Here is a 143,144-nt window from a genome sequence, read left to right on the forward strand (position 1 = left end):
TAAAATTCCTGCAGAAGATAAAAAAAAGAAGGGTGTGTGTTATTTTGGCAGCGCAGATGGTCAGGTGCAGAGGGGAGCTGCCTTGCACAAACACCTCTGCCCCATCAGGCAGCAACAAAACCTGCCAGCCTTGGTGTGGTGCAAAGGCAGGCAGCTTTCTGTGCCTGCCTTTGAGAGCAGCTCTACAAACCCTCTTCTCATGTAGCGAGGAGTCTCTGGCCCTCCTAAAGGAGTCATAAAATACAGCTTTATCCATCCCGCATGCAGTAATCAGACAGGCTTAAGAGCTTAAGCACTTACAGGGTAGCAATGTTTAAAAAGATTGCACCGGGCTGTTTGCCTACCTCGGTCCGCTTCTCTAATCAAACTGCTCCTCAGTATGGACTTGTAGGGGCACACTGTTAGTGAGGAGGCAGAAAACTGAACTTGCTAATAGAGAGGGAGTTGTTAAATGCGCATCCTTGCCAGGCCGTGCCCAGGGCGATTAGCAGCTTGCACAAAGAGCCTGGTGCGGCTCCCCTTGCTCCACTCACCAGCTGGCTGATGAGCCGTGGAGCATTGGGATCACGCACCAGGCGAAGGAGTTGGGGGCAAACAGATTTCATCCTTTTAAACTGCTTTATTAAACAAAGCCAAGCAAGACAAAACCAACCCCACCATCAATACACCAGTTCCTCATTTACACAAGACTCCTTTCCACAGCTCTGGGAGAACAAAAAGGCTGAAGTGTAAATGAGATCAGTGTTGGGAGCATTACGCACATGAATATTTATCAAGGAAGACCAGACGGGCCAATTTGCCACCCTCCTGCAGCAGTAGGAGCTCAGTCATCAACAAGTGGGAGGGAAAGGGGCTGGTCCATGCCTCTGCGTGGGCAGGGGCGTGCAGGATGCTGACGAAAGGCTGTGCTTGTGTGTGAGGATAACTGCAGGAACCATCAGTCAGGAACGACGCTGAGAGGCTCCTGGGTTTTGGGACAAGAGCTAAGTACAATGCAGTGATGAAGCAAGCATACAGTGTCCCTTCCAGTCACACAATCAGCTTGCAAGCGGCAGTTTAGGGAGAAAACTCTAAAGAATTAACTGGAAGTTGTTACCATTCCTTGGGTGTGCTGAGTGCTCACAATAAATCTTTTTCCTGAAGCAAAAAGCAACGTTAAATCAAACTGCAAAGCCCATCGAGCATGAGATTTACGGCATTCTAAAAGGGTTACGGGTTCATTTCTTAAACATTTGAATTATGGCTGCTTCTGAGTATCGATATATTAAGCATGCTGACCCCCGCAGCACTGCAGGGAGCTAGGGGATGAGCAGCAACGGAGAGATCATGCTGGTTATCGCTTTTATGTACATTTCAAAGTCACTTCCGAAAAAGAAGACGAGATAGTAGTTGAGTATTCCAGCCACGGACATGAGGAACAGGAACAAAATGATGCGCTTTCCAAACAAGTAACCGGGAGTGCTGAGGAGATAGAAAGGGGGGAAGCAATTTGTTAACGTGTATCACCTCACGTGAGAAGTCCTCAGACTTCTCACTCTGCCATTGGACCAGCTGAAAGACCTTGGGGACTGAGATGGAGGGGGCAAATTTCTGCTCTGTCTTGCATTGCAAGACAGCTGCGAGCTCTTAAATGCCTTTTTCAGGATCCATTTGGGTCTAGTTTTGGCCTTCTGTGCTCAGCGTAGGCTGCTACTTACAAAAGCAGCTATTCAGAGGGACTTGTATGTCTTCTCAGCCCATCACAGGCTGCAGGACAACCTCGTTCCACATGTGTGTAATGAGCTTTATTAATATAAAAGAATGATCTTGTGCAAATAGCGGCGCAAACACACGGGTTTGCAGAGGCTGCGAGCAGCAGCTGCTGAAGCAGCCGCTCCATTCCTGCAGCTCCCCTGACTCCAGTGCTGCTGTACCTCCCACATCTCCCCCAGCTCCTCCTGTGCTCCCAGAAGAGGGGGGTTTTCCTGCACTATCCTGTGCAAGCAGCCATCGCAGGCAGCACCATGAGCCAGCGGCTGTGCCTGTGGAAGTGGCAGCATCCAGCCAAGCTGCCGCCGCATCCCAGGTTTTGCAAAGAGGCTCTGCAAGTCCTTACCTCTGAGTCCTTTCCCCGAGGTAGCCCACAAAGTACTTCTGCCTAACAAACAAGTACATCAGGCCGGCAAAGGCAGCAGGAGCTGGATAAAACGTAAAACAAGGCATTAGGTCTCACTGTACATACTGTCCCCATCTGCTGCCTGGGTTGGACTGGGAAATGGGAACCTACAGCCTTGGGCTATGGGGTGAGCACAGGAAGCAGGACACAGACCTTTGTGTGGGAAAAAGAGCACTTGCCTTGCCCTCCCACCAGCTTTTCTGAACACTTTGTGGGTGTTATCCTGTCCGCAGCTGCACAAACCTGGTGTGGGTTATGCTGGGCTCAGGAAGGAGGGTGCCAGCTCAGACACTGTTTTCACCAGAAATGAAAGGCAGCCAGCAGACGCACTTCTCTAGGAGCAGGTGGAGGACTATACTATGGTCCAATACTCATTTCTGAGCACGTAAAAGGGGGCTTTTCCTCTTTTCTCCCTAATTCTAGCTTTCCCCACACCTGCAGGCAAAAACCCCTCTTCTGGTCAAGAAACTCCTCTTTTGCAGAAAGAATTGCCATGGACCCCAGGAAATTACTCAACTTTAGGACAACTCAAATTGCATTGAAGGGGATCATATTTAGAAATGCAGGTAAATACTCCTGGGCTGCCATCAGCACTGGGAAGGGCTGGCAGCTCTGGCAATTTAATCAAATGAACCCATTTCCAGTCCTGAGGGTGAATAATGTGGCATCCAGCATCCAAATACTAAACCCTCCACCCAAAACAGAGGGATCTCATCTGTAACACCTTTATGGGAAATGTCCCTGGCCTGGACTGTCCTGAGTGGTGTCTGGGAACACGTCTGTTGGCATAAACTGTGCCAGGGAGTGTGCTGCTAATTAAACAGCATGGGTAGCTGCAGGACAGCCAGGTGAGACTGGTCCCCATGCTGAGGGAGAATTTTGTCCCTGGAAGTGTAACCTCCAAAGCGCTCGCCATCCCTTGCTGAAAGTGGTGCAAGGTTGAAGAGGGAAAAAACCTGTGTGTTACTATGCTGGTTTTGGCTGGAGTAGAGTTGATTTTTCTTCATAGTAGCTGGTATGGGCTATGTTCTGGATTTGTGCTAAAAACAGTACTGATAACACAGGGATGTTTTTGTTATGGCTGAGCAGTGCTTACACAAGTCAAGGCCTTTGCTGCTTCTCACACCACCCCACCAGCGAGTGGGCTGGGGGTGCACAAGGAGCTGGGAGGGGACACAGCTGGGACAGCTGACCCCAACTGACCAAAGGGATATTCCACACCACATGATGTCACACTCAGCAATAAAACTAGAGGGAGGTTGGCAGGGGGCCGCTGCTCAGGGACTGGCTGGGCATCGGTCGGTTGGTGGTGAGCAACTGTTTTCGTTTGCATCACTTGTCTTTCTCGGGTTTTATTTCTCTCTGTTATTTTCCTTTTCATTACAATTTTTTACTATTATTATTATTACTATTATTATTATTACATTTTATTTCAATTATTAAACTGTTCTTATCTCAACCCATGAGTTTTCTTTTACCCTTCCAATTCTCTTCCCCCATCCCGCTGCGGGAGAGGGAGTGAGTGGCTGTGTGGTGCTTAGCTGATGGCTGGGGTTAAACCACAACAGTCCTTTTTGGTGCCCGAACAGAGACTCGAGGGGTTTGAGATAATAACAGATTGACCAAAGCGTAGTAGAAGGGATTTATATCTGTTAACAGTTGCGGGTCATGATATCGACTCATCTGTTCTTGGTATTAGCTTATCTGATCTGCACCATGCTCTTTTTTTTGCTGTATATGTTAAAGATTGGTGTCGGCGTTTGCAGTTTGCTGTGCGCTGTAGTGATTAGTGATGTTTTGCCTGGGAGGTTTTTTATTAAAACATTGACCTTGAGCTTAATCTGGTATTTGGGCTCTGTACTGAATCCATTACTGTACTTCGGGTACTTCGGGTACCATCTCATGGAGATAAATAACTTCTTCCTCTGAGAGGGTTTTTGGGGAGGACATACAGAACAGCACCTTTGCTACCTTCTTCTGTGATGTTTTCTCCCTCATCACAATAATTTCTCAGTATCTTGCACATCCTTGGGTAGTTAAAATACTTCTATTGGTATCTATTAGGAATATTGCTTCAGTTTTGTCTAAGGTTAACAAGCAATTTAGGAATATGATCCAGGCTCTGAGAAAGTATGGTCATGGGTGGCATGGCATGTGGGAGAATATGGGCAGGTATCTAGAGAACTTCCCCTAACTAGGAATGAGTGGCAAAAGCATTCTATTATGAATCGTCATATCCCAATGGATGTGATCAACAGAATAACAGGTATGTCTCCACCAACTAACAAAAAAGAAACACAAGCCTGGAGAGGCTCGAGGTCAACCCCTAGGGTTTTGGAGCCGGGGATACAGGAGATCTGAAGCCCATTACACTTCAACTGAAAAAGAGATATTAGCAGCACATGAAGGAATTTGAGCCACTTCAGAAGTAGTTGGTACTGAAGCACAGCTCCTTTTGGCACCTCAATTGCCTGTGCTCGGCTGGACGTTCAAAGGGAGGGGCCCCTCTACGCATCATGCAGCTGATGCTACATAGAGTAAGTAAGTGCGTCACGTTGATAGTGCAACAGGCTTAAATGGGAAACCCCGACACACTTTGAAGGGTCACCAGAGGAGGTGACTCGTGCCGAAAAGACCTCTCTGTATAATAAATTACCAGGAAAAGAAAAACAATATGCCCTGTTTACAGATGGATCCTGCTGTATTGTGGGAAAACATCGAAGGTGGAAAGCTGTTGTGTGGAGTCCTACACAACAAGTCACTGAAACTGCTGAAGAACAAGGTGAATCGAGTCAGTTTGTAAAGGTGAAAGCCATCCAGCTGGCTTTAGATATCGCTGAACAAGAAAAATGGCCAGTACTTTATACTGACTCATGAGTGGTGTCAAATGCTCTGTGGGGGTGGCTACAGCAATGGAAGCAGACCTACTGGTAGCGCAGAGGTAAACCCATTTGGGCTGCTGAATTATGGCAAGATATTGCTGCTCTGGTTGTAAAAGTATGTCACGTAGATGCACATACCCAAGAGTCCGTGCCACTGAAGAACATCGAAACAGAGAGCAGGTGGACCAGGCTGCTAGAATTGAAGTGGCTCAGGTGCATCAGGACTGGGAACATAAGGGCGAGCTATTTACAGCTCAATGGACCCATGACACATCAGGACATCTAGGAAGGGATGCAACATACAAATGCGCTCGTGATCAAGGGGTGAACTTGACTATTGATGCCATTGCACAGGTTATCCATGACTATTAAATGTGCACCATAATCAAACAAGCTAAGCAGCTAAAGCCTTTTTGGTATAGAGGATGGTGGCTGAAATACCAATATGGGGAAGTCTGGCAGATTGATTATATCACACTACCATGAACCCTCCATGTCAAGCACCATGTGCTTACAATGGTGGAAGTGACTACTGGATGGTTGGAAACATACCCTGTGACCCATGCTACTGACTGGAGCACTATCTTGGGCCTTGAAAAGCAAGTTTTATGGCAACACGGCACCCCTGAAAGAACTGAATCAGACAACAGGACTCATTTCCAAAACAACCTCATAAACACCTGGGCTAAGGAGCATGGCATTGATTGGGTGTATCACCACCCCTATCATGCACCAGCCTCTGGGAAAATTGAATGATACAATAGACTTAAAAACTACACAGAGAGCAATGGGTGCTGGGACATTCAAGCACTGGGATACACATTTAGCAGAAGCCACTTGGCTAGTTAACTCTAGAGGATCTGCCAGCCAACCTGGCCCTGCCCAATAAAAAACCCTGCACACTGTGGAAAGGAGATAAGATCCCCCTAGTACATATAAGGAACTTGTTGGGAAAAAGTCTGGGTTATTCCTTCCTCAGGAAAGGGTAAACCTATTCGTGGGATTGTTTTTGCTCAAGGACCTGGGTGCATGACAGTTACCTGGTCTGCAGAGAAGGCCAGCGCACCAAAGCACCGCCAGAAACGTAGGGTACGCGTGTCCGCAGTTCTGGCTAGAAAGGAATTTATCAGAGAGAAATCAGAACATGGGGAGATAGAAACAAAATCAACATGTTTCACCAGCAAAGGATAATTGGGTGTGAATTTGGGCTGTGCTAACTCTGCTGCAGGTGGGCTTTTACCCCAGAGCAGTGGGAGGCCCCCGACTTGCCTGTGGCAGGCAGCTGCCGGGGCTGGCTGGCGTGTCCATGCCCGAACACGGCAGCTGCCTCACCCACAGGTCTGTTTACCTGTTTCCTCACTCGGGTAATGGATGCCTTTGTCCCACCTGAGGAGGAAAACAAACCACCCCGTGAGCGTGCCTGGCACCTGTGAAAGCTTCTTTCCTCCTCTAACCTGTTTGATCATGGCACGTGTATAATAGATGCTGTGTGCTTTATTGGTTTGGAAAATCCTTGTAATTAGGTCATATTAATCAAGTTATAGGAATTGAAAGCTGCATGAAACCAACAAAAGGAGAATTGCACCACAAACAGGAGCATATCATGGAGCTAACATGTATCTTTGCAGGGGAACAGGAATGATTTCCAGCTGCCTCCTTTGGCCAGGAATGCTTTCCGAGGGGGAAGCACTCTGCCCGTGGCAGAGGTTGCACACGTGTGAAGGGCAGCACTTGGACGTCCCATCCAGTTTCAAGCACATCGTCAGTACTTCATGGGTAATAAAAAATATTTAATGTTCTTTTCTCTTCTGGCTTGGAACTGATTTTCCCCTCTGCTCTCTCTGAAGGGATGTCAAAGACAAGAGGTACGGATGTGGCTGAGAAGAGAGCCACGTGCCGAGGGAGCTGCCGGGGACCAAGGGGTTTGTACGAGCTCTGCCAGTGACCTGCAAGTCAGCGAGTCAGCATGTCTCTGCCAGCTCTTTCCTTTTGAGCCACAGGGCCCTTGGGACACTGACTGTGCTTCTATCGATCACTCTTACAGCATTAGCTACTGCTGGGTGAACTGGTTCCCAAATGAAGGGACATAGTACTCATAAGGGCTGCAAGTCCAATACAAATACAGCACACAGTGTCCAGAAGGGAGCTGGGTTCACCAGCAAACATACTGGAGAACCACAGGTCTGAACACTGCCACAATGCACACAGCCAGGGATTGCGGAAAAAGCCTTCATCCGAGGGCATCTGAGGCCCACCTCTGGATCCCAAAAGGGTTTGGATTAAACCCTAATGAAGAGAGAGACAAACCCACTCTGCCCCTACCAGCTCCTCAGGGCTTGCCTACTCACTTGGCAATGTAGACGCGGTCGAAGGCGGAGGATCCTGGCCGCTGGAACCCCTTGCCATTGCAGTGTCTGCTTTCATGCTCCACTTTGCTAGCAAAAAAAGCTGTTAAAAAACCACAAAGTATTCAATCTGAGATGTAATCTGGAGATACTGCAGAAGCTGGGCTTTGCGTCCTCAGCTCTGTTCTCATGAGCATCCAGGTTGGACAGCAGGAGAGGACGTGGGTGCATGGAGGTGCAGGATGTGGCCAGGGTGCTCACTCTGTCACCAAGGTATAACCAAACCCTCTGTGCAAGGGCACAGCGTGATGTGACCTCAGACATCCCCATGTGTTTGTACGTGACTGGAAGCAGGCTCCCACCTCTGAGCCCTGCTTCATCCCCGCACTGCACTTCTGGCAGCTTGCACCTCTGTCTGCTGCAGAAGTACAGCCCAGACTTGGTCCTTTGTGACCCCAGTGGGAAAAAAGCTTTCCAGTCAGATCTGCCAAACCCAATTTTCACTCTCTAATAGAGCAGGGAGACAAGGGAGTCTCTTCTCTTTTACTGATACCCATTTGACAAACCAGGGACATTCTGCAGGGCTGGTTCATTTTCCAGAAAGGCCCATTGAAAACCTGGTCCTGATGGCTGATCTCTGTGTGTCCATATTGTGTGTATCCTCCTTTTAACCAATGGTGTTGTGTCAAGGTGTTAGCTGCTGCAAAAATGCAGCACCTCAAGACAGTGTATCATGTGCTTGACAAACACCTTTTATCTGATGACACTAAACCAGAGACCATCAGTCATGTGTCTAAATACACCAGACAGAGCCCTGACAGGCCACAAGATGCAAGCTTTGTATTACCATGCGTCCCACCTCAGTGTACCCAAATCACTCTGTGGTTTAGAATATTAGCCAAAGATATATATATATAAAAGATAACCCATCAGGAAAGATATTACTGTAATAATAGATGTATAAGTTGATAAGCTGCAGGACTTCACCCCTGGAATCTGAAGAGTTACCTCTTTTTTCCCCTCACTGATGCTGTAAGTAGGTCTTTCGTACTTCCACTGCCTTCACTAAAAGCTACTGAGTTTTTTGCCTTCCAATGTCCAGTGATTCCCGGGGTACATACAGCCTTTCTCCAGAAAAAAAATGCAGTGCTTTAAGCCAGCATCCTCACTCAGAGCCAGGCTGCAGACCCTCCCACTGCCACCAGCGCAGTGCACTGGTGGCTCCTGGAGGACCTGGCCCTGAAGGAACCAGAGCAGGCACCGACCAGTGGCACAGACACCGAGGGCTCTCAGCACCTCCATCCACCCACCCACCACCCCAGCCCTTGGCATGCATTTATTAACCTGCCTACAGGGTCTAAGAAGACCTAGTTGAAGAGGACTAGGTTGAATGGCATTTCTTTATCCAGTGCAAAGCTGCAGTCATGGAAAAACACTTCCTGCAGGTCTGGGACTGCATGGGCTCACTGGGATATGTAGCATACCTTCTCCCTTCTTTTTAGCATGTATGTGAAATCACTAGAAGGTACCACAGCTTCAGAGAAAGCCAAGAGTAAGCTATATATATATCTCCCTCCCCACTGCCTCAGGTGCTGCCACTTCCCAAATGCCAGCATACCGCTGCAGAGAGGCTCTGCAATGCCAAGAGCCATCAGGCTGAACACAGACACGTCCAACATGACAGTGGTCACCAAGGACAAGAGCTTGGAAGTGCCAGCTGGTGCACAGCCTCTGGGATCAGGGCTGGGCAGGCCTGGGTGGGCTGGGTCTCCTGGCAAGGATCTGGCTGTGGAAATCCAGGCATCTGCCCTGGAAGCTCTTGCCATCTCTGACATTGCATATGGATCCTTGGTCAAAGGACTGGACACTAGGGCAAAGGACAGAGGTAGGGTTATTTTGTACACCTGCACCATTGATGAGGAGCAGGCTTTGTTTCACCTCACTTCAGAGATATTGAGGAGTGTTGGGAAGATGGATATTTTCCTTCTGTAAACAGTGGGTGACAGAGGGAAACAGAAGAAAGGCACCTCAAGTGGTCATTCCATCCCTCAGAGAGCTACCGGCGTGAGAGAAACCACCCCCCTGAATTGCTGATCCTTCTCCATTGACTCAAGAAACAGCTTAGACAACCACCTCACATGAGGTGTCTACCTCTTAGCTAGCAAAAATTCCTGGGTCGATTACCTCCAACGCACCACAGCGTCTGTATTTCCACAGGACCACGTGGACCCTGAAGGTGAAGGCAGTGAATCAGAGGGGAACCCAGTATCTCACTGTCATACAGAGAGGTAGAGACTCGTGCTTCAAGTGAGCTTTTCGCCCTGTAAGTGGCTCACCAGTTCTGTGGCTCCTTAGCCCTGTCAACTTCACGTGCCCTGCAGGCTCCCAAAATCTTCCCAGAAGGTAGCCCAAGAGGTGGGTCCTGGCTGCCTGAGGCTTAGCTGGGCTGAAGTTCTGCAAAGGACCAGAGCAGAGCTGACAAATCACATCCAGGGGTGGCCCTTGTTGCAGGTCTGCGCTCTCATCTCAGCAGCATTGGGCTCCTGTTAACCTGGCGTTGGGGGAAATGGGAGACTACAGTGTGAAGCAGCTTGCAACACCATGGTTATATTTCCTGCTCTTTACTTTGAGTTTCAAGGCAAGAGGGTGGTTTCACAAGCCAGCGTGAGATGAGTGAGCAGAGGAGAGCTGGAGCTGAGGGGTTTAATTCAGCCCAGCTGCACTAGGAGATGATGCCCTGAGGCTCCAGGGCTGTGTAGGCTGCCCTGAGCCCGAACCACTGCAGTCCCACTCCGGACAAGTTAATGTGCAAGAGTTCAGTCCAAGCCTGGTTGTTTCACAAGTTTGCGCCAACAGAAACAGCATGCTGATGCTCTAACCTAGCGAGTGCTGACACACGTGCAGGTTGCCCCTTCTTTCCGTTTACTTCACTTTGCTTCCTCCATCCCAATCTGCTCAGCAATGACCCTGATTTGTACTGAAAGATGCTGAATTGCAACATCTCTCTGATGCAAGAACAAAAGCTACATGTGTGACTCAGCAGCATCCGGCCACATTCTGTGGGATATGGAGATTCCCAACATGAACAAGGTGACAGTAACTGGATGTCAGACTGGGGCAGCACCACAGCCCACCTTCAGCTTCAGGAATAACAGCATTCACCTGAACTGTTTTCTAATTCTGCACCAGATGCAGAAAAGCTTATAAACCATTTACATGGTACCGACTTCATGTACCTAAAAGACAGTCAAGCAGATGCCCAAGTGCTTTGCTGAACCAGAGCCATAGCAAGAGTTCAGTACTACTAATATCCTTTGACAAGAATTTCTATTGCCTTAATTATTGCATTCATTGCAGGACTGCATATTAGTCTGGTCTTTCTAGACAGAAAGTCTGACAGGAGGAAATCGGATGATGCAAGGTCTGAAATCATGGGTTAGGGCTGTGTGCCACTAGTGCTTGGCACACTAAGTCCTCTGCCAAGTGTTGCGCTGCCCGTTTGCAGCAGTTGGGTCAATAATATCACAGACAGGTTTCCATGAGATGAAAACACGTGTCAGGCTGGAAGTTTCAGAGTGAGAGGAAAAAACCCTGTATATGAAGTCATTTAGTTAAACAGCAAGAAATGTATATTTGACACATTTTTTTAATGTGCTCTGATCTCAACGTGCCGTATTCTGGTGATGTCACACACTGCGTATTTACCAGAAAACAGCATTGGGTTAAACAATGTGGCATTTAGTTCCTATGTTGAAATCAAACCAGTTTGCATCTCTTTTTTTTTTTTTGTTCTCTGGCAGCCAGGCTTACACTGAGGTTCCCACCACTTCCCCTCTCTGCAGCAGCCCAAGAATAGCCCATTTCTTAGGACCGAACGTGGGGTTTGCACTTAGTTGGAATCTCCCATTCATACCAAGAAGCCTTCACAGGAGATTTCTAGCATTTGCATCAGCCCCCCATCCCACTGCTGACTCTTCTTGAACCTGGGCTGAGTGCAGCTGTGGCAAAACTCACTCTCTTCTCTGTATTCTGGGCAGAATTTCTTGCTAAAATGGTGAAGTATTTGTAAAAGACGATGATAAAGTTAATATCAGATTTGCACAAGACAGAAGATAGTTTTATTTTAAAAATCTTGAAGAATAATAGGGACTATAGAGGTCTGAATAAGAGCTAAAAAAGGAAACTCCTCCATTGCAGGAAATGCGCAGTGTCCTTGGGACCACAGTTAATTGAGATTAGTTGGACAGTAGGACCTGGAGATGCAGGAAAGCAGGAGAGCTGCCTGCCCACAAGTAACCCAAACAGAGTCCTCTGGTGAGTTGGTGCAGTTTTGCCCCCTTCACCCAGCTCCGTGCAAAGGTCTGACCCATCGCAGCCCCCCAGTGCCCTGACCCCTGCCCATGGCAGCAGGGCTCCAGCTGGAGAGCAGCCCTGGCTGCCCACATTAGGAACTTTAGCCAGGAAAGGAGGTCTCAGTCATCAAACTGAAATGCATGTTGTCACAGGGTAACCCAGCATATTAGTCCTTTCATTAGCTGACATATGTATGACAAACACACTCTAGAATATCGCAGAGTAGGACCATGCGACTGCCAAGATACTGCAACAATGGCATGCAAAATTATATGCTTAGAAGATAATTTCTAAAGCCAAAGTCAAGCACATACACACACTTATAACCAGAGATTATCTATCCAAAGATCAGATCAGCATACATCATCCCTAACTTTTCTCAGCTCCCTTTTAGCCCTTAGATAAATGCTTATTTTTGTCTTACCATTCTGGACAACACTTATCAAGGTGACGATGGCGAGCAGGACGACGCTTCCCAGGGTTTCCTGGTCCATTTTGCGAGCGGGCTGTCAGAGTGGACAGTACAGCCTCGGCAGCAGCTCAGCCCTGCAAGCACAGAAGGAGGAAGTGAAGGTCTTTCTTATCTTGAATCGTAAAACACTTCCTATGGCTTCACAGGAGAGTAGCAGCACCCTGCGCTCGGGTGCCTGACAGAGCCACACAGCCGCAAGCTCACTCACTCATCATATATAGATGAAGGCCAGAGAAACAAGACATTATATGTCTGTGATCTAAGAGGATATATAACGTGGAAGGAGATCTATTGCCTTTCCTGCACAGGAGCAAAATAGCAACCTTGATATCTAAAGTATGTCTGAGCACTTGGCTAGCTGTGTGGAACAGCAGAAAGGCTGGAAGAGACCAGCCAGGCTATCACGTCATTGTCTGCATGTGCCTGACCACCCCACAAGTAGCTGGGAGGAGAAATAATGTTGGTGAGTCTCATTAACACTGCTGCTCTCAGATGTGTGCCCTCCTTGGTCACATCTCCATTAGCCTCACCAGTGAGGAGACCCCCAGGTCTCCAGGTTGCAAGCAAAAGCTCCTGATCCATCTGGCGTATTTGAACGGGCAGTACACAAATGCTGTGAGCGTCACAGGTGGGCACAGAAATATATCTCTCATTACCAGGGATGGATCTTGCATCCTTCCCCCTACAAATAACTCCCTGGAAGACAGTGACAGCTGCCAGCATTCAGCATTTTACAGGCTCAGACTTCACAGTTGTACCCCAATTTTACTAGTCAAAGCCCAATATGGTTGAACATAATTGCTGCGCCATGTTCACACCTCGGCTTCAACCCCATGATGGAGATGGCACGGAAGCAAAGGCTGCGGTGTTGGATGGCTGCAGAAAGTCCCACAGCTTCTGTCAGATCACTGGAGAGCATCCTCATGCAAAGTGCACATCACTTGCTAACTGTAACTGCTCTGTTCCCTTTTGCCCATATTCTGATAGGGAAAAGCCTTATGAAAAATCTTTACCTTTAGCAGGGATTTAACGATAATAACATTTTCACTAGACTGAGCCATGAACAACTTTTGCCTCATCTGTCTGTCTCTCTGTCTGTACAGAAGATGCTATCCAGAAGGTCTGAGTGCCACCCAGCAGCCAAACCATGGCCGGATAACTGGTTACCTCTCTCTGGATAGGACACAGCCTGGTAGGACTTCCCAGCATGTGAAATCCATCTTGGTTAATGGGGACATATTTACCTACAATGGTGTTTTTATCCAGTCTCTCTATCATGCAAATTGTTGTCATCTGTACTATTAGATATGGAAAACTCTCAGGTACTTTGGGTACAAGCAAATATATAGAAACATGCTGGCTGAGAGGTAGGTGATTAACATTGTGAGTTGTGACCTTCTGTTAATGTAATAGAAGGCAGCTGTCTTTCCAGGATACTTTCCCTATAGTCCATGAAGACACAACCGTGTGAGCAGCAAGGCCATAAATAGTATCTAGGTTGAGCTTTTATTAGGACTGAAGTTCTCTTTTTCCCAACAAAATGGCCTCTTCTTACTTGAGCATCAAAGTTTATGTTTTGCGGTCTACTGAGCACAGGATCATAGCTGGTATTTAAGGATGGTATTTAATGCTAAGCTTCCACTAACCTCCTGAAAAGGAAAACCCATCACCTAAAAGTGGTTACAGAATTAAGTCAAAAGATGAATATTGTCCAAGCGGAGACCAGTGCCGTGACCATGAAGAAAGGGCCTGTGCATAGACACGGGCAGGCAGGGAGGAGCTGCTGATGGGAGAGGGCGAAGGAGACAGCACAGGTCCTCAGGGTATCCACAGCAGGATGACTCCCAGCCATCCTCCCACAGCAGGCACTGATCATTCACTTTCTTCTGCCTGTTTTACACAGGTGTAAACCTACCAGGCAGCTTGAGGCTTGCTTTTACAAGGGGCAGTAAAAGCAGATGAGCCTGCTCTGAGATCTCCTCCAATGTGCCATGAAAATGTACATGCTTCCCTGCTTTCAAAGACTTCCCAAAGGTGGCTTCAGTTTGGCAGGAGTCTCATATTAAAGGGGGTAGGAATCAGGTTGCTAAGGTCTGAAGTTGCCATAATGCCAAAAAAAATATATATATACCCCTATGTTGCAGGTCAGGTTGCGAGGGCTGTGCTGCCAATGCCTTCGCTTTCTCCTTGTCCCACTCTTTGTTTTCCACCCCTTTGCTTTCCTGATGCTCAGCATCTCTCACCGCACCCTCATCCCCACTTTGCTTTTCTGCTCTGTCCCTTCTGATTCCTGCCTGTCCCCTGGCACTGCTCAGCACCGCAGGACCTGCCGGCACCACCGGCACTTCACTGGAAACCCAGCCCATTATGAGGCTTGCTCCAGAGTCATCCCTCATATATGCGTGGAGGAAAACAGGGCTTCACTCTCCTCCCTGCAAAAAAAAAAACCACCATGAAATCAACTCCAGGGCTTGCAAAGCTGATTTCTGGTTGTGCAGGGAGAAGAAAGCTTTGCCAGCAAGAATCTGTTTGGTATGGCTGCCTTAAAATAAGAACTGCAGGGTTTTGGGGTTTTTTTTAAAGTGCAACAACACTCTGAGAGCTCTGCTTAAGGAAAAGCAGAGGAAATTAAGAGAGTATGAGAGACATGGAAGAAGAAGTCCCGTCTCTTTACTGCAGCAGAGCAACACTGTTGTAAATATAGTCGGACAGACCAGAAACCCCCTGCGGGGGAGAATATTATCTTTTTGATACCCTTGGCACTGGAATAGCTGCAGGGTGGAAGGAGACTTTGGCAATTTTTTTGCAATATGGAGAATTGCCTTGGCAAGGGAGGGCTGAGGTTGGGGTAAAATGACTCTGCAAACAGCTTCTGCCGTATCTACAGATTAAATTGTTCCCTTTCCCTGAGACCTAAACATCTGGTCAGTTCTTGCCTCCCCTTCTTTTGTGGGATACACACAGGTCAGGCAAAGTTGGCACCACCGGAAAACCCTGTCCACCTGGGGGAAAGATCGGTGCAAGACACCTCCATCATATCCCACTTGGCCACTTGAAATAGGGGATTTTCTCAAGTAGGCAAAAAAAATGTAGAGGGGAGGGATGGACAACTTGGGGAACGGTGCCTGCGTCCGCTGTAACCCCCAGTTGTGGTAGGTGTTCTCCAGGCACAGGTAATTCTACGCTTCAGCAGCTGCTGTCAGACCACAGCCCTTCCGCTTGCTGCATTGCTGTTTGACATCCACATCTTCCTGCCCGAGCAAGGTAACCTTGACACGGTGAGCCTTGAAGCTCATGAAAATGTGCAAAGCCAGCGAGCTTTTCCAGTTGTGCTGTGAGGCTTCCCACACATTAATCTCCTCCTCTGGAAATCTTGAACAGCCAGTCAAAATAATCCCTTCGTACAATTGCTTTCATATGGAAGAGGAAAGGACTGGGAACACAGATCTATAAATATCTTTTGGGATGTTCATCTCTCCTTTCTTCTCGTGCACTCTGCTCAGTGCTCAGCTGCACAGACTCCCATGAAAGCGTGTCTCCTAATAAAATAAAAGCTGCTTCTGTGAAGTTGCTATACATAAATGTAATAGCTGTCATGCTTTATCATGCTTTATCATAAATGCAACTGGACACAAGCCTCTTGGACTGTCTGGTTAATATCAGCACTGTGCTTTGCAAACTTAAAGTGCCACAGAACCACCAAATATATGGTACATACACATATGCGTGTGTGACCACCTGCTGTCACGTCAGTCTGCTTCAGCATCACGTCCTTTCTGAAGCCTGACAAAACCCCAAAGGAGAGCGTGAACAGAGCTGGAAATGTGAAGTACAACATGAAGAAAAGGGCAACGCTGCAGTTTTTTAAATGGTGCCTTCATTTTGCACAGCCAAGAGGATGACACCATGGGAGCAGGCAGAGCGCCGCCTTGAAAACCCCTCCTTTCCCACATTTCCCAGACTTCTTCCTTTTCATTGCTGCCTCCGTACTCCATTTGTCCGTATCCAGCTCAAAACACAGCACTTGAAGACAGAGCCCCTCTGGGCCTCTGGCGCAGCCCCCTCCTCACCCCCCGTGTCTCATCCACCGCTCTCCTGAATAACATTTGCTGTTTCGTACGAGCGCCATGTCGCTGACATCCCTGCGGCTCCGCTTCACCCTCGCGTCCACTTCTGCAGCGCTCCCGCCTCTCCGGCGAGCCCCATGTAACTGAGTTTGTGTGCTGGGGTTCGCCTTCCCCAGAGCAGTTGTTTGGGCTTATCTGTATTAAATTTCAGCTGTCTGAGCGTGGAGCGTTGCTGCAATGCAGCGAGACCAGTTTGAATCCGACTCCCTCCACTGGGATGCTGGAAACCCACCTCCAACCTGGGCACATTTGCAGAATTCATATTTTCCCCGCCATTGGGAGACCGGAGAATTGAGTGGGGCCCAGGACAGCACCTTCTGAGGCCTGTTGAGAAAAGCCCCCCTGATTTCCCAGGAAACTATTGATTAGTAGGGTTTGAGCAGTGCCCAATGAGAGGCAGAGGGGATTTCCTCTCTCTTCCCAAGAAGCAGCTTCTCAGCAGCCACTGTGATACCATGTGGTGTCACCGTGGTGACCTCCAGACAGCCTCGGCAATGAGCCACCCTGTCATAGGAGGAAATTCACAGAATCACAGAGGGGTTGAGGTTGAAAGGGACCTCTGGAGGTCATCTGGTCCAACCCCCCTGCTCAAGCAGGGTCCCCTAGAGCCGGTTGCTTAGGACCATGTCTAGATGGCTTTTGAACTTATCCAAGGATAGAGACTCCACAACTTCCCTGGGCAGCCTGTGCCAGTGCTCAGTCACCTTCCCAGTAAAAAAGTGTTTCCTGATGTTCACAGCAAACCTCCTGTGTTTCAGTTCGTGCCCATTGTCTCTGGTCCTGTCACTGGGCACCACTGAAGAGAACCTGGTTCCAACCTCTTCGCACTCTCCCTCCGGGTATTTATACACATTGATGAGATCCCCCCTGAGCCTTCTCTTCTCCAGGCCGAACAGTCCTATCTCTCTCAGCCTTTCCTCATAGAAGAGACGCTCCAGTCCCTTCATCATCTTTGTGGCCCTTCATTGGACTCTTTCTAGTATGTCCATGTCTCTCTTGTGCTGAGGACCCCAGAACTGGACCAGCACTCCAGGTGTGGCCCCACCAGTGCTGAGCAGAGGGGAATGATCACCTCCCTTAACCTGCTGGCAACACTTTTCTTAATGCAGCCCAGGATACCATTCGCTGCCTTTGCTGCAAGGGCACATTGCTGGCTCATGTTCAACGTGGTTTCCATCAGGACCCCCAGGTCCTTTTCAGCCAAGCTCTTTCCAGCTAGGTGGCTCCCAGCATATTGGTGCATGGGGCTGTTCCTCCCCAGGTGCAGGACTTTGCATTTCTCCTTGTTGAACTTTGTGAGGTTCCTGTCAGCCCATTTCTCCAGCCCATCAAGGTTCCTCTGGATGGCAGCACAACCCTCTGGCATATGAGCTACTCCTCTGAGTTCGGTGTTGTCTGCAAACTTGCTGAGGGTGCACTCTGCCTCATCATCCAGATCATTAATGAAGATGTTGAACAGGACTGGACCCAGTATTGATCCCTGGGCTAGACCACTAGTTACTAGCCTCAAACTAGACTTCATGCGACCGATCACCACCCTCTGGTCCTGGCCATTCAGCCAGTTTTCAATCCACCTGTCTGCTCATCCAGCCCACACATAAACAGCTTCTCTGTGAGGATCTTATGGGAGACAGTGTCAAAAGCTTCACTGAAGGCCAGGTATGTTGCCGCTTGTCTGCAGCAAGCTCCGTTCGGTTGCTGGCTGGCCTGAGGCTATCCGCACCCCAGGGCCATTGAGCACTGACACCAATGTGAGGATGCAACAAATGGCCCTGGGGTGCGGATAGCCTCAGGCCAGCCAGCAACCGAACGGAGCTTGCTGCAGACAAGCGGCAACACAGGTAGACAATATCTACTCCTCTCCCCTCATCTACCAGACCAATCACTTCATTATGGAAGTTTACTGAGTTGGTCAAGCATGACTTCCCCTTGGTGAAGCCATGTTGACTACTCCTGATGATTTCTTTGCCCTTGATGTGCCTGGAGAAGGGATTCCAGCATCAGCTGCTCCACCACCTTCCCAGGGATTGAGGTGAGGCTGACCAGCCTGTAATCCCTAGGTCTTCTTTCTTGCCCTTCTTGAAGGTGGGGGTGATGTGAGCTTTCCTCCAGTCCTTGGGCACTTCTTCCAGTTGCCATGATAAAAGACGATCGAGAGCGGTCTTGCAATGACATCTGCCAGCTCCCTCAGCACTTGTGGGTACATCCCATCAGGGCCCAAGGAGCTCCTGGGTTGTTGGGGTGCAGGTTGCTTAAGTATTCCCTGACCTGATCTTCACCCACCAAGGGTATGTCTTCCCTGCGCCAGCTTTTCCCCTCAGTCTCTGGAACGTGGGATTCCGGAAGGCAAATTACGCTCCTTTAGCACGGTTTGGTTTTCATGACTCACGTTATCTGTCATTATCACCTTATTACCTTTTAGGTGGCTGCAAATTGACTGTTTAATAATTCATTTTATAATTTTTTGAGAGCTGAAGCGCAGCTGCCGGGCCGCAGTTTCCCTTCCGCTCCCCTCTGAGATGTTTCTTTCGCCCTGACTCATTTCTGTCCGTGTTTCCACTTTCCATTAACTCTTGCGAATCATTACCACAGGTCTTTAAACGGTGTGGGATGAATTTTGCCTTCTGTTCCTCAAGTCTCTGGTCACAACTCGCCCTTTTAATATTGAAATTACAGGAAGAAAAGACGTTGGACGCTTTGGCCGTGTATTAAGTAAGAGGTAAGAGGCTGATGCTCATTGTCGTCTTCCTCGTCCGTGGCGCCAGGCTCCCACCCGCAGCCGTCCTGCCGATAGACATAACTTTAAACCCTATTTTTTTTTTTGTGCTTGTCTGCTGTTTCCCTCTCCCTGGCTCCTACGGGAAAGGCCACAGAAACAACGTGGGGGGGGAAAGGGAGGAATATTCTTCAGATTCAAAAAGCGAACGGGCACCAGAGCTGGTGATTAGAAAACCCAGCCCAGCACCGACCCAAAGCGCTGCTGGAGAAGCACAGGAAGACAAAGCCAAACCCTCCCCCGAGCGCAGCCGTCCGGCACCACGGGTGACAGCGGCAGCCCCGGGTGCGTGGGCCGCGCCGGGCCCGCCGCTCCCCGCGGGGACGCGCAGCCGCGGCCTTCCCGCCCGGGCCGCCCCCTCCCGCAGCGCGCATCAGCAGCGGCTCCGCAGGGTTGAGTTCCAGCGCGTCTCTGTGGCGCAATCGGTTAGCGCGTTCGGCTGTTAACCGAAAGGTTGGTGGTTCGAGCCCACCCAGGGACGTAAAGCGACATTTTGCGGCGCCAGGGTATTTTTTCTCCCCTCCGGGGCCGGTTTCGCGGCGGCTGGATCCGGTCCGCGCCGCCTTTTGGCCGGTGGGAGCTGCGCGACACCCGCTTGCAGCCCCAGGGCCTCGCCCTCCACCGAGCGGAGCTTCCCCCTAGCTGCCATCGGTCGCGGGGGTGCCATGCGGGTCCCCGCCGTCGTGCTCGCTGTGGCCGGCCCCAAGACGGACCGCAGAACAAATGCGTAGCGACAGGAGTTTCCGTAGTGTAGTGGTTATCACGTTCGCCTAACACGCGAAAGGTCCCCGGTTCGAAACCGGGCGGAAACAGCATGTCTTTTTCCCCTTCCCGTGTCACCCCGGACGTCAGTGTTTCCCTCTTCTTCCTTTAAAACCCGCCTGCGCTCGCGAGGCGGCACCGGGATGCGTGGGGGGGACATTGCCCCGGTGAGGCACCCCCGCGTCCCGGCTGGGCAGCGGGAGATGGCGACCTGCTTCCGGAGCGTGGGCTCTGCGCTCCGGCGCGGCGCAGGACTGGGTGTTCTGGGGCGAAGGGTCAGTGCGTTCCCCTGCACAAGCTTCTCCTTTGCAAACAGACTTTTGCCCTCATCTACTCGAAAGGATGCCCTAAAGGAGGAGAAATGAGTCCCAGCTGCAATGGCCTGAACGCCATCAGAAAACTTCGGACAAAAGCTTCAAAACCAGCACGATTCCACCACCAAATGACAGCGTTTCCACTGCTCACCCCTGGACGGCCGTAGTTGTAGGAGATGTTTGGTTTGTCAGCCCAAGAACCGCTGAAGTTTTGGCTGGATGTAATGCCAGTTAAAAGTAACATTTATGGTGCTGCGGCACAGAGCATTTAAAAATCTTATCATCTTCCCATGGCAAAGCAAGGCTTGAAGGTGGAGGGAAGGAAAAAAAGAGATGGATACTCACTGAAATAGTTTGAAATGCTATCTTAGAAAATTCAAATGCACAACTGCTTTATCACAGCTTTCCCTGTTACTCTTGCTCCGCTACACCAATAGGAAGAGCAAGCCAGCAAAAATACAGATACAGAAAAATAAAACAACCTACACAAAAGAGTAGAGTTACCATATGGAAGAACTGTAAAACACTGCTTAAAGGCTCAAATATGTATTTCATACATAAAAATTACAGGCCACCCTCTATCAAGTCAAAGAAGTTGAACACACAGTCCACTAACAGAGCTATATAAAATAATTTGGGGCTCTCCTACTCTTCAGCTCTCCAACTCTGGCATTTACATTAAAAGGTTCTGCAACAGGACCAGTCACCAGGACCAAAGTTCATTTTTCTAAAGAGGAAAGGGGAAACGCTTCCTCACCAGGTACTTCGGCGGCGGGTTGCCCTGCGCATTGCCAACCCTTACAGCTCGTGTTATTTTAACATGTTGCCTACTTGCCCTGTATCTAAATAGGACCGGATTACAGATAGCCCAAACCCTGTCTTGGGCATTGTAGAAGCCCCTTTAGGTAGTCATTGACATACATAAAAGAGTAATATAGACCCATGTCCAGAGCGAAACATCTTCTGAGGGTTTATTCAGCCTCTCTCCAGAAAACGTAAGCTGGAGGCACCTGGGACCTAACAGGTTACTCTTCCGGTCCCTACATTAAAAAAGGCCAGGCCTACTTGTTTACACTCCTTGCCCAGCATTTGCTCTCCTTCATGTGTCCCGTGGTTCCACCACGTTCTCCTGCGCTGTGCAGCTTCAGCCGCAGGGGCTCACATGGAGAACAGCAGCTGTTTAGCTTCGCAAAAGCAACACAGACAAGACACAATCGCTCTCATTGATACATTGTCAGGAAGGGAATAATTATTTAAAGCCAAAACCAATGCTGGAAGAAGAATAAATGGCACTAGCCAACCATCAAAAACATCAAGATCAAAATCAGCTTTGTCATCAGCAGCACAATGAATGTCTAGAACAGCGCTCTAGCAGGTATACAGCTAAAAATCCACCCAGGCAACTCCTTTGCAGATGGCCTGGTTTATCGTCAGCAGGATGAGAGAAGACAGCCCTTTCTTTTCAATAAAAAGAGTTTGAATATATCATGCAGTAGTAAGACCTGAATCACAGTGCTACTTCCACCACAGAGATGACTCTGAACTCCAAAGCTGCCAGTCTGTGAGTGCCACAACTGTGCCTTTCCCAAACCAGAAGACACAGGCTGACGAGATTATGTGATGCAAGAGGTGAAGAAATCTGTGAAAAGTAATCCCTTCAAAGCGCACAAAGCCACTAGACTTTTGGAAATTTATTCTATAACATTGATAAACCTCCAAAATACAGCGACTACCTTCAAGCTAATTGTATTTCCTATATGCCCACCTAGTGTATTTCTAAATGACAGAAAATTAATACTTTGTATTCTCTTCATGGCAAGTAAAAAGATGATCATCCAGCCTGCATTTTAAAACTAGTCTCCAAACAAAAAGTCCAGTAACCACCAAGTTCCAAACAGTTTCTTTGGTCATGGGGTTTTCACTCAATCATCTCAGCTGAATTCTCCCTTGCACAGGATCAGAGGCAGTAAAACATTCATGGAAACAGACAAATCTGCACAGCGGCATCTTTAGTTAACCATTTCAGAAAAAAGGCAGCAAAGAACTTGCAGCACTAACAGATTTAGTTTCATACCTACTTTAATCTCAAGTACTATTTATTTGCTCTTGGAGCTTCTATACATACGGGTACCCACACTGTATCCCACACAGCTGCAGATCGAGGAATCCTAACATCAGTTTGCAGAGGTGCTACCAGTGGTGACCAGAGATTGTTGCTTCTGTCTGGGCAAATACACACAGCAGATGTGCCCCCATACCCTTCTTTGCCATTAACCTTATTGTACTCCTTACCACCAGGCCTTTCTCATCTTCTAGCGGGGTCTCTTCCTTGTGTTGCCCTATGCATTCTGCATCACGCCAACCCCAGGCTTGCTGCTTCACTCACGCCTGGCTGTGTGTCACGTCCTGAGCCAGTGCTGAAGGAGTTCCCACTTCACAGCTGCAGGTAGCTGCAATCCAGTCAGTCACAGATGGTATCTACACTTGCAGGCAGCTCCCCACTGCTTGGGGAAACCCCTGCAACAAGCAGTCGGGGGTAGCGAGACACACCGCTTTTTAGTGGTTTGCATATATAGAAACAACTGGTTGGAAAACTCCGCAGGAAAATCCTATCACCCCCTCAAGTCTTGCTGAGGCAGCTGTTTTATTCACTGATCAAACTCTAATTCTGGTTAGCATTTTTTTTTTAATAAGGGAATTCACAAACAGGCAAACATTTCACGAGCAGTACACTGGCACTTTACATTCAGAATCCATTGATCTGTTTTCTATTCTAATGCTACCAATTACAACATTTAAAACAAAGAGTCAAAGCTCGTCGAAGTTCTTTACAAAGACTTGTATATCAAGAATGAAACCATTCATGATCTGAAGTGCCAGTTTGATAAACATGTACGTAATTGCAACAGAAATCGCTTGGGAAGGTGAGTTCAGTGCCACTGACAGTTTTTCAAACACTTTTTGAATCTGGTTCAAGCAATCCAAGACCATTTAAATCTGTAGCCATGGCACGTAATAACAATTATGTTCAACTGCACCTATTGGAAGAGTAAGACTTATGTTTTGAACTTGGGATAAAACAATAAAAAAATGCAGAATACCTCTAAAAATGGCTGAAACAAAGACTTGCTGATAAAATCCTTGTTATTTCTGAGTACAAGAAAAATATCCAGCTAATTTAGCATGTAATACCCTCAGCTCAGTGTCTATGAGTTTAAAAAAGACTCTCATCTAGCAAAATGAAAGCTATACAAATCCAGAAGCACCAAGATGCGAATCCCTCTGCTTACTCACTGCTGTCTCGCCACCTTTTCCATTACTTGCTTCCTACTGACCTTGCCTCTCCTTGGCACTCTCTCACACGGGCAGGGGCACACTGCTCTAGCCATGAAAAACTCCTAGTGACGACAGAAATGGGTGCTAACTGACAGTTAACTTTAATTCTTTTGTTAGTGAATTTGCAGCTATGAATAACTAAAAGTTACATCTGATAGTCTTAGTGCTGCAAGCTCTGGCCTAAATCTTTTAAATTTTACTTAAAAAATAACCTGGCTCAAAAGCATATTCTGCCAAATCATATTTTCAGCTGAGCTTGTTGAACAGTAATTCTGAAAAGAGTAGAGCTCCTAACACAATACCAGCCTTCAGTTTAGTGTTGCAAATGATCTTTGTATCAAAGGATGCAAACATCCCTGACTACAGAAGGTAAATGTCAGACAAAAAGACTTCAGTTGGGTGATCCTGTGAAATATATCACTACTACCTAAATAATATTTCTTACACCATTACATCATCAAGACTACTGAAGTTTATTATTTCTAAAACTCAGTAGAATATGGATAAGTTTTCCGTATTAAAAGCAGCAAAAGTTAAGACTCACGGGAGTTTTTAATTAAAAATTGTCATCGTATCTGACAGCTAAAATAACTGCTTCTCAGAAAAATAAAATGCATTGAAACCTTATTTGTCTGCTACAATAAAATCTTAAGAAAAAAATACCTCAAATGTAAATTGTTCAAGTACAGCCAGTGTGCAATTAAATTAGTTAGAAAACATAATTTAATAGTGCTTTGTTTCAAAATATACATAATATTGAAAAATACTTAAAACCAAGAAAACGAATATTTACCAAGTTTCAAACAGAGTTTCGTCAAAATGAGGTAAATCTATGTCACCTGCCACTGAGCTTGGTGCTGAAATGGAGAACAGGTCTTCAAGAATATCTTCCCGTGTAGGACTTTCAAAAGCAAGTTTCTTCACACTGGGTTTGCTTATTGTATGAAGTTCTGAATTACTGTCCTTTACAGGACTGTAATAATTGTGGTCCTTGCTTGTCATCACTGCATGTGGCACACTGGTCTTCTCATGAGACGCTGTAGTTGCAACACTGCTGTCCACCATTTCCATATACATACATTCTTCTTCACTTTTTGGAGCCTCTAAGGAAACAACAGTTGAAGTAGGGGACAGTAATTCTGCCAGTATTTCATCACTGTTACTACGGCTAGTGCACCCTGATACAGAGTTCGTATTAAATTCAGATTCATTATCTGCGACATCAATCTGATATTGCAGTTCCCTTAAAAAGCTCTGCAATAACTCACTGTCATTGTGAGATGCAATCTGTGATGGGGTGCTTACACCTCCACTCACAGGTTTTTCATGTTTCATCTGTTCCACTGCTAGCCTATCCAGTGAAGCCAACTTCTTCTTTTTAGCATTAAGTTTTTTTAACAGTTTTAGGCGAAGTTTTTTTGTTTTGTCACTATCTGACTCTTCTGCCTTCCCAGAGTTACAGCTAGATGAATGGAACTGAGTCACTTTACCTGAGGTACCCAACGTACTTCCTGACGTATTCCAAGTTGGACCTTCAATAGTGGTACGACTTGCTGTTGGAAGACAAGTGCTTTGAGAAAATCCTTTGAAATTTGATAAAGGACGACTATTATTACTCTGAGGAACCACTGACTTCAGGGTCTCAGTTGTTTTATTTGTAACTCTGCTTTGAAATCCACCAAAGTTACTTGCTCCCTTAACTGGCAACCGCACTTCACTTATTTTTTGCAGTGAGGGAGTTTTGCAACTTCTCTCATTCTTGAGAGCTGAGGCACTTGAAGGCATAAAAGAAGTATTCTTGCTTAATAATTTCTTTACCCAGCTTCCTACAAATCCTCTTTTTTGGTCTTTGTGTGAAGGCTGAAAGGAAATATTGGCAGCAGAAGAATTGGCAACCTGAGAATTAACTCCAATTTTGCTTGCATCTTTCAAGTCAGGTGATTTCTGCATAATGTTCTCTACTGGTGACAACTTGTTTAGGTGTAGTTCTGAATTTAATCCATGTTCTCTGTTAGGTAAATAAGTTCTGTCATCTGTTCTTTGAGCAAGCGATGAGTCAGATGGGTCAGGGTCGTGTTTTTTGGGGACAGGAGGAGTAATATTTACTGGGTTCAGCTCTTCTAGAGGCAAGCAAATGCTGGAATTTTCACATAACGTGCCTTTGTTGTTCATAGCTAGACTAGTTCCAGCAAACTCCCCTGTACATGGAGCATTAGGTGAAAAAGCTAATTCCCCCTGTTGCAGTGTGCCCTTTTCAACAGCAAGGTTATTTCCCACCATCTCTCCATTCGACAGCGATTTACCTTCCGAGTCCACTTGAATTTCTTCAAGCATCAGCGTTACAAGATCATCGTGTGTCAGATTTTCTAAACCATGATGAACACCACTTTCATCCTCAGCTACCCGCTGCTGCTCTTTCTTATCTGGAGTTCTCACAGCATCCTCTCTGTGATGTTCCGACGGTATTTTGTCTACAGTGTTATCAAAACCAGAATGCAACACTGTGGAATTTGACTGTACATTATTAAGAGGAAAATCTTCGATATGTTTACCCTGGAACTGTGAATTCAGTTCTTCTGGCACATGGGATGTTTTCCTCTCCCAGATAACAATATGAATCTCTGAAGGAGGAACTTCAAATCTTTTATGTCTCGTGCAATATGGCCCTTTTAAATCATCACATTCAAGCCAAGTTCCTGAAAAATAAATAGCAACCAGTGTAGAGACTCAGAGACTTTTAAAATGGAAATGACTATCCTCAGACACTTGTCAAATACTTTTATTAACCCATTCCCCTGACAAGCAGAAAATAAAGGGGTTTTTCTCCATTCTTTATAAAAACTGGGAGATTTCCACTGTAAAAAAGATCACACACAAGTAGAATTTGCAGCAATATTATTACAGGTCAGAGTAGGTCAACCAAAGAAACAAAGGTAAGGCTTTCTGTCTGAGCTAACAATGCTGACATCTTGTCTGAAAACACCCGCAGAGGTCTGAGGGAAGAACCACCTCTCAAATTAAGTTGCTCTGTAGACCTTTACATTGCTTGGGTGGGAGGCACGGGGGTTTAAGAGAAACTGCTCATTTTAATAATCTGCCTCATCATCTGCAAATTGTTCATAGATCATGAGCAAATATTTTACAGCTTGAAGAATTTAAAAATAGATGTATGATGTATAGGATGGTCCTAACTAGGCACTTCCCAGCTGCTTCCTCTTCCTATTTCTTCTTAAACTCTGGCAGGATGATTTAGAAAATTTTTATGTTGTCAGAACACTTAATAAGACTGCATTGCATTCTCTCTACAGAAGCATGAGAATCAAAATATCAACTTTTCACCTTCTCTGATTATGGAGTTCCCGCCAATGGTACAACCATCATACCATTAGTAAAGTTTCTAACATGGATTTGTGCCTCAGGTGCAATACATTTCAGAAATTTAAAGAAACTTCATTAATGCTGGTAGTTCCATAGGTTCCCTCGCTTCCAGCCACAAATGGATTAATAACTGCTTTCAAAATAATCAATATCATTTGTCCCACAGCCATGCTTAGACTGTATTTTTTAACTTTTACAAAGTTATGAAAGGAAACAACTCTACCCAAATAACTTTTGCCAGTGTCTACAATGTAGGACAGAACACTGCTGAACAAATCAGTTAAACCAAACTGAAACCTTCACCCTGACTAACCAAGTTCCCACAATTACTCACAAAATTTTAATATGAAGTTTAGAATACAGATAAAAGAAATCCTTGTTATTAGATATGGACTGTTGAGACTACTGCAGTAACCCATGAAACAGTATTTGATGTAGACTCATGAAATACTGTAATAGAATTTATGGTTCTTACCATCAGGATTCAAAGACCAGGTTATGAAGTGCTTCTTATCTGTTTGATACTGAACAATAGATATTATTTGGTAGGTATCTTCTTCAAACTGAAATGAATAGTTCTTCAGGTTGTTATGTGGCAAGCCTTCTACGAAATGTAACATTAATATTGAGGGTACTCTAATAAAGAAACAATAAAGAACCAGTTTATTACAACAAGCTAATGGCAAAAGTTCCTAATGAAAAAGTAAGGCATCTCAAAGAGTGTGTAGTCCTGCCCTTACTATTCTGCTTCCACACAGGACTCTTCAGGTTGCACAGTAGTCAAGGGATATGAATACCCCAACTGGATATTCCATTTATTATAGATTAGGGGAAAAAAACAAGACCACATAAGGGATTTTGGGAGTGGGCAAAAGGTGAAAAAAACAGGAAACAAGTGTGCCATAACCACAGTAGGAAAGGACACTGTCCCCAAATCAAACTAGTAAACAGGTGATCAGACAACAGTTTTATCCACCAGTGGCAGGGGTTGTGGAAAGGCTGACACTGGGTATCAGTTGTCTGTATTTACTACTTGGTAGTAAGTATTTACAGCCTGGCTCAAACAGATGTGCTGGTCAGCATGTTAAACACTGCTCTATGTTTAATACTTATTAAACACTATTTGCCATGTCAGCATTTAAGAATGATCTAAAATCTTTAAAAGTGAATATTTCTCAGAGTTTAAAGTTTAGAATCTCTGTAAACTCAAAATAAGAGTTTGGTTTTGAAAGTGATACGCTCAAGAAATGAAGTCTCAGAATTTTATGTATTTTATTTTCAAGTTCACATATTCAAACTTACTTTTCCAAAATCATCTGTCTTCTTTGAGATCTATCACTACAGTTATTACACGGTCCAACATGAATAGCATTAAGTGGATGCCAATCAGGGATTATATTCGTGAATGTTGTTAGTGTTTTCCTAAATCTGGATACACGCACACACAAAAAAAGAGTAAGTTGAGTTGCTGATCAGAAAACAATGAATATACACACTTTACTAGGAGAAAAAAGTTATAAAAATGTTAAGACAAAGACAAATTCTATTCATATTCATGCCATTTGTATGAATTCCCCTGTGACTGCACCACATCCAAGTCAGCACTGAATTCAGTTCTGCCAAACAGTATCATTTGTTCTCAGCAGCTCTGTGGCCTTCAGTTTCACATTCTTTGCTCTTTCTCCCTTACCATGCTAATCTCTCTTTCCTTTCCAACATGAAGACAGAGCTGGTACCAGGATCTGCTTAATTTACTAGCTAATACAGAATCTCAAGGAGAGAAGGAAGTGGTAAAAAAATTACCTCAGAATCCATGTTATATAAGGTCTTGTTTTCAAAAAACAGTACATTCAGAGCTGAGATTACACATACATTATATTGTATTAAAATACAATATACGGGGTATTAAAGTGAAATAATGTAGTTCGTTAGCCACAGAAGAGACTTCCTTTATATTCAACCTAACCTAGATTTTTCAGCTTTTAAAAAAAACACAGTATGTAACAAAGGCTCTTGAACACATCCTCTGTTAACCAGGTCTACACATTAGCTGGCAGTGTAACAGATAGCATTAATCTCATCTCACTTGCGGATCTAGAATTTTATTGTATAAACCTAAGACAGTGGAGAGAAACAGGTATTTTTCAAGTGAGCTGTCTTCTGAAGGTGTCTCTCTTTCTCTGCTGCCTCTAAAACGAGTCTAAATAACTACCTTGTACCTGCAGCTACACAGAATTAAATTAATTCTCAAGAAATTACTTCTTTGTAATACTATTTTAAAACAGATAAATTATGTGAGAGAATCTCTGGTTCTTTGTAATCAAATGAATATTACAGATATTCTTCAACAGCAAAAGTGTACTAGGCATATGTTCTTTAGAACCACAACAATTTGTGTAGTAGCAGCAAAATTAGAGTGAGCATGGCCAGGGACTCACAGAGTTACCTATTATTTCTTTCTTAATTAAGTAATAACATGGTTTCCTAAGACATGACATAGCAATAAACTATTTGCAAATGCTAGCCTGAAGAAGTGGATCATGTAAAACTTCACCAACACGCTTAAGCTGTACAAAACCTAGAGATCTGAAGAAAATCAACTATTATATGCAGATTTAAAAGGTAAGGTAGAAGAGTTATATAGAAGCTACTTAAATAAAAATCTCACCGGTTCTGGTATTTGTAGCCACAACATACACATTCAAACTTCCATGAAAATGAATGCAAGAATAGTTTCTCAGCTTGTTGATCCAGTTGTAAGAGTAGAGGGAGTGCAAACACTGGATTATCCTTCTTACCTTCAAAGATGGGGCAGAAAAAAGACACTGAATATTTGAAATCAGCTTTCAGTACTTCAAAAAGGAAGAAGATAAGCTTATTGTTATGATGTTAATTCTAGTTATCCCTTCAAGGATGTATTTCTAATCCTCACAGCAAAGGGATTGATCTATGTTATTAGGTTGTTACCAACAACAATTTCATGACCACAGCAGACTTACAAAGACAAGAATATGCTCTCTAAAAAGTCAAAAACAGTCAAGGCACAAAGCAGCTGATCACACTAAAGCATGTGCATGTCATCAATTACAAAAAAAAAGTATTTGCAAGCTGTCTTGGATGCATATGTACATACATATTTTTATGTACAGACATACAGTTTCCTGAAAGCAAATACTGAGACGCTGCACTACTTACTTACCCAATTCACACTTAAGTTGAGGCTGAAGCTCTGTAAAAATTCTGTTTCTGATTTCATTGAGATGCGATTCTGCTTTTGGAAGAACATCTAAACAAAAAAAATACATATGCTTTCATGTATGTATGTATGTGTAACACCCCCACTCTTTCACACACATATGTACCCCTAACATGCACTCATTGTCTGCAAACTGATGCCTTTCACATTGACCTATTTGCCTAAAACCATTGGTAAAATAGCCAATGCTTGGTGTTAATTGATTTGAAAATTAAGAGACTTTACAGAAGTTACACACATTTTACTGCAGTCTGCTAGCCAGAAATTATTCGACCTGACTTAAATTATGGCTAAGAGTCTATACCAATAGCTAGATAATAATGACACTTAATACTGTAACCTGACATTACAAACACCAGAGGTTCAGAGATTGAGTAATTTTAAAACCTAAACATTACGATAAAATGTACAAAAATTTGCTTACATGCTTTATAATGCTGTCATACAATTCGTAATAAAAAATTTAAATTTGTTCCAGATTAATTTCCTAAGTCAGCCTTTAAAATAGTAACAATTATTTTTTAAAGTAGTGTACATTATATATATTACTATGTATTTTAAATTTACAAGTTACATTGTTCATACACAAACACAGTCTTTAAGCACAAATAAGAACATAACTTCTACTACACAACCATGATCACAACCTGCAACAATTAAAGGAAGGATTTAAAATAGCTGTGGAAACTATTTCTTGCTTATAAAACCTATGTATATAAAAAAGGTGAAAAGAAGTTTCTTGCAGCTCTATTGCTTCAGTTGTTTTTAAAAACAACTGTATATAAAAGATACTGAAAAATTACACAGAAGGGCAGAATAAATACCACACCTATTCTCTACACCACCACTCTTCACCCAATCCCCTCTCCACTGTTGCCCAAATAAACTAATTTGTTTTGCAGCAATTCCTGGGAATGAAAAGGTTTAAGTTACCTCAAACAACACTATATTCCAACACCTAACATCCCCATTTAAGGGCTCTTGCACACCAGAGCTCCTTCACAACCACAGCACAACAGAGGGGAAAGAAAAACATCTTGGACAGGTTCTGTGATGGTAGATGGCTTCCAGGTAATAGCTGAAAACCCAAAATCAAGCACAGCCTGACTTTCTGGCAAGCAGAGTATATTAACTACTTCAGAATATTTTTGGATTTTTTTTTTCCTCTGTAAAATAGTATGTTTTCTCTGCCACAAGGTGGATTAAACCATTTTTGATATACCTATTATTTTTCCCAGGAAAGACATGATATTCTTCAAGTTATCTAATGCTTTCCGGGACTATAGTCTATATATTCAAACACACACTTTTCCTGGAATATCTATTGAAAAAAAAATCATGAAAGGTACTGGCTAACCAGAGATCCGTATTAATTCTCTAACAGATGATCTCTTAGAAGTTCAGACTTATGACACCAATGGATCAGTTTCAAGAAGACTAAGAAAAACAGATCTTTGTTTAAAAGTCTTAAACTGAATCCACAGTATAGAAAATGATCAAAGGCCATACTAGTAGATTACAGTGACACATCCTCCTCTGATTCCAGCTGTGCTGCCTGGAAGGTTGCCCCCAGCTGCCCATCACTGCCTCTGTGCTTGGAGGTTCGTTAAGCTGCACATGTGAGTACTCACTAACCCTTTCCAGACAATATAAACCAGGTCAACGTCTTTGACTAATTTTGACCAAAACAGGTTAGGAAGCACTATCATCCACAGCACAGCTTGCAGACCTCAGGGGAAGCATTCCTCCAATGAGTGCAGCTGGAGCCAGAAGAGAACATATGTTCCAAACTTTACTATTTGTGGTGTGACGAGGCAACTGCCGATTTATACAAGGATATAAACCACAACAGAAATTATTTTGAAGATTAAGATTAGAAGAGCATCCTAATATGTTAACCAACAGAGGGGAAGGAAACAAAGTAAGGCTCAATTACATGAACAATTCACGAATTCTCTATATGGGATATGACAGAAAAATTCAAGAGATGCTTAGTGTTTGATGCTTTCGAAGTCTGAAATAGGCATATTTAAATACACTGTACAAAATTCCACGTATTTGTAGCAGATCAGATTAGTCTGAATATGAAGAAACAGTAGCTAAATTTACTCACCTTTTACTTTACTCCTTTTACAGGTATTCAGAAGTGCAGTTGCTTGATTATATTTTGTTAAGAGTTTCTGGAGTAAACGTTTTCCATCATTATATTCTTCTGCCAGAGCAAATTTTAATGTTTCTAAGTTTACCAGTGCTGACAAAATACAATCTAACCAACAAAGATTATGCACGTTTCTCCACTGAAGACATAAATCTGTGTTATCAGAGGAACCTTTATCATCTTTGAGCAAAATTTCAGATGTTGTTGAGCAAAGATCAGAATTTGGCAAGAGTTGTGTTCGGGGACTAGAAGTCTTAGGACTTTCTTGACAGTTGTTGGTGCTGGTGGTTGTTTCAAAATCCACCTTCTGCACACAGGACTCCACATGGTTCCCAGGTTTTTGCTGGTCATTTTGTAACACATCATGTAGGCTTGACTTGGGAATACATAAGCTACTCTGATAGCATTTGACAACAGGGTCTGTATTAACAGTGTGCTCAACATTTACCACATTATTAGTTCTTGCTTTTTTTGTATGTGATTCAACAGGAGAGAAGTCACTGATATCACCCAATTTCCTTTTCTTATGAGTAGATGGAACTTGATGATTTTCTGAATCAGCAGAAGTAATTATGCTGTTTAATGGTTTATAACCAAGTGGGTAGATACACTAAAGGAAAGAAAGTAAGTTACAGTGAAATCTACAACGCAATTTCAGGTGAACAAGAGCTAAAAAAAGTACAAACCATACTCTTAAAAACAGAATGTAGAACTTCTGTAAAGTAATATTTTCATAGAATCAATACATAAATTCAACACAAGTATCACAGGAAGGGTGTTTTATCCAACCACTGTCTTACAAGCAATTGTGAAGTAAATGTACCAGTAGTGATAATGAACACTACTCTTCCAATAAATGCTTCCAACCCCTGAAAACAACCTGATTTTGCTAAGGAGAGTCCTCTTCTCTTATTCTGCTAAATCCATTCCTTTAGGATACAGGTTTGGCATTATCATCTCGTGCCTGAGAGACTACTAGTGCCAAAACTGTCAGGGCATCTGTCAGGCTAGCCCAATGCATTAGATCAGGTGTTGGCAGGGTCTTACATATATAGCTATTCTGCAACCAGAATATAATCAAATCTGCTATTACCAATCTCCGGAACAGTAACTACGATTACTTAAAAGCAAGGAGGGACGGGAAAAGCAACTCAGAGACCTGTATCTAGTCTAGTCTCTACCTACTAATTTAAGGGCACCAGTCCATATGGGATTGCTACACCCCTCCCATACAGAAATCCAGCTAAGGTTAAACTTAAAAGGCAAAAAAGAAAGAAAAACATTGTAATTATAATTACAAACCTATTTGTATTAACCAGATTTAAAGAAGGGAAAATGGGAGACTCAAATCTGGAAAAGTCGTGTATTAGTTACATGGATCATCAAATTTTCACCTTGTATTCCGATTCGTACAAAGATTTATTTAGTACCACTTGTGTTCCCCTGTTACGTAAGCAAAACTCTACTTTATTAATTTTAATTTACTCTTTTTAATTCTTTAGGGTAGCTAGCTATGCCTAAACACTGCATGTACATAGGTTAGTTATGTTCTTGTCTATATACAGGCAAAGATCATCCACTGTATGGACTCAAAGGGATCCTATTTCAACAGTCTGCTTACCACCCACAAAATCTTGAACCTAAAGAGGTGTAACTGCTGAATGCAAAGGCCTCTGCACAACCAAACAAAACTGTTAATTAGTGTAATACCTGAGGATTTTCACAAAGAAAAATGGACTCTTGAAAATTAATGCGGTAAGTCCGTAAAACTTGGATCTGGCCCTTCTCTTTGCAGACTGGACAATACTCACGTGCAGTTGTTTCTACAGGATTACAGTTCTAAAAAAAAAAAAAAAAAGAAAGAAAAAGCAGCATAAACTTACGTATTTCATACATTATCCTAAGGTAAGACATACATACATACCAAGACAGAAAACCAACGTGCAACTTCTAAATATAATACAATATAAATAAGTACACTAGATTTTTGGGGTTTTTTAACTATTTATAAGACATATATTTGTGTGGTAGAGTGTTCTAAATAAATTTATCTTTTGATTTAAATATTCAAATATTTAATAAGGTATCTTTAACAACACAATTATGCAACATTTCATTCTACATGAACTAAACCACAGGACACTTATTGCCAGGGAACACAAGCTCAGATCTTTAAAAGACAAATCAATTTTCATAGGAATGCAAACAGTTGTAATAATAGTGCCAGTAAAAAAATCCCAGGCACTGATTTACTTAGAATAATCTTTCGCCGTTGTTATAGATTTCCGTGGAAAATAATTTTGAACATTTTTTTTTGTAAAATTAAGACCAATTAAAAATCTCTCAAAACAGAGAAAAATATGAACTTTGCACACATGTAAAACAAGTTTCAACTGACTTTTCCCAAATACCCCACCATGTGGAGTGTCGATTTCCCTATACCAGTCCCTCCTCCAATCACTTGCAAACCATTTGTAGTCTTCTGGGTATCCACCATTCTGAGCCACTGGCTAATTTATGTCACTTGTAACAATGTCGTGACCACTAAGGATTTTTCAAAGACTCCTGAAAAATAAGAAGTGAATAAAACAATTAAAGAAAAATTAGATTAAATTTGGGAAAAAAAATTACCAACAATAATGCAGCCTGTATTTTCTGTGAGAATGAATTCAGAAGAGTATTTTCTTAACTGAAAATACTTATTTTCTAGTGCAGATTATGAACTCAAAACTTTAAATTAAAGACACATAATAGATTCCTCAGCTTTAGGCCCCGAATTTGCCAGCTTATCTATTCTTTGCACTCTACAAGGTCTCACATACTTTCCAAGTGCACTATACTTTGCAGAAATGTAGATGTCTTGCCTGGGCAGCTCAGCTTACTGCATCTAACCCTCAGAAAGAATGAACTGCTGTAAAAATAGCTACAGTAAGACCCATACAGTTATAGATGGCTGCTGAGGAACGTTAAAAAAGCAAGAAACCAAAAGAACCCCACTGTTGCATCTTTCAAAAGAGTGAATTTAGTGCATAATAAACTATTAAAAGTTTATCCTGCAAATGTAACAATTTTTAACTACAGAAGGACATCCTGCTGTTACTGCCACTTTTTGGAAATTTCTCCTAATGTTATTTTAAGTGTTATAGACTTCCTAGCAAACTAAAGCTCTTCCACAGTATCATTGCTATGTAACTCTATTGCATATTTTACAAGTGACATTGAATATTCTATTTCAAATGATTTCTCAAATTCAGGGCCACATTTTGCCTTTCTCACATATCACACATACACACGGACACGTTTGTGGAGGACAGCTTCAGATTGAACCAGGTACATATCAGAAGGCAGCTTGTTAAGTCTATTCCTTCACTGGCATTGAGGCTAACTACACCTTGAATCACAGAATCACACAGAATCACAGAATGTTAGGGATTGGAAGGGACCTCGAAAGATCATCTAGTCCAATCCCCCTGCCGGAGCAGGATTGCCTAGACCATATCACACAGGAACGCGTCCAGGCGGGTTTTGAATGTCTCCAGAGAAGGAGACTCCACAACCTCTCTGGGCAGCCTGTTCCAGTGTTCAGTTACCCTCACTGTAAAGAAGTTTTTCCTCATATTTATGTGGAACCTCCTGTGTTCCAGCTTGCACCCATAGCTTTCCCTTGCTTGCACCTTCCAAGCTTTCCCCACCACCACCTCCCCCATTCTGTGCTAGAGGAAAAACAAAATCACATTAAAGTCTTCTGTGTAAAATGGCAAGAGAGGGGGAAATCATCTGTCTTTAGAGGGAGAAGCATGTGGTCCTGGTATTCATTCAGGATGCTTTAGAGTGGAGACTGACTGTGCACTGGACAATCTGGGACCAGTAGTTCCTTCTCCACTTCCACTCTTTGAAAGGTCCGATGAGTGCTTAAAAACAAACAGACCAAAAACCAACCAAACAAAAACCCAACAGTTCTCCACACACACACCCAAATAAACCCCAAGTATCTGAACTTGGCTCTCCCACACTCCAAGCAAGCACCCCAATGCCCAATAGATGGTAGTTACACAGATGAAGTGGAGGAACCCTGAGAGGACCCAGAGATGTCTGGTTACAGCTTCTCCCTCGAGGCCAGGGAAATGCCTCCAGAAAAACACAAGAAGTTTAGAACTACAGGGACCCAATTCTCCTCCTGCTGACTTCAAAACTAACTAGAATAAATACATATCTTTTTAAGATGCAGGAAGAAGTTAAGGTAAGTTCAATTGCAAAGTCATCAATGTAATATCTTTCCTTCAGCCATGACTGTTCCCTTTTCATTACTGCCACTGAATAACATCCTCTCCCACACCACGATGTCCTGCCAACCCTTTCTTACACTACAGCACTAACTCAGATTATAGTTCCTTTCAAAAAAAGAAATTTCCCAAGGCATTCTTGGAGACCTGTAAATACCAGTTCAACACAAACCCATTTATAATACTGGGCAAGGAGAGACCCTACAGAACTGTACAGAATGCTAAAAACCAACTGAGGATGAATTTAAAAGGCACAGTAGGAAAACGTAACAACTCATTTCAAATCAGTCCCCAATGGCAACTTAAGAGAGGGTCAAAATGAGATGATGGTGTGTCCTGTTGACACGTCCAATGTGTTCAGCAGCACTTTTGAGAACTACTGGGCTGCAGCATGTAAAGACAGTATACCCTGACTTATAAAACTAATGGTTGTAATGGAAGGTAAGAACAAAAATATCAACCCACATGCCTTACTGTGCATGTTTAGTTTACAAAGTGGAGTTGGAAGGTGGACAAGAAAAAGCATGGTCCTGGGCTCACTCACGGTAAAAATTAATGAATTAGCACAAAGTATACAAGCTTGCTGGACTCTAAAGGAAAGGCAAGCTCTCCAATTTTTCACACAGTGGCAACAGCACTATCACACTGTGACTCAACTCTATTATCACATATTTAGTCTAGTCAGGAGCTTGATTTTTTTAATACAAGTGGTACAGATATCAACCACACTAAAACACATGGCAACTATATATAGCTAGTAAGAAAACGTCTCTAACTTGTTCAGGGCACTTCTAGTCAATTCCTTGGCCTGAAGCAGTCTCAGCTCTCCAGAGTAAATAAAATACACAGATCACATGACTGGAACTCTGGGCAATTTCTCACCACATAAATACAACACACCCTCAAAAAGGTTAGTAACACTAACAACCTGCACGTTATTCCTTTTTAAGCATGCCTTGGTTTTATAAAACATTTATTTCCTTGCAAGTCCCTGTTTTCCCTGTCATCCCTCTCAAAAGGAAAGCAGGTATTTTTTTCAGTTATATTCTCTGTTACTTCTGTTCTTTTTAAAGCTTAAATACTGTTCTGAGACGTACAATACCTCCCCCAACTATAATTACCCAGCAATAGTACTGGAGTCCCAGACTTCTATTGCACTTACGAATATAATAAACATCAAAAAATATTAATAAGTGTCCTTTTATTTCAAAGGCATAAACCCAAGAAGTAAATAAAACAGGTCTGCCAGTACTAGATACGCAGAGTGGTACCAAGTGGCCTGCCTGTATACCTCAGTACTTTTAACATTACAAGTTATTAGTGATCTTTGCACAATGTACAAAACTTGGGCATCAGATCAACAGCTGCCAAGAAAAACAGACAGTTAAAAGACTGCTGTATCAAGTATTGAACCAACCCATTGGAGCAATGTGTAATATCTGCATTACAGATAGGAAAGTACGGAGGAATGCACTTTCATAGAATCACAGAATCGTTTTGGCTGGAAGGGGCCTTTAAGATCATCAAGTCCAACCGTTAACCTGACACTGCCAAGTCCACCACTAAACCATGTCCCTAAGCACCACATCTACATGTCTTTTAAATACCTCCAGGGATGGTGACTCCACCACTTCCCTGGGCAGCCTGTTCCAAAGCTTGACAACCCTTTCAGTGAAGAAATTTTTCCTGATATCCAGTCTAAACCTCCCCTGGCACAACTTGAGGCCGTTTCCTCTCATCCTGTTACTTGTTACCTGGGAGAAGAGACCGACACCCACCTCGCTACAGCCTCCTTTCAGGTAGTTGTAGAGAGCGATAAGGTCTCCCCTGAGCCTCCTTTTCTCCAGATTAAACAACCCCAGTTCCCTCAGCTGCTCCTCATAAGACTTGTGCTCTAGACTCTTCACCAGCTTGATTGCCCTTTGGACTCACTCCAGCACCTCAATGTCTTTCTTGTGAGGGCACAAAACCGAACACAGTATTTGAGGTGAGGCCTCACCAGTGCTGAGTACAGGGGGACAATCACTTCCCTGTTCCTGCTGGCCACACTATTTCTGATACAAGCCAGGATGCTATTGGCCTTCTTGGCCACCTGGGCACACTGCTGGCTCATATTCAGCCAGCCATCGATCAACACCCCCAGGTCCTTTCCCACTAGGCAGCTTTCCAGCCACTCTTCCCCAAGCCTGTAGCGTTGCATGGGTTTGTTGTGACCCAAGTGCAGGACCTGACACTTGGCCTTGTTTCAAGCTTACTGGGTCATTTATGCTACTTTCCTTCTTTTATCCTGGATACTTGAAAAATGTAATGAAAAATATGCTATGGACCTGGTATCATTATTAAGGCTATCGTTACGATTCCTTGAGTAGATGAACCGATTTAATGGCTCACTGCTGTGGAATAGGGAGGTCTCACTTCTCTCTTCTCTTCTTTCTCTCCCCTCACCTCCCCTGACAGCTCGCATCCTCATCAGACTTTCCACAAGCTAACTGATCTCACAAAATGGCAGAAAACTCAGTAAAGCACGCATTTTTCTGTGATCTGACGAGCTACTGAGTTGACAGGGCAGAAGACAGAAAACAAGGAAAAGGTGAAGGATTGGAGAGATACGGGTTTGATGGGTGGACAGTTAGATGGCTAAGAAACTGGCTGGATGGCCGTATCCAAAGAGTTGCAGTCAACAGCTCAACATCCCAAGTAGACACCAGTAATGACTGTTGTCCCTCAGGGGTCTATATTGGGACCAGTACTGTTTAATATCTTTATTAATGACATAGGCAGTGGGACTGAGTGCACCCTCAGCGAGTTTGCAGATGACACCAAGCAGTGTGGTGCAGTTGATACTCTAGAAGGAAGGGATGCCATCCAGACGGACCTTGACAGGCCTGAGAGCTGGGCCTGTATGAACCACATGAAGTTCAACAAGGCCAAGTGCAAGGTCCTGCACCTGGGTTGGGGCCATCCCAAGCACAAATACAGGCTGGGCGGACAATGGTTTGAGAGCAGCCCTGAGGAGAAGGACTTGGGGGTGATGGTTGATGAGAAGCTCAACATGAGCCGGCAATGTGCGCTTGTGGCCCAGAAGGCCAACCGTATCCTGGGCTGCATCAAAAGCAGCGTGGCCAGCAGGTCAAAGGAGGTGATTCTGCCCCTCTACTCTGCTCTCGTGAGACCCCACCTGGAGTACTGTGTCCAGCTCTGGATGCCGCAACATAAGAAGGACATGGAGCTGTTGGAACGAGTCCAGAGGAGGGCCCCGAAGATGATCAGAGGGCTGGAGCACCTCTCATGTGAAGACAGGCTGAAAGAGTTGGGGTTGTTCAGCCTGGAGAAGAGAAGGTTCTGGGGAGACCTTATTGCAGCCTTTCAGTACATGAAGGGGGCTTAAAAGAAAGATGGGGACAAACTTTTTAGCAGGGCCTGCTGCAATAGGACAAGGTATGATAGTTCTAAATTTAAAGAGGACAGATTTGGATTGGACATAAGGAAGAAATTCTTTATGATGATGGTGGTGAGACAGTTGGACAGGTTGCTAAGAGAAGCTGTGGATGCCCCCTCCCTGGCACTCCTTCCATCCTCCATTGCTCCCTGGCAGTGCTCAAGGCCAGGTTAGATGGGGCTTTGAGCAACCTGGTCTAGTGGAAGATGTCCCTGCCCATGGCAGGGGGATTGGACTAGATGATCTTTAAAGGTCCCTTCACCCAAACTATTGCATGATTCCATGGTAAAAGGGATCTGGACCTTTTGATAATAGTGAGCTGTACCTTGTGAAACCGTACCTTATAAATAGAAATCAGTTACAAACTGCTGTAAGCAAGTGATAGAACACTGATTACACTACAGGGAAGAGAACATCTCTTTGTTTAAAAGCTAAAGGGACACTTAAAAATGACCTTCTTGTAAATCATCTTACAAGTCTCCTTTCCTTCATCAGGGGAATATTGAAAAAATGAAAAGAAACAAAGGTCTGAGAAAAAAAAGTCAGAAAAATTTCCATTGTGTTATTTTTTACTTATCCATTCTTTATATGAGAAGAAATCAGAGTATTAAGTTTTTTCTTTATCTGAGGTCATAACTATAAATATTCAAATCACAGCCCCCCCCCAAAAAATTACAATTTTGGCCACAGAATGTATGCCATTAAGTGCAATGGTAACAAGACATTGGTGCTGTCACAAAGTAACTCTATAGCAAAGCCTGTAAGTGCTGGGCAGAATTGCAAATCTCCTTTATGTGGAACCAAACACAAATTTCTTTCCTGCAAGAAGCCTAACACAGACTAAGGGAAATAAAGATAAAACTGATTAAGCTGCAAAATAAACCAGCGTGCAACATCATTACTCCACTGTTCTAAAAGTTTATTCTACAGTGAGACTTCTCTTAAACCTCCTCATATTAAACACTTTTACAGGTGTACGACGAGGGACAGGGACTACACGTTTTGATGACAAATTATTCAGTCCTTCTGAGAAAAAATGTGTGTGTGGGAAAAATATAGCCTAAACTAATGGTTTATTATAGCTGCAGCTAAAAGATGCAAGATTTCAGGAAGGGACTGGGCGTGGGCAGAGCCTCAGTCTCTGACCCCAGGCAGTGGGAACGAGGGGCACAGGGGTGGGATGCCAGCTAACCAGCTGCCAGGGCTGTGCTGGCCCAGTGTGCCGGTCGATGGCCTTCCTTCAACACCAAAAGGTGCTCAACTGTTTCAGATAAACCTATGCTTTTTAATCCACATCCAGAGTGATCCATATGCTATGGAAATACTGTAGAAGAAAAAAAAGTGTTTATATAATTGTTAGAACATAAGAAAACTGTGCAAGGGGAATATACGCATACACACACGTGCGCCAGTACCTCACCCAGCGCATCTTTTATTACGCGGTGCTCTCAGGCAGCGTGACCCGAGCACAGGGAGCGCACACCCGAACGCACAGCTACTGACATGAAATACTCAGTCGGCATTTAGAAACCCCTCAGACAACGGCTCCGCCACAGCCCAGGGCACAGGCCCCCCGCCGCCCCGCCAAGGGCTCGCCCTCGCCCGCAGAGCGCCGCGCACACCGGGACCGCCCCTCCCGCCGACAGCCGCCCGGGCCCCGCGGCGGACACAGGCGGCGCGGCCCGAGCCCCGCTCTCACCTGCCGGCTGCCGCCGTGCCTCGGCTCCCCGCGCCGCCGCTCCCGGCCCTCGCGTCAGCGCTTCCCCGGCGCCCTGCGGAGCACACGACGCAGCCCTAGAGCCGAGCCCGCCGCCGGCCGCCGCCCCTCAGCGGCCTGCCCCCGCCGCACGTGCGCTCGGCGGGCGCAGGCGCGGCCCCCGCCGCCGCGCGGCCGTTATTCACCAGCCGTTACCACATCAGGGTAGGGGATGGGAGGGGGCCAGCGGCCTCAAGCCTGGCCCACGCCGCCGCCCCGCCGGCCGCTGCGCAGCTTCCGGCGCGTCCCCGCCGCCATGCCAGCCCGCCCCGCTCCCGGCAGGCCGCGGAGGCGGAGCCGCCGCTGCGCAGCCCCGCTCCTGCCCCGCCCGGCGGTGGCGCGGGCAGCGCCTGAGGAGTATTCTCTCTCCCCGCTGCCCTTCCTCCTCGTTCCCTCAGGCGGAGCGGTGGGAGGGGATGGTCCCGGCCCGCCTGCCCCCGTGGGGGCCGGGTCTGCGAGGAGCGAGCGGCGCGCAGCTGCCCTCCGCAGCTTCTCCGGGCGCCCGAGCAAGGAGGGGGCCCGCACCTGCTGCCCCCGCCCGCCGGAGGGACAAAGCGCGGCAGCCGGGCCCGTTGCAGCTCAGTGACGGGAGGCGGCAGCCCTGAGGCCCCCGTGCCCCGCCGTGCCCGCCCCGGTAACGGGAGGGACCGCGCTGCTGCCTCACAGCCGCCTCGTAATGGCTCTGCGCGTTGCTCGGGGCAGGGAGTTGAGGATTAATCTGCGATTCATTGAGCACCTGCTTAAAATCACGCCCAGGGTGTGGTTTAACCTTGTCCGAGGTTCGGTACCTCGGGTCTTGCCTTTCTCTCCTAGCACCGAGACGCTGGTTCTGCCAGGTCCGCTTCTACCGAAGCGCTGCGGTGATGGGCAGGCTCCCTTGTGAAACACCTGTTCTCTGAAGCAGCCTAGAGTTTGCCTTGCAGTCGTTTTTGGAGGCTTCCCTCTCAAGAGGTTGAGGTGATGTGGGGCTCTCGGTCTCAGCGAGCGTTTCTGCACGAGCAGTCCTAGGCTGCGATAGCTCGAGTATTTGATGCTGGCTCTTGAATCCGTGTTGGCCCCTTTTCCTCGAGCGTGAGCTGCAAGGAGCTCAACAGCAACGGCATTTAGGTCAATGCTCTGCTTCAGTTACGTCAAGAAGGCTGTCAGCGTGGACCAAGCCAGCGTGGTCCCCGGGGCTGGAGGATGGAATGAGTCAGGAAATTGTTCTAGTGGTAGCACGAAAAATGCCTTCTGCCTGACTGCCTGCCGCTGCGTTGCTGATGCCGTGCTGTTGGTTGCATTTTTAAAAAGTGTTTAGCATTGTATGAGTCACGTCGTGAAATGATCTGTTAGTGTGATGGCTCCATTGTCACATCCATAATCTAGCTTTTTGCTGTGGTTATTCCTTTAATTTGTACATCAGTGTTTTGAAGCTTGAATTAATGTTTGAGGGTATTTTTCTCTATGGGTGCAAGTTGTTTGCTTGACTGGAGAAAGATTGTAATGAAACTTGATAATAATTTTGTGAGGAGTAGTTTTTTTTAGATTGATCTTGGATTTTGATTCATTAGTGCTTTCATTATGGAGAATGTATTTTTTCTTTGTACTTTCATCAGGAGTGTAAAGTGCTTTTGGGTATGTTGAGTACGAGAAGGAACTGACTGGCTCTACAGCCATTGAGGCTGGTGTTTCTACATAGACATCAAATGCAGTGTGTTTCATCTCTTTTTCAGTTGCTGTATTTGACTGTTAAAACTGGTTAAATAGTGCAATCCACTGAATAATGTTGTTAAGTAGTTTCATTAGGTAGTTGTATGTATGCGATGATTTTCCTCGTGACATTTTAAGACTCTCCAAATATTATGTTTTTAGCCCTACTAATACTTATTTATGGTTAAAATACAGCATTTGGGTGTATGAAAATTAATATATGCTCAGTTTATTATTTTCAATAATAAATTTTTAGCTTGTTTTCATTGTAGTTTTAAGTTTTTACATTCCCCAGGGGTGACTAGGGTCCATTGTTTTGTTCTGGGCTTCCACCAAGCATAAGCTTTTGTTTCAAGTGTATGCTGCCTAACAGATGATGTGGTAAAAGCTGTTTGCCTGTGTGTATGTGTTTGTGCTCCAGAATGATTAAGTAGATGTTTTTCCTGCTTGTTAGCATGGACTGACTTGGGAAAAGATCTGGTATAGATTCTAGTTCTCTGATCAGTTAGAATTCATGATGTGATGCTGTTAACATTTTTAAAGCTACCTAATGCCTCCATTTTCTGTTTTGTCTCCTCTCTTCCCTCCCCTCCCTTCCCCAGCTTTTTTGGTAAGTTAACTTCTATTTGGGGACAGACTTTTTAATAGGGCCTGCTGCAATAGGACAAGGGGTAATGGTTTTAAACTGAAGGAGGTTAGATTCAGACTAGATATAAGGAAGTAATTTTTTAGAATGAGGGTGGTGAAACACTGGAACAGGTTGCCTAGAGAGGTGGTAGATGCCCCATCCCTGGAAACATTCACAGACGGGTTGGACGGGGCTCTGAGCAACCTTATCTAGTTGAAGATGTCCCTGCTCGCTGCAGGGGGCATTGGACTTAGATGACCTTTAAAGGTCCCTTCCAACCCAACCCATTCTATGATTTCAGGTATTTTATATATACTGTTAAGTACCACGGTATAATTTACTGATATTCCTCTTTTTTCCTCCCTGACATTCAAGTTGAATAAAGGAAACCTTGGGCCAAAGAAAGAATCCAGACCTGAGTTTTTCCATGTGCTTGAGGAAGAGAGTTTGCATGTTGGTAAAGATAAAAAACTGAGTTTTTTAATCTCACAATACAATAGAACTTCATTTGGCCTGAACAAAACAGTCCTAAAGTAATAATTACTACATGATGCAAACTCCAGAGTCGCCAGGAATCTGTTTGGGTGTTGCAGATGGGGACTGGTAATGACTTTGGGATCTGGTTAGACTGCTCTTTGCTCAAATGTTATTTTCTCTGGCATGTTGCGTCAGTTTGACTGGATTTGGTTTAGATTTAACTAACAATGTGTGAGCACATGGCTTATTTCTGGTTTTATTGACTTCAGTCTTTACCTTTTTAAACTGTTCTCTTGTTAACATAGGAAGAGTAGAAGGGTTTTCTGATACAGTTTTTGAAGCTGCTTTGATTCAGGCAAGTGAACACGCATACTGATTTAACTTTCTGCATCAGGGTATCCTCTTGTTGCACTCTGTTTTCAAGCATAATTTGCCACCTTTGTGATTACATAGGCAGTAAAGACTTTAAAACAGTTTAAGTATTAATTCATTTTAATTTACTATAAAATTTCTAAAAGGCGTATTTGGAATGGGCACTTTCCATAACTGAAACCTCATGGGGTGTACATCGAGCATGTAGTGTAGCAAGAAAAAAACCCTCTTTTCTTTTTCTGTTAGTATGTTCAGTTATGGAGGAGAAAAATTAATCATATAGAGCAACCCCCCCACCCCCAAGTTGAACTCTAAAATGAGCGTTGTTTAAGGCTTGATATATATGTTGTTTTCAAAGAGTAACATGTCTGTACCAGGAATCGTTATCTGGAAAATAATTACGAATGTTGGGGAAATAATATTCAGGGCATCTATTTAGAAGATTGTACTCAGGCTGACAACATATGTTATTCATGTGTGTCTTCTAAAAATATTTTCACATGCAAATTACACAACTGTTGGCTGCTTACTTCTAACCAGATTGTCGCTGCGTGATGGTCCCTGAGAAACTGAGCAGGGAGTGGGAGGAACCAACTGAAAACTTTTGCTCTGAAGGTTTTGTTTCTCAGGTTTTATGTTTGCTTGGCTTTCCTTCTTCTTTTTCCAAAAACTAACAAAAGAACATTAAAATTTAAACTTGCAAAGTGCCATTTTGGAAATGTTAAGAATAATACAGAACTAAGTAATTATATGTATGCCTCTTTCTGTTTAATGCTTAAATATGTTATTAATGTTCTGTTGTTAAATATATACCACAAGAAAGCTTACAGTCACAATAATCTCAACTTTGATAATTTTTGTGTATATAAAGTCAGGATTACTGTGGTTGTAAACTTTCTTGCATTTCATAACTAATTTCAAGTCCACAAACTGCTAACTTTAATGATTTTAATGTGTACAAGTAGTAACCTTTGGCTATGGCATCGTAGTACATAAACCAGAGAGAGGGAGATCTTTTTTGAGACAGAGGTTATAAAATCAGTAGCTAAAACATGAGGCCAGTTTTGTTTTTTTTTTTTGTCAACCATTACCTGTTTAAATTCTTTTTTTTTCTGGAGTAAAAACCTGTTATGTTCTTATAACTTTTTTTTTCTTATAATTTTGAAAATAAATGCTACATTGTTTCCCTACTGTGGCGTCTGTAGCTGTGCCAAAGTAGGATACATTTATTGACTTCTCCAAGTTAAAGGTAGGCTTGTTTTTTTCTTGAGTCTTAAGAGTGGCTCTTATTTTGTCATCCTTAACAGGAGCATCATTTTTGCTCTGTAGCAAAAAGAGAAGTTGAACATTTAAGGCCTGATGCAGTGTTCTCAGAAATCATTGCAAAGATTTTCATATGGAAATTGCAGCTGGCCTTCAAAATACTTTTCTTAATTTTCATTCTATTCTTTGAGTTATTTTTACCTCCCTGTCCTACAGCCTGTAGGCTTCTGACTCCATTCCAGTAGGGAACAATAGCCAAAACTTAGAAGCATTTGGGTTTTCAGAAATTAATTATTTTCAGGAATATTTCTAGTGGGAAAGTATCAATGATGAAATGTACCTTCAGAAACCCATGTAAAGATGGGTGATATTTTGTATGATCATGGGTTGCTGTGCTGTGCACTTGTGTCCTTAGGATTCTTCCAGTAGTTAGGTTGCATTCCTGTAGCATCATGGTATTGCATTGCTACTCTTAGTGCAACTCGGTGTAGACAGAAAATACATTTTAATGTTGATGGAAGAAATTGAATTGGACCCAGCATGAGATAATATAACAAGAGTCAAACAAAATTCATGTTTCTCTAAGGGCAAAAATCTTGGCTAGCTTGATTCTGATAGTAAGGACTTTAAAAACCGATGTGGAAGTTTGGAGATGTATTTGTTAAATGGCATGCAAAATAAAAAAGGATTAGAGCAAGCAAAGTGTTTTTGAAATTAAGTGAACAAATGATGCCCAAATATGATATATTGGTTTCTGATCTCATACTGTTTTTTTTTTTATTTATGTTGCTCTTTAAAGTCAGGTTATATTTGACTTCCCTTTTTCTTTGCCTTTTATACTGACTTTCTGTTCTTCTGCATGGAAGTCTGAGATTTCTAAGGAGTTCTTTTTTTTTCTCAGTTGTGATTATAGTTTTAAGTGATTGACTTATGGTAGAATTCAAAGACATTTTATCGTAAGGTGATTCATTAGGTTTGATTTTCAGCAGTAGCAGCTGAAGGCAGCATTGTACAGTACTTAGGGAAATTGGGATGATGTAAAATGTGCTGTTTCTCTTTTGTGTGTATTTATAAAAGGGAAATCAACTTCAAATTATATCCATGCAAGGATACAATATTTGATGTAACATGACTCTCTAAAAAGAAGGATCTAATTGTTTCATTCTGTTTTCAAAGTAACTTTGAAGGCTGGCTATTTTGTTTTCTTGAAAATAAGCAGTAATCAAACATAGCAATTAAAGTAGAACCCTTGTGACTCTTGGAAACAGTTTCTAAATATCTTGCCTGCAGAACTTGGTTCAGATGTTAGCAGAACAAAGAATATTAAGTAACAGACTTGCCGTCCAACAAATTAACTAGTTCTTGTTACAGTCTATAACATGCCTCCATATTTTTCGTGTATTCCCGTTTCTGGTGCTTTCAAATGAAAGGAGTCTCTTCAAGTAAACTGATCCTGTGTTGGTAAGATGGCAGTCCATGCTGGGAAGCGATGGGGAGCAATGATATATATCCTGAAAAGTTTAAAAGTCACAGATTATCCATTCTTGCTTATCTATTTAATCTTATACTGACATATTGTTATCTATTCATTAGTTACTTTTTCCTCCAGTACTTATAGACACTTGAGCTAAATTTTACCACCATTATCTTGAGGTTCTTCTCTTCTTTAGTCTTGGATTTTTTTGTACTCTACAATCCCATTTCGAAAAACATCCTGTATAAGGATACTGGTACTGTTGTAGCCAGTGACACTATGCATGAGCAGAGGCTTCAGTTGCTGGCCTCTCTTTCTAACAAGTGCTGTATAAATGCAAAGAAAGACTAATGCTTATTATGAAGAGTTGAAAAATACCTGTCCTGTCTCATCTTTCTTGAATTGCCAACATATTGCATGCTTCCCTGATTTTTCATAGAATTGCATGAATGAGTCTAGGTAGTTTGTTAAACTTGGTGGGACTAATTATGTGTGAACTTAAAGCCTTTGCAAAATCTTTCCTGTTTTTGAATTCTGTCCTTTGGTAGTTTTTTTTAATGCCTGAAAACATAGCATCAGGTTTGGTGTTAATGTATATTTGTGAAACAGCTAGTAAATCTGATGGCATGAATTCGTTCCTTAGGTAGGGTTAATCAAAGAAAATAATTTATCTTTATGAAGTGTAGGACATAGATATTTTTATATGTCAGTTTTTATTTTGTGGTGATGCTGAAAGGCCACATCATGATTGAGTTTTGTTATATGCTGGTTACTTTAAGAACACACGTGGTTCTTCACCCTCAAAAAGCAAACATTTTGGGCCTGGGGACCATTATGCTTCTCTAAATAAATAAACGTTTAAAAAAAATCCGCAAACTGTTTGTAGAGCATTTCTCTGTAATTCTTAGGTCCTGTGTTGGTGAGGGATGTGGTGAGTGGACAAGGGTGGATGATAGTGGTGACAAAAAATCTATTACTTTTTTTTCCCTGGAGACTAAAATATCCATAGTTGAACTCCTGCCTGAAACCAAATATTGAAACCAAACATGAAGGTGGTACACCTTCATGTTTGCTGATGTAAATTCATCACCCCTATCATTCTCATGTGTTGCAACCTAGTGACCTGTTAAATGTATCTAATTGTATGTCCTCTTCCCTGTCAATCTCTAAACCTTTGTTTATACTTCAAAATTAGAGATAATGTTCCAAAGCTGTGATACTGTTCAGTAATGGTTCTACACAAAGCATAATTTCCACTTTTGCCTTTAGAACACAAGGGAATCGCTGTAATTGTCCTTTTCAGTCTGATAGTGCTTTTTCCTTATATCAGAAATATTATTAACTAGCCACACTGGTAATTTTCATATAAGCTGTGGTGTGTTAATGCAGAAGTTTTTGTGGTGTGCTGATTATTGTATCATCTGTACACCGCTGTCATTCTCTGTATACAATACAGTATAATTGACACTCACAACTCTATTTTTTTCTTCTTTTCTTTCTTTTGGGGGGGTTGTTTTCTAGTCAAAGTTGTCAGGAAATAGTTTTGCACCTTGGCCACAACTCAAAACCAACCATCTGCTTTTTATATGGCAGCAGAACGTAGCAAGGTTTGGGTGTATCTGTCTTTGTAAGACACCACGAGAGCATCTCCTTGCAATTTGTTCACTCTTCCCTCAGAGAGGTGCCAGGACAGTGACTTGTTACTTGGTAGTCAGGTATTGAGCTTCCTGTCTCAACAAGAATGCCAAATACTACACAAGGTTCCAGAAACACGGGAACGCAGTTAGTTTTGCTGCAAACAAGTGTTCTTTAGTAAAATTTTACTTTCTAAAACACAGAAGCAATATATTTTGTTATTAAAAGGGAACTTAAATATTTAGTAGAATCAATTATTCAGCTTCATTAATCAGAAAAATATTGAAGTTTCTTGAAAAAACTATGAAAATAAAGACCGAAGATGGAGATATTGCTGGTAAAGATATTCTTTCAGTTTTTTGATCCATCTGATCTTTCATTTTTGGCTTTAGAATTGCTTGCTTGATTCCTGTCTCTTTCTGCTTCCTACCTGCATCTTTCAACCACATCCCTTCCATGATCCTGTGCTTGATGAATGTGCACCATCATGCGACCTGACTTCTGCCACTTATACACTGATGAGAAAGTTTGTTGAGAGGTCTACATTTAACTCTTTTTGTGGATAATTAAGAGTAAAATTCTTGGAGCACCCTGTACTTCAAGAGCTAGTGTATCAGGTCAAATTAGGGACAGGCCCTCCATGCAACCTAGCATATGCCAGTGGCTATTAATGAATGCTTTGGGAAGGCTTGTAAATAATGGCTTGAACTGTAGAACTTAAAAGGTTTTCAGTGTATTTTTTAAAATACTGGTGTTTAAAATGCCTTTCAGGTGGGCCTAAGAGCAAGGTTATCAAAGCTGCTAAAGTCAATTTCTTTCTTTCTATATATCCTGCTACTGTTTATTTCTTGTTGCTGTTGTTACCACTTAAAGAGCATTTTTATGGTTTACAATAAAGTGTCCACAGTAAACAAAAATGACCATGAAATCGTAATAAATGAACAAAGTAAATCAAAATATTATGTTCTGTTTCAGTTGTATTAAATAAATCTCATTTTAATTAAGTTGTATTAATATCTGAAGTTATTTACAATAGCGGGAAATAAATGTTTAAATAAAATAATTATTTAGAAGATGAGTTTTTCTTTTCTCTTTAGTTAGTGTAGCAGAGTTCATGTATCGCAACATAGCATAGATAAACTGTTACTGTATTTCATGCTTCAGAGCAGAGGGATATTACTGAATTAATGTAAGGCAAATTCCTTTTGTAATTCAGCTTGTGTTGTTGGGTAATCAGGGTTTTATAAAACATTTCAACTTTTTTTTTTCTTTTTAAGTTTGGATTGTTTCAGTGATTTTTTTTTTTTTTTTATTAGCAATGCTGTACCATATTAAATCACTTCTTCATGCATGAAAGAAAAAGTGTAAACTTGAATACAAATCCAAAATGGAGATGCTTATCGGAGCAAAATTAGAGGAACAAAATAGAACTGCAGTACTAAAGCAGAGGTTCCCAAACTCACTCTGCTGAAGTTCGATCACTGGCATTGATGATTAAAAGACTGTTGGTGCCAATGGGTGTTACAGGAAAGTGTAACTCAATCAATTTTGGTGTGGCCCTACAAGCACTGATTTTTGGTGCAATTGTGGGGATGGTGAGCCGTGATGCAGAGATGGAAATGAAAGGTAAAGCAGTCCAAGAATACCCTGTACTGCTGTCAGTGGCAAAGCCGTGATCTACCTTGTAATTTACACTTAGGTGACAACATAGTTTCTGAAGGGCTGACATTTGTAGCTGCAATTAGCTACATGTTCTTGTTTCCTCATTTTCCCTCCTGTTGTATTAGCAGAGTCATTTGTGTCGTCATGCAGTGACTTGGATCAGAAAACTGATCCTGATTTCAAGAGGAGTCTATGATAAGCAGCAATTTTTAGCCCAGGCTAGTTCCTCAGTATGGTACAGCGAGTGGCTCCACCAGCAGATGCATCTGCACAAACAAGGTTGTGGCACAGGAGTGAGAATAAGCGGCAGGAGGGTCATCTCTGAATTGGCACTCTTACCAAAATACATGTTCATCAAATTATGCCTCTAGAATCTGTCTTAGAAGTGATTAATCTGGTCCTCAAATAAACATCCAAAGTAAAATACTATATACATTCTGTAAAATCAGAGAAAGTCGTGAGGAACTTGAGGGCAATCTTCTAAGGCATAACAACGGTAGATGTCATTTGGTATTTGCAGTTACAAAATAATTCATGGTGGAACGAATAACTTGAACTACTTGAAGGTAATTCTAAATTACAAGTAAATGTTCTGCAAAAATACATGTATCATTATAGATGCCCTGGTGAAAACTTCTTTGCAGTGTGCCTGCTGTAAAAGACACAGCCCAAAAATTTATTGAAATGATGCTCCACAGTAGCATTAAATGGAAGTTCTTTACCTGGGCATTTCTGCTCAAATGAACTGTCCCGTCTGGTTTAAGTCATTTATACTTACTTAATCAATCATTGCATATACCTATTGTCTGTGTGTTTTTAAATCCTATTGATAAATAACAAGTTCTTGAAAACTAAGTAAAGTCTTTTTAGTATGTTTACACAAAATAAAGCCTCTGTTTCTTGCTTTCAGTTCCATTTTTTTCAGATTATCTGTAAATTTTCAATAATGGCAATACATTCATTCTGCCATTTGGAGGAGCTTGTGCCACAGAATAATGATCTGAAGAAAGCTCACTTATTTGCAAGGAAGAGTCTTCATTTGGGAAATAGTACTGATGCAGCTCAGAGGGGCTTTGTCAAGTTCAGGTAACTGCTTTTTCTTTGGTTTTTTTTTTTGATTATACTTATTTGGTTTTTGGTAGGCTGGCATTTCGTTTAAATGGGCATACATGCAGTGTCATGTCAGAGCCTGTCAGCCTTTGTGTTGGTCATTTGACACGTAAAGTATCTTGAAATGAAAAGGCACACGCAGTAGCACGTGTACTTACGAGATGCGTGGAGGGAAATTGTTGTCTGGAAAATTATTTTAGCATAATTTGTTATCTCTTGAGGATGGAGATTATGATGATCATAATGACACAATTCCCTTTGCTATGAGTTCTTTTCAGAGTTTTCTTACGTGTTTCTTTGTTTTCTGAATTCAATATTTTGCTAAGTCAGAGTTGTTGTTTTGGATGTAAGTGTTAATAATAAAGTCTCAAATCATTCAGGGGAAATAAAAAGGAAGTCATGGTCAGATTTTCGCAACTTGGAATATCTTCAAATTTTCTATTGAAAAAAAGCACCTTTTGTATTTTCTGCCAGTCAGAATTTTTTTCTAAAATAGATCCTTAAATCCTGGCGTGGTAACACTGGATCAGGATTTAATTTTAGACGAATGGTTACTGTATGTTGTGTTTAGTTTTTTTAGACGTCCAATTATTTTTATAACATAATAATGACTTCACAGCAGAATTTGGTTTATAGTCATATTCTGCATGGGAACTGTATGCAGTGTACATTCAGTAAGAAGTTTTAGCAGTAGAATAATAAAACAATTATGAATATATAAACAGGTACTTGGAATTTCTTTTCCTGTGTTCTCATTGCAAACTGCAGGGGTTCTTTCACTGGCCATGGGTTTGGTGTTCCAATCAGCAGTCAAACAAGGGGCAATTTGGAAAAAAACCCAATCAAATTGCTTCTTACCAGAAAGGCAGAGTACAGTTCAGCAGCCTTTTCAGTGGTGCACACAAATCTAGAACCTTTTTATGATACCTGTCTGCTTTGTTGCTAAATTACTGGATCACTTACATATATAAAAATATATCTTTATAGATGCATATATGATCTGAGAAGCCTTAACAATACCATTTGTCTTGCTAAAAAATACTATAGAATTCAAAGTACTAGACTTTTAAAATTTAATACTATTGTATCTTTTGGGTCCAGAAACAGAGGCTCCCGTTCTGCATGTTTTTGTGCACATGCTTAACTTTGTATCAATATCATCCTGGTACAGTACTGATGCTTACAGACTTCAATGACGTAGAAAGAACAGTACTTTTTTTAGTGTAAGCCTTTATTTTAGTGTCCTTACACTTAGAGAAAATGTGAAGATAGTGTTTTAAATAAATGCTTTATAAAGTTAATGGATCATTAAAAATTATAAACTAGTTAAGAAAAGCTTTTAAACTGTTAGTAGGGTACTCCAAACAGCGACAGCACCAGTGAAAATGAGGCTCTTCCTTCAGTGAAGTTCTGAAAGTTGAAATGCATTTAAATGAAATAATCACAGAAGAGAATTAATTCTGGAGATACTACTTAATTTTTCTGGTTTTATTTTGCACTATGAATGCAATGAGTAGTGTCCACCAGACACCAATTCCAAAATGCTTTTTTTATAAATGCTACAGAATTATGAAAACCGAGGACTTGATGCATCTGACTTTATTTTTAATATATTTAAGGAACAATATTCTTAAGCTTAATAGGTTGTCCTGTTGGTGAGAATGGTTTCTGGCAGTACATGAAGTCAAACTGTTACTGAACATAGTTCCACAGAAGCCTAAGTGGAACAAGAGTAAAACATAAAGCAAGTTCAGTATTATTGAATAATAATGCTTATGATGTCTGTAATATGAATATTGAGAGCAGTGAGTGTATTTTTCTTCTGAATCTTTTCAGCGGAACTATTATTGTTCCTAGCACAACCTCCTTTACATGGACGAAATTGTGTTTTCCTCAAAGAATAGAGTCCGGTATTTGAAGAGTAAGAAGGTAAGGTAATTGAGATTATATTATTTCAGCGAGGAGTTAAAAGTAATTTCAATGACTTGTAATGCACACAAATATATAAAAATACTTGATTTATCATGCACCAGTAAGTCTCAAATGGTTTATATCTGTTTCTGTTAGTTGTTTTTCCTTTTTATCCCATGGGTGGAATTTCTGGACATATTCAGCTATGCTTTCTAAATGTGTTTTCCCTGAAATCAATGAGCTGACCTGAGTGGGAATAAAGGTTGGTTTATCTTTAGTGAGACAAAGTTAAGTCATCACTAAGTGATTTTGAAATCCCATCCTTGAAATACTATGTCTGTGACATTCAGTGGGATGAGAATCTCAGAACAGACTGACTACTGGGGACTCCCAAGCTACAGTTCAGGTAAATAACTTCTTTGGAGGAGGAACTTAAAGGTTTCTTCTTTTTTAAATTATGGTAATTAAGTAGCAAAGGGTGCAACTTAAACTATAAATATTTTCCACTTAACATTTGCATTTAAAACAGATATGCCTGTATCTGTGAGAGGATTTGTTAGTTACAGTTTGAGCATTATATAGTTATCTAACATTTCAGCAGTACTGTTTCTAAAGAGGACTTCTTCACCATCATAGAACATGAATGTCTAGTTCTATTCCCAGCCACATTTTTATCTTATTTTCCCACATGCAGCTATGAGTGTTTAGCTAGTTCAGCTACTGCAATTTCTATTTTGTAAAGACAGAGATGTCTTTTGGTAATGCATGCATAATTTAGAAGTAACAGCCTCTATATTGGAGTAAGTGTTAGGGGCTCTGTTCAGATCATGGGATTAACTTGGTTTGTTTCCTGTTCCAGCTGCAAGGGAAAGGGTAGCTCAGTAGTTTGTGTTGCAACAGCCTGATGCAGTTTGTAACCTAGAGCCTTAAAGTCACCCAGAACTGGTGCTGCTTTACTTTTATTTCTGCTCTTGGAAAGTATAGTGGTGCAGCAGGTACTGCTGCCTCAGTAGTGGAGGCAGCAAACTTGGAGAGGAACAGGGGACACAGTGGGAACAGGAACTGTTATGGCCATCTCCGGTAATCTGTCTTAGTCTTTCATTCAGGGTCTTCTTTCACTCTCTGTTTTGGGGAGGAAGGTGGAAAATAGTTCTGTAATTAGTAGAAAAAGAGCAAGAAAATTTCCTATTTAAAAAGCAAAAAGTTTTCCTTCTGCATGATAGTGTTTCAAAGAGAAAACATTAAAGCTTTGGGTTGGTTTTTTTTTTTGTAAGTTTTATACTATTTCAATTATAGACTTACTTCCTTTCCTTCTTCAAAAACAGAAACGTACTGTAAAAGATCAGTATTTTGAGATCAAGATCAAGAATAAAAATGGAGAATATTTTAAGAAAAAAGATTACAAGAAATCAAAGAAATAGATGTATTACCTTTTAAAAATATTTAACTTCAATGAACCATTAACATCTATGAGATATTTAGGGTTTTCTGTGTTCAGTTCCATAGGTAATATAGACTGTGAGAGAAACAGGTGCATCTGAAGTAGATGATCTGGTTTAAGAAAGTAAGCAACTATTCTTGCCAAGCAATTGGTTAAACAAAACTATTAAAATACAAGTGTTTTCATAGTAGCTCTTTAATTAATTTAAGTGGAAGAAATATCACGTGCTTGTAGTAAATTGCATGTTTCTTCAGGGGTGATGAAAAATACAGATGTGTTTTGCTCTAGACAATTCAGTAATCCCTATGATTCTTGTCACGGGTATAGTAAACAATTGGGGGCAGATCTCTGCAGCTCCTGAATTTGTGAAGTTATACAAAATCTGAGCAACAGTTACTAAGAGTTTTTGATAATTAAAAAAAAATCACGTAGCAGACAGAAGATTCATTCTTAGAGAAGTGACGTCTTTTAAGAGACAGTCCATATCACTGTAAGTATGTGCCATGAGCACTGAAAATTAGAAGCATGGTATCTGAGCAATGTATAGGCTGTGCACATACCTCTTTTTGTGCCTAGAACATTGGTGTATTAGTATTATGGAATATCTTTGTTCTGTTTCCTTTGGAACACAATTAGCTTCCTCTCCCCTGTCTGAGAGACATATCTTACCTTGTTCTTGGGGCTTGTGATCCAAGAATGTCTGAGAGGTCTCGTTGGCTTTGAGAGCTGATGTTAAGCCCTAAGGTAAGCTATACAACGATAGCAAGACTGCATACCATCTAACAAACTGTGCCAGATTTCATTCCCAGCATCATGATATTCTTCTTTTGAAAGCAGGCCCAGAAATTTATTGTCTTGATCATCAACATCCAGCTTAAATACTCTCCTCTTGGATCCCACCATTTTAATGTTGTCATATTGAGGTGGCTGGTTACATTTTTGAAGGAGGAGACTCTTCTGCCTTATCTGCAATCCAGCTAGGTGAGTTTCAGGGTTTACCAAGAGAGGGTATCTCATTCCTGACATGCTTGCCAAGAAGAGGTGATGAAGCCTGTGTAGTGCCTTGAAGATAACTTCATTATCCTACTGTGGAATGGGTAATTGTGTGTGTTAGGTAGTACAGCTTCCTGGTTGCTTGGTTTAACAATACCCAATGGCCAGAACAGTTAGTCTGAAGTACCACATCTGTTCCAAAGATAGTAGAGGCTGCAGCACAGCAGAAGGAAAGAACTACAGAGGAGTATTCCCTGGGTCAGGAAGAGGACACATTTTCTTGGATTACAGTCTAAGTTATGGAATTTCATCTTATGGAATACCAATACTGTACTTGGTATGAAATGAGGGCTCCACTCAGCACATCAGAGAGGGATAGTCAGTAACTTGAATTTCATTTTATGCAGCCCTGTGAATACCGCAGTCATTTAGAGACATGGCTTTGGGACTCCAGGTACTTCAAAAGGACAAGTGGTTCATTTGAAGACACTCTTAAATTAAGGGGCAAAATATTACACTTTGTAGATGGGTGACGTGCCCTCTGCTTTGGGTTTAGTTAAAGACCATGGTTGGAAACGTATCTTCTTGCTAAGGTCTACCAGTTGTTTTCACAACTGCTTCCCTAATTCATTTACCCTCTAGCTCATCGATGAGTATGATCATGATTCTTTAAGCAGCGTCTGTCTTGGCACAGCCTTCTGCTTCTAAACACCAGGTGATGAGGGTATTTACTGTAGAGTCTGATCTGTTTCTGCTGCTGCTTTTTCTCTCCTCCATTTTTAGAGACAGTGTCTTTCATTGCAACTTGCAATGGACTGACTTCCTACTGGACTGTTTAATCCTGGAGACATCAGTCGTATATGTTCCCACCTTCCAGCCTTGTTTATCCTTAAAATGCTCTGTTAACTGTTTCTAATGAGATAATATTTCTATATAGAGGTGTCATGTTTGTTTAACAAGATTTTCTGTATAAGTATGCCCTTCCCATTTATTTATGACAGGATGCTACGATTACAAAGACTGTATTGTTGATTTTTAGTTTCAATTTTTTTGTTTTTACTGAGGCTGACCAACTAGCAAACAAAAAGACCAACTTTTAAGTACCTCAGTTTGCAACACAAGTCCATTCCTAAGATTAGAACAAGTTTAAGTTATTAGGAATGAATATTTTACTTTTTTTTTTTTAATATAACGGATATGTCCTCTACACTTGCCTGAACAACTTTTTGCCTCAGTTTTCACTGGCAACCTCTCTTCCCACACCTCTTGAGTGGATGGACCGCAAGATGGGGACTGGGGGAGCAAAGTCCCTTCCACTGTAAGAGAAGATCAGGTTCATGACCACCTGAGGAACCTGAACATATGTAAGTCTATGGGACCTGATGAGATGCATCGCAGAGTCCTGAGGGAATTGGCTCATGTAGTTGCCAAGCCACTCTCCATGATACTTGAAAAGTCACGGCAGTCGAGTGAAGTCCCCAGTGACTGCAAAAAGGGAATCACAGAATCACAGAATGTTAGGGATTGGAAGTGACCTCGAAAGATCATCTAGTCCAATCCCCCTGCCGGAGCAGGATTGCCTAGATCGTATCACACAGTAACGTGTCCAGGCAGGTTTTGAATGTCTCCAGAGAAGGAGACTCCACAACCTCTCTGGGCAGCCTGTTCCAGTGTTCGGTTACCCTCACCGTAAAGAAGTTTTTCCTCATATTTATGTGGAACCTCCTGTGTTCCAGCTTGCACCTATTGCCCCTTGTCCTGTCAAGGGATGTCACTGAGAAGAGCCTGGCTCCATCCTCATGACGCTTGCCCTTTACATATTTATAAACATTAATGAGGTCATCCCTCAGTCTCCTCTTCTCCAAGCTAAAGAGACCCAGCTCCCTCAGCCTCTCCTCATAAGGGAGATGTTCCACTCCCTTAATCATCTTCGTGGCTCTGCGCTGGACTCTCTCTAGCAGTTCCCTGTCCTTCTTGAACTGAGGGGCCCAGAACTGGACACAATATTCCAGATGCGGCCTCACCAGGGCAGAGTAGAGGGGGAGGAGAACCTCTCTTGACCTGCTAACCACACCCCTTCTAATACACCCCAGGATGCCATTGGCCTTCTTGGCCACAAGGGCACATTGCTGGCTCATGGTCATCCTGCTGTCCACTAGGACCCGCAGGTCCCTTTCCCCTACGCTGCTCTCCAACAGGTCTGTCCCCAACTTGTACTGGTACATGGGGTTGTTCTTGCCCAGATGCAGGACTCTACACTTGCCCTTGTTATATTTCATTAAATTTCTCCCCGCCCAACTCTCCAGCCTGTCTAGGTCTCTCTGAATGGCTGCGCAGCCTTCCGTTGTGTCAGCCACTCCTCCCAGTTTGGTGTCATCAGCGAACTTGCTGACAGTGCACTCTATTCTCTCATCCAAGTCATTAATGAATATATTGAATAGTACTGGTCCCAGTACCGACCCTTGAGGGACTCTGCTAGACACAGGCCTCCAACTGGACTCTGTCCCATTGACCACCACTCTCTGGCTTCTTTCCTTCAGCCAGTTCACAATCCACCTCACTACCCGATCATCCAGACCACACTTCCTCAGTTTAGCTGCGAGGATGCTGTGGGAGACTGTGTCAAACGCTTTACTGAAATCGAGATAGACCACATCCACAGCTTTACCATGGAAACAATTTACCAATGGAAACATTGCACCTTTACCATTGCAGCTTTACCAATGGAAACATTGCACCATTTTTAAAAAGGGTAGAAAAGAGGACCCTGGGAACTACTGACCTGTCAGCCTCACCTCTGTGCCTGGGAAAATAATGGAACAGATCCTCCTAGAAGCTGTGCTAAGGCACATGGAGGACAGGGAGGTGATTCGAGACAGCCAGCATGGCTTCACCATGGGCAAGTATTGCCTGACCAACCTAGTGGCCTTCTGTGATGGAGTGACTACATCAGTGGACAAGGGAAGAGCTACGGATGTCATCTATCTGGACTTCTGTAAGGCCTTTGACACGGTCCACCACAACATCCTTCTCTCTAAATTGGAGAGATACGAATTTGATGGGTGGACTGGTTGGTGGATGAGGAATTGGTTGGATGGTGGCATCCAGGGGGGGTGGTGGTCAGCGGCTCAATGTCCAGATGGAGACTGGTGACAAGTGGTGTCCCTCAGGGGTCCGTATTGGGACCAGTACTGTTTTATGTCTTCATTGATGACACAGACAGTGAGATTCAGTGCACCCTCAGTGAGTTTGCAGATGACACCAAGCTGTCTGGTGCAGTTGATACTCTAGAAGGAAGGGATGCCATCCAGAGGGATCTTGACAGGCTTGAGGACTGGGCCCATGTGAACCTGCTGAGGTTCAACAAGGCCAAGTGCAAGGTCCTGCACCTGGGTTGGGGCAATCCCTGATATCAATACAGGCTGGGGATGAAGGAATTGAGAGCAGCCCTTCTGAGATGGACTCGAGGGTACTAGTGGATAAAAAGATGCCCAGGGAAGTGGTTGAGTCACCATCCCTGGAGGTATTTAAAAGACGTATAGATGTGGTGCTTAGGGACATGGTTTAGTGGTGAACTTGGCAGTGCTAGGTTAATGGCTGGACTTGATGACCTTAAAGGTCCTTTCCAACCCAGACAATTCTATGATTCTGTGAGATGGCAACGTGCACTCACAGCCCAGAAGGCCAACCGTATCCTGGGCTGCATCAAAAGCAGTATGGCCAGCAGGTCGAAGGAGGTGATTCTGCCCCTCGACTCTGCTCTCATGAGACCCCACCTGCAGTACTGCGTTCAGCTCTGGGGTTCTCAGCACAGGAAAGACATGGACCTGTTGAAGTAGGTCCAGAGGAGGGCCATAAACATGATCAGAGGGCTGGAGCACCTCTGCTATGAAGACAGGCTGAGAGAGCTGGGGTTGTTCAGCCCGGAGAAGAGAAGGCTCCGGGGCGACCTTATTGTGGCCTTTCAGTACTTAAAGGGGGCTTATAAGAAAGATGGGGACAAACTTTTTAGCAGGGCCTGTTGAGATAGGACAAGGGGTAATGGTTTTAAACTAAAACAGGGTAGATTTAGACTAGATAGAAGGAAGACATTTTTTACAATGAGGCTGGTGAAACACTGGAACAGGTTGCCCAGAGAGGTGGTAGATGTCCCATCCTTGGAAATATTTAAGCTCAGGCTGGACGGGGCTCTGAGCAACCTGATCTAGTAGAAGATGTCCCTGCTCATTGCATTGGGGGGTTGGACTTAGATGACCTTTAAAGGTCTCTTCCAACCCAAACTATTCTATGATTCTATGATATACCTATCAGTACTTTCTATGTGCCTAGGTTATGGTCGATACAGTTCTTATTCTTAATGAAGCACATAACAGTTTGATAGGTTTTGAAGAACATAACCTTCGATAAGCAAGTTACTAGTGTAGATATTTCACTTTATCCAAAGATTTCTGGGAGTAGGGGTCTTATTGTCAGGAGAAAAGGGGAATAGAGAGACAAAAGCATGCCTTCGTTCTTCATATAGTTTTCCTAGTCTACAGAAACATAATTGGTACATTTCCTAGGCTTGTACATTGTAACTCAAGCTTAAATGAATTACTGAACTGTCCTGCATATATGCGTTTATCTTGAGTCTGTTTTGGAAGCTATTGTAAAACAAGTCATAAGTAAGGAGGAAAATGCATTCTTGTTTTATCAGGTGATTCTGGTGTCTCAGCTCAGTTGTCTGCGAGATACCATTCATAGTGTCCTCAGGGGAACACACTGGTTAAAACTTTTTTTTTTTAAAAAGCTCTTTTCTCCTTCAAGGAATACTTGGGGAAGTACCTAAAGTTTGTTCCTTTAGAAGCAAAAAGGTGTTTTTTTTTTTTAACACTGTAGCCTGAATTTGCAGATGCTGTTTCAAACAACCAAATAAAGTATAGATAATGTTGGAAATACTGTTGTGCAGCTGAACTAAGGGGATTTTGTTGGATAACTACTTGCCTATTATTGTCATTGGCAAGTCAGAGATGATTTCCGAAGCTGTAGTCTGGCTGAGGAGGAGTAATTGCTTTTATGTGTATTTTTCAAGCCAAAACACACACTTTGTTTTTACCAGTGTTTTTACCGAGATTCAAATTATCACAGCATTGTTGCTGAAAAAAATTATTTTTAAAAGTATTATGAAAAGAATAGTGACACCTGAATGGCACGCAGAAAACTCTTGTCAGCTGAACTCCTAACAGAATCTGGCAGAAATTCAAAGTCTGGTTTGTCTCTAGTAATTCCATTAACATTTCAAAGGTTGACGATATTCTGGGAATTGCACAGGAGGGATTATTTTTTAAGTTAAGAATTAGTACTCCGAAGCCTTGCCTGCGCTAGGAACATTGCAGCTATCTTGCAATACGTAAATGGGCTGTATCTGAGACGCTTAGGTCTCTATCGGACATTTTGCTACTTCATCTGTACTGGTGTAATTAACGTAGCAGCCGTCTTTCCCCATAGTGCGAATAGAGCTGTATCAGTATAAAACTGTGTATATTGGTAGCTTATTTCTGCATAGAAGGAAACAGCCTTGGAGGGCTGGCCCAGTTCCAGAAATTGTTTTTAATTACATTGCAGTTGCTATGCCTGTATAAACTATTTGTGTTGGAGACCTTATACTAGAAGAAAGTGACTTCATTCTAGTTTATTTGCCCTTATCTGTAGAGCCCCATAAAAAGTTAGACCACTTCAGTTTCGTAGGTTTGATTTGCCTTTTTGGGCAAATTTGCCCTTTACACAGACTTACCTCCATTTATACTAGAGGATATAAACAATGAGTGTTTTGACAATAAAAATGCATCTTCCTCTCTGACATAAGGCTAATCTATTCAGTTAATACTAGAACAAGTACAGTTTACGGTGAATGGTTAGAGTATTTCCATCTGGCTGCATGCACCAGAGCCTGTAGAGCAGCTGCCCCCTCCTCAATCCTATCTTAACTGTTGTTCAGCATAGAACACAATGTTTAACGTACTCCGACCACGCTTTCAACTGCTGTTTTATAGGTCAGTGTCTTGCCTTGCTTTTCTGCTGTGTAAATCAGTCTTGTCCAGTATGAGTTACCTAAGAAAGAATTAAGAAAACTGAAGTCAGAATATCAGAACGTGAATCACTTGCAAATAAGGATGATCTGCATGCGCTCGTTCTAGAAAGATAATGTTGAGCAGATTCAGATGATTCCTGGTTTAAAGCTACAGGTGAGGGAGAGACCTTGATCCCATATTAAAAGGTGTGTGTGGGGGTCATGATGAGGAAAAGACTGAAAATCAGTATAGCCCTTCTGCTGTAAGCCTGGGAGCAGTAAAGAAAGGACCTAGTCAGAGAGTAACTAGCAGGAACAGAGAGAGCCAAAAGCCCAGGGACCTTTGACCATTCAGAGAACATTCACTGGCTTTAATTAGCTGTTCTCTGTCCTGTGCCCATTGACTGACTGTTCCACTCTCTTTCCTTCCATTCTACCTCTTTACTTCTGCTCAATCCTGCTTACTTCATATGCTTCCCCCACCCAATCTGCCCCCCTTACTCTGTATCTCCTTCCATTTTCTTCGCAAGCAAAAGCCACCCCCAAAATAGAACTGCTGTTACATTTACTACAGTCGTGCTGTTTGTGCTGTGTGTGAACTTTTCCCCCATGCTGTCTTATCTGTTTAGACTGTTGGTTTTTATATCATCAGGGACCTTTTACTGTTCTGTGTTTATGCACTGTCCAGAATAATGGAACTTCAATTTTCCTTAGTCCTTAGAAGTCCTTAAATATCATTAAGAATAATACTCCTTTATCTGCTTATTTATAAGAAATCACTTTTAGGCAAATGACTACCCCTAATGAGATGAGGTATATGAGATTTAATAGGATAAGAGGAACTTTGCTCTTGTAGTTTTTCTATAGGTGAACTAGTGATTTAAAAGTATAATGTAACTGTGGTTATATTACAGTCCAGCATAATATGATAAACATTGCAGAATTAGTTTTATATTGACTATGTTTGCATTGCACTTGCAGTGGTTTGCAAATTGTTGGTTTGTTTTCCATGTTTTACAGCTTTTAAATTTGCTTTCTAGAAACCATTTTGGTAGGTGCGGGTTGCTTGTCCGAAATCTGTTCCAAAGCTTGAGTGCAAAGCGAGCAGGGTACTAATGATGGATATGACTGGATATCTTAAGGATAACAATGGATATGGCATCTTCAAAAGCAGTGGCATTCTGGTAAGAATTTGCACGTAATTTATTAAACAGTACGTGATAGTTCTCAGTAAAATGTGTTGTATATCTTTCTGAGATTTGTCTGATTATTTAATGGAAATTTCTTCTAAAATGTGAAAAGTAGGAGGATTGCTCTATATCGTGCAGTATTTTAAATTCTGAAACAGTGCTCTTTAGTTTACAACTTTAGTTTACAACTTTACTTCTTGCATATAAAAACAGTTCAAGTATCTTTTTAGAAAAGTAAGCTATTTTAGAGTAGTTGTTAGTGGCCATTTATGTGAGACTGTTTCTCTGAATACTTAAAACTGAGTATTTTTGAACTGTCATTTAAAAAAGAGCTTTTTCGCACTCAGAGTATACTCAGAGAATGTTATGACTAACCTCTGGTGGCATATTTCACCACTACACATGTAACTGTTCTAACAGGCATTGCATCCAACTTTGCAGGAGATATGAAACACTTACGTAATTATTGACAAATTAATCGTAGCTGGAAACTTTTAATCCTTGGATGGATGAAAAAAAAAGAATAAGGGCAGTATGCTAAGTTATTGTACTGGTTCTACTTTGTTGGAAGTTTCACAGTATTTAAATAATGTACACAATTAGCAAATGCAAGTAGAAACACCAGTGGAAGTTTTACTGTAAGTACAGTATAGTAGAAGTGGTTCCTTTTAATTTAGCTTTTGAAATAGCTTAGGCCAAAAATTCCTTAAGCAAAAATTCTTGTTTTCACCAAAACCAATTATGCTCTTATCTATGTATATACTGATGTCTTGAAATTCACAAAGAATTTTTGCCTTTGGTTTTTCTTCCTACTCTTTGAATCCCACTGGTGTCTGATATTGCAGTGGAACTGTTCTGATAACAGCTGAAAGTTCTTAAAGCTGCTTCTTAAAGGTATTTTGGGGTCCTGGGTATGTATCCACTATGCAGTAAAGAGCAGCACAGAGACTGAGTGTTCTTCCGATGAACTAGTTTCATAGCTGAAGTAGCTGTTCCAGCAGCATCCTACTTCCAGTGAAATCAGGATTTTGACACACCTCAAGAACTCTTAGTTTTCTCATGCCATGCTAAAGCTGTGGTGGCTCAGGAGCTGATTCACAAGCAGATTAGGCATTAATTGGATAGACAATGTCTGTCAGAGGGGTGGTGGCTAATGTCTGAGCGTGGTAACAGCATTTGGTCCACTGTGTGCCTGTCAGAGCCCTTAACCCTGTTGAGAGGCAAGGATAAGGAGCTCAGATGCATTGTTGTGCTAACACAGATACCTCCTATGCGCACCTGATGAGAGCAGAAAAACTGTAGTGTGGCCGGGGAGGGGGGGGAGGAGTACCAGCCTGGATGACAGGATCCAGTTGCACTGTTCTCAGTTCCACAGTATAGACATGCACCATTACTTAACAGGTACCTAAGGCAGCATTAATTAAACCAGAGTATCCTCACTAAGATATTGGGAGAGGAAGTATGGAGCACTCCTGGTAGATGAATTCCTGAGAGGTCTGTGGCCAGACTCCAAAGACCTGATGTAAGCGCACAAGTTAGACCTGAAAAGATTAATGTAAGCAGTCTCCTCATTTCTAATTAGATTGGTATGGAAGTGACTAATAGTGACTTCTATTTAATATCCCTTTCTGCAACACTCAGCTTTTCATTTTTACTTTCTGGGTGGGTGGGAGATAAAATCTGGCCCTCAAAGTGCTGTGCATTCATTCCAGTGCCAAAATACAAAACACAAATCAGCAGCTGTAATGTAAGGGCATACTAGGTTCCTCTAGCTGCACTGCACAAGTATGCATGCTATAGATATATGAATATAAGCTTAGATATCTGCTTAGATATATTTATAAGTAGTTTTTTAAACTGCTATGATTCTGTAGGCTATCATAGTAACTTGGGATGAGGAAGTTAGGCTGCTCACAACTTTTTTTTGCCAGGTTAGCTAATCTTTCACTCTGGTTCACTGTATGGCAAGTGTTTGGTTATTTATATGATCTGTTTATATTCTAAATAAGCTGGGCGGGGGGGGGGGGGGGTGGGGAGGGAAGAGAGGTGAGCTCGTCATAGTTTTAAAACCCCTCAAATTCTGAAGGACGATATCAATCAAGAAAAACCTAGTTTGCAATTTCCATGTTGTAGAGGTACCTTATCTGTAGTTGCAAAAATCAAGGCTGGAGTGTCTTTTCCTGTTGATCTTTTCTAAGGTGACTCTACTGACTGGTGGTGTTTCAAATAAAAACACTTAAAACAAGTAATTGACTTGTAAAAGAGTTGACTGTCATTTAGTGTTTAATTCCTCTTTTGCTAAATAATTTTTTGTGATATTAGCTTTATTTGTGACACTTCAGTAGGTGGAAGCCTGAGGGGGAAAATGTTATAGTTCTTTCACAATTCATTAGTTTGTGGCTGTTTCTGTTATGTTGTTTCCAGTCTGAATGACTCATACCTTAAATGAACGTGCCAGCCTAAAGGCATGCCCTCAATGTTGCAGCCCACAGTGAAACTCGATGCCATTACATATGAAAATGTGGCAGATGCTCGTCATACCCATTTGAATCCTTGAGAAGTTTTGTGCACATTGGACTTGTGTGCTATCAATTACTTACTTAATCTACTCTCTTTTAAAAGGCTGTGCTTTACCATGTCTGATTGCTCTTTTTCACACCGTTGATTTGCTGAGTTTGTAGGCTACATCTGTCTTGTGAGCCTAAGTTGGAATGAGAAACAGTGATTTTTTTTTTTTTTATAAAGTGGCACAGTTTCAGTGTATTCGTTTCTGCACTATTTGATGAAAGACTATAGAAGTATCTACTTTGCATTGCCACCTGTGTATTTTTGTAATGATTTAGGCAGATTAAGAAATGCTTTTATTTGGGAAGTTGATAACAGATCTAATGGACTCCATATTGTGAGAACACTAATTAGAGTGAACCAGTTGGTCTCTGGTGATCTTAGCTCTCCTTGTATTGTGGCTTTCTTACCAATTTAATTTTTTCCTCATTTAACAAAAATGTCAGACAAAACAGATTTACCTGTTGACAACATGTCACACAAATTATCACGTATTACAGAAGCTTCATACTGGAATACTGCAAGAAGCAGGTCTAAAACTGGCCTGGGGTTCCAGTCCTACATTTCTTTAGTATCTGTAATGTGGCAACAGATGTGCGCTCGCAGCAGCAAGATGAGAGGAAAGGTTTTGAAAAAGAAGTAAATTTTTTCTGATATTGTTTTAGATCTTTAGGATTTTTTTTCCATGTGTTATATAGTAGTATTAACTATAATAGTGGGGGGAAAGTGTTTTAAGATTTGATTTTATTTCTCATTACCCTACTCTGATTTGATTGGCAATTAATTAAATGAATTTCCCCAAGTCGAGTCTGTTTAGCCCGTGACAGTAATTGCTGAGTGATCTCCCTGTCCTTACCTTGACCCATGAGCCTTTTGTCTTATTTTTCTCCCCCTGTATAGTTGAGGAGGGGGAATGACAGAGCAGCTTGGTGGGCACCTGGTGTCCAGCCAGGGTCAACCCACCATGGTCCCCATTGATTTGTATATTGAAAATACATACATAGCTCCAGAATTTTTGTTCTCTGGATGACAGCCCTGTGGTTTTGATAAGAAGAAGATAGATTGCTGTGATAGAATAGATACAATATCATGAGTCAGGTACTTTGGCTTTTAAATAACGGTCCTGTTCTACCATGCATAACATGTAGTGGAGGAGTTTATGCCAAAGTGAACAGATACATTCTTATTAGAGTGGTCTTCCCATAAATTTTTCACTTTACACTTCTCATGGTTGTACACTGGGTGTGAGTCTTTCTGTCTATGACCCTATTCCTTTTCAAGAGGAGGTTGTCGATGCTCACCTAACTCTGCTTCCACTGATGTGGAGCTGGTCTGCCCATCCCTTGTCTGGTTTGGGCTGCAAAGCTATAGACACATTAATGAAAACTACGTGTAACTATTAACAAAATTGATCGCAATTTCCATAGGCAACACTGGAAGGCAATAAAAGTAGCCATTTCAATCCTGTTTCTAATTCTACCACCCCAGACCAAGTCATCTCAGGTCACTTAAGGATGTCTCACTTAAAAGACTATAAAAGGTATAAAAATAGAGCACTACTGTTTCATCTTCAAGTGCTGTGAAGTATAGGCAAGGAGAGGAAGGAGGCAGCAAAGTGAAAACACATCAGAAAGCGCCACTCGGGCCAGGCCGAGGTGTTTGGTGGGGTGTAGATGCAGAGGGCCATTTCTCTGCCTTCCTGTAAGGCTGCGTTTGCTTTTAATACACCTACGTAGCAACAGCAAGCCAGAGGTGGGGCATGCGGGTATATTCCACATCTACAGGTGTAAAAGGTGCCTCACCCAGGCTGCTCTTCCTGCAGTTTTCTCTGTTTCAGAGTCTTTGGCTTGTCAAGATCCTTCCTTTGTTTGCCAGGAGAGATCCTGGAATCTTACTGGTGTACGCTACAGCAGGGACAGTTTTAGCCCTGCTCTCGCTTTCCCACCTGTTTCAGAGTGTTTTTCCCTTTCCTGTACTGCGTGACGAAGATGCGCAGCTCTGAGGTTAAGTTCGGGGCTGAGTTCTGAGGATCTAATCAGGGTTTCTCATAAGCATAGACAGGTTTGATGTCAGGTGCTGAAGGTACTGACCTTTTCCTGTTGAGTCCTTCCGCCCCTTTCTCCTGGGGCGGTGGTTTCGCCCGTGGCTGGGCACAGCTCTGCCAGCCGCCCGGCACACGGGGGTGTTGCACATGGGCACGTTCAAGCGGCCTTAGGTACTCGAGTACTGACTCGAGTCGAATGTTGCCTTGGGCCAGCCGGCAGCGCGATCGGAAAACTGTCTCCGTTCGGATGATCAGGGCATCGCCTCGGTGACTCCAGCCAGCGGCGGCAGCTGCAGCAGCGCTGGCCGGGACCGGCGGTGAGAGGCCCCTGGGCCGCCCGCGGGCTGGGCGGCACTATGACCCGGCGGCTCCTCCCCGCAGCCGTCGGCAGCCGGATGGGCCGCGCGGGCGGGGCGGGGGGCGCGGCGGCGCGCGGACCTTTGCCCGCCGCGCCAGCTGCTGCCTGCGGGGCGGACGGCGCGCTCGCTCCCCATTGGCTGCGGCCGCGCGCTGCCCGCGCATGGCGGCCGCCGCCCTGCTTCCCTCCCGCCCTGCGCGCCGGGCAGCGCCGCGGGCAGCGCGGCCTTTGTCCCCGGGATGAGCCCTCTGCTCCGCTGCCTCCTCTCGTCCGCTCCCGCGTCCCTCCCGTCCGCTCGGGCGGCGAGCTCGGCGGGGCGGCTGTGGCTTCCCGCGCTGCCTGGTACCGGTCTGGCCTTGCTCCTCGGTGCGGGCAGGGCCGGCTGTAAGCTGCTGGGACCTGGAGCTGGCTCTGGCTGCGGATTTGGACTGTGCTTTGCACAGATAGGCTGGTGTTTGGGATGCCCTTGTGGTACTGTAGTATTTCTACTAATACCATAGTTCAGTGGTACGTTTTTCTAAGGCAGAGGAGTGCGCTATGCGTTGTTTGGTGCTGGGAACGTGCCTTCATATGTAATTCTGGGCCATATACTAGAATGGAGACACAGTGCTGCCTAGACCTTTTGTGTACCTTGGAAAGGCACCTAAATAATTATGGATGAAAGCATTTAAAATAGGAAGAAATATTTTGTTAATTTCAGGAAAATAATTTGCACAACGTACAGACCAAACGATAAGTACTATCTGAAAGGTTACCGTGTGAGTTGAAGTAGTTTTACTGCTTTATGTCAAGTTTTCTTTTGTGTATATATAGCATAAACTTAGATCTTCCTTTATTGAATACACAGTGGATTGCGGCAAATGTTCATGTTCAAAAATATGCTTTGGCTAATATTAAAATTTCTTCCGCTTAATGCCTATGTGATATTCACGCTATAAGACAGGTGTTCTGCTCTTACAGCAACTGCTGTGTATCCTGCTGAACTCTGCAGTTTAATATTTAAAACAAGATGGTAGAAGAGTTCTGATGATTAAATAAGAATTAAAGTGGAGCAGAAGCTTATACATTATCTGACTCTTGGCTTCTATAGTGCCTGTCACAAAGTAACAGCTCTCTTAAACTGTACATTAATCATCAACAAGAAGTTCAGAAATGTCTGTTTCAGTCTAAAAACTTTTATTACCAAATAAATAGCTTTCATACTACTGGAATGAGCAAAGAAATGTCTTTAACAAGAAATTCCTTCACATCTAAATGAAGTTAGTTTACGCCTTCTCCCCCATGAGTTTAGTTTTGCAATTGCCCACCCTCTACTTAAAAGGAAAAAAGTGTGTGGGACAACTTTGCGGGTAAACATACAGTGAAGTATATTTCAAGTTATGCATATTCAGTACATATTTTCAAATATATAATAAAATAGCTTTAGAAAAGCAAAATGTCTCTAAAATCACTTTTATTTTAGAAAGTGATCAGTGTTTGTCATTGGGGTGTGCTATTAAAATCACAGGCAAAAGCTATACAACAAAAAGGTAAATCTAGCAAGCGACAATTCTTTTACTCACAAATTCACAGCCTGTGTCATCTGCAAAACAGACTAAGTTAAACAAGGGGAATAAATTTTATGTTCCAATTTCCTGGTGGTGAATGGTCTTCTGCTTTTGGAACACAGATGAAAGGTATGCTGCCTTTTGGGTTCAGAAATTCAGAAATACTGCCTTTCCGTAACCTGTTGGTTTGCTTTTATGCCAGACAGCTTTTCTGTCAGACTCACAGCTCTATGTGGACTGAAATTCCCTTCTCTAACAGAACCAGTACCCTTGCCTACATTCAAGTGTCACTGCACGAAGTATATGTAGCCATTTAAATTTCTCAGTTTCTCGTGTCCTGGTACCGGCTGCATTCTCCCTCTCCAAGAAAGAGTTCCCAGGCAATCTTTTTGGTTCTTTGTGCTGTCTGTACTATTGACCTTTTGAGTCTTCATTCGTACCCTCTATTGTACTGCATGTTGCCTCAGCCATTTATTTCTGCCCTGTTTACCTGACCCAGCCACTGGCTAAACCATGAAATCTTGTCCTTGCCGTTAGCAGTGCTGGCAGCCTCTCCTTCCTGTTCCCCCACTATCCCCCACCTTAAGACATTGTTATATTCTCTTTACCTTACCAGACAGTGGAAAAAAACTCAAACAAAAGATGTGAATCCCCATCCTTATGCTCTCTTTCATTTTTTTCCTTGCCTATCTTAATAAAATTAAGACTTTTTGCTCTTTGAGAAAGAATTATAATTTTCTATCAGTTGTTGTAATGACTAATACAATGGGGTAATGTGTTTTCTAGTATGTGCTGTGACAATACGCATTTCAAACTAAACCAGGGTGATCTAATAAAGATAACCAAGCAGTACAGTGGTGGCATACTAAGGAATTAGTACTTAAGCTGTTTCTAGCTCCCTTGTTTGTGGGTGGTCAGTAAGTCACTTTTTGGGTGCTTTTTAGAAAGGTCTGTGATGAGAATCCTTGTTAAAACAATATCTAAAAAAAAAAAAAATGGTAAGGGGAAAAATGTTCCATTTTGGGCCTTTGAAAAATTAACTTCTAATGTAATTGGAAATTGGCTGTGATTGAAAACCAGGAAAAATACATTTTAGGTAGAACCTGCAGTGATGGAGAAAATGAGTTTATAATCATGCTGATTTTCATTTTTCATGTATGTCCCTTTATTGCTTACATAAGAGCTTAAAGTGTCCAAACTTCAGTTGTTTCAGAATCTTCTATCACTATACTGTTGTTAATGAGATATTAATAGTAGTTAATGCAAACTGTAGCAAAAGTTAGTGTGACAGTGTGAATAAAAATTTAATAATGAAATCAGATTGCTATTCCTTTTTTTTAATTGATATTTTTACGTAGGAGTTATCACACTGGCTTAAACCATAATACAGTTTCCTGTTTCATTAGTAACTATATCCCGATGTTTCACTTGATGTTAACTCCAAATGAGTTTCTTCCTGATTTCTTGATGTAGTAACTGGTTTGTTCTATACTAGTGTTGATAGGGCATTCTATTTACATTAATAACTGAATTTCCTTGATAATCAATATGAATAAGTTACATATGACGTGAAAAACATTTCTCCTGATCAATTTTGAATTTTCCACACTTCAGATGTTTCTCAGTATTTTTTTCTTGCGTTATAACATAGCAAGCATAGAAATGTCTGATCAGACCACTCTTATTTTTTATGTCCACTCAGAACACTCTTGATTTTAAACTTGCCAATGTTTATCACTGTTCACATTTGAACTCTTTCCAGTTCTTTAGTATCCTTTCGGAGAAGGGGTGACCTGTACCTCGTGTTTTTTTTTCTGGTAAAGTCATAACATTGATTTTTATAAACCCATTAACACTGGCTTTCTTCTAATTATTTTCCACTGTTTAAGCAGCCTGTTTTGTTATTTTCGTTTTGAGTGTAGCAGCATATCGAGCAGAGATTTTCACTAAACTGCTGAAGTGGTGCCCTAGTTCCTTCCTGAGGCCAAGGCATCTGGTGTTCTTTCCCAGTATGGCATCACTGATCTAACGAACAACTTCCATTAAACAGAGGCAGTCCTGCCGCTTCCCTTGCACCTGACACTGGCATTCATCAGCCCCAGTGATCCAGTTCATGGAACTACTTCATTAAAAAAGCAATCCTAGTCTTACCAGTAAAGGGTTGTTTTTTCTCTTGGTTTGCCCCCTCCCTGAACAGGCTTACCAGTGATGGCTGCTGCTGTTGTTGCAAGGAAAATAGAGGAGCACATGGCAAAGGAAGGAGGAGGTAGAAGTATGGAACGTATTCTTTCTGCAGCTGTCTGCATCAGATTGGTTTAACTAACATAAAACTACGCAGAGAGTTGTAATAGAAATATTAAGATCGGTGTGAATGCAGAATGGATGGAAATGTGTGTGTAAGCGTAAGGAGAAAGAGTGAAACAAAGGGTTAAAGAAATGGCCTGTGCTGATAATGAAGGACACCATTCCCAGCAGGATCTGTGCCACAGCACGGATGACTTGCCAGCGGAAGACCTTGCATCCTAACAGCAGGAGGATGGCAACAAGGTTGTAGTATATCACATACGCTGTTCTTTTTCCTGTTAGCCAAACAGGAGAAGAGACTGCAGGCCTACAGGTCAGACCTATATTCCAAACATATTCTCTATTATCTACCGGCAGTCCTGGTTAACTGGAGAAGTTCCAGCGGACTGGAAATTAGCAAATGTAATGCCCATCTACAAGAAGGGTCGGAAGGACGATCCAGAGAACTACAGGCCTGTCAGCCTGACCTCGGTGCCAGGCAAGGTGATGGAACAGATCATCCTGAGTGCCATTACACGGCACATGCAGGACAATCAGGGCATCGGGGCCAGCCAACATGGATTCATGAAAGGCAGGTCCTGCTCGACCAACCTGGTCTCCTTCTATGACCAAGTGACCCGCTTAGTAGATGAGGGCAGGGCTGTGGATGTAGTCTATCTAGACTTCAGTAAGGCATTAGACACTGTCTCCCACAGCATCCTTCTGGACAAACTGGAACAGGCTGCCCAGAGAGGTTGTGGAGTCTCCTTCTCTGGAGACATTCAAAACCCACCTGGACGCGTTCCTGTGTGATATGGTCTAGGCAATCCTGCTTTGGCAGGGGGATTGGACTAGATGATCTTTCGAGGTCCCTTCCAATCCCTAACATTCTGTGATTCTGTGTGATTCTGTGATTCTGTGAAACTGGCTGCCTGGGGCTTGGATGGGTGGACTCTTAAATGGGTTAAAAACTGGCTGGATGGATGAGCCCAGAGAGTGGTGGTGAATGGGGCAAAGTCCAACTGGCGGCCGGTCACTAGCGGTGTTCCCCAGCGCTCAGTTCTGGGGCCGGTGCTGTTCAATATCTTTCTAGATGATCTAGACGTAGGGATTGAGTGCACCCTCAGCAAATTTGCAGATGACACCAAGCTGGGTGGGAGTGTCGATCTGCTGGAGGGTAGGAAGGCCCTACAGAGGGATTTGGACAGGTTAGATAGATGGGCCGAGACCAACGGCATGAGGTTCAACAAGAGCAAGTGCCGGGTCTTACACTTCGGCCACAACAACCCCATGCAGCGCTACAGGCTGGGGGAGGAGTGGTTAGAAAGCGGCCCGGTGGAAAGAGACCTGGGGGTGCTGATCGACAGCCGGCTAAACATGAGCCAGCAGTGTGTCCAGGTGGCCAAGAAGGCCAATGGCATCCTGGCCTCTATTAGGAATAGTGTAGCCAGCCAGTCTAGGGAAGTGATCGTCCCTCTCTACTTGGCACTGGTGAGGCCGCATCTTGAGTACTGTGTCCAGTTCTGGGCCCCGCACTTCAAGAAAGATGTTGAGGTGTTGGAGCGAGTCCAGAGGAGGGCAACCAAGCTGGTGAAGGGTCTGGAGGGTCTGACCTATGAGGAACGGCTGAGGGAGCTGGGGTTGTTTAGCCTGGAGAAGAGGAGGCTCCGAGGTGACCTTATTGCAGTCTACAACTACCTGAAGGGAGGTTGTAGTGAAGTGGGAGTTGGCCTCTTCTCCCGGGCAACAAGCGATAGGACAAGAGGACACTGCCTCAAACTTCGCCAGGGGAGGTTCAGGTTGGACATCAGGAAGAATTTCTTTTCAGAAAGGGTCATTAGACATTGGAATGGGCTGCCCAGGGAGGTGGTGAAGTCACCATCTCTGGATGTGTTTAAGAAAAGACTGGACATGGCACTTAGTGCCATGGTCTAGTTGACATGGTGGTGTCAGGGCAACGGTTGGACTCGATGATCCCAGAGGTCTCTTCCAACCTGGTTGATTCTGTGAACAAGGAAAAACAGACAACAGGCAGCAATATGGCCTAAGATTTATAGAAGGTGAGGTAAGCAAGATCCTGAGGCAAAGGACTGTCTTGTCACAGCTGATGGTTCCTGAAGGATATCCTAAAGGATCTGATCAAAAAAACATGTTTTTTTTATTGCTCTTTAAGAACATCTCCTGAAATGGGGTGAGGACTTAATAACTGACGGCCCTTATCCTCTGTTTTGCACATAAGTTATCCCGGTCAGACCATTTGGACAGGGAAGTCTCGCTGCTTGTGAGTAAGTGAGCGTAAGAGTGTGAGTGAATGAAATCTATGGGAGAATAAATGTTAGTGGGTATCATCAACTTACCTGGAGATTTTGTAGGTAACTGTTACCTTCCCCTGGCCTAACATACTGGGTTTTATTACACTAAGTTCCCTACAGTTGCACCTTTCATTTGAGATCTCATAAAACACTGACTGTTTTCTCTTGGGTTTATTTTAGTATGTATTTGTTATCTATCATCATTTAAACTTGATTTGGCATTTTTGGGGCCCACTGACTCATTTTTGTTAGATTAACGATTTTCCATGATTCCAAGTAACCTAAATAACTGCAGATTTTATGCCATGGTACTCACTCACCCCAGTTTCTGGATGATTAACAACTATACCATAACATAGGACCAAATACATTCCTTTGAGAAGCTTTGCAGTTAACTCTTTGCCATTAATGAAATTTACTATAATGAAATCCGTCATTTAGTGCAATATTTTTCTTTATTTAGTCTCATCAAGTTTTAATCAATGACTGTGTCGTAGGGTTTTTTTCTCGTCTTCAGACTTTGAAAGAACTTCTTTTCTGTTATCTGGATGAATAGATCCAGAGCAAGAATTAACTAGATCATCAGCAGTAGTAGTTGTTCTATTCTGTTTCTTTTGTACATGATGCCTGGTATGACTTTTGCTTATTGTTTGTACTAGGATTAGATTTCCAAATTTGTGTGAGACTCCTATTTGATTCAAATAACTTTGTGAAGTTCATTGTTTCTTCATAATGTTTTATTATCTTTTTCCCCAGCAATAAGCATGTTTCTGAAGACTCAGAGACTTTCTTAGCATGTAAGATATATCTAGGGGGTTTGCTTCCTTATTTTGGGCTTTAGGGACCTTCATGTTACTGACACCTCCTTTTTAATAGGGTATATTTAAAGTTCAGTAAGTTTAACAGGGAGAAGCATGCGTTGTTGGGCATGAACTCTTTGCGCACGTGAAGGGGCTCCTTATATTTCTTGCTTTTACCTTATCAGTCCTACATTTTACTGTTTTCACATCGATTGTTACAAAAAATAGCTTATGACATCTATCACACACACAAGTGTTTCCATGGTTTGTTTCCCCCACCCTGCTTCCTCTGCCAAAAATTCTGTATGCATCCTGGATCCACATATACGTTTCCATCACTCTTGTTCTCCCTTCTCTTTCACTGTGTTGAATTGTGTTGAGGATTTGCCCATCATTCAGACAGGGGAGAAAACCAGCTGGTGCCAACTGTGAACGAATTCCAGCTCTTTGTTATAGCATTAAGGAATTCAGAAAATAACAATGTTGATGAGTAGCTGTGTGTCTTCTGCCTGGCATGTGTGCATAATTCTATGATAATTACATGATCAGGTACTGTTTAATAAAATACTGTATAGCATTGTAAGACTGTTTTTTTGTATTATTGTAAAATAGTGTTATTTGGGCATTGAAGATCCTATGATTGTCAGTGCCACACAAACATGGGCTGAAAAGATTATCTGCAATCCGAAATGTTTGCAATGTAGATATAATACAGTTGAAAAGAGAAAATATACACAGATGAGAAGGGAAATACTACGAGTTCAGAGGGAACATTCATACTTTAGGCATCCAATTCATGTACCTAAATCAAAAGACTGATCTCCCTAGGCCATTTCCACACCTTATCCAGAGACTCCTTCAGAGGACAGTTTGGAATACTTGAGGAGTTCCTTTTTCCAAATCACTCTCAACAGGCGCCTCTCTCCATTTACTGTATAGGAGGATCTGTCCCCTACATTTTACATTTCAGATGCCTAAAATTAACTGGTGTGTATATACCTTTTTATCACACATCTTGCTCGTAGGGGCTGTAGGGGCACCTTAGTGGATCCTGCATGTGGGTCGGGGCAATTCCAAGCACAAATACAGGCTGGGAGGAGAATGAATTGAGAGCAGCCCTGAGGAGAAGGACTTGGGGGTGATGGTTGATGAGAAGCTCAACATGAGCCGGCAATGTGCGCTTACAGCCCAGGCCAACCGTATCCTGGGCTGCGTCAAAAGCAGCGGGGCCAGCAGGTCGAGGGAGGTGATTCTGCCCCTCTACTCCGCTCTGGTGAGACCCCACCTGGCGTACTGTGTCCAGCTCTGGGGCCCCCAACATAAGAACGACATGGAGCTGTTGGAGTGAGTCCGGAGGAGGGCCACGAAGATGATCAGAGGGCTGGAGCACCTCTCCTATGAAGACAAGCTGAGAGAGTTGGGGTTGTTCAGCCTGGAGATGAGAAGGCTCCAGGGAGACCTTCTAGCAGCCTTCCAGTACCTGAAGGGGGCCTACAGGAAAGCAGGAGAGGGACTTTTTAAAAGGGCGTGTAGTGATAGGACGAGGGGTAATGGTTTTAAACTGAAAGAGGGTAGATTTAGATGAGATATTAGGAAGAAATTCTTTACTATGAGGGTGTTGAGACACTGGCACAGGTTGTCCAGAGAAGCTGTGGATGCCCCCTCCCTGGCAGTGTTTAAGGCCAGGTTGGATGGGGCTTTGAGCAACCTGGTCTAGTGGAAGGTGTCCCCGTCTGTGGCGGGGGTGTTGAAACTAGATGATCTTTAAGGTCCCTTCCAACCCAAACCATTCTATGATTAGTAAGCTGAATTTCAGAGAAGGGTTTGAAGAAGAGCAATGATGTTATGTTTTCAAATATTTAAGGGACTTTCCCTAAAGTGTAAGGTGTAAAACAGGAAAAGGCATAAGAGGTTTGTTTGAAAATATCACACGTAGGTGAGAGAGGAGCTGGAAGCTGGACTCCTGGCACTCAATGACATGAAGGGAAGAGACAGAAGAAGCGTCTCCGAATTTATTTTTCAGTAAAAAGTGGGGGAGTTTGAAAGTGTTTTAGCCCAACACAAAATAATAAACAAATTGGACAGCATGACCTAACGGTCTCTTCAGCTTTATGTTTCATGAAAATTGGCCTAGCTTCAAATGCGAGCAAACCACAGCTGGCTTCCTGATGGTGATTAAGGAACAATAGGTGCGGTGGTGATAAGCGAGGAAGGGCCTTGAAAGTGAAGACAAGTAGCAGATATTACAGAAGTCAGGGACAACTGTGGAGACAGTGATGTGTTCTCCAAGGGATTGACTAGGGAAAGGGTCTTTGCAGCAGTTTTCTGAGTGAATGCGGGTGAGATTAGGCTGCGTTTCTCAGAAGCAGGGAGAAAAATGTTGCTGAATCAAAACGCGATGATGATGATGATAACCTGATTGAATGCTTCAATGATTGGAAGAATTAAGAAAAATACCATCTTGGAAACGTTGCACTGAAAGTATCTGCAAATTATGAATATGAATGTTAGGATTTAGAGTAAATTTGGGATCTAAGGTGATGCTAGAGTTATGTGTCTGAGCAACAGGCAGGATGATGGTGTAGCTGTGCAGCTTTGTGTGTGTCACCAGCAATTAAGGCATTCATATGAAAACCATAAAAATCTGTCCTCGAATCTAGTTGTATTGTTTATTATTTGGAGTTCTTCACTCCTACAATTGCTTCCCCCGTAATATTGCTTAGAGTATTTTCCCACCTGCCACCAAGGGCTGGACATTAATTGCTGAGTTTGATTTGTAATGTTGCAGTGGGGTGGCTAGCACGAAAAGGTGTGTTTGGCATTTTCTGGGAAGGCACTGATCTTTTTATTTGTTTTATAGTAATAATGAACACCGGGTACAGTAATTTCTTTACAATTAAATCATGAAGTCAAGTTTTCTACTAACTATACTCCATAGTACTTCAGCAATATAATTAATTGATTCAGTTCCTTATTCTGATCCTGCATGATGATGTAAGAATCTTCTGCAGGAGCAGAAAGCTTTCAGTTTGCTTGAGGCTTTTATAGCTGTGTCCCGTACCAGCTGCGGTCATCCTTTCCTTCCCCCTTCAGCATGTCCCAGAAGTCACAAGCTGAGAAGGGGGACTGGAGAAAGGGCAGAGGAAATAACATCTGCTTTTGGCTCATTTTCTGCTGGTGTATAGTCATGTGGGTATGGTAGCAAACAGGTGTGAATTAGAATTGTTTCTAGGCTTTTCTCACTTAAACCAGAGATGAGGCAGCTTTAGTATCAGGGAGGCATAACCCGAAGAAAAAAAAAAACAAACAGCTTTTTATTTTATTTCTTGTTGTTTTTACAACAGATACATTTCCACCAGGTGTGGAAATAAAAACTGTTGATGCATTTTTGCGAGAGCAAGAAGAAAGATTGTCTTGGGTGTCTAGTAGGTAGGTGTACAGATTAAAATATTAAAGTATGTGGTATGCTTGGGAAGGAGAAATTAAAAAATTGCCTTTCCTCAGAAATGTAACTCTTTGGAAAGGAATTTAATATTAATAGCCCTTCAACAGTTTCAGGTTATTCAGAGAAAGAGCCGTGATGGCCAGGTAAGGCAATAAATGACCTTCTGCTTGCTAAAAATTTGTGATTTCTTAAATTCGCCAGCAGACGCACTTCATGGTGTGCCAGACATCCACAGGCAAAAAGCGCAGTGTCCCTGTGGGATCCCCCCAGTGCTCACAGCCCGTGGGGAGAGATGAGGCGAGAGGTCGGGCGTCCCTCTGCTTCCCGTCGGCACGCTGGGCCCCGCGGCTGGGACCGCCGCCGGCACGCAGCGAGGCAGAGCCCCGGTGTGCTTACCGACCAGCAGCCAGGTTTTAGTCTGTGCCTCTCTTGAGATAAAGTAACCAAAATATGGCACTGTATTCTAAGTGTGATGTTACAGGTTCTTTATCATGTACCAGTTTCTGACATGTATGTGGTATACAAGCAGGAATTCAAAATTAAAATGGAAATAAAGATTTTTATATCTATCCTGAGCTAACACTAGGAAGACAAAACCATTACCTTCTCCTACAAATTTTGGAAATCATATCCGTCTTGCATATCCATGAGTTTCCTCATATATAAGTAGTCTAAGTAAAGTTAGTGTCACATCTTGGCAAAAAAGGGCATCTTAATGTCCATGTGCACAGTGAATAGAAAACTTTGTATATAGTATATTTTTTCCACCTAAAAATAATAACAATTTGAGTCCTTACCTCTCCATCAGCGCTATAGACAAATCAACATCTCTTTCAATGAATTTCAGATGTTCATGTCCTCACTTACCACAGAATCACAGAGTGGTTGGGGTTGGAAGGGACCTCTGGAGATCATCTAGTCCAACCCCCTGCCAAAGCAGGTTCTCCTAGAGCAGGTTGCACAGGGTTGTGTCCAGGCGGGTTTTGAATATCTCCAGAGAAGGAGACTCCACAACTTCCCTGGGCAGTCTGTTCCAGTGCTCTGTCACCATCAAAGTAAAGAAGTTTTTCCTCATATTGAGATGGAACTTCCCATGTTTCAGTTTGTGCCCATTGCCCCTAATTGTTAAACTTATTAACTTATTTCATATAAAGGATCTTGCTGTGTCTTAAGTCATCAAGTAGAAGAAGTAAAAGTAATCACAGATACTTGATTCTCCTGAACATTTGTTTTTTTTGGCATAAAGTGTGTTTATATTGATTTGTCTGGTTACATGCTGATCTCTGGTGAAGGGAAGGATGGTATCATACTCCTGGACAACCTCATATTGTCTTTGGTCTGGCTATCTCAAAGAGATAGTACTGGCGAAGGTGCAAGGTGCAGTGAGGGAAAAGGAAGGTGCAAGGTGCAGCAGAAGGCACGGACCCCTTCCTGGGGTGGATGATAAGTGCTGCTGCTGAAGTTCAGATGAGAGGATACTCCACGATGTAGCTCATGGCTCTGTGTGCTCATTCCGCCATAAACCTGTTATTCCTGTAGTGTCCTCACTGCTGTTGCACATTCCTATTGTATTAAAGTCTGTATTTCAGTAGGCAAACCTCTGTAAAAAGTAGACATTTTTTTGAGACAGTTCATTTTCTCATTGGCAATCGTGCATGGTACTAGGTGTATGCTACCGTAAGCTGTTATTAGGGAGAAACATCAGCATAAAAAGTTACTTCATCTAACACGCTGACAAGCTAGAACTTCTCACAACCTTCAGATAGGCATAACAGTGAATGTTTTTATAGAAATTATATTACTTTCTGTCAGTTTTACAGTGTTTTAAAATATAGTAAGATTATCTTATTTTAGTTTTTCCCACCATGTTACTAAGAGGCTAAAAATCTACATGTCTAGAAATGAAGAGTTCATGAAGATTAAAATATCACCTTTATTGATTTTAGACCACTCTCTTTTATTTAAAATAATAAAACAAATTATATATAAATATGAAAAAGCAGCAGCACACAGGAGGTGAGCAAACACACTGCAGGTACTCATGTTTGCCTGAAGGGGAATCTGCTGTGATCAATTAATGGTGTATAAACCTCTTGATGTAAGGTATCACTGTAGCCCTTCCTGTAGCTGCAGCATTCTGTGGTAAAAATGTAAATCTTGTAAAGGTCTAGACACTCAGCTTATTTTTCTAGGACTAGTTTGGTGTCTTTTTAATTAGAGCTGTGCGCTGTGTTACCCGATTTCATCCTTTTTTTGTTTACATATTTAGGCTCTAATCCTGCCACTGGATTTGTTCAAATGGACCTCGATAGCCGTGGGGCCTGACTGAGTTGATGGGACTCTGGATGACTGCAAGTTTCTACTTTGAAGATCTGATTCTAGGCCTGAACCTAAATTTCTGTTTTATTCCCCTATTTGCTTCTAATTCATGAAAATTATCCTACAAAACGGTATTCTCTTTGAGTCTCATGCACGTCTACTTTAGTAGCATTCAGACACCGCATGCTTGGGATGTTGTCAGACATCGTTAAAATATTTCTGTTGTGTCACATGCCAAAAACTCATGATTGCCGTGATTATTGTGTTGTATTTTTACATTCAATGGCTTCCTACCTAAAATGGAGGAGATAATCACTTGTGTTTTCAATCGTTGTGGTATTTCTCTTAACTCAGATTTTGAAGTCAGAGTAACTGTTGGAACTCTGTTCAGGTAATTTTTAAAGATGTTGGTAGATTTGTTTTTTATTTGTTGGACACAAAGTACATCTATTTTTTTTTTTTATTTTTCAATGTGCTATCTTCTTAGTATCCTACTAGTACTGAAATCTTTCAATATCATGATACACCGTGTTCTAGACCAACAAAATAAGCAGGAAAAGGCATTAACTTTTACTAGCTCTCCTGTTCCTTTTTTATTTCTGTGGCCGTGGTTACATGACATACTATACAGCTGAGACTGAGGATATTTTTATTTTTGTGAGCCAGAGAATATATTTTGTTTACACTGAGTGCTGTTCACTGTCCTATTCCATATGACTATGTTGCAGTTTCACTGAGTACTAAAGTTAAATAGCCCTGATAGAAGCTGGAGGACTTTGCAAAATCACATTAAAAATAGAGTTTGAGGAGAAAAATGGATATGCTCCATCTCTATGCATGTTAGTATTTATATTGTATAGACTTTTTAAAGAAGTATGTAGCAATGTAGGATAATTAACGGATGAAAAGATCCAAAACTTTCTCTGTATACAGAGAATCAGAAATACCTTCATTTTTTTCCTTTGTAGGCTTGTTACAAGGATATCTAAGAGCTTCACAGTATTTGATGAAGTTTTGTGTATTCCCAGAACAGCAGGAAAGCACCGTTGTCCTGTTTGACCAAGGAGAAAACTGAGCCACTCGTTCAGTCAGTAGTAAAGTCGATGTTATTAATTGGGTTCTCCTGCCTTTTAACCTTGTGCCTCCAGCTCCATTTCTCCCTCAAAAGCCAAAGCTTCCATTATAATCAGCTGCTTTGCATTTCTGCATAAAAGGCCCAAGGTGTTTCAGTTTGGACTCACAGAAAAAGAGGAAGACAAGGTTGGTGGCCACCTGCTAAGGTGCTTGGTCTGACTTGCTCCTCGTTCACAGAAGCCGATGGCAAAGGCAGAGGCAGAACTGAGCGTTCCTGTGTGGCGTTCAACTGCCTTAACCACATGCCCATTGCTCTCTTCCTGTAGTTGTCTGTCTTGTTCTCTGCACAACTTCTAGAGCAAACACATATACCAACCTATAAATAATCTAATTCGATACACAACCCTGATTCATTTCCTGAGCAGCGTGTGTCCTGCACACACAGGGCGGCTGTGGTCCTGTGGAAAAGTTTAGCACAGTGGATGAGGCCAAATATTAAGGCTATTAAGTACTTAAACTTTGCAATGAAACAACATTATTTTAATGTAGCTTATTATAGCTATAGCTTGAAGTATTTTTAACAAGGAACAAGAAAAAATGAATGCTTTTACATCTGGTTGTAACCGTTGTAACCTGTTAGCATCTGAATGTGAATACTGAGCTCAGTGAAATACTGCACATCAGCTGGTAGGAGGAGGCTGGCCACCTCTAGGGAGGAAGGGAAGGGTGAAGGATGAGTGGTAAACACCATCGGTATACACAGTTTGCCTTCAGTCTCAGGGACCATTTGTGGAGAGTTTACCCTAGCTTTTGTTTTTCCTTCAGCGTTCCTAGCCCAAGAAATGAGCTCCCCCAGAGTTTCTCAGTGCAATAGATGCTGTGGATGTGCGGTGTGTTGCTCTAGTCTCCTAATAGTGTAAATAAAGAAATGGAAATCAAAGGTGGGGTTTTCCCTATCCATGTTTTTCTGTTGGAAAATAAGAGGAGGCGCTCCTCAAGTCTCCCAGTTTTCTCCCAGATGAATTTCAGGGGCAATCCATATGATTCTTGATCTCAAAAATATGTAGCAAAAGCTTTTATAGTAGAAAAATATTGATCTCTGCTTCCCCCTTTAATCTTCTTCCCGATCAGACTGTAGTGGCCTGTTGTTTTTGTAAGCTGCCAAGGGTGGTGTGTAGACACCAGTGCCAGAGCAGTGTTGGGAATCACAAGCTCATCTCTTTCTCTTTTGTGTTGGACTTGATTAGGATGATAGGTGTTTTTCAGAGAAATCTTGCCACACCATGGGCTTGGTTTCAGTTTTTGTTGATGTTCTACATTATTCATGGATGACACTTGAGATTTGGTGAGCAGGCTAGTGATTTGCTATGAGGAAAACAAAGCAACCTCATGCCTTCTTTTGCATATTTTTCTCTGAGTTATGCAGTCTTTTCCAACAAGTAATGCAGCAAATTCAGTTGTCCTGTAAACAGCGCCGGAGGTGATACCGAGATATAGGGGTAGTGAGGAAAATTTTGGTCAAAGCTGTTCAATGAAATTCATAAAAATCAAAATGCTTGCAAAAGTACATCAGTTCCACTGGCATTTTATTGTAAAGAAAAATCGAAAACCCTGCTTTTGACACTTTTTTTTTTTTAATAAGGATCAGTTTTCAAAGTTTCATAGCTGTAGAGAAGTTGTGGGAGCAGGAAGAATCAGTCTTGATAAGGCAGAATCACCTTAAGCCAGTATCTCAACTCAACACTTTGTATTGTGAAACCATGGCCTGAAACTGCTTCCTGTCATATCAGATAATATTATTATTGATTTATTATGTTACTTCATCTTATGCATTGTTTGTGACTTTTTGGCAGGGATTGTTTATCTTTTGTGGGTTTGGTTTTGGTTTTTTTTTGGTTTTGGGTTTTTTTGGCGTTCGTTTGTTGGGGTTTTTTACTAGCACCTACTGTGAGGGAGCCCTGATCCATGGCTTGGCTTCCAGGTACTAGGATAATACAAGTAGTAATCATGCCTGCTGCTAAAAATTTTCTACCTTATTTCCATTTGCATTTGTTTGCCTTCAGCTTCCAGTCATTGATTCTTGTTATGCCTTTCTCTGATGGATTAAAGAGCTCTTTAGTACTCACTATTTTCTCCCCAGGAAGGTGCTTTTACCCTGTAATCAAGTTACTGCTCAATCTTTTTTTTTTTTTTAAAAAAAAGCTAAACAGATAGAGCTTTTTATGGTTCTCATTATTTTTTCACATTCTCAGGTGATTTTTGTGGCTCTTTTCTATTCCTTCTCTAATTTTTTTTATTAAAAAGACACACAAAACAGTATTTTACTAGTCACATACACAGAAGTAAAATTACTTCACTAGTTACCTGATGTTTTTGCAAGGTCAGATAATATAAACATCAATTTAATATGACTTCAACACATCTGAGTATGTTATTATTAGAGGACAGAAAAAGATAAATCATTTTAAAAACACTTAAATGCTTCATAAACTTCAAAAGGGCTATCAAATCAGCAAGAGTGGGTGTGCACGAGGGGTTGCAAAAGTATTTGTGTTTGTGTTGAGGTTTTTAAGGAGATAGAAATGAAATGAAAATAATAATCTTAATTGTAAAGCAACAATAATACATCAAAACCTTAAGTGCTATGGATAACGCAGCAATATGTACCTGCCAAAATTTTGTAGGATTGGATGCAAAACCTTTGTTAGTAACAGACTATCTGGGCCACTGAAAATAGAGACTGTGAATGGATGTGAATTTAAACCTGTAAGTAGCCACTTACTTACATTTGGAAACCCTAGAACAGTTATGTGATCTGTTATGCTGTAATAGAAGAAATAACATAGTATCAAGAATTTCTTTTGTTATAAAAGCTATCTCCATTAAGTCATATAAGTTCATATAAGATCCATATAAGTTCAAAAAATGAAAATCCACAGCTTCAAAGAGGCTCATGAAAATGTCACTGCTTCGGTTTTGATTTTTATCCATACTTTAGGAAAATGTTGAGTTAAATTTACCCTGAGGAGACTGATCAGTTCCCTGCCTGGACAAAGCATCTTGGCCTACCCAATGACTTTTATGCATATCAGCATCTGAATTGAATCCGCACTCCCAGATCCACACTTATCTCTCATGGAAACCATCAGATTTTCATTAAACTGAACCACAGACGGTTTAAACTCTCAGCACTACAGATCAATTTAATGCAAGTTCGTCTAACATTGTGTCTTACACAAATTTGAGGTCACCACGTTGACTGTCTGTCTGAACCGTCTTGCTTTTTGACTTCTAAAACAGGCCTTTCCTTTGTGGCAACACTCCTTCAGAGAAACTTGGGGCATGTTCAATAAGGGACTTAATTTGTTTCAACAAAATTAAAGTTCATGGAAACATGGTAAATATGGAATAAATGAGAATTAAAATAATGTAAAAGACTTAAAATCCTCTAAAACTCCTGAAAAAGGAGTAAAGGTGAATAAGGACAGAACAGAAAGCCAAATGGCTTCTAGTGAAGAAAGTACTAGGCTAAATAGATTTAGAGTACAAATTGTGTAAATGAAAAAGTTAATGCTAAGATTTTGGTAGCGCAGGGTGACTTGGGGTAGAAGTTGTCCCCCTGTGATTTGGAGCTCACAGAGCCCTTTCCAAACCAACTGTCGGTTGTTGGAAAGAGAAGTGGACAGTCACGTGAATGCCTTTTGGTATCACAGGCTTAGTCGATATAAAGTGTGTCATTTCTTACATCCTAGGTTACCTCAGTTTCTGCTCCTGAGTCTCCCAAGTCCTGGAATAGAACTCTTAAATAAAGGGAGATGATGGCTCTGTGAAAGAAGATGGTAGAAGAAACAGGACGATTATGATAGAAGCTGGAGACAGTCTCCGTAAGAATACTAGCAAGACTTCATTTCTTTGAATGACCGTGTAAGAGAAGATCCTTCTTCCTGAACCAGTAATAAATGGGGATGGCTGCATGTAATGGTAGGTGTTTGACCAATGCAGCACCCACTGGAGTATAATATATACTGGATAACCATTCTGGGGGTGGGGGGAAAGGGGTGGTGGCTAGAAAATTGCTTTCCCATTAAATAATGCTGCTGGTGAGTAGTTGGTGAGCAGGTACAGCTGCCACAGTGCATTTTCCAGCTTATCTTTGTACAGGAGTATGGGGAAAAGGAGAGAAAGGGAACAGAAAGGAGAGGGGTGGAGAAAGGATAACAGTTTTTTGAGGCTTCTTCTGCTCTTCCAGGATATGTTCTTTGCCCTTCTTAAGTGATTCACTCTGATAGCTTGTAGTACTTGTAATCTTCCTTGAGCACCACATCTCATTGGGAAGTTAGCAAGTTAATGAAGTTGCTGAAGATGTGGACAATTCCCTGAATGAATGAGAAACATTTGGTTATCTACCGTTGCGTTGTGAGGGATGAGACGGACGCTACTCAGTGACAACCATGTATACTAGGCTGTATTCAGTGAAAGGGCAAGGCTGTCCTGTCAAACTATGCAAATTTCTTTTTGAAGCTGTAAGCTAATTGTTATTTCCTCCAGCAGTTCCTGTAACTGCTTGTATGCAGTGTAGACACCACAGTAGATCCTTTGTAGTTACCAGAGTGATGTGTGCTGCATCCTCTGTTTCTTTGGATATCAGCATTCCATAAATTCGCATTATTTTCCTGTCTTGTGGAGATAATACTGTGCTAGGATTTCTAATATCAGGGACTGCGTTGGTGTTAAGGTATCTTTTACATATTCAGAAGCAGATGGTTTAGCCGGTGTTGCAGATATGGATAGAGTCCTGTATAAAGCATCAGAGTACAGGTCAGAGTGATGTTTGTATATTGGGTATTTTCAGAAAACAGATAGATAAAGAAATAGTAGCTCTGTCCCAGCACTATACCTGGCTCAAGGAATCTTTCCAATTTAACATGTAGCATTGAGTCCTGGGTGTGAGGGAGCATATCATGTTGAATCTTCTGGGCTGGATAAAATAGGAAGGAAGGGAATGCCACTTATTTTTCATCACCTTAGGCCTAGTTGGATTCTGCCTATTCAGGTGTAAAAGTCTAATAGCGGTGTCAGCATCAGAAGCTTACCTGCCTCTAGACTGGGGTGAGGTAGGCTGAGTACTAATACCTTTAGAGGAGAGTGTCTGTGAAGGTGGACAGCAGCATTTTGGGTTTATTAGAAGCAGCTGGTAACTCTTGTCTTGGTGGTGGACTTGAGTATACAATCACACAAATGGTCTGGAGATTTTGGAGAGGAATTGAATATTTGATGCAGTGTTTCCAGAAAGTTGAAGAGATGGTAAGTGGATGTTGCACTGCATGTTGTGCTCTCAGCAAAGCAAACATCTCAACAGGTCAGTGATTTCAGAAATAGTGCAGCTCTGGAAGAACATTTCTTGAACTCCTTTTTGCTGTTGAAGCTGAACACACTTCCCATCTGTCTGAAACTCTTCACTGAGAGGTCCACAGAGGCATTTAAAGAAGTTATGTACTTACACATAAGGAATAAGATGCTAAAGGAATCACATGTCATAATAGTAAGTAATTTCCATTACCATTACCATGAAATGGTTACTTTCTATACACATTTTCACTGTGAAAAAATGTTCATGGCACACTGATTATCAGAAGTCCATACTGATGTATCTTCATCACTTTTGCCCACTTTGTGAGCTGAACAGTGTGAGTATACACTTTTGCTATGGAAATGTGTTTTCTTGTATACTGTACTGTATATCTGTTAATTCCTCAAAAAGCATACAAATTTAAACGTTGTCCATTCTATGGATAAGAGCACTGTGTAAGTACTGACCCTGATTTAAGAACGTATCAGCGCTAGAAACGATGGAATTGTCTGCAGGGCTCACATGTCAACAAAAATTAACTGGTTCTCACATGAAGCCTGGTGAGGAAATTACTGCAGCAGCACCGGTGCCATCCCTGCTCCCTGCCTGCCTCTCCCAGACCACTTCCTTTAGTCAGCCAAGGGTACCATGTCCGGCTGCTGCTTCTCCTCGGTTATGACTTACTCGCATATCTAGAGTAGCCAGCCACTCATCCACGCTGAAAGGACAAATGGCCTTCTGAAACCCTGTTCTCTAGGTAATGCTCACAGAAGAGAGCCAGCAAGATATGCAGAATACTTGATGCAATCTGAGCAAATCCAGCCAGAAAGGTAAAGCAAAGCACATTCCGTGCATTGCTATTTGCAGCCATGCTAAGTCTCCTTTCTTTGAATGGAGTCTTTCTCTTCCAGAAATGATTTTAAGGAAATATTTGAACTATCTCCTGAAGATTCCAAATAAGATACCAGAGGAAAATATTGCTTATCAGTCTGCATCTAATAAGCAACTGAGAATTGTGTTCATCTGGGCTGCATACAGGCTGGCACTGCAGCCTCAGGAAAAGGGCAAATATGGCCAGTGCTTCTTCCAAATGCGCTGTGAACAGCCTACCCGCTGTGCGGCTGGAAGTGTTTGAAAGCAACAGTGACAATCTAAATCACCAGCAGCTCTATCATAAGTACGTGTGCCCAAGTGCCCTGTCTCTGCAGATGTTTTTCTCTTGTTTTGAGCTGAAAATGTAACATTTTTGTTAAGAAAGGCTTTCAGATCTTGTTAAAAATAGCCTAATAGTAGCTTTGGATTTGACTGACAAGCTAGTTTTTGATGTGCCATTTTCACGGTAATGTTATCTTAATTTTGACCCAAAGGAACAATGATCTTATTCCTTGGGAGGGAGGACAGAATGACAAAATCCGGAGGTCCAGTGACGACACTGAATCTCTTCATTGTCAAAGTAAGCTATGAAATCATCTGCCTTCCAGCCAAAACCACTGAGGAGTAAGCAGTGTCCTTCACAGAACACAAAATTTGCAAGAGAAGGTGGTGGCATGGAACAGCAACCTCCTTGCCCCAGGGGAGGTGTGCTGCCCCGCATCCCGTGTGTCCTGTGCCCCGTGTGCCATGTGTCCTGCGTCTCATGGAATTGGTGCAAGTTCCTTTTCTCACTTCTGTCAGCAACAACAGCGCTCAAGTGGGCAGAGACTTTCTAAGGTCTGGCTCTGTATATGCTGTGACTTCCTCGAAAATTCTGCTGGCGGAGTCTCACCAAGGTGTTTCACAAAGTTATTTTGGGAGCTGGGAAGACTGAGATCCCCACTCTGCATCTTTCTTGGTCAGGCTTCACTGCCAACCAAGTGGTCTGTACTTCTTGGGATTCTCCATCCTTGTTTGTCTTTGCTAGAAGTCTTTAGTTGTGAGCTACACGGGGGATGATCTGAAGTGAGAGGATAGTTTTAAATAAATAAAATAAAACTTTTCATCCTTCAGATGGAACTTTTCTGCTCCTACTTAGTAATACATTGTTTAGAAGAACAGTTCTGTCTTTGGAGAGGACTTTCTGTTATCTCTGAAGAAAATGGAAAACGAAAGAATGCTTTAAAAAAAGGTTAAGGATGTATATCTGATGTTTCCATCCAAGTTCAGCTTGCCTTGCATGGAAAAGACATTGAACCAAAAGGCTCCATACAAACATTTCTACTAGTTTTCAAGTAAGTAGCTACAAAGGATATTGTAAAAATTGAAGTATTTGAAAACACATATCTAATATTCTTACTCTTGCTTTGCAATGTGACATCCAATCTGTGTGACTTTTCCCAATGTATGCTCTTGTTTGCAAAACAGCAAAATTACTACATAGGGGTTTTGAAACTTCCTGTGCAGCTACATACTTTTTTTCCGGAGCAGTCTTATTGGGCTGTTATGACCCGAATATTCTGTGGACAAAGCCTTTGTGCGTGAAGTTGAAGGTGGCTTGTGTTATCCGAGTGATTTCAGTGACTACACCTGTCACATGGAGTGTAATTTAAAACAGATTTGGACTTCAGTAAGGTTTGCAGAAGGCATGTTTGTAAAGTATCAGAAGGGATGTGGCACAGTATGAACAAGAGATGAAACATACACAGTTTCTATAAAAAATGCAACTGATGAGTAAATTCATTTTATTTCTGTCATCAAGGGCTGCAGGAGAAACCCACTGGAATATGGAAACCTGTACAGGCCTTAGCATGTAAATAGCAGAGATGAAGGAAAACCTTTACAGGAATACTTCATGTAATCAGAACCTCCTCATGACTCGCCTTTTACTAAATGTCTTAGCTCTAGACAGCAGCTGGGAATAAATGCCTGCCTTTTCCTTCCTTTCAGGTCTGGTTTTCATGGAAGAAACTTTAAGAAGTTCAGTATGTGCAAAGCTATCAGCTCCTACACACTAGGCCACATAAGCACTTGTGCTTTTTACAGTTTTCCTCTGCTCCATATTCTGTGTAAAGGTTTAAACTTTAAGACACAAACCAGCCAAAAGAAAAGACTTTCCTTGAGACAGAAACGTTAGTGTTCCTTACTGTTTGTGTATTTTCACATGATTTCAGATAGCAGAACTGCTGTCTTCATGTGTCCATCAGCACTTCTTCACAAATGAGGCAGTTTTAGAATTAGGGTCATTACTTAGAAGGATCTTTGACTTCCATAAAGCACTCCCCTTTGCCAAACAATTGATAATTGCAATAGAATATTTGGAATTTGTTTGCCTTCTCACTGGCAATATCTTGAAAGAAGCACCAGCTCAAGGAGGAGAAATGTTAGGAGGCAACAGTCATAACCAAGCAGCAGCAACTGGCTTGGGCATTGGATCCCGAACAGAAATTACTGGACTGTTAATTGACTAAGGGGATCAGATGATGAATAATACAAAAATTCTGTCAGCAGATGTGTAAAAATGTGTATGATTTGCGGGGCCTGTTCCTCAACCATGAGGGGCCCCCTTAACTTAGGAAGACTTTGAGGAGAGATTGGTGTTTTCTTGGATGGGAGAATTGCCAGAGGACAAGGATAGAAAGTCTGAACAATGCTCAGAAGCAGTGCTGGTATAAACTTCTTGAATGACAAAGTTACCCTCCTGCATATTCAGATGCTTTCTGGGAGGTGGTTTACATCTTGTGAGGCTGAACACCTCTCAGCTTAATGGATCTTAACGTTTGTTGCCAGCTTGCTTAATGGGAACCTATTATAACCTATATAGAACCTATCTATTACTTCATGGTACTGTGCGCCAAAGCGTATTAAAAGAAGCCAGTGAGGAAAAAAATGCAATTTTTGTTTCACATCATCCAATATGACACAAATGTCAATGTGAGACTGAGACCAGTCATCAATGTGTAGCACTCCGGACCGAGTGTCGCTGCACTCCATCCACTACGATAACTCCTTCTAGCAGATCAGCACCCCTGGCCTCTGCTAGGGGATCTGCTCATTTGAGACTTACTTTGGTTGTAATAGTGTCTTACAAACATTTTGGAAATACCAACACACTTAAAGAAGGCAGAACGAGCACAAAGATTTGTCTGAGGATCATCGAACAGTAAGTCTGTGGCAAAGCCAACCTCTTGCAGCCTCTTCTGTGGCTTAATTCCTAGAGACGAGCTGTGCAAAGTGACCACGTGGGTGAAGCTTCACAGGAGTTTATCATCATGGTTCTTCTACTGATAAAATTAAAATGATTCAATCCACCTAACATGGACACAAGCAAGTAGAGAATTGAGCCATCCGAGCATGAAAGTGTCCGCAGTGAGCTAGTGCTATTAGTGCTAGTATAATTACATTGGTTTCTTTTTAATCACATTTGGATCTAAAGAAAGAGGAAGCTAGTTTACTGGATTTAGGCCTGGCAGCACTGTAAATTGGTAGAATTATGACTTTAAGATACGGGTTTGGGGCTTTTTTTAAATTCTTGGTATTTGTACAGCTTATCATTTTCATAGGCCTACAGTTAACAGACCAGTATTCTCTAAGTTTCTCTCTTACTAAGAACTAAGCAAGCAGTGTTGGGCTAAATGAAAAGGTACATGGTATTATTATTCTTGAATTTAGGGGCTGGTTTTGCTTGGGACCTTAAATGTGACTTCCTAGGATTCACTTTTCACTGTAGTTAATTCCTGCTAGTGAATGATATCAGCAAATAAAAGATAGAGACTTTATCAATTTGTTTATTTGGTCAGATTATAATACTTAAATTTTATTATCAGTCACAAAGTTCACGTGTAAATAGTTGATTTTGACAATCTACTCAGTTATCACATTCTCTTAAAATCTTCTCCTACCCATGAAGTTTTGGAAGGGTTTGTGGTCTGTCAGATGAGGATTTGTTCCATGTTCACGTTTAAGGTGGCCTACCAAACACTAAGGATCATACGGACCATCTCTTAACGTTACCTGCTACTCACATTGCCAGCGGTCACAACGGTGACGAGGTAAGAACAGTTTTTAAGATGTACGCCCGTATGTAGCTCTCTTCATTCAAGTTTCTGTCACTTCAGTAAGTGCACCGATAACGCCTTTCAGGGAAGGTGGGTGGTTTGGGGTTTATCACAACAGTGCTCCTCCCAGCATCGTTTGCACCGGTAAAGTAGATGTAAACAGGGAAGCAGGGGTATTCCTTCTGTTCGATAGTCCTCCAGAGGTGATTCGTACCGTGCAAGTGACTACAAAAAAGCAGGCAGAGGAGGGGCAACGAAGCGCGGTGAGACGTAGCCCAGATTGCCAGCTCTGTGCCGGCGCAGCCTGCCTCTGCGCGGGGGTGCCTGGACTGGTGCGTCCTTCCACAAGTGCTGACAACCACGGGAGGGCTGCCCGGCCCCCCTGGCCCGCTCCTTGCCGCCCGAGACCTTCCGATTCTTGTTCTTACAGATAATTTACCTATTTCTGAAAAAAAAACCAAAAAGCGCCCACCCCGAACTACCCCGTAGCGCAGTGCGTGCAGGCAGAACCGCGCACGCCGCCGCACCAGCGGACGACAGCGGCCGTCTGCCAGCCAGCCCCGTGCGACGGCTGGAGCCGCAAAACGCGGGCTCGCCCCTGTGAGCACCGCTGCGCCCCGCGCCTGTGAAACAGGGCGGCGCGGCGGCGGCGCTGCCGGGGCGGCGCGGGAGCGCCCGCGGCGCCGGCACCCTGTTCCCCCCCAGGGCGGCGGCGGGTGACCCTGGGGGCCGGGGGGCCGCGGCAGCGGCGGGCGGGGTGGCGGCGGCCCGCTGCTCCTCGCAGGCAGCGGCGCGGCGCCCGGCCGCCGCCTCAGAAGTCTGCCTCCCACCGCTGCCCAGCTCCCTCCACTCACTTTTATATTTGCGCGCCCTTTCAATCCTCAGTGACGTATCCCACGTCGCGCCCAATCGGCGAAGCTCTCTGGTCAGGACAATGGAAGGGCCTCGGCCAATCGGTGCGGCGGCTGGCTTGGCGGCAGCCAATGGGGACGGGGCTGTGTTGAGAGTAATGTTACCAGCGCTGAGAGTGTGAGGAGGCTGCGTATCGATCCCGCTCTCACAGCCATTGCGGTGCACAGGGCTACACAGGGACCCAGGCAGCGCTGGGGCCGGGCGGGCGGCCGGGGTAGTGTCTCTGGGGCTCGGGGACGAGCGAGGACAGTGTGCCGACTCTGACACGGGTGAGTACGCGCCGGGGGCCGCCGGGCCGGCCGGGCGCGCTCGCCCGCCTGCTCGCAACCGGGCGGCGAGCCGGCGTTGCCCGCCGTGTCGCCGCCGCTGCCTGCCCGCGGAGCAGTAGGGCAGCCCCGGCTCGGGCGCCGGCACACAAAGGCGATCCGGGTTGCGCCCGGGAGACCCTTCCCGGGCGGCGAGCCCCCCCCACGGCCGGGGCGGGGCGGGGGGCGCGGGCGGCGGGCGACTTCGGGAGCGGGGCGGCGGGAGGCAGGGAACGAGACGGGCGAAGGAAGCCGCCCGGGCGGGGGGACGGGGGCGAGCGGTCGGGGGTTGCCCGCCGCGGGGGGCGCGGGCCGCGCCGTGCCCCGCCGTAAGCCGCTTAGGGTTCCTCGCCGTAGCCATCGCTGCGGCCGTGGGGCAGCGGGCGGGCACAGGCGCGGTGAAGCGGCGGGGGCTTCGGACGGGCCGTACCGCGCTGCCGGCCACCGCCGGGGCCGCGAGGAGCGTGGGGGCAGAGGGGCGCGGGCCGGGGAGCCGCTGGCCCCGCGGCCGCCCGGCTGTAACATGGCTGACGGGAGCCGCGAGCGAGAAAACAAGGCGAGCGGCGGCGGAGCAGAGAGGCGCTCGGGCGGGCGGGGGCGCAGTTCGGGGGAACTTTTTTTTCCAGCTGCCGCCGCTCGCCCGGACGCGGGGCCCGCGGCCGAGGGGCTGTACATCTCGGCGGGGCGCGGGAGCGAGCGGGGGTCTCCGCCGGGGCTCTGCTCGCTCCGCCGGGGCTCGGGCAGGCGCTGGAAGCGCGCCGGCACCCCCCCCCCCGTTCCCTCCGCACCCAGCCACCCACCCACCCCCCCCCCGTCTGCCTCCCGCCCGCCCTCCCCCGGCTGCAATGGCTGAGCGTGTGCGCCAGGGTAGCGGGCGCGCTCACACAAAGGGAAGGGAGGAAGGAGCCATGTTCTCTGCGCGGCGGCGGGCGCGGGCGACGCCAGCAGCGGCCATTCCGCGCCGTCCCGCCGCTGCCGCCGCCGCCGCGCCCCCGCGGGCCGGGGGACGCCGCCCGGCCCTGCCGCGGCCCCTCGGCGGGGGTCCCGCGGCCTGGCCTGCCCGCCCCGCCCGCCGGGCCGCGGGGAGGTGTGGTGGCGTGCTGGGGGGGGGTGGTGGCTCGCTCTCCTCAGCGCACAAAATGGAAGGAGCCTCAGCGGCGGGTGACCTCCTCCGCCAGGAGCCTGCGCCATGGCGGCCGCTCCCGCCGCCACCGCCGCTGCGGCGGCGCAGGCCGCGCCTCACCGGCCAGGCCTCATGGCGGCGGGGCGCGGGGGAGGCCTGCGGACAGCGCGTCCCGCCGCGGGGGGACGGGGGCGGCGGCCGGGAGGTCGCTTTGTCCCGGGGCTGCGAGCGGCGGCCGGGACCGGGGGTCGCTGCCCGCGGGCAGCTGCTGCGGCCGGCTCCTGGGCATGTGCTTGCCGCCCGCTGGCTGCGAGCCCTCGCGTGAACACAAAATAAAACTTCCACGGCTTTTCCCTGCTAACGGGACTCTCTTATTTTTTTTTCCCTTCTCCCCCACCCATAGCAGGTCTCTTAGGGGACTTCGAAGTTTTCCTCTGCCCCCCTTGCAGGGGAAGCGTCCAAAATGGCGGGAAGGAGGCTTTTAAACGCCAGCTCATGGTCGCAGTGCCTAATCCTTCCCACAGCCACTCCACGCCTCTGAAACACCCCTGCCCCGTCCCCCCCGGCCCTCACCGCCTTCCCCCCGCAGCCAGTGGGAAGTGCCCCAGCCGCTAGCCGAGCCCCGGGTGCCGGCTGGCTCTGGAAGCGTCTCCATGGCAGGCAGGAGCGGCTCCTGGTTCTTCAGCCCTCTTGTTTACTTGATAGAAACTTCAAACCGGACGTGTTTAGTCACAGAGCAGAAATCTGTTTCTGTCTATCCGCCAAACCGATAGGAAATACTGCTGCTGTGGCAATACGGGCAGGCGGTGTGTGTGCTTTTTTTTTTTTTTAAATTATTTTTTTAATTCCTGCTGATGAAGAGCAGAGTTTGTCAGGGTGCAAGTGGCTTTTTCCAAGGAGCTATGAAGAAATACTCTGAATGTCTGACTTGGGTGTGAAAGTTCTAGGAAGGTATTTTTCATTCCCTCTTGGTCCCTGAAAGAGTCAAGATAGTCCTCGCACTAGTTACATACAACTCTGCTAATTGTATGTAAATGTCATACTTCTAGCGTCCCTGGCTTGGTTATAACATGTTGGACCGAGTGCGGTGTTTCATTCCTGTATTTCTAGGTATATGTACGAAGAGAGAGTAGGTTTTTGCAGTACACTTAAAGGAGACCGATAATATATGGTGTACAAAAATAATTAAAAAAATATATTTTGCAAATGAGTACCCAAGGCCTATGGGGGAGGGGGATAGAAATACAAGCTTTAGGAAGAAAAAAAATCGTAACCCATAAAGCCAGCTGAGACAGGATACTCAGGTACCCCCTTTTTCTGTCAATATAATTTACTCTTTCCAAGCGTAGGATTGATACACTAGCAGTAATCGAGGAGTGCAGTCTCCACTGCACTGATGCTAGTACTTGCTTTCAGATTGCTTGGAAGGGACATTTGTGTTTGTAGGAGACCAGAACTGCATGTTTTGAAGGCCCTTTGAGATTTCAGGTTGCTTGCATCCAGGCCACCTCAGACAGCAATGGCAGAAATCTTTAGTACATTTGCCAGAAGACAAACTTTTCCTGTTGTACCGTTTTGGAATACTGCTACAATGGGTCATGTTTGGCATGATCATTCATCATGGCTTACTTCCCGCATTGGTTTGTAAAAAGTAGAAGCTTTAAAGGTGTCTTTTTTGCTTTGTTACAGAAAATCATCCAAAATGGGCAAAGGCGATCCTAAGAAGCCGAGAGGTAAAATGTCTTCATACGCCTTCTTTGTGCAAACCTGCAGGGAGGAGCACAAGAAGAAACATCCAGATGCTTCAGTGAACTTTTCAGAGTTCTCAAAAAAATGCTCAGAACGATGGAAGGTAGGAATAGCTGCTTAAAAAAAAACCCCAAAACCTTGAGTAATTGCTTTGTGTGAAGTACTACTCGAGACTGTGAATTACTTCCTTAAAAGTTTAGGTTTTAGATAAGTATAAAGTATAGTTGTAGGATTAGTGGTAACTATCCGTTGTTCTTGCCTTACCTTTAGCTCCCCCAACTGAAATTTTGGAATGGACTTGGATATGCTTTTGAATCTTAAAATACCGTTTTGATCCTTACGGGTCCCTTCCAACTTGAGATATTCTGTGATTCTATGATTCTAATTGCCTTCCAGACTATGTCCTCTAAGGAGAAAGGGAAGTTTGAAGATATGGCAAAGGCTGACAAGCTTCGTTATGAAAAAGAAATGAAAAACTACGTCCCACCTAAGGGGGAAACAAAAAAGAAGTTCAAGGATCCAAATGCACCGAAGAGGCCTCCGTAAGTTGATTCCTAGTTAGTTAATCTTGTTCGGGACCATCACGCTGGAGTGCATCTATAAAATGATCATTTTATCCAGGTTTAGGAGCTTCAGAAATACAAGACTACGTTATTTTCCTGACCAGTGGCGTAAAGATAGGTTGAAATTTTAGTTCCGAATTACAGGTTTGTGGTTTCAGGTTGACCCTCTCTTCTATCTAAGTCGGAATAACGTCGGCCTTTAAAAGCGGATGCAAAAATCAGTGATGTGCCGTTCTGACTGATTTTTCCGATTTCGGTTAAGACGGTAATTCTAGCGTAAAATGGCAGTAAAATATTTCAGGCCCTGCTCTCCCCACCTGTTGTATTGAGCAGAATTTTTGATTGGCAGTCCATTTAAAATAGAGGCTTTTGCCCAGAACAGCTTAGAGGGATGATCTTGCACAGAAAACAGCTTGGAGAATTAAAACTTCAGCCACTACATAAATTCTGCTGACTTCGAGTTCACCTGGTACTAGACACTAGTACTTTGTAGCAATACATTTTTGTGTGTGTTTTAAATGGAGCTAATGCTGAAAGGAACAGGGAAGGTCCTATACAAGTGAATTGTCTTTTTTGGGCTGATGCTGTCGTCTGGAAATCCTAATTTTCGTAACAAATATCGCAGCTTCTCTGCATTTAACAGTTCTGACATAACATTTGCTCCCCGGTATCATTCACTCATTCTCTTTTTAAAGATTTTTCTCTGCATATGGTATATGAAATTGGCCCTTCTGGGGGTCCTGCCAAAAATGGGACCACATGTGAAGCATTGCTTAAGAGACAAGGATGTGTTAAGTTTTCAAACTAGTTTATTAAGTTCTAATATCTTCCTTTGTAATTAACATTTGTCTTACTTTTAGGTGCTTTTCCAAAATGCTCTTGAGAAACAGTAACAAAGGTCACAAAACTTTCTGTTATAGTAAAGTCTAAAATTAAAATAATCTCTCTTTTTTTCCTTTAGTTCGGCTTTTTTCTTATTTTGCTCTGAGTTTCGTCCAAAAATCAAAGGAGAACATCCTGGTCTGTCCATTGGAGATGTCGCAAAGAAACTGGGAGAGATGTGGAACAACACCGCTGCAGATGATAAACAGCCTTATGAAAAAAAGGCTGCTAAACTGAAGGAGAAGTATGAAAAGGTAACGTTGATGTTTACAGAGATGGTTTGGGGAGGTCAAGCCTCAATTTATGTGTTTTTTCTCTTCTCGCGTATTCTGATATCTGATGTTTCAAATTATAATGTGCTAATGACAAATTTCATTATATTTGTTGGAAAATATCACATAAGGGGGCATACGGTTTACTACCATAACATTAAATTGCACTCCTTTCTGTTCAGCTATTGCATTTGTCTGTAATTCAGGACCGCCAGTGATGGTTTAGTAGATATCATGGTGTCTGTATGGTTATTAAAACAATAGGTCACAGCAGTATTTGAGTTAAGTTGGTAGTATTAAGTAATGCCAGTAAAGAATAAAATGGTTCTCCCTGGTTTTGGAGGTGTTCAGTATTGATGAACATCCCTGAATGTGAGGATAATTGATACACATAGATGCTATTTGTAGCTTATTCTTGGGATAATGTTAGAACAGTAACGAGATGCTAGTTTTAGACCTGTGTGTACCTCGTTTGTGTCTGTCTCCTTTCTGGTAATTAACGTAGTTAATAATACATATGAAGCAGTATGTCATACAATTTCTTGAATTATTAAAGCTAAATCCTGTCATTGGAGCTGTAGAGAAGTGTAGCACTACCCTGCATGCGCAACATGTGTGTCTATTTCCAGAGGCAGATTCCCATTCCAATAGGAGGAAACCAAGGGAGGAGGGGATGCATGTTAGCCTCCCCTGATGATGTTTTACGATGGGTCAGTGACCGCCTATAGCTAATGTATGCCACATATATCCATTTGTGTGCCGTGACCTTCCTCTGGGTATTTCTTCTGCTGGCAAACAAAACCACTTTAAAATTGTAGCGTTGTAGGGAGCAAGGTGGCCTCTTGGAGTCCTAATTATGTGCTGGAGAGGAACTGCAGGTCTAGAAGCTTTCCCATATTGTCCTTCCTGTGCGACTTAAACTCTTCAGCATGGCAATTGTTTGTACGTACAGCCAAGGCAACTCGTAAGAGACTTCTTAAATGGTAGAATTATTAATCTTTATTTCCAGATATTAATCTTCACTAGTATTGTCTTTATTTCTTAAGCTTACGAATGGGGTTTTAAGGTGCAGTAACCTCAGTATTTCACTGCTTGGCCTTTGGCTCCGTGGATATCATGTCTTCTGAAAATTTCATGCTAAGCTTTAAGGGAGTCTGAGGGAACTGTAAGATTAGTGGTGTCATGTTTACTGGGTGGGGAATATTGGAAAATTTGCCCCATCTGTGTAAAGGTGTTGACGTTTCTCTGTAGCTGGTATGTTTAACCCTGTAGATCAGTTCTGTTACGTAGTTGTTTTTATTATTTTGGCACAAAGTCGGGAAGTCGAACAGTTTTTCTGGCTTGGTCTTCCAGGTACAGTTTTGACTTCCCTATAACAGGAACTGAATTTTGTGCGTTATAAACCACTAGAATAAATTTATTGCATGCAGAAGGTGGCACTGTCTACCCTTTAATCAAGTGCTTGTACCTTTTATTTTGTAAACTTCAGTGAGTCAGAATTCTGTGTAATTGCTCTTCGCTGAGGCATAACATTGCAAATATTAGGCCATGTCATTCTAATGTGTTTCGGATGGCTAATGACGATTTTGTGCCTCAAACAAGGCTTTTCCTGTGCATTTCTTTAGGCATCGTAGAAGGTAGGGCTAGAAAGGGACCTTAAGAGGTCTCCCTACTTCATGTCCTTATGGGATAGTGGGCTCAACTGTGCCTTTAGCATCCGAGGCAGCAGCTTTTCCAACCTTTTCCCAGAAGCCTAACAGCAGAGATTCCTCAGCAGCCGTAAGCAGCGTGTTCCAGCGCGCCAGTATAATTTCTGTGTTAGAGGGTTCCCCTTCCTTTGCCATTGGCCCTCAGTTCACCTTGTAACTGAAGCTACAGCTCCCGGTCCGACCCCAGAGGGTGTGGAGAAGGGGCAGATACCTGGGTTGCTCTGGTTTCACAAGTACCGTTTCGAAGTTGCTTAGAGCTCTTAGCTGGTTAAATCTTTGAGAGATTCTTCCTGCTTTTCTCCTCCAAGGATATTGCTGCGTACCGGGCCAAAGGGAAGGTTGATGCAGGCAAAAAAGTAGTTGCCAAGGCTGAGAAGAGCAAGAAGAAGAAGGAGGAGGAGGAAGATGAGGATGAAGATGAAGAGGATGAAGATGATGAAGAGGAGGAAGAGGAGGAGGAGGAAGATGATGATGATGATGAATAAGTCTCTTTTAGAGCAATTTCTTTCTTGTCTATAAAGCATTTAACCCCCCTGTACACAACTCACTCCTTTTAAAGAAAAAAAAATTGAAATGTAAGGCTGTGTAAGATTTGTTTTTAAACTGTACAGTGTCTCTTTTTTTGTATAGTTAACACACTACCGAATGTGTCTTTAGATAGCCCTGTCCTTAGTGGTATTTCAATGGCCACTAACCTTGCCTGGTACAGTGTGGGGGTTGTAAATTGGCATGGGAGTTTTAAAGCAGGTTCTTATTGGTGCACAGCACAAATTAGTTATATACGGGGATGTAGTTCATTTTTTTCATCTTCAGTTGTCTCTGATGCATCATAAAAATAATTGTTGTTCTGTTAACTGAATACCACTCTGTAATTGCAAAAAGGAAAAAAAAAAGTTGCAGCTGTTTTGTTGACATTCTGAATGCTTCTAAGTAAATACAATTTTTTTATTAGTATTGTTGTCCTTTTAATAGGTGCCCTTGAAAAATCATACTTTTTCTTTTCTTTTTTTTTTCTTTTTTTGAGGGGAACTCATCTTTTGCTTTATTGAATGCCCGTTTGGGATCACGGGAATATTACAGTTTTCATCTTTCATATAACCAGCTGATAAACAAAGCTTTGATCTGCATACCCTGCATAGTCATGATAGGGTAAGAAAAGAAATATATAGGCATATGATGAAAGAATATTCTTCCGTAACTGGAAACAAAACAAAAAATTCAATCTCAACAAACTGATACTTGTTCAGATTTTTGTGAAATGTAATATTCTATTGAGTTGCATGAGTTTACCAGTCTTGGAGAGTTGAGAAGTATAGAGTTCAATTTTACAGAAATTAAATACTTGGGGGTGGGGTGGAGGGGTGGGGGTGGGTGGGCAGGGAGGGAATGTTAAATTTTGTCCTAGAAGGACCCATAGGAAGAGTGTATGTCCATCTGGTGTGGAGACATTTACACGTGTGACTCCGTTACCATGTAATGGAAGTTGTATTTGTAAATCTCTGAACACCTGCGAGCGATGAGCGTACCTAAAATGTGTAAAGTTAAAAGCATGAAATTACCATATTATTTTTTGGTGACAGGTCTGGTGATGGCCACGGGCTTTATACCATGAAACTCTCCTGGTAGCAAATGGCCCACGAGAAATGATTTTTCTTTCTAAGATTTCTATAAATGGTACCATTATTATTTGTTAAATCTATGTAAATTCATATTTGTATTCTTGAAATTCTAGTTTTAGCCCTTTAAACAAAGTTGTATATTGTCTCAAATTGAAAATGAGATAAGATGTATTTTTCCTGTTAGGTTTTATACCGCACTCTTGATGTTTGCCCATTTTTAAGTTAAATATAGCTGTATGGAAAAGTACATTTTATTAAATTTTGCATTAAAAAGTGAAATGTTTATGGTATACCAACAATGTCTAATTTGGTCAAATACAGTTCTCTTCCAAAACCAAAGCTAAGGGTTTTTTTGCATATTTAGTAAAACTTCAAGTGCTGGCAACTGTAACTATTTTCACATATACCTGCTTACCAGTTTGGGGGACAATTTGGCAATTTTGTGGTTACAAAATTATGGTTCTTTTAAGTGCCAGTGTTCAAAAAAACAAAAAAAATAGCATTCTTGTAATTTTACACGCTTTTGTGATGGAGTATTGTTTTGTTATACAATTTTGACTTTCAGATTCTTATTTCAATTTGCATTTATGTATAACTTCAGGAGAAATATTGAACATCTGAATCCTGGATGATACTAATAAACTAATAATTGCAGAGGTTTTAAATACTTAGTTAAATGGCTCACTTAATATTCTAAGGGGTTTTTTTGGTGTCTGTTGGCGTTTTCAAATACGTACATCCCTGCTTTCTGTTTCACACAGAAGAATGATGCTGTTCACAAGGTCTCAATATAGAAAGCTTGGGACATCAGATTTTTTTTCTTCTTCTTAAACTGGCTGTTACCCATTCAAACGCTCGTAACTGATTACAAATAAATTTTCTGTGCTGAAGGGCTTTTTTGTTTCCCCAGGTCATCAGAGGAAAGTAGACACATTTCTTGTTCTTGGAACAAATAATGAGATCCCTGTAATCTTGTGACTTTGTTCTTGGTGCTTGATGTTGACAGAAGTAACCCAGAGGATTCAGCTGATCTTAAAAGATGAAGTAGCAAGTGCTTCCCCAGCAGCCAGGCCTGGTGTTTGCCTTTATCTTTGGGGTCAGCGCGTTGATAACAAACAGAGCATGTTCAAGGCTGAAGAGGGTAGGTAATATAATAATTATAAATGCTCCTTTCTGAGAAAAAGAACCCACAGTACTACTCTGCAGAGGCTGATGAGAGTTGGGAGGTGTACCAAAGCCTCCAGAGCTCTCCAGGATGGCCATGGTTTTCTCATGAGCAGTTGGTATGTGCCTGTAAATCAACTGAGACTGAAGTCTTCACTCCTGTCTTCTAGGAAACTTGTGAAAACAATGAAACCATTATTTCTGGAGGGGAATACCTTAGGTAGATTAATTCTCCTTTTCTTTTCTGAGAGGGGGGCCCGTGTGAACTGCATGAAGTTCAACAAGGCCAAGTGCAAGGTCCTGCACTAGGTTGGGGCAATCCCAAGCACAAATACAGGCTGGGAGGAGAATGGATTGAGAGCAGCCCTGAGGGAGAAGGACTTGGGGGTGATGGTTGAGGAGAAGCTCAACATGAGCCGGCAATGTGCACTTGCAGCCCAGAAGGCCAACTGTATCCTGGGCTGCATCAGAAACAGCGTGGCCAGCAGGTCAAGGGAGGTGATTCTGCGCCTCTGCTCTCGTGAGACCCCACCTGGAGTACTGCGTTCAGCTCTGGGGCCCCCAACATAAGAAGGACATGGAGCTGTTGGAGTGAGTCCAGAGGAGGGCCACGAAGATGATCAGAGGGCTGGAGCACCTCTCCTATGAAGACAGGCTGAGAGAGTTGGGGCTGTTCAGCCTGGAGAACAGAAGGCTCTGGGGACACCTTCCAGCAGCCTTCCAGTACCTGAAGGGGGCCTACAGGAAAGCTGGAGAGGGACTTTCTACAAGGGCATGTAGTGACAGGATGAGGGGGAATGGTTTTAAACTGAAAGAGGGTAGATTTAGATTAGATAATTAGGAAGAAATTCTTTACTGTGAGGGTGGTGAGCTACTGGAACAGGTTGCCCAGAGAAGCTGTGGATGCCCCCTCTCAGGCAGTGTTCAAGGCCAGGTTGGATGGGGCTTTGAGCAACCTGGTCTAGTGGAAGGTATCCCTGCCTGTGGCAGGGGGTTAAAACTAGATGATCTTTAAGGTCCCTTCCAACCCAAACCATTCTATAATTCTATGATTTTAAAATAAAATAAGAGCTTCTGAGAGTTGTTGCTGGAAAGGACCTCCCCATTCCCTGGCTGTGGTCCCCTGTGAGCTCCAGCAGTTAAATAACCCTCTTGGTCAAAACTGCCTGATTCTCAGCACCGTTAGGTTGGACTTGACTACTACAAGATTTCTTGATCTGAGGTCAGTTATTGCTGACACTTTTGTTTGAATCTGCCTCCCCGTGATCTTTGCAAGTCAGTGCTTGCTGAGGGATAAGGAGAGGTGAAATTGCAGCCACTTAGGCAGCGGTTCCCTACAAGGGAACTGTGAGGCACTGGCATCGCTGTCAAAACGAAAAGCATTTCCTAAGGGCTTTAACCTTCAAATAAATACTTTGTGTAGAGGAAAAAAGGGCTTTTCCTGTTCTAAACAAAAAAATGGGGAGCTGCTTTGGAGAGAACTTCAATATTAATAAGCAGTAGTTATGGTATCCTGAATGCTAACTGAAGCCATATCAATTTTATGGTGGCATATCTCCGTTGGTCCTGAAAGGGGCTGCATTGTGGCCACCTGCTTTCTCAGTTTGCTCTGTAATTTTAAACTGGTTTAACTAAGTGCACAGACAGCGCTCATCCCTTCTGCCACACTTTCAATGATCACACCAGCTCTAGCAAAAAGTTGAGCTTATTTGACAAAATGTTTCTGTCCGGGCAGATGGGACCCTAGAAACCTGATATAACAGGTATCAAGTGGCTGAAAAGATTTTTGCAGCTTAATTAGGGTGATGCTGGCACTGCTGACACCGAGCCCCTTTACAGCGCCTTTTATTTATGTGACAAGCCCAGTATGAAGGGGGAAAGGATGAGTAGTAGCTGGGTTTAGGCTTGCTAGAAAGCGGAAAGATGTGTTTGAGTAACTCCACCAGAAGAGGAGCCGAGTGGACTGCAGCAGCAGCGTCAGGTTCTCTGGGTGGGTGACAAGCCGAGCTTGGAAAAAACCTTTCCTAATTCTTGCTAGCCTAAGGATTATACCTGCTAGTTAGAATAAACATTCCCGTTCTGCCTTCCCAGCTATGCCTGACAGAAGATTAAAGGATGAAAGCTGATGTACAGCGTTGGGTTGTAATACGTTATTCAATACCGAGGCTGTAACAGAGACATGGCAAAACTCAAATATAGTATTTAATAGAAGAGGTGAATAATTTTCAACACTTCCAGGCTCCGCCAGTAGTAGCTGACCAGCTAACAGGCTTTTAGGACACAAATGTACTGATTGTTTTATTAACAACAGTAAAACGCCGAGTATTTTCAAACAACGTTCCCTCGTTATATTCTTTAGCTTATCATCACGCTCTACTTGACTACAGACCCCCTCTTTTTGGGGCTGCTTTAGAAGAAAATAACTGCGGGTGACATTTTACTTTGGCAGGCTGCGATACACATTATTTTAGCCCCTGAAATACATTAAGGGATGTTTTACAAGTGAGCTAGTCCTACGCAGTGCCTAAATGTGGATGTTGATCAATAAACTCTTCCCCAGACTTTGCTACTGGGTTGCACCCTACCTCTGAAAAATACTCTGAGATGGTATTAATTCAGTCTAGAATAGGTTCACTTTAAATTAACACCACCCTTTATTCCAAAATAACGTAGACAAGCTCTCAGTTTTTCTTCCAATGTTTGAGTAATAAAATAAGAAAAGTAAATCTCTGAGAGTTCTGTATCGTTTCGCAGAAGTTGTCCTGTATTTTTATTTTGTATATGTTGTGCCCCGGCTTTTCTTTTGACAGTACTTCAAGCAGAAAAAACAAAGATGGATTTTTTTCTCCCCAATGAATTTATTACTAAGAATGAAGGTCAGATTGCTCTTACAGCTGCTTTGCGCTGTTGAAAAATACTGCGTGGCTTCTGCTTCGAGAGCACCTAATGTTGAAATCCATCTTGCTGAAGTGATTGCTATTAGAGGTGACCCGCAAGACAGACAAGCCTTCCCTTTTGCTACTTTATGATGGATTAAAAGACTTAAGCTATAAATTAGCTTAGTCCACCTGTTTGCTGCATCAGAAGCTCAAGCCTTCCCTGCAGCAGGAGTGCTCGAGATCAGCCTAAGCCATTGGACAGTGGAGCAGCGAGGAGCGAGAAGACGGGCAAGTGTGGGTTTTTTTAGCTACACCTTTTAAAATCTTGCTTATATTGTTAAAAAGTGTTTGACTTAAATGATGGGCATTTGGCACCAAGGGAGTTCATCCTAACGCTGCCAGCAGCTTTTCATCTATTAAGGCGGCAAAAGCTCAAACCACACATTTCTGACCTCCCGAAAGCTCTTCAATAAAAACAGGAAAGACCAAACGCTGCAGCCTGAATGCCTGGAAAGGACCCAGCTCCCCGCACACCTCACAGCAGCAAGAGGTCACCATTTAAATGCTCTTTGCAAGACGCCGTTCAAAAAATTACGCTTATTGAGGGGCAACCAAGGACGTGTGCTGTGATGTTTGACAAGCACATTTGTTACTGAGATTAAAACCAACGTTTTCGAAGAAATATCTGGGAAGAAATTGCAGCCGAGGTGCGACATCCCTGACACCTCCCTGCTCCTTCACAAACGGAACCGCAAGAAAGCAACGCGAATAATGCCCTTCTGGGAATAAAGTCTCCCTCGCCGAAGTGCTGGGGTTCACCACGCTCTTCCTCAGCCTGCCCACAGGGCAAATGCCAGTCCCCAAACTGACGCCAGCCAGCGGCACTACAGAGGATGCAGGCTTGCAGCAGTGCGGGGGTACCGATGGCAGCCGGGGGGGTCCCGGCAGCCCCCTCCTTGCTGCCAGCTCTCTCCTGGTGCTGGGGAGACATTGGGCATGAAAACTGCCAGGACGAAGGATGGCATTGAACGGCTGGCAGGCTCCTGCCCACGGCCGCCTGATGCAGAGCGTAAGTGGTGGGTCACTCTGGGGTGAGGGGCTCGTGCCTGGATTTGAAATGGAGATGCAGAGGGAGTGGGGGGGTGGGCTGCAGATAGGGATCACAGGCACCAGCCCTGTGAAGACTCAGCTACGCAGTAAAAAACAAAATCACAGAGCTCTCTTTATTAAAAAAACCTCTCAAATTTGTGTGGTGATGATTCCTAGAAGAGAGGAGTTCCTTGCAAAACGTGCATTAGTAAATGACTGTATAACAGTGACTCATATTTTATTATCAGACTTGACTGTAGCGGCACTTACGCTCCTTTTAGTTCTGTTGACACACGTTTCTACTGACACCTTCCAGTAAGGAAGATGCCACAAACAAGCACTATGTTGTAAAACCCAAACTGGAAAATGCAGGTGAGGATTGTTCACAGCCTGATCCCCTCGGCACGGGAGCCGCTTTAACAGGCAGGTTTTGGGGACAGGAGGTGTCGGTTTTGCTATACCAGCCACTGATGGCAAAGTGCTGGTGGGTTTCTGCTCATGGAGGCCGATGGGCACAGCACCTGCCTGGGTGTTTGGGCATTTCGCAGGACTGACCCCTTGGGTCGTGCCTGGCACTGATGGCTTGTCCCAGCCTCATGCTCTGGGATGTGTAACTGGCTCCCAGCGGGAGGCTGCCAGTGAACCTGCCCGTGATAGGGACCCCTCCTTGCACCGGCCCGGGCCGGCTGTGACTGAGCCTCCTCCCAACACCGTTTCCTTTGAGGTGGAAGAAGGAAATAATCTATATTTTGAGAGCATTTGTACCAGATGTTCATCAATGGCAACACCATCTCGAGTGCTGCAAGCTCTGCCTCTGTGCAGGGCACAGAATCACAGAGTGGCTGGGGTTGGAAGGGACCTCTGGAGATCATCTAGTCCAACCCCCTGCCAAAGCAGGTTCTCCTAGAGCAGGTTGCACAGGGTTGTGTCCAGGCGGGTTTTGAATATCTCCAGAGAAGGAGACTCCACAACCTCCCTGGGCAGCCTGTTCCAGTGCTCTGTCACCCTCAAAGTAAAGAAGTTTTTTCTCATATTGAGATGGAACTTCCCATATTTCAGTTTGTGCCGATTGCCCCCTGTCCTGTCACTGGGCACCACTGAGAAGAGTCTGTCCCCATCCTCTTGACACCTGCCCCTAAGGTATTTGTAAGCATTGATAAGATCCCCCCTCAGTCTTCTCTTCTCCAGGCTAAACAGACCCAGCTCCCTCAGCCTCTCCTCATAAGGGAGATGCTCCAGTCCTCTGATCATCTCTGTAGCCCTCTGCTGGACTCTCTCCAGTAGTTCCTTGTCTTTCTTGAACTGGGGGGCCCAGAACTGGACACAGTACTCCAGATGTGGCCTCTCTAGGGTAGTGTAGAGAGGGAGGATAAATTCCCTCGACCTGCTGGCCACCCTCTTCCTAATGCACCCCAGGACACCATTTGCCTTCTTGGCCACAAGGGCACATTGTTGGCTTATGGTGAACTTCTTGTCCGCCAGAACCCCCAGGTCCTTCTCCACAGAGCTGCTTTCCACCTGGGCTCTGCCCCCCTGCCTCTGCCTGTGGAGGGGGCCAAAACAGGGCAGGTGCCCCTTGCCCCTTCCTCCTGCCCTGCCCAGCAGCCACCGCTGCTAGCCCAGCTCCAGGGGGCCAGGAGCGAGTCCTCCTCCCCCTGCCCCGTGGCTGGCCAGGGCTGGATCCATGCTCCCCAGGTTTCACAGGAGGGTTTTCCTAACACCTTGCCACCCCCAGGCAATCCATGTCATTCCCATGGTGCCAGGGAGGCTGAGGGCAGCAGGGTGCTTGGGGACACCCACCAAAGCACCCCTAACACCACGAGCATGTCCTGCCTTCCACGCACCCACAAAATGGGGGGAAAACCCTAACGCCAGTGCTGCAATGGGGTGCAGCATCCCCAGGATGTGCTACTACCTGGGATCGGTGTCCCTGGTCTGCTGGCCTCGACGCTCCTCTTTGAGTCCCCTGTTCCTACTGACGTGGGTTTTTCTTTCCATCTGAATCATTTAACATGACTTCGGAGCACAATGGAGCTGTGATTTTTTTCAAAGCCGCCAGCCTGCAGGAAACAGAAGGTCTCTGAATAAAAGGGAGGCTCTTGTTACAACTTCCCTCTTATTTACTGTTCCCAGTAGCAGAGAAGTAAAAAGACAATGAATGAAATGGAGGATTAATCACGCGTAGCGCTGAAATAGAAACATGGACACTGCAAGTCCCAGAGCACTGCTCCGGGCGATGGCTCGTACCCATGGCGTACAGAAACCTTGCGGCACCAAGACGTCGTGGGTTTAATGAGAATGGGCAAAAGGCAGAGGGGACTTGACAGGCTTTTTTTCAAAGGCAAACATTCAAAATGTGAATTTTACGTGGACTTTTCTCTGTTCAGCGCTCTCAAAAATTGAGTGAAAGTTGACAACCCCAGTGCTTAATCATCAGCCCGCGACTTCTGCAGAGGGAACTCCCTTTTTTCCCTTTTTACTGCATTAATTTTAAAACAATAAAAGTTCAAGGCAACTCCACCGTCCCACGGAACACTTTGAAAATGCTTCAGAGAGAAACTACTGCGCTGCTCGGTGTGTAGCTTTGCTCCTAAAAGGGACTGCGGGCACGAGGCTCGTGCCCTTTTTATGTTGTTTTTAGGTTTGATATCCAAGCATCGATAGATTACTAATCATGATCTTTATTTATTTTTACTTTTTAATTAGATGTCTACTCATATTTGATTTCCAGCTGTATATGTATTCACAGCAGCCTTTGCAAAGGTGTTGATCTCCTCAAATTACTTGGTAATTAATCAACCTTGGGAGAAGCCGCGGCCGAGCCATGGCTTCAAGCAGGCTGTTCGTTTGAGGCAGATGATGTGCATGCAGCTTCGTGAAGGTCTTTAGTGAAGCAAAATGTAGGAAAGACATGCGAAAACAGGGATGTGTAACACAATTCTCATGGCCTGAAATGTCTTTAATGAAAGTTGGTTTGTGTATCTGAATATGTGCGCCTGCCATGTAAGTTTGAATGATTTTTCTGGCCTTCAGATGCTGCATTGAATGTGAGGATTGAGGCAAAATGGAGAACATCATTGTAAAACTGACAGGGAAGTTGCTCCTGATCTTCAGTCAAAAACTCAAATAAAACTCTCGACTGTTCCTTTACAGTTCTCTTTAGGAAACATACATGAAAAAGTTAATGAAAATTTATTTGGGCCACATGCAATAATAAAATTGAAATGACCTAAGTCTGAAAATACCATGATACACCTGTAAGTGAATATTAAAAGCTGGAGCATGTGATATAATTAAGGTAAAAACCAAACCCAAATGATCTGTGATAATACAAGACTTGGAGAATTGTATGAATAAAAGTCTAGATAGCCAAAGCTGCAGTGCTGCTTAACGAATCCCTGCTAGAACCCCATCATGGAGCCTTTTTCCGGGCCTGGGACCCCGGAGCAGCCATGCCTGGGGGGGCAGCAGCCCTGCTTAAGGCTCCTCCTGGCCTGGCCTTCTCCCTGCCCGGCCCGGGGGTTTTTATAGCTTGCACGGCTGGATTTGTTTCACTTTCTGCTGTGCAGGATGGAGTTGTGGCTACCTCCGTTGATTATTTGCACTGTTTGCACGGAAATCATTAAAAAAAAAAAGTATTCTTTTTAGTATTAGAAGATTTTTTTGAATGCTACTTCCAAAGCCATGCTGGTGCTGCATTAAATTACTTGATGATATCCTTTTAAATGCCCTTTTTAAATACTTTTTAAGAGGGGGAAGAGGCTCATGCAGTAACCTCTCAGCTGCAGCTCCCATGTTTAAACATGGCAAAGGCAACGCCAGCCCGAGCCAGCCGGGTGCCCTCTGGCTGGTGACCCCCATGGGTCCCACCACCCCGAGCCCCCAGCGCTCACAGCCTCCAGGTGCCTCATCTCCAGAGGTCAATTTACTGGCAATTCCCTGGTGAGGAAGAAGAGGTGGGGAAGAGCTACCTGGGGTCTCTGGTCATGGTACAAGTGCTTCCCAGATGGGGCCTTCATTGCTTGCCTTTGATTTTATTTATTTTAGGGTAATTAGTAATACAGAGCTCCTGAGCAACTCAAATTTGGACAGTCTTTGGAGATCCAGGTAACAAAATTTGGGAAGAGTCTGGTTTTCTGTCTCCTTCCACCCACTACAGCAGACGTTGGAGGATCTCAGGTCAGAATGGGGGTTTGCCACCGTGCCCTGCTGGGTCCCCTCTCCGGCCATGCTGCTGTGGCATCTCCTGAGCTGGGGACACAGGTCCTGTCCCAGCATTATCCCAGGAGGATGAACATGCCGACAGCCCTGGGAGGTCAGGGGAGCTGTGCGGCATGGGCCAGCTGGCCAAGCCAGGCACTGCCAACGCGGTGCTGTTAAAAGGATGTTCTTCCCGAAAGCTGCAGTTCATCAAGGCGGTGCAATACTTCGGTTGACTGAATAGTTAATCTCTATAAGAATCAAAAGCCTCCGCTCCTTCAAGAAGACTTACAGCCCAGAAAAATTATTTTCATCACATGCCGGTGAATTGCTGCGTTTGGGAGGAGCCGTGATTGCGATGGAGCCGACTCGAAGTGGGCGCTCTGGGACCAGGAGCTGCCAAACGTTACCTAAACCAGCAGCACTGCTGAGGCCGGGGGTTGGAGTGGGGCATAAGTACGACTGCCTGGAGTTTTTGCACTAAAAGCGTGATGAAAGTCCCTCGGTTTCATATTTTGTTGCTGTAACTGAGCTGCCAGATTTAACATATTCCTTCTCCAGGGGTTGATGGAAACTGCAGGGATGTTCGTGGTGCTGGATACCAAGGGAACTGCAAAGTGACAACCATGTGAGACGACCCGGCCCCAGGGCCTTGGCCCCCTGCATCCCTGCCGTCCTCACAGCCCCATTGTCCCCATGTCCCATGGGTGCAGGTGGGGACGGGGGCTCTTGGCATCCATGGGACTCCTTTTGGAAACCCACCTCCTGCCCGCCCGCTGCTCATCTCAGCGTTACGATTTCATGGCAGACTTGTCGCGTCCCGCTGCTGGGAAATGCTGCTGGGTGCCGTGGTTTTGGGCCTCCTGGACAGACACCCCAGTGCTCTTATAGGCATTTTCCTGTAGCCGCTTGAATTCACGAGAATCAGGAGATGTTAAATGAGCTCTGAATGTGAACTGAAATACTTCCGTAAAATCCTAATAAATAAAGTGTGCTGGGTTTTTTTTTTCCCCTTCCCCTCCAACTTTCTAGTTTCAGCACATTGCTAGCAGAATCTCAATGAAGCTTCATGATAAGAAGATTCCCAAACTCTATAGGGCTTTGCCTGCTTTCGGACTCAGTCGTGACCGCTCCAGCAAGTCACCTGGAAGTTCATGTAATTGCCATAATACAATAGATTTTAAAAAATAGATTATATCTTGTTATAAAGTCTGAGGGCCTGTCTCCGGCCGAGGCTGGTGGCACACAGGATCCCCAGCCAGGAGCCTTAAACCTCACTGCCCAGAATGAAGCAGCCTTTCTAGGAGAGAAGGTGTGTGCTCCCTGCCTCCCCCAGCCCGGCCGAGGAGGAGCATGGGGAGAGGGGCGCAGGTCGCTGCCCCCCGTCCCAGCCGCCTGGCACCCCGCACCCGGCCCGATGGGATGCCATGGGTCACACGAGCTGCGTGCGGTGACGACTCCTCGGCATTCCGGGTGTTTGATCCGAGGAAATAGCCAGTGAGCCAGGAAATGTCAAGATTACATCACGGGCAGAATTTTTTTAAAGCCCTGAAAATGAGCTTATTAAAAGCCCGTTTCTCTGCAGTGTGATCCCAGCTGCTTTCGTTTCTGCTTCACATTTCAACTTTACGGGAACAGGCAGGCAAATCCTCCCCCTGAATATCGCTGTGCTTTTCTCTCCCTTTGATTTGCAGCCCTTTTGCTCGCCACGGCCTCGGCACTCGTGGGGCTGGAGGAGTCAGTCCCCGCTTTGCTAGGCCCCTCCTGATGGGACGATGTGTGGGATGCCCGTGGGGCGCATCCTGCGGCTGGTGCATCCCGTCACCCCAGCACCCCAAGCCCCCGGCTGAGTGCAGGCGTTGGGCCCATGGGGATGCTGGCTGGAGCCCGGCTGTGTCCGCACCGGGAAAGGATGGAGGGCACGTGGGAGCGGAGCTGCCAGCCCCTTCCCTGTGGGTTTGCTCATGTTCTGGGTGGGCGCCCAGGCAGCTACAAAAAGGTACCAAAACTTCATAGCAAAACTGCACCTCGTTGTTCCACTCATTTCACAATATCCTTAAGGAGCATCCAGCAGAGTATGTGACCCACATATGTTTAATTTCTTTTATGGTCTCTGTTTTGATATATGCTGGATTTGTTTTTATAAAACGAAGATTTATTAGAACCTGGAATTTTATGGCTTTAAGGTTCAATTGAGTCCAGATTGCGAGTTTTTCCTTTTGGAAGAGGAGGAGGAGGTTTAAAAGAGTCCGAAAAAGCGTGTTCCGCCTGTGGCACTCGTGAAACTCTAGGCCAAGGCTGACACCTTTTCGCTTCACTTCTGCTATAATGTCAAAGCAAAAATTTACCATCAAATATTATGTCTTCCATATGCAATGCCCTGCTGTAGATACATCTCACAGCAATTGTGTGGGGCTTCTTTCTTTTAAGTTATTACCTGTGCCATAAGAAAGGCAGGACTCAGTGCAGGATCCAAGGAAGAACGGCAAGTCAGCACAGACCCAAGCCATGTATAAGTAATGATAATGTGTCTTCACTTACAAACGTGCACTTGCACTCTCGATTTTTCTTGTAAAAGCACAGTGATGCCTTTGCTGCCTACAACGCTCAGGAAAGCAGTGCATTTTAAAAACACATTTAGAGCTGCAGGAGTGTCTATTAAACACATTCCATGCATTTATATAACATTGAGCACAAACTGAAGTATTTTCTTGGATGTTAAACGTAGCTCAGTGAATAATAACATCGGTTCAGAAGAAAACTCAGCTACCGTTCCATACCAGAATCTGGGGAACCTGCCCAGAGAGGTGGTAGATGCCCCATGCCTGGAAATATTCAAGGTCAGGTTGGACGGGGCTCTGAGCAACCTGATCTAGCTGAAGATGTCCCTGCTCACTGCAGGGGGTTGGAGTAGATGACTAAAGGTCTCTTCCAACCCAAACCCTTCCGTAGTTCTATGAAGTAACTCCATCGCCTCCCGCAAAGTTATCTTGCCTTTGCATCAGGCCAAGGGAGAGCAGGGCTGGGGATCCTTGTGCTGCAGGGTTTGAGTAAGAGAAGGTCTTACGGGCACTTGCTCAGTGGCCTGCAGAAGCCGAAGCATTCATCATCCACAAGCAACATGGAAAGAAAATAATGAAATGCTCTTCTTCTGCTTTGCTACCTGTGTCAAAGGGCTCCAAGTGCTCTGGTAGGAAACGACCAGCGTCCGAGGGAGCAGAGCCTGAGTCCAGCTCTCCGGTTACCACGACATAAGTAAACAAACAAGTTTATCACGAGCAATGAGGGCATTGTGCCAGTTTCAGTTAAAATAATAAAATGAAAAAAAAACAACCCCAAACTAACAAATTATTACAGTACGAGGAATCCTGAATGAAAATGATTGTTCATGCGAACACCAGAAATATATCCTGTCATAAACTCAGGCCTCCACATCTGCTTCACCACCAGAGGATTCTTTATAAACAGCCTCTTTAATTTTATCTAACAGCCTGTTTGCAGACATGCAGTCCAAAAATACATCTCCTTTTCCTCCTTGCACTATCCGGAGCTTGGCAGGGCACCAAACATGAGGTTCAGCTCCTAGTTCAAAAAAGCCCTTCTTTAAGTGTTGACTCTGAGCTTGATTTAATAAAAACTCTGTCCGCCTTCCTCCAGGGAGCCCTAATGGGATGCAGAGCCCTGCACCTCTCGGGGGCTGCTCCAGACCTGCTCCGCATCGGGCAGAAAGATTGTTTTATGGTGAAACGCAATTACTGCACAATGGATTTGGGGAACAGGCTGGTGTTTTCCAGAGTGTCTTCTCCGAGGGCTACAGAGCTTTGCTTTCAGCCGTGCCATCCTCTGAGAATGGGAGTGAAGTGGGCAGCACGGGAAAAGCAGAGCAGAAGCTGCAGCGAGGGATGTGCTGGTGCCTCCCGTACCCCGAGGGATGCCCCGGTGCTGCCGGTACCCAAAAACCCCTCCCACCAGCCCTGCCTTCCCCAGGAGAATGAGAAAAGCATCAAAGCCCCTAAAATGGCTTCCAACCCCCGAGTGCCCAGGGGGGAAGGTGCACCCATCATGTCCCCAGTGTGGCACCGCGCTGCCGGGCGCTTGGAGGTGCTCCTGAAGGAAAGACCGGGCATTTCCCGAAACAGAGGAGTGTTCCAGTGGGGCTTCTTTCCTAATGGCCTCCCCAACACCAGCAGCTGAACAACCACCTTCACACCTCCTGACACTTATGTTCCCAAGCACAACACTGATTTTCTGGCTGCTGGTTGCCCGGGAAAGCTGGAAGGGGTATTGGCTGCCTTTTAAAGCCAGGGCAAAAAAGGGTGATGTCACCCTAGAAGATGAAATACCTCCCTGCTGCAACGGCTGAGCCAAATCATGGGCCCAAACTTCTGAAAAAATTAGTGTGAGAAACACCACGTAACGTAGCATTCACCGCAATGCAGAATTTAGTACTAATTACCTTGATAACTGAAAGCATTTAAGAATTATCCCATTTGACAAACTGAGGAATGAATATTAAGCATCGAAATTTGCAGTGATAAAGAAATATTAATGGCCTGGTGCATCTTGATGTCCAGTGGAAGAGGATAGTTTAATAGTTTCTCCTTATGGTTCAGTTGTTTACTTAAATTACTTGGAAGCAGCAAACATAACCAGTACTGTTGGAGGGGTGGGTTAATAATAAGCAGATTTTATTTAGCATTGCAGCAAAGGATTAAATGGAGTAAAATAAAAGAGGGGGGAGTTTCCCGAGTGTTCAGCAAGGCAGATCACATTGCCAGGACGCGGAGGAGAATCAGCTGAAATCCCCTGGAGCCCGTCCAGTCACTCGGTTGCCCTAACAGAGGCAAATTAGCAGTGCAGGTGCGAACGAAAGGGAACCCCTGCTTCTGGCAAAGGGTGCTGCAGGGCTGTAGTGATGGAGGGACACTCACGGCTGTTGCGGAGGATGCTGGTGGCACCCTGGGGTTTGCCATCACCTCTGGAGGGGTTTTCCAACTTGTCTGTGCGGCTGTGCCAGGGCAGCTTGAGAGCCTCGTGCTGCTCGGCCGTCAGTCCCCAGCAGTGCTTGTCTGCTGTGATAGGGAGGGAACCGGGGTTTGCGGGGGGGGACCCTTGCCACCTTGTGCAGCAGCAGCCCCTGGGCACCCCCCTTCCAGTCGGGTACCGCATTTCAGTGTACAAGGAGCGCCAGCGTTCATCTGATGACGCCTCGCTGCTCTGAACTTGGCTGATGCCTTTCAGCTGAATATTTAGGAGAAACAAATGGAAGACGGTTAATTGAAAGGGAGAAGCGGGTTTAGCTGACATGCTGCCCAGCTGTGAGCCACAGTACACTGATCCTTCCTTCAACGTACTACAACAGGAATGTAGTTCAGTTTTAAATTAGACATATTATGTTGGAAATCTTGCCATTTTGTAAATCACATTTCAGGAGGTATTTTATTTATACAAGCATCCATTCATTAGCTGTATCAAAATGCTACTGGCACCTGTGCACACTCTGCAGGAGTTCCTGACCCAATGACATTTGAAAGGGTTGTCAAGCATTGGAACAGGCTGCCCAGGGAAGTGGTCAAGTCACCATCCCTGGAGGTATTTAAAAGATGTGTAGATGTCATGCTTAGGGATATGGTTTAGTGGTGGACTTGGCAGTGCTAGGTTAACGGTTGGACTCGATGATGTTAAAGGTCCTTTCCAACCAAATGATTCTGTGATTCTATGACATTTCCTATCTCCCAAGCACGAGTTCAGATAACCCCACCTGGGGGGTACACATGTATCTTCCTGGCTTCTCTTTTTTTGGCCAGTCCCATGGCCGGTGGGGTCAAACGGAAAAGCCACTTTCGAGTGAAGAGGCCCAGAGAGATGAGGTGGGCAGGGGAGCAGGATGCGGGCAAGCACAGGCACTGCTGCCCAGGTGGGCTGTGGATCTGCTGTCTTTGGAGAGTTCCCAAAGTTGGCTGGATGAGGCCCTGGAAAATCCCATCCCTCTCCAAAGCCCTTTCAGCCTGGGTTGCTCCACCTGGAGCTTGCACGCAGTGACAATCTGGCCCCGAGCATCCCAGTACTCCACGTATGGGATGCCCCTCGGAACCCCCTCGGGCAAAGATGCTAAAAGCCTTCTTCCAGCAAAGCCCAGAGGAGCCAGCTCACCCCGGCTTAGCTGACGCTGCGGTAGGAAGGAGGCTTGGAAAGGTCACGCCGAGGCTATGATTTCCAAACCAGCGTGAAGGAACTGGATGCTGTAACGCCCTCCAGCTTAAACACTCGCTGTTGGCTGTTAACAGAGTATGCCATAAATTTAGCATTTTCTTTACCTAATCAAAGAGAATTAGAGGGAGGGATCTGTTAATACCTGGGAAATACTTTTTGTCTGCAGTGGCCATTCTTCCCCATGGGTTGCTGGTGGAAAATGGCAGCTTGTGGGCATCCTAAGGAAATGTGGCTGTAACAGCAGCAAAAGCGGAGGAAGGGAGACAGACCCTCAGACAAAGCTGAGACAGTAAACAGAGAAATAACAGTCCTGAAACATCCGTAGGTTTCCTGAATTCATTTTCCTCCTTTCCCAGCATTTTGCTGAGCACTACAGGATTCAAGCCATTATTATTTTAAGAAGTTTTTTTTTGCTTTTCTGCCTGCAAAAATAGTCATCACTTGTAAATTGGAGGCATTGCTGTCTTATCTGGTCTGCAGCCAGAGGGGCTGGAAGCAATAGAAGAAGTGTGAACTTTCTCCTTCATCTCAGAGAACATTAACTTCAAAGCCCAGCCATAAACTTTCAGATGTAATGACTATTTGTCCAAAGGAGAAACACATCAGCTTGATCAGTGACCGAAAGGTATAAAACACAGAGGTTACATTTGCTAAACACTTGTGAAAAATACGTGGTTATAGTCGGGTGTGTGGAGGGGGTAAGTTATTACTGAATTATTGGGGCAGGGAGGCCCTAGAGGCAGAGTCAAAGTCGTCGTGGGTTGTTTTAGGTCCAGCATCAAGTGGTTTCTGTCCCCGAGGATACTGGGCTGCCGTGTCAGAGCATGCCCCAGTGTGCCTTCGGGTGCAGACCTTCATCACCAAGCAGGGACCATGCGGCTGTGTTGGCAGCAGCACCGCTGAGACGCTTTTCCTGATAAACTGTGGGAGAAAACATCTCTCCTTTCAGCTGTTCAAAGCGTTTAGGACCACCAGCATGTTCTCTTGTGTCCTTGCTCAAGCTGTGTGAGCACTGAGCAGAGGAAAACCCCCCTGGGCGTAGCCACCTTGTCCCCTGAGCATTGGTGATCTCCAGGGCACGAGGTCCCCAGACAGCCCAGCAGTGCTAGCACAGCCAGGCAGGCATGCTCAGGGATTTCAGACAGCTTCAGTAAGGTTCCCCACATCCTTCCTTTTTTTATTTTTTTTTTTTTTTTTTAACATGCTTTCCATTTTTCTGTTGAAAATTCCCCAGAAAAAGAGAGTAAGGACATCTTTTTTTTCTGTGGCTTGCATATGAGGAATCTGGAGGGAAGAAAATTTATATTATATGACTTCTTTCCCCAGGGTAACCATTGCACGTGCCCTTCCTGAGAACATCCCTTCTCCCCTCAGCCATCAGGGGTTGTGTGAGGAGCCCAGCCCCTGTCCCCTTCCTGGGCGGTGGGTGCATGGCCCTTGTGCACGGCCCACAGCGCTTGGGGAGAGCACTTTGTAGGAATAATCAACTATTTGGTGAAAGTGTTTTTAAAAGAAGTAATTGGGAGGACTTGCTGCTAGACACTGGCTCCTGCTTGCTGGGGCTCTGGGGCCGGGGAATGCGGTCCAGACCTGTGCGATTCCTGCCCGAGGATGGAGAGAGGGAAGTGCTGGAATATGAAGAGAGATTTTGAAAGGTTTGTAACATCTTCTGCCAACATCTTTTTTGAATCAGCCCTGCGTGAACGAGTGAGAGCCTGGGAGAGCCGTGTTGTCCTTGCAGGAGATCTGGGCTCGCTGGGAGGCAGTTCTGTGTGGGACGGGGGATGGAGGGCTGCCACTGCCGGGGGAGCGGGACGTTGGCAATGGGGCTGCCAGCTGGTCCATGGGCTTTGCTGCCACCTCGCTTTCCATCTGCCCTGCGTTGGCCTCTATAGGGAACCAAGGAGCAAAACTGAGCCCTCCTTGCTCACCATATATGCTTAGGTCCCCAAATCCCTTTTGGTCCCCAAATCCCTTTTGCACCACTCTTCTTAGTGGTGCCCAGTGACAGGACAAGGGGCAATGGGCACAAGCTGAAACATGGGAAGTTCCATCTGAATATGAGGAGGAACTTCTTTACTTTGAGGGTGACAGAGCACTGGAACAGCCTGCCCAGGGGGGTTGTGGAGTCTCCTTCTCTGGAGATATTCAAAACCTGCCTGGACGCAACCCTGTGCAACCTGCTCTAGGGGAACTTGCTTTGGCAGGGGGTTGGACTAGATGATCTCCAGAGGTCCCTTCCAACCCTTGACCATTCTGTGATTCTGTGATTCTGTGATTCTGTGGAGTGGATGGAGCTGGTGGGGTGCACCCAGGTCCCTCACCACATAGGTGGTTTTGGGAGGAGATGGCAGCTCAGCTGTTGAAGACTCTACCTGCCCCTGGATGGGCTCTGGCCTCCAGAAGATAAGTTACCAGGTGACCTTCTCCAGGCTGTCCCCCTCTCCTCCTTTGATGTCCCAAACTGAGCTCTTCTCAGCACCCCGGGGAACAAGCCACGGGGACAGCCAAGAAGGGCTGGAGCTGGGGGTGGCAGTGGGGTTGAGATGACATTCTGGAAAAGTAAAGCACGACCACGTGCTGAATCCATCTGGTAACCTTCCTCCTCATGGCACATTACCCTCTGCCTCCTCGGTCCCAGTGGAGACCCCAGGGACAAGGACTAATGGGGGTAGTGGTGGGGCAAGAGGGGTAACAGGGGGGAAGATAAGTAATTCCTTTTAAGGGGCAGCTGCCTTTACCCAGGTAAAACCAGTTCAATGCCAGCAGGACCCACATTCAGAAGATCCCCAAGGGTGTTACTGGAGCACAGTGCTCAGCTTCCCCTGTAATGCCACTGTTCGAGGGAGGGCAGGCAGCTGCTTGGCTCCTTTCCTCCCTATAAAGCCGTACCCGCGTTCTTTGTAGGTGTGTTGTGTATTTAAGTCAGGTCTTTGCAAAGGGATCCACTACAGCAATCCCCTTCCTGTGCCTGGAGTCCTATTTTCTACTACCACTGGATCAGGTCCTGGACTTCAAAGCACACGGGGAGCAGTGACCCGTTTTAATACGCAGTCATAAAGCAATGGCCCTTCTCTGGTTCTGTATAAATAATAAATAGTAGTTATATTTGTAAATGGAGGCCTGCCAGAGACTTTTGAGTATGAGATGTGAGATTTACTATGAAAAAGGAAGAAGAAAACAAGAATCCCGACACTTTCTACCTGGCTGTGCAGCTGCACTGAAAAAGGTGCCCTGCAGATCAAAGGGAACCCGCTCGTGTTCTCCCCAGGTGCCGCGACACTTCGCCTGTTAGACCAGATATTAGTTATAAGGCAGCAACGCTATGAACGGCACAAATATGCACTTTGCTCTTCAGATGCTGTGAAAGCCAGAAGGATGCCAGATTAGATTTAGGAAAGCACATACGGATGCGTTGCCGTCTCTGGCCTTGCACTGTTCCTTAAAATCCTCTGTTGCTCTGGATGAAGATAGAAAGCATGGCTGTGGACAATCACAGCTGTAGAAGCATAATTGCAATTGCTGTCTGAGAGCTGCTTAGTGCTTCTGATAATCCTTGAGACCTGCAGCGAGTGGCTGCAGTACAAACGGAGAGTATTTTGGGGTAGCGATAGAGTATATGAACAACTCTGCAGAAGGATTGAAAAAACCCACCTCTAACCTTTCGGTGGTTACATTTCACTGAAGGAAAAACAGAACAGAATCATAGAATTGTTTTGGTTGGAAGGGACCTTTAAGATCAAGTCCAACCATTAACCTAACACTGCCAAGTCCACCACTAAACCATGGCCCTAAGCACCACATCTACACATCTTTTAAATACCTCCAGGGATGGTGACTCAACCACTTCCCTGGGCAGCCTGTTCCAATGTTTGACAACCTTTTCGGTGAAGAAATTTTTCCTAATATCCAATCTAAACCTAAATCTAAAGCCTGAGGCACAGGCACAAGTTCAGATCAAAGCCCAGATTTCCCCACTCTGGGATTTCGGGTACTTGGAAGGCATCTCTGAGGCAAAGTCCTATACCATGGCTTACCCTAAAGGCTGAGATGCCCCCATAGCTCAGCTCTCAACCTAGTCACTGGCCAGAATTACACCACCAGTCCACTGACAGCAAACCCCAGCAGTTCACTTCATATGTTCAAAGGGGTGTTCAGCTTCTGGGGAGGTAACGAGAAGGTGACAGCAGTGAAGTCTCATGTCAGCGTTGGGAACAACTGTGTTTCAGCAAAACCTCCCTCTAAACCCCATACACTGCATAACAGATGGTACATCTGTTTCTATTTCCAGTATGTTCTCACTAATCACTTTTTAAGAATCCAGCATTCAGGGTTAATCAACATGAGCTGAATTACAATAAAGGTTCCTACAGTAACAGAAAAATCCCGTGCAACTCCCTTTCCCCAAGTTATCCCCTTGGATAGCAGGGTTTATCCCCTGCCTGAATTCTGCCCAAAGCCCCATGATCCCTGAAAAGCCAGGGCCTCTCTCCAAAGACCTTCTGCCTCTTCTGGGTCCTTGTCTATTTGACAAGGCAGATCTGCCAAAAGTTAATTTTTCTGTTCAGTAGTCAAACCAAAAGCTAAACATATGTTATAGGTCAACCCCAAAACCCTCACAGGAATGGAAGGGTGGATTCCCAAGGAGACCTTGCCTTCAGCCACAAGGGTTGTGAAGAAAAGCTATCATCCACTATACTCCACTGCCTACGACATAAGCTCAAAGCACATAAGATGCAAGTTCAAAAATCCTTCTGTTTCTCATACAGAAAAAAGGTTAAAAAAAAGGTTTTCTAGAAGCAGTATCACACCCAGTCTGCTGGGCAGCCCTGGAGGCATGTTGGGGCTGGAGCACAGCAAGGCAGGAGACTGGCTTAGCCTGGCCATGCCTACACTGCTCAATAAAAGCAGGCCAGGGCAGAGTGGCACTGCTGGGCTTACAGGCACCACACCTAGAGCTTTCTCCCTGAGGAGAAAATTTGTCTTGGAAACAGCTACTTGGAGTGATCCAAACCTGAACCTCAGAGTCATCAGAGTCCAGCAGAGAATGAGCAGAAGTCCAGGGCTGGAGTCCATCCCTTCTTAGCTAGTGACGTAGACATGCCTGTCAGATGTGCCTGTGCCATCAGAAACAAGCCCCCAGCTGACTTGTGGGTCCTCATCCTTGATTGTCCCCATCATGTTGGTTAGCACATGCCTATGCTCTCCTCGGGCGCTGGACAAGCAGCTCCATTCAGCTGCCAAGCAGCACTGCTCTGGGCATAGCTACTCCTGGGACAGCTTTCAAGCTCTGTCTCCCTTTCCTCATGATGCTCCTTCAGCATGGTCCCACCAGCCTTTCCATCCTCTAGCTCTCCTGAACGCTCTCATGCCTCAGCCCAGGGCATGCAACACACCCTGACTGTTTTACACTATGGAAACCCAACACTGGTGAACTACAGCATCGTCTTCCTTATTCCAGGCATTTTTGAGCTTGCATTAAAAAACCACAACCCTACAAAAATACTAGTTCTCTCTTAGGTCCATAAGCACAACACACAGGGCCAAGCTGACCTGGAGTCAAGTGCCATGTCATGCAGACAAGGCCAACCTACTTTACATGGGCTGGCCCTGAGCAGCATGGACATAACCACTCCCAACCACTATCTCCTGGTTCCCAGGCCAGCTCTCCAGAGCAGGCAATTTAGCAGTGTAGATATTCCTGCTCTATCTGGTCCAATAAACAGTGTAAATAATTTATACAACATTATATCCTGAGCAGGAGGAATAGGAGAGCCCTGTTGCAGGCTGTCCCACAGCCTGTGGTTTGGCCAGTCTTAAGACATAGCACATGTCAGTTAAATCCTCGCTCTGGTTGAGGCAGAGAGGGCATTCAAACCTCTCTTCCCAGTGTGACTTGTCTGGACTTTCTTGTGAGATCAGCCTCAAAAATAGTCAAAACGCACCTCTTCAGAAATATCAAAGCAAGCCATTTTGATGTTTCTAATTTTGTGGGTTAAATCTGATGAACGGATTGCACACCAATTGGCAGATTGTGTAGGACAACCAGAAAAGGCACTTTTCAGTGAATAAACTGTTCTCCAGAAATCCTTGGCTCTGCTTGGACCTCCCTTCCTACTGCCACAGGAGAGAGCAGGGATGTTGTAGGCAATGCTCCATGTACAGATCAGCTCTGCTCTGGCTCTAATGCAGTCACCAGCTGGCCTCATGCTCTGCCAGCTCTTCTGTTTGGAGACACTGAGGGTCTTAAGTAGTCTCCACCTCTCGCTTTGGGCAGCTTCTTCCTCAGCCACACCTCTCCCACTGCCATCAGAACGGCCGTGTAAAGATTTGATTACCGAACTTAATTTCCATATTGAGGATTTCTAGCTACTGTCATTGGTATTTCTATGTCCCTGCTTTCAGGACACAAATCTTTATGATCCCATCAGGTTATTTCATCTATTGTCTGTTATATTTTAAAGAAATACCTTCATAGGAACAGGCACAAACACAGCAATGCTAATTTTTGTTATCAGGACATGGCAATGGGTTTCCATGGGTGGCTTAGCTGAGAACAGCCACGTGTCCTCTGAGGACAAATTGCTTGGATCTGTTTTTTTGCTGCCTCCATCACCGTACACACGAGCATCAGTCAGCAGGGTCCCACAAAGCCCAGCTGTTAAAATGGCAGCCTTGGCACCTGTAGGGCAAGCACTGCCTGGAGGGGGTGAAAGCCACACACTCATGGTTGTGTTCCTTTTAAAGCCGATTTATTTTAACAGGAATTTCATGGTGTGCAGGTGGCAGTGGCGACCAGCAGACACAGCAGTGTCCAGGCTCCGCTTCGAGATCTTCAAGAAGCCTTTGGGTCTGGCAGGGGACTCCCAGAGCCCTTTGGGGACCACCTGGGTGCTGCTGTGGTTGAGGATGCTGCAGTCTCCAATGAGGCCTGGCCAACTCCTGCGATGCCAGTGGCCTCGGCCCAGGTTGAGCTCCCAAAGGAGGGTGCAGCTCCACAAGGTTGGGGCTGAGGGACACTGGGGACCTCTCGCCAGGGTCAGGGAGATGCTTGGCTGCCCCAGGCCCCCAGCAGCACCGGGAGGAGGTGGCAAGTGGCAGCAGTGGGATACTCTCTGCTGTGGGCAACAGAGCCCCCATCTGCTGACTGAGCCTGGCATCTAAGGAGGTTTGCTGCTTGCTGGGGCTCTGGTTTCACTTTTCCATGAGACCACCAGTGAAGTGGCCAGGGGAGACCTGGAGCACATCATGGCTACATATCTCTGGGGGCGAGGGCCAAGGGCGTGGGGTCCCAGCTGCTTTTCTCCTCAATCCTGGTGTTGATGGGAAAGGGCTTCAGGAGGAGTGAATGGATCCTGTGGTGCAACTACTGGTTGTGCAGCTGCTGTTGACGACAAAGATTTGTTTTTTATGACTGTGGGACCCTCTGAGGATTGAGGACTGCTGGGAATGGATGGGATCCACCTCACCAAATGGGACAAAAGTGGGCCAGCTGGGGGTTGGCCAGTGGCCAGCCTGCTGGGGAATAACTTCGAAATAGGAACAATGAGAGAGGGAGGTGGCAACTCACCATCAAGTGAGAAAGTGCTGGACCAGGTTGGCAAGGAAAGGGTTCATTTGATGTGGACAGGAGAGACATTATAATCAACAAAACAGGGCTGAAGGGGGCGAACCTCAAGAGTATGTGCAGAGATGAGGAAATGCCTATGGGAGAACTTTATGGTGGAAGCTCTCATACCTCTTCTGGGAAATCAGCATGACAGGGAGCCTCTCTGAAGTGCCTGCACACAGCATGGGGAACAAACAGGAGAAATTACAGGTCTATGTGCCATTGTAGGGCTACAATCTCCTTGGGATCATGAGTCATGGTGGAATAGCTCACTGCTATGGATGCTGTCAGTGATGGATACAGGTTCTACAGGAAGGATAGGCTGGGAAAGCAAAGGGGGGAATTCCCTTGATTCGAGGGAACAGTGAGAATACATGGAGCCCTGCCTTGGATGTATGACGAGCCAGCTGAAAGCTTATAGGTCAGGATAAGTGGCAAGACAAACACGGGTGACATTGTTGTGGATGTCTTCTGCAGACCACCTGATCAGGAAGAAGTAGTAGAGGCCTTCTTGAGGCAACTGTAGGAAACCTCATGTTTGCAGGCCAATGAGGGCACGGGAGACTTCAACCACCCCAATATCTGCTGGAAGGGCAACAAACCAAGGCACAAGCAATCCAGGAGGTCTCTGGAGTACACTGATGATTGAAGAGACACAGGTGATTGAAGAGACAACAAGGGGAGATGATCTGCTGGTCCTCAGAATCACAAACAAGGAAGAAATGGGCAGGGATGTGAAGGCTGCGGTGGCCTTGGCTGCAGTGACCATGAGATTGTGGAGTTCAGGATCCTGAAAGGAGGGAGCATGGCAAAGAGCAGGACAACAACCCTGGATTTCAGGAGAGCAGATTTAACCTCTTGCAATTGCTGCTTGGAAGAATCACATGGGATACAGTCCTGGAAAGAAGAAAGGTCCAGGGGAGCTAGTTGATTTTCAGGGATGACCTCCTGCAAGCTCAAGAATGGTCTATGCCCAGACGCAGGACATCAAACAAAGGTGGCAGGAGGCCTGCATGGATGAACAAGGAGGTCCTGACAAAACTCAAACACAAAAAAGCACACAAGGGTGGAACCAGAGTCAAGTAACCCTAGGAATAATATAAAGACACTGTTGGAGTGTGCAAGGATGAGGTTAGGAAAGCCAAAGCCCACCTGGAGTTGAATCTGTTGAAGAGCAACATGAAGGGTTTCTACAGCTAGAAAATGTAGGCCAGCTCCTGAATGGGGAAGAGGGGACCTGGTCATACAGGACATGGAGAAGGCTCAGGTAGTGAGGACAAGAAGGTGATTGGGAGAAGTCATTATGGTTTTATGAAGGGGAATCCATGCTTAACCAACTCTATAGCCTTCTATGATGAGACGACTGGCTTGGTAGATGAGGGAATAGCAGTGGATGTTGTTTATCTCAACTTTAGCAAGGCTTTTGACACTATCTCCCATGACATCTGCACAAGCAAAATGACGAAGTATGGGCTAGATATGTGGACAGTGAGGTGGATCGAAAACTGGCTGAACTGCCAGGCACAAAGGGTGGTGATCAGTAGCACGAAGTCCAGCTGGAGGCCAGGCACTAATGGAGTACCCTGGGGGTCAATAATGGGTCCAATACTGTCTAACATCTTCATTAATGACCTGGATGATGGGATAGACTGCACCCTGAGCAAGTTTGCAGAGGAGGAGGGAAGGAGGCGTTGACGTACCAGTTGCCCGTACCGCCATTCAGGGGGACCTCAACTGGCTGGAGAAATGGGATGACAACGATCTCATCAAGTTCAATGAAGGGAAAAGTCCTGCCCCTTGGAAGGAATAACCCCATGCACCAGTACACACTAGGAGCTGACTGGGCTGACAAGCAGCTTTGCAGAGAGGACTTGGGGCTCCTCGTGCACAAGCTGACTGTGAGCCAGCAATATGCCCTTGTGGTAAAGCAGGCCAACAGCCTCCTCAGCTGCATTAGGAAGAGTGTCACTAGCAGGTCAAGGGAGGTGATCCTTCCCATCTGCTCAGCACTGGTGAGATGCATCTGGGGTGCTGTGTCCAGTTCTGGGCTCCCCAGTACAAGAAGACATGGACGTACTGAAGCGAGTCCCTTGAAGATGATTAAGTAATTGGGGCAACTGACATATGAGGAAAGGCTCAGAGAGCTGGGGTTGTTGACCCTTGAGAAAAGAAGGCTCAGGGAGGATCTTATCAGTCTATATAAATAGCTGATGTTGGGAGACAGTAAAGAAGGTGGAGCCAGGCTCTTCTCAGTGGTGCCAAGAGGAAACGAGCACAAACTGGACTACATTTACTGTGAGGGTGAGAAGAAGTTGCCCAGAGAGGTTGTGAAGTCTCTGTCCTTGGAGATACTCAAAACCTGACTAGACACTGTACTGGTCAACCTGCTTTGGCTGACCCTGCTTGAGCAGGGGGCTTGGCCTAAGCAGAGACCCCCTCCAACTTCAGAGACCCCCTCCAACTACAGAGACCCCCTCCAACTTCAACCATGCTGTGATTCTGTGAGATTTGTTTAAATCTTCAGCATAAAACACAGTTATTTTCAAGTATTCCATGAATTCTCACCTCAGTACAGGAACTTTGGTTTTCAAGCCCAACAGCACACTGAACCTTTACCAAACCTGTGAGGCCAGAGGTTCATGAGAGCTTTAACAACCTAACAAACCAAGGAAGTACAAAACATGCCATGCAAGTCAGATGTTTCTACTGCAACAACCATATGATCAAAAGTTTCTCAAACAAAACCATTTGCTGTCAGGACAGAGTGGAGCCAAGTCAGTGTGATTCAAGTTTTTAGAGTTAATTTTGTGAAATGTCAGAAGGAGTTACTTAGTGCCACCCAGTGTTGGCAGCTAGAAAAAGGAAGGTTAAATATGGTTACAACTGGGTGTAGTCTGGTGAAACAGGAAAAAAATCCCTGCTCTTGCTTTCTGTATCAGGGATGAGTAATTCCGCAGAAGCTGTGCAGCACTGAGTCTAGGAGATAGCTGTCCCACAGCCAAAATGCAGCTTAGACGTGTTGTTAAAAAAATCTTCCACCTTTTATATTCACTTTTCAAAGCAGGTAATCAGTTTGAGGTGTAGATGGCCTCTTTTGTCACAAAACTCACTCCTCTAGTCTGACACCAGTCTAGAGAGAAAGTTGTGCTGACTTTTCTGGTTCGATGTTCAGGAATTTAGATGAGAAACAACTATATAAGAGGTGTCTCTTTCCTAGGGCAAGTAGAGTACAGTTAAAACGTTACCTTTTTCCTCCTTTATCTCAGATGCTGTGCATGACCTGCCTTTTCCCTGAAGTCTTTTAAATTATATAGGATCTCACGTGTATCAGACATGGAAATAAATATTCTCCCAGTTATAATCTTTGGATGGCTGAATAATTGCACTTATGCTTTTGTCCTTCAAAGGACTATATAAAGCTGGTTAAGTGTCATGGTCTCATTTAAAAGACATGGGAAGTGAGGTGTTCAGCAGGCACTGTCCTCTCCATCGCAGCGGAGAGCTGGGTCCTGTCCAGGAGGGGACCTGGAGCCCAGAACCCAAGTGGGAAACAGAGGAAGTGGAAAGCAAGGCACTGAGATGCCTTGAACACACCAGACGTTGTGGGGGTAGGGGATCCCAGGGTTGTGGTTTCACCTGTAGTGGCCATGGCAGAGAAATCCCCCTTTCAGCATTTTGGGCTCCTTTACTCTGCCCTGGAGTAGTCTCATTGCCCAGAGGGAAAAAGACAACAGCAGTTTGAGCATTTCTCTGACGGTTCTTTATTTCAGCCCCTAGAAGACAGGGCCAAGGAGAGACTGACACAGGAGTTTAGCTCAGGTTGATACAACAAAAAAACAACAGCGAAATGAAGGGTGGTTGCCCTCTGAAGCAACTTCACCTCCATGAGATGCCACGCTGGTTGTCCGTGTTTCTGGGTGGGAGGGGTCCCTACTGGCATTTTTACTTTATTCTTCCCCCCCATGGAGCCATCTCCTAGTCACACAGCTGATCCCTTGGATTTGTGCCTGCTGACAACAAGCTTCCTTTCTCACTTACCTTTCACCGAGCACTGGGAAACAGGTCAGGCAGTGCGGCAGCAGGGCACGTGCCGAAAACTCCTCTTCTGGGGCCAACACACTCGGGGTGTTTTTTCTTTCCTTGCCAGTCCTACAAGGTTCCTGGAGGACCTGGGAGCTGGTCTGGCACTGCTGGCTCCCGTAGGAAGACCTCTGCAGTCATTAATTGCATCTGCATGTCTCACTAGGGCCCCACATGTCTTAGTTGATCTCCACAGCTACGAGATTCCCACTCCTCCTCCCACACAGCTCAGAGTTTAAAACCCAAGGTAGAAAATCACTAATTCCTGTGATGACTGCTCAGCTCGTACCTCAGGAATTCATCAAAAAGGGAATTTTCCCAAAGAGGGGCCACAGGACACAGTGAGCACAGAAAGAGTTGGGTGGAGGAAGGAGACCAGACAAATACAGCATTCATGAAAAAAAAAAAAGAATCTGTGTGTATCCCCCTAGTTAGGAAGGTTTACAAAGTAGGTTTACAATGAGAGACAGTCCCTGATCCAGAGGTTTTACAGTCCCAGCGATCAGGATGAAATGGCAGGAAGGGGAAAGGCAGAAGCAGGAGACCTGGGAGTCCCTGTGTTACACAGAACAACTCTGCTCACTTTGCAGGTCTGAGGCATTTTTAAGCCTATAAATAAACTGGGGACGTTAATGATGCCATTAATCTCCGTTGGCTGCCGTCCCAGCTATTTTCAGTGCGAGGTTACCTTGCCTCTCCCAGCAGAAGTAGGTCTCGAGGGGAGGGTCGGGCGAGTGGCAGGGATGGATGCTGTGTGCCCGGGGCCAGGGGCCACCATCCTCGGCGGGAGGACACTGCTGCTGTCCTTGGCAGCGCACCAGGAGGAGGTGTCCCAAGCACCAGCCCTCCTGGCTCCCAGCCTGGAGGGAAACTCATGAAAACAGTCGGCAGGTAATAAATGACGGGAATAAGTGGAGTGCTGCCAGCTGCAGAGCGAAGCGTGTGACTGCTCCTGCCTGCAGCCCCCGCAGCAGAGACGCCTTATTCATCTCCTGCAAGGAGATACCCCCGATGGAGATCCTCTGCTGCTCTGGACCCCCTGGGAGCCTGCTCCCTCACCTCTGCCTTTCCAAAGACAGAAAGTAGCAGGGCTCAGAGCTACAGGAGAGGACAGCCAGGGTAGAGAGTGGCTGGGGTGCAGGTCCTTGGGGAGAACAAGGTTTGACCTGAGAGACCTGCTCACCCATCACTTACACCAATAGTCAGTGCTTCTCTCACAAGCAGAGAGGGAGAAGAGGTCCCTTTCCTTTCCACTCAGGGGGAGCAGGAATGTCATGAACTCTGACGTAAAAGGTGCTTTTCCTCCTTCCCACAAAAAAAAAAAAAGGAGGTGGATGCATGTTGCTCTTCCATTCTTGCATGAAGCTGAGCTGAGGTAGGTCAATATATAGGCGCCCCAACACATCCTTGGCTTCTCATGTATGGTATGACACAAGAAAAGCTCTGCCTCTGCTCTTCACTAAGGTCTCACTATGGGATCCTGTGAGGAGAGCAACCCCAAGACCACATCTGCCAGGGAGAAGAGCGGCCCAACATCTGCCCTCTGCGTTCACACTGCACCCAGAGCTGGTTTGGCTGTAGACGGTATGGTTCCGAGGTTCATCTTAAAAGTGTACCATGCTTTTGTTTATTTTATTATTTCTGTTAAAATCTGCCAGGAAAAATGAATTCCTAAAAAAAATGAAGTTCAGACTTACTGGAAATAGGTGCTTTTGAAAACCAAGTCTAGATACTGCTTTCCTTTGACCTTCCTGCTCAGATATCCAAGACAGTCAGATACCATCACACGTGGTTAGAGAAATGAATGTTCCTGCACCACCAGATAATAATGCTGGCCAACCTTTTCTTTTATCTTCTGCAATGAGCTCAAGAAGTTGAGACATTCACTAAGTAATATCACAAAAGAGTTGTTCACACTCTGGTCCCAGGTGACATTTACCTACTGTAGCTATTAGGACTTATTCTCCTGAAGCATTCAGTGGCATAGGACTCAGTTTCCCTGTCTTCTCAGAAAGCAACCACTGGTTTTTGTTCCTTGTGTTATTTAGTGTTGTCTCCCAAATTCTTAATACCTATAGTGGTCTGAATGCCACTTCATTATAACGTATGAACTAGGAAAAATTAAGATAAATTTGGATGTTTTTCTTACCTTAACAATGACATTTTGGGGCCAATGTCTGCAATTTATCTGTGGAAGATCCAGCCCTCTTGACCTGGCTTGCACAAACAATGCAACCTGTTCTCCCTCAGGAACTGCTATGAAATGCATTTAATTTACTTGGTTTTGCTGTTTTGCCTCAATTATATCCACTGGACAATCTGAAAGCGCTGTTAATGCTACAGCTTCCATGCTGCAAATGCTGTCCTACCCTCTTTTAGGGGTCATGCAAAATATGACCATTTGAAGGTCTCTAGAGGCCTGGGTGGCATGTGCACGGCATAAGGAGGCAAGGTCTGGTGCTGTGTATAGCCTCTTTGGCAAGCAGAGACATAACTGGATCCCGCATTGTGCACTGGATTTGTGAAGGGGAGCTACGGACTCACATGTTGATGGCAAGATCTGAGACACCAACCCCAGTGATATCCTACTATGCAATGGAGAAGAATTTTCTTTCCCACCTTAATGAGCCTACATAGTGATAAGCCATTTTTGCAATGCTTTCGCAAAGGCTCCTTTCTGGTCCCCACTGCCTGTAACTGGCACTTTGGGGAGCCTGTCAGCCCCACCGCTCACCCAGGACGCTGCCCTTTTGGACGTGCTGATGCAGCGCAGCAGGGAGCAGGCACTGCAACAATTCTTTGGCTCCACAAAGGTGTTTTTTAGTCCCATCTCCAGCAGCTTTGGCAGACTTGGTGCAGTTACTATTAACTCCTAATCGGTACTTGTAAGACTTCGCTGGGTCGTTGCCAGGATGGAACTTTCTTTATCAATGGAACTTCATCAGTTGGATTTGCTTGCCATGTATTACTTTGTCACATGTAGAGATATAGGCATCTAAATCCTATTGGTATAAACTGGAGTAACATAAATCTCAGTAGAGAAGTGGGGAAAAAAAACCCTCAAAATCCCAGTTTTACTCCTGGTATTCTGTGTCTGGAGAAACAGCTTGTCCAATAAGGAACCAGCTTGCAACTGCAATCTGACACAAGATGCACAGAGATACTCCAGACAGACTTAACATTCACCTTGACAAAGTAATCCACTTGTCAAGCAACAGAAGTCATCGTGGCCAGAGTGGTGATGGAAGGTAACTAATACTCTCCATCTACAGCATCATGCAATTAAGGATTTAAAATACTACAAGAGAAGAGAAGTGAAATGTTAGAGAAGGAAACATATATACAGACATATATACAGAAGTGGAGATATTAGCAACACGTAAGGGCCAGAAAAATGGAAAAGAAATGCCAGAAATGTTTCATATTGCCCCAAATGAGTAACAGCCTCATACTGGCCCCAAATGAGTAACAGCCTCAAATGAAGTGGTTAAGGCTTGTTGCCCATAGTAAAAATACAGGCTAAGCCAAGCAAACAGTCTCAGGCTAGTAGCACAGAAGACATTATCTCCCTAGAGCAAAAAAGGCATCTGTTTGTTTATCTCGGTTATGAAAATGTCCTTGTCAGATGTTAGCAGTGCTGAGCTCTCCTTGGCAGGTCACTTACCTCCTCCCAGCTCTGGAGGAGACCTATAAACCACTGCCCCCCAGTACACGATGTATCTACCCATCCCAAGCAGTCATCCCCGCTCTTCCCAGGAGTGCTGAGCTCCCTGAGCTGTCTCAGAAGGCACAACCTGGAAACTATGCCTGGAAAATCCTGCTACAGAAAAACGTGTCTGCCAGCAGTAGCATCACTGGAAGAGATCCCTGCGCTCCCCTGAAGCCTCACCCGCACAGAATCACTCTGCAGGGACAGGGTTACATAAAAAGTGCCTTTAATGGAAATACCAGCTAAAATAATTCCTTCCTGCTGACCCTGCTGCTCACTCACCCCAGAGCATGGCAGCCCTTGCTGGCACCAGGAGGGGAGTGCTGAGGACCAGGGCCCAGAACTGACCAGTCTTAAATAAAATCCAGCAAAAATTTGTTGCTGCTTAGGAAAAAAGCACCAAACAAATAAAAAAACCTAACTCGGGGAGTTCCCTGCTTGGCACACCAATGAAGAGGTGATGCACTGCAGCTCAGAGGGAGGAGGGAGCAGCTAGAGCAGGGATGGGCATTGTTGCCAAAGGTTAGGCAGTGTTGCCACATTTCCAAAAGGAGGAGGGTGACAGTATTTCAGACAGGCAATAGCTGGAGTGAGGTGGGAGAGCTGAGCCCTGCACCAAGGCTTAAGTGAACCAATGCACGCAACCGCTGACTGACAGCACTGGGGTCTCCAGGAAGGCTTGAGGACCCACACCTGATCTGCACGTTTCGGAGACCAACAAAAGCAGTGATTCAGCAGATCAGTCATAGAAACATGAAAGTCTCTCTTGTTAATGTTGACAATTAACTCTCATATTTGCCTGGGAAAACGGGTCCTGGTGCCCTTTCTCCAGGAGGCTGAGGTACACAGTGGTGGGAGCCCGTTGTTGCCTTCTGTAGGACCAGGATGATGCTGTGCTGGCCAGGTAAGAAAATGAATTTGCTCCCCTGGTCCTAAGTGAGCGCTGAAGAGACTACAGGATTCAAAAACACTGGAAATGACCACAGCTATACAAATTGGGGATTTCACTGTGCCCCTGAAGCAGCAGAGCTTCCAAATGCTACTGGTCTGAACGGACTGCTTTAGCTAGTTTGGGTTTCTCAGTGTCCTGGAGGAGACATTAGACAGTTGTGAGATTCAGTCTCTAATTAGGTCCCTGTAGTGGTAAGATTGCTTCTTTTATAATCACTCAGTGGGAACCGGTACTTTATCCTCTGTACTCAAATTTTTATTTCTTTTACCCTCATCTTCTCTCTAAAGCCCGGAGCCTCCCAGTCCACTGGATGACAGCTGCAAAAGCCTTTGACATTCACTTTAAGGACATTTCTTTTCAGCTGCTTCACATTTCCTTTTGACAAGCTCTTTTAGCAATATTTACTGCAACTAATGAATTAAGTCGCGGCTGGACCACTTGCTAGTCTTTTCAATCCAGCACTGTTTTAAATATTGATTAGCTGGTTTGATTTTTAAATCTCATACAACTGCTAAGCCCAAGCTGTCCTGTCGCACATCGTGATGTGGAGATGGTTCCCGGTTACACAGAGCAGCAGCCATGGGCAGTACATAGGCATTAGGCATTCGAGGGGACTCCGCCTCCCTAGCAGGTTGAAAAACAGTGTATTATCCAGAGGAAACAGTTCAGTTCACAGGGGAAGTTATTTGGATAGTTGGAAAGAAAGAATCTTACTAATTTAAGCATATGTGAAAAACGATGCAATGCAACATGCACCACATTTCACAAACATCTTGCACAAGTGCTATTACACAAATGCACCTTTCTCCACATTTTTCCAGATCCTCTTTTCTGTTTCTAGCTACTGAGCTCATCCTTAGCAATAAACAGAAGTCCAGAATTTCAAATTAGGATCCTTATTTGAGTTCCTATATAAAATTAGTCTGATTTCTATAGATTCTGCCCTCTCAAGTCCCACGATACTTACAGGGTCTGCAGGTATTCAACCATTGCAATAGTCAGGCCATTTTTATTTTGGCAGCTAACTGTGGTTTTAGGCATCTGATTTTTAGCAATTTGACTTCCAATTCTAAAATTGTGGCCTGAAGGTAAGGAGAAACTGGAATTTGTAGGCCAGAGCCCAGAAACACGCTAGTCATGTAGTTGCTCAAGTTCAGGCTGTAATGCCCACGCACATGGAGGCTCTTCACTTGTCAGAAGGCTTACAACAAAACAGGAAGTTATTAATACCAGAGCCTGAACGGACTTGAGAGTCGACCAATATCAAGCAGAAGGTGTCTCCCCTTTTTCCTGTTTATCTCTTGCTATTTTAGAAGCCAGGGGAGACAGAGTCAGAGGTTCTCAATTTGGTGCTACAAGGCAGTGAAATTGAACCAGCAGACCATACCTCATCACAGCGAAGAAACAGCGTCTCTCTCCTCAGGACTTTAAAGCTTTTGCTGTACGTTTAAAGAAATAGGCAACCTATTTTGAAGCGATGGGGTGGAACATGACAAATTAATGCAGTGCAACAGCATGCAGGAGTTTAGACACAATGAACAATAAATGAAACTACAGGGGAGGGTAATCGGCTGGCTTGGTATAATTATCTTAGGAAAACACTGGAACTAAAGAACTTTCTCCTGAGAAAGTGTCGTTTGATTTTTAATTAACGCAGGTCATTAGGACTACAGTTCCGTGTCGCGTTTGTGTGATGGTTTATCAAAGCACGATCAAATTACTGACAGTGTCCTGGGAGGAAGCTCTAGGGTAAAGGAAAAATACCATATGTGCCGGCTTACCACTACATGGTATAGAAACAAGCAAAACTGTATTGTAAACAAAAATTGTATTGTAAGCAAAATTGGATTGTAAACTGGCTGAAGGAAAGAAGCCAGAGAGTAGTGGTCAATGGGACAGAGTCCAGTTGGAGGCCTGTGTCTAGCGGAGTCCCTCAAGGGTTGGTTCTGGGACCAGTTCTATTCAATATATTCATTAATGACTTGGATGAGGGATTAGAGTGCACTGTCAGCAAGTTCGCTGATGACACAAAACTGGGAGGAGTGGCTGACACACCGGAAGGCTGCGCAGCCATTCAGAGGGACCTGGACAGGCTGGAGAGTTGGGCGGGGAGAAATTTAATGAAATATAACAAGGGCAAGTGTAGAGTCCTGCATCTGGGCAAGAACAACCCCATGTATGAGTACAAGTTGGGGACAGAGCTGTTGGATACCAGCGTAGGGGAAAGGGACCTGGGGGTCCTAGTGGACAACAGGATGACCATGAGCCAGCAGTGTGCCCTTGTGGCCAAGAAGGCCAATGGCATCCTGGGCTGTATTAGAAGGGGTGTGGTCAGCAGGTCGAGAGAGGTTCTCCTCCCCCTCTACTCTGCCCTGGTGAGGCCGCATCTGGAGTATTGTGTCCAGTTTTGGGCCCCTCAGTTCAAGAAGGACAGGGAACTGCTAGAGAGAGTCCAGCGCAGAGCCACGAAGATGATTAAGGGAGTGGAACATCTCCCTTATGAGGAGAGGCTGAGGGAGCTGGGTCTCTTTAGCTTGGAGAAGAGGAGACTGAGGGGTGACCTCATTAATGTTTATAAATATGTAAAGGGCAAGTGTCATGAGGATGGAGCCAGGCTCTTCTCAGTGACATCCCTTGACAGGACAAGGGGCAATGGGTGTAAGCTGGAGCACAGGAGGTTCCACTTAAATTTGAGGAAAAACTTCTTTACTGTAAGGGTGACTGAACACTGGAACAGGCTGCCCAGAGAGGTTGTGGAGTCTCCTTCTCTGGAGACATTCAAAACCCGCCTGGACGCGTTCCTGTGTGATATGGTCTAGGCAATCCTGCCCCGGCAGGGGGATTGGACTAGATGATCTTTCGAGGTCCCTTCCAATCCCTAACATTCTGTGATTCTGTGATTCTGTGATTCTGTGAAAACCTGCCGGACTCATGGCCCGGCCTCATCACATCCGCGCAGCACACGCCAGAGAGTGCTTAGCCCTCTGTTTTCACTGCTGCCAAACAACAGTATTTTCTTTCAAACAAGGACAATTTGAAAAACTGCTTTTTCTAAAAGAGAACTGGAACTGGACACAGTCCCTGCTTGAAAGGCGATAGTGAGCAGGGAACCCCATGCTGAGAGCTACCAGCGAGGGCAGAAATGCAAATCCAACCTGTCGGGATGCTGCACGTTGGCTGCTGGAGCTCTTCGGTGTTTCATTGGCCGCTGTGGAGGTGACAGGGCTAGGTAGCTGCCTTCCTGGCCTCCAGATTCTCAGAGCGTTTCTCAAAAGGCTCAAGTTGGGCCCAGAAAAACTGGCACTGAACAGGAAAAAGGCAAAACCCAAGACGGTTTATTTGTTTCAACTTAAAATTGGGCAGGTGATATTTCCTCGTGTAACTTGGCTTTTCTTTAAAACAAAACCCTGAACACTGGCAGTAGATATATCAGCTCCCTTGGAAAGGTTTCCATTCTCTTGGGGAAGCAGAAAATGTGAAGATTCATTCACTGGGCTTTTTCAGCCTTTTGGAGTTATTTGAAGGTTTAGGCCTGTCTCTTTTTTCCCATCCCATCTTGTTGAGCCACTCACAGCCATGTGAAATAAATTCCTAGAAGCGGATCACTCCCACAGAGCCCTAGGCCTCTCAATTTACACCAGAAAAACACTATTTGTACCTGCAGAAGATTAAAAAAAATAGAGGTGCATCTTCTTTTCTGTCCTTGATACGGCTTCAGCTGCAATTGCAAGGAGAGAGTCACACTGTTTTCTTTCAACTGGGGTTGCAGATATCAAAGAAAAACACCACGGATTTCATCACTCCCTCAAGCAAAACTGCTGTAAATGACTTGCAGGCTCTAGCACCTCTGACAAATATTTGCTACCTGCAGCATTGATGTAAGCAGTGTATTACTCACAGGAAGGCACAGCAGCCAGCAGTCCCCCAAAATGGCATCTTTTCTCCCACTCAGACCACTTTGGGGGGGTGGTGAGTAAAGGGGGGGTACAGAAAGCAGCTGCAAGGCTCCTAGCCACTTTTATAATCATTGCTACAGTCCCTACTAGACTCTTTCATCGTCCCAAACTTCATCCCTAGAAGGGAAGAAAATATTGTTCTCTCTTAAAAAGAGAGAACAGGAGCACAGGATGACAAAATGGCTGCCCCACTGCCTGGAAGATGCCGTTTCATTTTATAGCTGCATCAGTCTAACAGCTTCATGCTGTAGACAAAAATGGGCTCCTCTCCAGCTCTGGTCCAGTGCTCCCATTCCCGCCTTTGCACTTTGCTGACTCGCACCCTGAGGACACCGTTTCAGGGATCTAAACCAAAGAAAACTAACTCTGTAAACCAAGTAAGCCTCCTGAGTCCCACACTAATATCTTAGCTGCTACACCTCCTTTCCTGCAAGTAGGGAAAACAAAAAAGTTAAGGAGAGGACAGAGACAGCATCTTTACAGGCTTGAATCCACAGTGATCCCACACTCTTATTTTTCCCCCTTTCTCTCTCCAGCTATCACTCCAGCAAGCTCCTGTTTCACACCGCAGCACTTCTCGGAGCCCCAGCCCGCCGAGGACCCAAGCCGCTCCCCAGCTCCTTGCTCAGTGCACACCGGCCTCTCCTGCACACGGCGAGCACGGCGCAGGTGGAAGGAATAACCAACCACTCAGCTCAGCCTCACCCAGGCACCGAGCGGGATGCAGGAGCCGGGAAGCACTCCCCACTCTTGCAATACACCCTGTGGCCAGTCCCAGCCAGCCACTCCTTGCTGCAAAGGGTCTGTAAATCCTGGGATTTTCCTGCCCGCACGGTCCTAGCAGGTATCCCAGTGATGGGTGGCTCCCACTTGAGCTCATGGATGAGGAGGAGGAGGAGGAGGAGGAAGGGAGGAAGAACAGTTTCAGATGAAGTGGAATTAGGCAAGACAAAAGAGTGGTTACTAGGAAAAGAAAATGAGTGATATAAAAATAGATATGAATAGTTTTCATGTTTTAAGCAAGAAATGCAAGAGGTGAAATGAAGCAGAGTGAAAGGAAAGTGTTCTGCAGAGTGAATTAGAGAGATTTACAGCAGAACATCAGCTCCCTGTGTATCTCAGGTCAAACACTGCTCTGCATTTAACAGTCAGCTACAATGAGTGCTCCGAAGGATCCCCTTTGCTGCCCAGGGCGTACAGTCAAAAGGTAATGCAGAGTGAATCTCTTCAGGGCCTGATATGGCTCGCTCTCATACCATACCTGAATGCCTCACGGGCTTTGAAGTATTCATCTCATACACCTCAGAGGTATGGAAGTGCTGTTTTTCCTTGGAGAATGGGGGGCAAAAGGCAGAGGGGATGGGAGCAGCTTACCCAAGGGAGTCACTGGCAAGTAAATCATCTAAGTCCCAAGCTAGCACCTGAACTTCCAGTCACACCCTCTTCTCCCCCAAAACGTGAGAAAAGAAGAAACAAAAACAAATCCAACCACAGTGGTTTAAGTCGTTTGGGAGTCCTGGCTGCAACCTCCCACACAGCAACCACCGCACAATCCTGGCTGGTTTCACCACTACCATCTTACCTTTCCCCTCTCAGGTTTTCTGTTGCATCTTGACATAAACTGGGAGCTGCCTGAGGCAGAGGCCGTTTAACCTTCCCCATTACTTTGCATGTGGCGCCGCAGTTTTTGACTCTGAATTGAGTTTTTGACTCTCAAATTATTTAATGCCACTTGTTTCTGCTTTGTGAAGCCTGTCCATCCCTGTGAGCAGCTGACAGAAGCAATACGTGTGAGCAAGAGCCATCCGTGCACACCACTCAGGTTTTAGCATCTCTACTCATTCTGAGATTTTTGATACTAGGGAGATTATTCAGGTTGCAGGTGATGATAGCTGTTGAGGGTGACAAGAATCTGGCTAGTGAGTCTGTCCATAGGCTAGCCAGCCTAAAAGACCTGCACACAGCAGAGACTGCTTTATAGGAATGAACTGTTTATGAAAACTTTTATGTCCAAAGTGCTGCTGTGCAGGATTTATGCAATAGAGATGTCAGTATGTGTTCTGGCTCCACTACTGACTATTCTTATGCATCTCCTCTCTCCCTGCCCTTCAAGGCTTTGCCCTGAATATAGTGATGTATACTGTTCCTGAGGAGTCTTGGGAGAGAATCTAGAGGGTAAAGATTTGCTTCAAAGCAGATCTCAAACACCTGTTTGTACTTATGGCACAAATATTTAGCACACTACAGCACATAGCTGCCTGTAGCTTCAAGGCAAATGCAAATGCTAAAAACGTATTAAACACTCATAAACATAAACAAGATAGCCTGGAGTAGCTTATCGGTTAGGTGGTAATGGGTGGGGAAAGGCTCCCTGTGTATTTAAGGCCCAGACTTTTTCCCACTGATTTTTTCCGTGTTAGTAACGGGTCAGGGAGAGGAAAACTCTCATGCGTTTTAGCCCAGCAATACTGCTCAGATCAGAGTCAGTCCTGACTCGCTCCTGGAGTGGCTCCTGTGTGCTGTGGCACCAGGGTGCCAGGGCAGTCTCCAGCTAGCCACTGTCCAAGCTGGGAGAGGAAGGAGACAACCGCTAATGGCAGCTCCATTTCTGAAGCAGTGCCACCTACCACAGCAGGTTACTCCTATAGCAGAACGGAGATTACAGCTGAAGGGTAAGGGGTAACTTCCCTAGCAGCAGAGGCCTTGCTAGTTGGCCATACAGCAGCATCGGGGGAGTCTCTGGCCTCAGATTACCATTTGGTGGGAAAACAGATGAGCAGATGAAGACATTATCACCTGCTGTTGCTTGACACTACTCTACCACCAAAGACTAAAGTGCAGCTGAGACACCAGAAGGACACTTGTGCCATTGCCCAAGAGAGAAGTAGCATGATTAAGCTGATAGAAGTTGGTAGTGTTTTAGTCCCCCACACTCCTTCTAGGTGAATGACGAGATCATTTGGCTGGTTGAAGTTCCTGAATCATCTCCTATTAGGATCAGACAACTGCCAGTTCTGGTGCAAAGAGAGGACAGAAACATGGGGCAGAAGCTGTAAGGACATGAGGCATGGCAGCAGTGCTGGTCTTGATGGACATAAAGCATTATGGACAACATCTCAGTATCTCTGGTTCACAGTCTTCTGTCTAGTCTAATCCCACTTCCTTGGAGTTTTCAACTAAAATGCCATTTGGAACAGCTCTGCCCTGGACATATGGTGTCTTCTGCCAGCTCTGCTGCAGGGGCAGTAATCTTTGCCAGTGGAGCATCAATGAACAGCTGGCTGGGTCACCTCTTCGGTCACCTCACCATCATTTGCTAGAGCTCATTTGTCAGAGCCCTAAATCAGAACACAAACACTAAAAAACAGCCCAGAATGGATATGCCTAGACCACAAAACTTGCGAATTCTCTGAAAACATGCAGTCTAGCTCAATAAATAGTGCCTTCCCCAGGAGAGCTCATTTTGGTTCTCCAAGCAAAACAGTGTTAACAAGAAAAGCACTTTTACACCAATAATTTTGGTGGTATGGAAACATCCCTGCATATTACAAGGTACTTACAACACGGGCAGAAGTTTCTAATGTAGATCTGCATTCAGTTCTGTGTTTCTGGAGGTGAAGAGGGCTTTTCAGTCATGCTGCGCTAATGCGACTGAGCCAACAGGAATTAAAGCTATGCCCTTTTCTGCCTGTTGAGACATGGTGAAAGAAAACAGCCACCTTAAATCAAAGGGTCCAGATTCAGGGAGATGCTCCAGCTAGAAATCAGAAGGCAGTTTACAGATACTTTGATAACTTGAGCTTTTATCATTCCACAGGCCCCGAGATCAGTTGGTGAGGGCGGAGTCAGTTTCCTCATATGGTATTTGAAGGCAAAGTCAATCTAGATTTGCTTCCCAACAGGCAAGCCTGGACAGCTACAGCGTGTTATAAAAAGAGATTAAACACAAGTTTTGCAGTGGTACTGTCTGAAAAGATACAATCGGTTCTATCGTTAGGTGCTTAGGAGTCAGGATTTTAAATCTGATATAGGCAGCTTTGAAGCACCAGTTTTGTCAAGAATATCCCATGCTTTGTCCTATCTCGAAAACCGAATTGTTTAGCTATTAAAAGAGATTAATGTAATCTCTGTGTCTGTGAAATTGGATTCTGAAACTGCTTGCTCACTGTACTATCCCCAGTGCAGTGAATGAAATCTCTCCTCTGCTTTGCTACAAATTATGGGTCACACCTTGTTTGAGCCCAGCGCGTGTTGGCATCGCCAACGGGACGAAGTGCCTGGTGGGCTGCAGGAGGAGGCACATAGCTGGCAGGGTGAGGGAAACTGTTGTTCCCTGGAGGCCACCAGTGACATAGTATGTTGCTTTGGACCCCTCAGTGTGAGCAGGCCCCGTAAGAGGGATACCAAGATGGTTGGGGCAGAGCACACAAGCTATAAGCAGAGGTTGAAGGAGCTGGGTGGGTTTAGTCCAGAGACGAGGAGATGGAGGGGTGATCTAACAGGAGCCTATTGGAAATCAAGCCTCCCTCAATGGAAGTTACATTGACTCCAGCGAGCAGCAGATGGAAAAATGAGGGACAATGAGACCAGGCTGGAGCTTGGGAATGAGAATGGACATCAGGGAAGACATCTCCCAGAGAGAGGGACTCTCCATCCTTGGAGGCTTTCAAGACTTGGCTAGACAACGCCAAGGCTGACCTGACCTAGTGCGATAGTCCTGTGTTAAGTGGGAGCCTGGATGAGCTTGGGCCTTCAGAGGACACTTCCAACCAACATTTCTGCGTTTCTGTGCTTTCCCTAGTGAAGAAGATGAACGTTGTTCAGCTCCATGGATCCATGTCCTTTTATGCTAGCTAAGGATCTGGTCCGCAGTCTGAAAATCCTGAAACAGTGTTTAGAAAACATTTCAGAAAATTGGTTTGGAAACGTTCTTTCTTCTGCTCATGCATTCAGCCATGGTCTGCTACAGAAAGGTCTGGAAACAAATTGTCTCAAACATCTGGCTTCACAGAAAAATTAAAAGCAAGTGCGGGATTTTTCTCAGCTGTGAACCACCATCTCCTGACACAAACGCTCAGTCACCCAGTGTCAGAAAGCAAGACTAGACAGTCCCTCACATTTGGGGCAGTACCAGTTCTCAGGGCAATCCCACATCTTGTGTGGGGCCACAGGGATCACAATTTTGAACTCCACCATGCCAGTATGGTCTCCAGGAAGACAAACACAGTTACACAGGAAATGTGCACATGCACAAGCTGAAGTCCCATGCTTCTAACTAGAGCAAGATGATCTCTTCACCTCAAGGGGAAAATTGACTGCAAGGACCAGACTGTAACAAAAGCTAAAGTGGACAAGCTGGGCAAAAAGCAGCAGAGAGTCAAGCAGCGGACCCCTGACAGTTGTATC

The 143,144-nt window shown here is 44.5% G+C and overlaps 3 protein-coding genes, 1 long non-coding RNA gene and 2 other non-coding genes across 12 annotated transcripts; 4 read left to right on the forward strand and 2 right to left on the reverse strand.

The window, feature by feature from the left end:
* Positions 1-854: 854 nt before the first annotated feature.
* Positions 855-12,229, reverse strand: ALOX5AP (arachidonate 5-lipoxygenase activating protein). Its single transcript, XM_068395450.1, has 5 exons — positions 12,160-12,229; positions 7,386-7,485; positions 6,078-6,148; positions 2,096-2,177; positions 855-1,461 (listed from the first exon to the last, which is right to left on the reverse strand). The coding sequence occupies exons 1-5, from the start codon at positions 12,227-12,229 to the stop codon at positions 1,299-1,301; spliced, it is 486 nt and encodes a 161-aa protein (XP_068251551.1). The 3' UTR covers positions 855-1,298.
* Positions 12,230-19,517: 7,288 nt separating this feature from the next.
* On the forward strand, positions 19,518-19,591 carry TRNAN-GUU (transfer RNA asparagine (anticodon GUU)). The gene has a single exon. It is a non-coding gene; the product is annotated as a tRNA-Asn (tRNA).
* A 258-nt stretch (positions 19,592-19,849) lies between these two features.
* TRNAV-AAC (transfer RNA valine (anticodon AAC)) lies at positions 19,850-19,922 on the forward strand. Its single transcript has one exon. It is a non-coding gene; the product is annotated as a tRNA-Val (tRNA).
* Positions 19,923-22,852: 2,930 nt separating this feature from the next.
* USPL1 (ubiquitin specific peptidase like 1) lies at positions 22,853-41,787 on the reverse strand. 6 transcript variants are annotated; one of them, XM_068425385.1, is made up of 11 exons: positions 41,736-41,787; positions 34,713-34,879; positions 34,025-34,153; positions 32,270-32,924; positions 30,100-30,186; positions 29,569-29,698; positions 28,203-28,328; positions 27,376-27,536; positions 25,826-26,218; positions 25,013-25,075; positions 22,853-24,625 (listed from the first exon to the last, which is right to left on the reverse strand). In XM_068425385.1, the coding sequence occupies exons 2-11, from the start codon at positions 34,809-34,811 to the stop codon at positions 24,312-24,314; spliced, it is 2,157 nt and encodes a 718-aa protein (XP_068281486.1). In that variant the 5' UTR covers positions 34,812-34,879; positions 41,736-41,787; the 3' UTR covers positions 22,853-24,311. The 6 variants fall into 6 exon arrangements, with proteins under 6 accessions (XP_068281486.1, XP_068281487.1, XP_068281485.1 ...); XM_068425386.1 differs by lacking the exon at positions 25,013-25,075; XM_068425384.1 differs by having other exon boundaries at positions 22,853-25,075.
* Positions 41,788-51,906: 10,119 nt separating this feature from the next.
* LOC137660553 (uncharacterized) lies at positions 51,907-82,164 on the forward strand. 2 transcript variants are annotated; one of them, XR_011047698.1, is made up of 4 exons: positions 51,907-52,078; positions 53,939-54,031; positions 63,517-63,680; positions 81,310-82,164. It is a non-coding gene; the product is annotated as an uncharacterized lncRNA (long non-coding RNA). The 2 variants fall into 2 exon arrangements; XR_011047697.1 differs by having other exon boundaries at positions 63,537-63,680.
* Positions 82,165-93,755: 11,591 nt separating this feature from the next.
* HMGB1 (high mobility group box 1) lies at positions 93,756-102,552 on the forward strand. Its single transcript, XM_068395371.1, has 5 exons — positions 93,756-93,934; positions 96,783-96,945; positions 97,239-97,384; positions 98,367-98,541; positions 100,577-102,552. The coding sequence occupies exons 2-5, from the start codon at positions 96,796-96,798 to the stop codon at positions 100,751-100,753; spliced, it is 648 nt and encodes a 215-aa protein (XP_068251472.1). The 5' UTR covers positions 93,756-93,934; positions 96,783-96,795; the 3' UTR covers positions 100,754-102,552.
* The last annotated feature ends 40,592 nt before the right edge of the window (positions 102,553-143,144 follow it).

Source organism: Nyctibius grandis, chromosome 2, assembly GCF_013368605.1.
Source record: "Nyctibius grandis isolate bNycGra1 chromosome 2, bNycGra1.pri, whole genome shotgun sequence".
Taxonomy (NCBI): domain Eukaryota; kingdom Metazoa; phylum Chordata; class Aves; order Nyctibiiformes; family Nyctibiidae; genus Nyctibius; species Nyctibius grandis.

Bases quoted from the DNA above. Each gene is read 5' to 3' on its own strand.
- USPL1 (XM_068425381.1), bottom strand. From the start codon at position 34,811: ATGGTGGATACCCAGAAGACTACAAATGGTTTGCAAGTGATTGGAGGA. The intron at 32,925-34,024 runs GTATTACACTAA...TCTTTCCTTTAG, and splicing joins TTCTTTGTGAAAATCCTCAG to TGTATCTACCCACTTGGTTA. The intron at 28,329-29,568 runs GTGAGATTTTTA...GCGTGTATCCAG, and splicing joins GGCTACAAATACCAGAACCG to ATTTAGGAAAACACTAACAA.
- HMGB1 (XM_068395371.1), top strand. From the start codon at position 96,796: ATGGGCAAAGGCGATCCTAAGAAGCCGAGAGGTAAAATGTCTTCATAC. The intron at 97,385-98,366 runs GTAAGTTGATTC...TTTTTCCTTTAG, and splicing joins AATGCACCGAAGAGGCCTCC to TTCGGCTTTTTTCTTATTTT. The intron at 98,542-100,576 runs GTAACGTTGATG...TTCTCCTCCAAG, and splicing joins TGAAGGAGAAGTATGAAAAG to GATATTGCTGCGTACCGGGC.
- ALOX5AP (XM_068395450.1), bottom strand. From the start codon at position 12,229: ATGGACCAGGAAACCCTGGGAAGCGTCGTCCTGCTCGCCATCGTCACC. The intron at 6,149-7,385 runs GTGAGTAGGCAA...ATTCCTTTCTAG, and splicing joins GACCGCGTCTACATTGCCAA to CCAGAACTGCGGACACGCGT. The intron at 2,178-6,077 runs GTAACTGTCATG...CGTTTTATCCAG, and splicing joins TGGCCTTCTCTGCAGACCAG to CTCCTGCTGCCTTTGCCGGC.